The sequence below is a fragment of the Enhydra lutris genome, unplaced genomic scaffold, assembly GCF_002288905.1.
Source record: "Enhydra lutris kenyoni isolate GAN:26980312 unplaced genomic scaffold, ASM228890v2 scaffoldscaffold13, whole genome shotgun sequence".
In the NCBI taxonomy this organism is placed as follows: Eukaryota; Metazoa; Chordata; class Mammalia; order Carnivora; family Mustelidae; genus Enhydra; species Enhydra lutris.
The window spans coordinates 54,014,417-54,132,293 of record NW_019154097.1 but is presented as its reverse complement, the minus strand read 5'-3'; the positions used below and the strand labels follow the sequence as shown (position 1 = coordinate 54,132,293).

The following is a 117,877-nucleotide window of genomic DNA, read 5'->3' as shown; positions in this document are numbered from 1 at the left end:
GATACATGGGTCTCTGGGGCTCCTGCCGTATCCGGTGGCTGCCAGGGCACTGTCCCCTGAACACTGGTCCCATTGGTCAAGTGGCCTTCCTCGTGCCCCCACTGGGATGTATCTGGGCCTCTCAACTACCCCGTCCAAGCCAGCTCTTCTGAGTTTTGGAAACGGAGACCCTGAGGGCCTGCTCACATGACCCCGGCTGCCGGACCCTGGGGCCCAGGCCTTGTGGCTCCTGCTTTGCGTCGTGCAGTGTGGTTGCTGGGACTTCCCCACCTCGGACCACGAGCTTCTTGTGGAATGTGGGCAGCTTGCACCTGACTTAGGGAGGGGCTGGCCACAGGCAGAGGAAGAGAACAGCCCGGATCCTGGGCTGGGGAGACGGGGGCCCGGCCGCCCCCTCACCGCCCCTCGGGCCCTCTCCCCTCGCAGACGGCATCCTGTCTTTCCTGAAGAACAGCAAGCCGGGGGACGCGCTGTGCGTGCTGGGCCTCACGCTGTCCGACCTGTACCCTTGCGAGGCCTGGAGCTTCACTTTCGGCAAGTTCCTTCCAGGCCACGGTGAGCCAGCGCGCCCCGGCAGCCCCTGCCCCAGCCGTGCTGCGGGGGTGGGTGGGCGCACCCTGGGGTGCAAAATGGGGCAGCCAGTGCATGGGAGCCCCAACTCTCCTGGGGAAGATGACACCCTACCCGGAAACTGCTCCAGGATGCACACCCCCAAGTCCTGCCTCCTCTTGGGCAGGGACCTCGCAGTGGCCTTTGTGGAGGCGCGCTGGCAGGGCCGGGCCTCCAGGACCCATGCATCCCGAGGACGGGGTGGCTTTGCTCCCAGGCTCCCCGTGAGATGCCGCCTTGTGTCTCTGTTTCTCCCCAGAGGTAGGCGTCTGCAGCTTTGCCCGGTTCTCGGGGGATCTCTTGCCATCGGGACCCCGCGCCTCTGATCCAGCCTTGGTGGAGGTGGCCACAGACGACCCTGTGACTCCCGGGCAGGACGGAGGCCCAACTGTGTGCTTCAGTGCCCTGGGGATGGTCCAGTGCTGCAAGGTGGGCAGGGAGGCCAGGGCGTGGGGTCAGTGCATGGGGCAGGGGGGAAGGAGATGGGGCAGCAAGAGGATGGAAGGCCTGGGGGCTCTGGTGAGTTCCGGGCCGCTGCTGAGGATGGGCAATCAGCCAGAAGGGCCTGAGCGCTCCAGACAGCCCCATGCCGAAGGCCAGGCTGTCCAGAGCACAGACAACAGGGCTTGGAGCCGCCCATACCTTTGCCTGAGCTCACGCAGCTGGGAGTAGGCGGAGTTGGGGTGTGAACCTGTTTGCTGCCCCAGCTCCCGTGCTGGGCGGGCCCTGGGTGCTCCAGAGCTGTCCATCTGTGCCCTGTGCCGTCGGGAGCAGGGGCGAGGGCACAGGGCCTGCTTCCTGGCCATGGGGGCTCCTGCGGGCGCGGACCCCAGCCCTGGGGGCTTGGCTGGTGGCCGGGATCACGGCGGCAAGGGCAATGACGCTATGTGGTCTCCCTCAGGTCACGTGTCACGAGCTCTGCCATCTCCTGGGGCTGGGGAACTGCCGCTGGCTGCACTGCCTCATGCAGGGGGCGCTCAGCCTGGACGAGGCCCTGCGGCGGCCCCTGGACCTCTGTCCCATCTGTCTGCGGAAGCTGCAGCACGTCCTCGGCTTCAAGCTCGTCGACAGGTACAAGGTGAGCCGCCGGCGCGCTGGCAGGGAGAGGGGGCATCTGAGCGCCCTAGCAGGCCTCGTGCATGGGGTTCGGGGGGCAGCGGGCCGAGAGTTGGGCCCTGTGGGCGAGTGAACAGACCCCTGTGCCAACCTCCTGGCCTCCTGCTGGTGCTGGGCAGTGTTCACGGCCCTCGCCGGGCGCCTGGCCTAAGGTCTGCACCCAGTGATGGGGGCTGTGGCCATCAGGTTGCTGCTCTGTGGGAGGGAAGAGGGGCAGATGGTTCTTCTTTCTCAGGCCACGCTCTCTGAGCGCTGGTCAGGTGCTGGGCCTATCCTAACACTTCCTGCATCTGCTCAGGGCCCCTCCGGCATCGCACAGGGCCCAAGCCGCAGCCCCCCAGCTTCCCCCCAGCCTGCCAGGCCAGCCCCTGGGAGGAGGAAGCCATTGCAGGCGCTGGGGAGGTGGCCGGGCCAAGCTCTCGGGTCAATGCTGCCCTCTGCTGTCGCCTCAAGGCACTGCCCACAGCAGGGTCCCAGGCGAGCCCAGGGAGAGGGGCTCACCGCTGTCCTGGGGGAGGCCATAAGTGGTGGTTTTCTGGTGAAGGTGGGGGATGCCAGACTCCATTTTGGATAGGTTCTCGGGCAGGAGGGAGTCTCTGACCTGGCCCCTCTGGACGGGACGGCCTGCATCTCTCAGGCTCCTAGGAGGGCTGCTGAGCGGGGACCCCACTTTGACGACTGCTGACCTAGCAGGCTGGGTGTTCCCAAGTTCCAGAGCTGCCTCCCGATGCAGATCTTTTCTGGGTGACTGGGAAATGGGCTATCCAGCCCAGGTGGAAGGGCCCCCCAACACAGCCCCACTGAGGACTTAAGGGGCGTGGGCACACGCTGCAGGGCACGTGTAGGGAAGGTGGCTGGCTCTGGCTGATGAAAAGCAGGGGTGTCTTTACTTGTGTCCCTCCTCGGGCCTGTGTTCCCCTGACCCAGCGCTCCCACCTTCTGCACACACCCCTGCCCAGGAAGGGAGCCTGTTCTGGAGCCTCACCCATGTGACTGGAGGGGCTCAGAGGAGGAGGAGGACGGGGGCCCTGGAACCCGGGTCGGGCCCTCGAACCCGGGTCGGTCCCTGGACACTCTGGCAGTGACCGAGTGCTGACGGAGGGCTGGGCGGGGAACAGTCCTTGCTGTCCCCTTGTTCCGGTCAGTGGGGTGCTGGAAACACCGACCAAGCTGCGGAGGGGTGTGGATGACACTGGGAGCAGCGCTGGGAAGGGGTGTCTAGCACGTGGTTACAGGCGTGTCCACCATGCAGACACCAGACAGAAGTGAGAGCAAAGATCAGAAAAGTAAGACCATGTGCAGGAGAAGTTCTGAGTATTTATTGCTCTTAATACAGTGTGGGTTAAATTGAACTTTGGGCATGCGCCGCTTCTGAGTGTTTGTGTGGGGGGCCCTGGGGGGCCCGGGCTGGTGGGGGCAGGGTGGTCCCCCACAAAGGGGCTGGGTCTTAGGGCAACACTCACACAGCCCAGCCTCTGTCTCTCCCTCCCAGAGACTTTACTCCTGGACTCAAGCGGGGACGCGGACTCGGCCCAGCCAGGATGCGGGGGCGGCGTCCGCGGCGGACACCCTGCCGGGCAGCACAGACTCGGGTCTGAGCTGCGGGAGTGCGTCGGAGCCGGGCAGCAGCCTGTCGGAGCCCCTAACCCCTGACGCGGGGAGCCACAGCTTCTCCGTGGGGCCGGAGCTGGAGCACGAGGAGGGGCTGGGCTCGCTGGCCATCCCTGAGAGCCCGCCGCAGCTCGGACCCCCGTGCGAGGCCATCGAGGAGCACGGGCAGTGGCTGGCGCTGTGCATCCAGGCCCTGGAGCGGGAGGTGACAGAGGAGGAGCTGGCACAGGTGGACGGGGCTGTGGATGCCTTGGCCGGGTGGGGGATGTTCACGGGGCAGCTCCCCGCACCCCGGCCCGGCCTGCCCTGCAGCCGCGATGGCCCTGGGCTGCGCAGGGTCCTGGGGGGCACGCTCTCCTCCCTGCGGAGGAAGCTGAGCACGCGCAGACTGGCCAGGGCGGGGTCGTCCCCCTGTCGCTGGAGCGCGGAGGAGAATTAACCCGGAAGCCCATCCGTCTGTCGCCGTGCACCCCCAGGATCAGCGGCAGTCCTGGATCCTGTCCCCAGGGTCCCAGCAGAGAGTCTTCAGGCCCAGCCTAGACGGCACTGGGGGCTCTGGGCCTCCCTCGCCCGCCCCACTGGAGCAGAGGCTGCCCAGGGCAGAAGCCAGGCTGTATGCCCGGGGGAAGTGAGGGGCTTACGGTGTGGCCGACCCCATGCGGGCAGGGCTGGCCCAGCATTCTGAGCCTCAGGCTGCACGCGGTGCCTGCAGAGGCTGCCGGGCAGGGTCGCGGTGACCGAGGCCCTCCATGTCCCCGACCTGGTCACCTGCCGTCCCCTGCAGTGGTGAGAGCAGTGTGGGCTGCGGACAAGGGGCGCCGCTGGGGTCTCAGGTCCGGGCATTTACGGGGTCATCACGGACTCCTTGGACTCCTTTTCACGCAGGCTGGGCCGAGGCGGCCAGCTTATCTGGGGTGTCTGTGTCCTTTTGCTTCTGTCACACGTTTCCTGAGCTGAAGCTTGGGCGTGCACGGGCGTCTGCCAGCTCCGTCCTAGTTCTGTGTGTCTGTGCAGCGGCGGAGGGAAGGTTCCCGGCCCCCAGCAGTGCGCCTACAGCAGCGTCTCCCTCCTGGAAAGAGACCAGACAGGGGTGCTCTTACACTCTGGGGCTAGCTTTACAGTCTGGGGGCTTCCCTAAGAAAAACTGCAAAATACAACCCAGATCGAGGATCTCCTCCCCCAGTAAGCAGGCCTGAAGCTTCCTGTCTGCTGACTCCAGGTAGGAGCACAGGGTCCCAGGCCCGCAAAGCACTGGGTGCAGGTGTGGGCTTGAGGTCAGGGAGGGAAATGGGGAGAAGCCAGCAGAGGAAGGCTTGTGCCTTGGGAGTCGTCGCCACGAACACAGCCCCCAACCTTCGTTCGTGCCTTAAAGCCCCAACCCGTGCTTAGAGCTAAGGCATTTGCATTGGGGGCAGAGTCTGTAGGAAGGAAGGTCAGCTGCACGGAGGGCTGGCTCCTGGGGCTCAGGCCACGGGCCCAGCACCTCCAGGAGCACCCCAAAATGCCGCTGCCCCTGTATCCCAGCACAGCTGTCACCCAGGTTCACAGGGAGGGGCCCTGGGACCCCTCCCTTTAAGGATGGTGGTGGCACTGCCAGGCAGAGCTGGGGTGACTGGGAACCTGACCTATCCGTGAGCATGGCTCGGACTGGCCCTCCTGCTGCCTCGGCCACGTTACCTGTTTTCCAGTTTCCTTCCGTCTTCTGCAAAAGGTGGGTCTCCGGATGGTAGCGGAGAAGCTAGGATGTGGGCAGGGAGCACTCGGGGCGGAGCCTGGGCCATGGGGGTGGCTGCCTGTCTGCTCTGCCTCTGGGCTGCAAAGGGACAGTGGTTTGAAAGCCAGCTGCTGGGGGGAACATTGTGAGAATAAAACTTGGAGGAACAGAGGTTCCTTCTGGCACTGAGGAGGCTGGAGGGGTGGGGAGCAGTTTGGGACAGTCCCCAGGGGCGGTGGCACACGTTATGCGAGCGGAACTGGGTATCGACACACCATGGCTCCCTAGGGGCCTGGTTTTTGTTAATAAACATACAAAGTGGACTGTATTGCCTTCGAGCTCTGTATCCGTCCCCGGTCCCCGTGAGTCCCACGTGGGGCTAAAGATACTCTGGGGTCAAGACATCACGTGTATGGTGACTCCCGAGTGCGGGGCGGGGGCGCTGGGAACTTACTGGCCTTCCGAAGCAGCTTCAGCACCCATCTAAACAGTTCTGATGAAGGTGGGTGTGGCGGCAGCCTCCTCTCCCAGTGGCCACTCCTCCTTGCCCCCGGGTGCACCCTGCGGGCACAGGAGGGCCCTGCTGCCCCTCCCCTGCACAGTGCCAGAGAATAGGTCAGAAGGTGGCTGTGGGCCTGCTAACAGTCTCATGGGACAGCGGATTCAGACCTTTCCCCGAGGAATGAACTCTCGAAAAGGCTTAAAAATAACCCCAAACATGCCATGCCTTGGCCAAGCAGCTAATGTTGAAGCTAAGAGTCCAAATTTAGATCCCATCAAGTTCAAAAGAGCAGCTACACCATTCCAGGGGTGCGCACACGCGCCCACACTCAAGGTCTGAGCCCGGGGCCTTGAGAAGCTGCTTTCAAACCCGACAGGCAGGGGCCGCGGAGGACCCCAATCTACCCGGGAAGGGACAGGCCCATCTTCCTGCAAAGAACCCGCCCCTTCGAGCAGGTCCGTCTAGGCAGCAGGGACGTGTGCCCGTCACTCGTCCCAGGCTGCGAGGCTGGAGGGCACACTGGCCCATCTGCTTCCAGCTCCGCAGAAGCACGCAGGGGAAGGCTGAGCAGGAAGCGGAGTCGGGGCCCCCAGCTCCGAGGTTCCCGGGAGGCTCCGGCTGCCGCAGCACGTGGCTTGGGGGCAGCACCCTAGGGCAAGGGCACCAGGACTCGGGCTCCGTGGACTATCTGTCCAGAGGGGCCAAGGCCCCAGCCGAGTCCGAGTACCCTGGGGAAGGCTGGTGGTGGGGGTAGGACATCAGGGCTTCCTCGGGGGGCTCTTGAACTGGACCCGGGGCTGCGGAGGCCGCTGTAGCCCGGGAGGACTCCCCCTCGTGGTGGGGCAGCTATGCATGGACAGGAACTGGGTTTCAAGGATGCCAGGGGATCGCAAACTTGAGGCCCTCAGAGAGCGAGCGGATGCCACAGGGTGACCGGGAGTCTCGGGCAGAGCCAGCCAAGGCGGCTCCCACTGCCCTTCCCAGAACCGCCCAGCAGCACCTGGACTCATGAGAACCTGGAACACCTGTATGTTATTTTTGAACTCTATTCTTGGGCACAGACACAAATAAGTTAGTCGGGGGTTTAAAAAAGCCATTTGCAAAAAACCTCCAGGGACCACGAGGTGCTCAGTCTACCCCCGCCCTGTGATGACCCATGTGACCCATGGAGTCGCTCACCAGAGGTGGCTCAAGGGCACAGCCCGAGCCCCAGCTGACCTGCAGCCGGCCTCCACCTCCTGGGTCAGAAATGACCCCAGGCACCCAATGAATGAACCAGAAACACCATCAACGAGGCTCCCTGTGAGGCCATGCCAAGTTGCGACTACCCCGAGCCTCTTGACACGCTTGTGAGGTTCTGGCCACAAGGCCAGGCCCAGTGTCCCCTGTCCTCGGGCCGCTCCTGCACATGGGCCACTGCGCTGCTTCTCTTGCACTGTCCCCTCCCTCCCAGCAGCTCTCTGGCTAGACCGCGGCCTCAGTGTCGCCTCCCAGCTGCGGCGAACATGAGACCTTCCAGGTCCCACTGACATGCTGAGCACCGTGTCACATTCCTCACAGTGCTCGACTTCCCATTTGTAAGGCTGTGTCGTGGGTCTCTCACCGGCCTGAGGTCCGTGGGGACCAGGCAGGACACCAACTCCTGCTGGCCACCAGCTCCCCGCCGGCGTGGCACATGGAGACGCACTTACCTGCCCGTGGAACAGGTGTCCGATGGAGCAGAGGGCTTCTGGGCTGGAGGATCCCGTCTGAGATGGATGTCACTGTCTTTTCCCTCATTTGGACTTTTGGCAACAAATGGAGATTCGCTGTCTCTTGCTACACCAGCTAGAGTGAGAGCAGAACTTCAGAGGGAGTGTGCCGGACCCTTCGTGAGGACGGGCCTTCTGCCATGAGCCCTCAGGCCTGCTTGGTGCCTTCTTCCTTCGGCCCACCTGGGGGGATGCTCCCGGGGGCTGCACTGGACAGACGGGTGAGTCACAAGCTGGGGGCCAGGGCCGGGAGCACGGGGGTCCTGGGAAAGAGCACTGTGTGGGGCCTAAGTGTGCAGAAAGGGGCTTTTCTTGGAGAAGCCACCTTGTGTCACGGGCCGGACCCGCAGGAGCTCGGTCGCCTGCCCGAAGCATGAAGCACGGAAGAGGCAGGGAGGGGCCCACACCCCTGCGGCACTATTCCGCACGCCCTCTGCTCTGGGGCCACCCTCCCCAGCCCGTCCTGCCCCCGCAGCCCTCGCTCGTGGCCCCCACCACATCCCGATCCCAGGAGCTCCTGGCATGACCACCGGGCTGGCATCGTCCATGCTTATGAATGTCCCACAGCCAGGGGGACATTTGCCGGGTCGTGGGTGTCTTAGTTCCAGGATTCCCGAGGAGCCTTGGACATGCGGAGTAAACCCTACGCAGTTCAGATTTTCTGGAGCGCTTCTGAATTATGTTTTTATTCTTAAACTTAATAAATGCTGTCAATGCACGTGAAGAAAAAGCCCAGTGTGGGGGACGTACTGGAAGCCCAGCTGCAAATGAGAGAATTCACCCTCTGAACCGAGCAGGCGCTCCTTCCTGCGGGGATGCAGGGTGCCCGCCCACCCGCCGGGCTTGCAGGTGCACAGGGCGTGGGGGCGAGGGGGAGGGGCTGGGAATCCTACTTGTCACACTGGCTCACTCCCTTTCCCGTGTTTCCGGGGGCAACCAAGGTGGGGCTGGTGTTTCTCTTTATGCTAACACTACCGAGGCATTTTCCTGCCTCGGGGTCGGGGCTCCACACTGCCGCTCCGCTGCTTGCTCCTGCCGGGGGAGGGGGGCACCGAGAGGATGAGCGGCAGGCTGGAACGGGGAGGGCCTAGATCCGAGGCCATGAGCACCCACTCGCCATCCCCTCCTGTGGCCACATGCCCACGAGACCCAGCGGGAGGCCTCGGCTTCTGCAATGGCGTCGGCCCCACGAACCATGCACTCCAGGATCCACGGTCACCTGTGTTTTTCCATCCTAGAGTTGTCACCTGCTGGAGCCGCGGGGCAGCGGGAGCTGGTGTTTGGCCAAACGCTGGGAAAGCAGACAATTTAAAGCAAATTGTAGTACATTTATCAAAACCCCATACACAGAATGCGGTACAGCCCCCGCTGTGGCCATACAGTGCATCTCTACCCTTCAGGTAGGTACGCTCACCTGGCACATGGCGTTCACGAGCGCAGGCCTCCAGGTGGCACTGTGGGCAGGCTCGGCTCTGCGTGATCTTCCAGGACGGTGCCCGTGGCGGAGTGGGCAGCCGCTCCTCCCAGTTTCCCTCAGTGAAGCCCGCGGATGGGCTCTGAGCTGGGTTTCCACAGGAACACCGATGCCGCCACACCGGCCCTGCCCTTCGTGGGGTCCTCTGGGCGCTCAGCCCTGGGAGTGCTCAGGGTGGGCACGGAATGCTGCATCGGGTCAGAGGATAACCTGCCAAATTCAGTTGGTTTGAATGGAGTTAAGAAAAAGAATATTTGGAAGAGGTCCAAAGGTGATCCTTTGAGATTCTGGAATAGAAAGATCTGTTTTAAATTGCTTCGTAAGCAGGCGAGTCTAGCAAGAGCTCAACTCCAAACAGGACAAATGGTGGGGGAACGGCCAAAGTTGTGGCCCCGCCCGCCACCCGCAGACCACAGCCCGAGCTCTGCCTACGCGTCGGCAGGGGGTCTGAAAGGTGCCCGGGCTCGCCCAGACCGCCTGGCCGACTCGCAGGGCAGGTCCCCAGTCCCTCAGAGGACGGACAGCTTTGTTGCCGACAGCTGGGAGGGACCGGCGTCTGGGGGGGGCAGCAGGGTGGACAGTGGGGGGCGGGCCCCCAGTGTCACCTCAAGCTGCGGAGGCCGTTCCTGGAGGACTAGGGGCATGTGGGCACCGCTGGGCGCAGGCACTCCCCCAAGTGCTCCCAGCCCGTCAGTGGCAGGACAGATGGTCTCTGGCCCCGGCTTTAGGGCAGAGACCGTGGGTCATGAAGCGGGGCCTCCCAGCCTCCCGGCTCTGTCTTCCTCCTGGGTGGCCACTCTGACGGCCTCTGGCGCAGCTGACCCAGAGCTGGGGGAAGGGGCCGTCCAGCTCTTTTCCGCCCTGTGGCAGACGTCAGGGCAGCCTTACCAGACTAAGTGTGGTCCACGCAGGCCCTCAGGCAAGGGCTGTTCCCACAGGGAAACTGGACCGCGGCTACGGTTGGCTGGGACTCTGTTCACTTGGGGGAAATACATCAGCTTTTAAAAACACAAAATAAACTGAACTCACGGTTAATAAAAAGGCCTTGAAGTGACAGGCCGGGAACAAGGGCCCCTTGCTGTGACAGAACGGGAGCCGCTGGAGAAGGGCCATCCTCCCCGCGGCATGGCGGGTCTGGCTCGTAGGCGCGCTGGCCCAGGCCCTGCTCCATTCCACACCCTGCCCCATGCTCCGGCGCAAAGCGGCCCATCATATGCCTGTAAGCACTGTGATGTGACACGTGCCAGCTGGTGAACCGTCTTCACGAACCAAGCGAGCTCCTTTCCTCGGGGGACCTGACACCTTTCTTATCAGCGCCCAGCAGGGCCTCATGAACGACACTAGAGCCCAATGTCCCCACACGGGGCTCTCAGCCCCCTGAGCTGCAGCACCCCCAACCTCCCAACCAGGACTGGCGGCCCTGATGCCAAGTCAGCGACACACAGAACCACAGGCACCAGCTCCCTCAATTTCCAGGGACTATTCCAGAACAAGGCCCCTAAGGCACATCAGACATACCTTACAGATAAGACAGGACCAAAAGATTAGAGACTGCCCAACATTGGGAAAGGCTCGGCCAGAACTCGCTCTCCAGAGAAAACCCACCACTGCTTTCTTGAGGCGGGCTGCTGGTCCCAGCGAGGGGCAGAGCTGGTGGCCTTGAGTTAGGTCATGAAGCAGAATTCTCACTGAGCTAAGCACAGAATCCTGCCTGGGAGAAACCCTCCAGGACCTCAATCTGCTTGGACCATGTTCCTACCAGATGGGCCCGGTCTGGGTGGCTCAGCCTGGGGCCTCTGTAAAGCTCGTCGGGGGATCTGACTGCGGCGCCCGCGTGAACCACTGTCCTGTCCGGCGTTGACACGTGTTGAAACTGGGACCCGAGAGCTCAGCCCATAACCCACAGCCCTGGGGTAACACAGAGCACGTAGTATGCTCATTGCCGGCACTTTTCTTGGGTGGGGGGGGTCTCTACCCTTCCCACATATACATGTACATCGCGGGGCTCCCCTAAGCCATGGCCGCTGGACAGCACCCGCAGGCCCCTTTCTGGAAAAGACCGCAGTGTGATGGAGAACCTAGGGGGGTCAGGACAGCAGACTCCCTAACTGCCCCTCCCTCTGTCGCCCTCTAGTCGCAGAACTTGGGCTGCGCCAAGTGTCTGTCCGCAGATCCCTCTCCTCAAGCTCTCAGACCTCAGAACTGCATGTACGGCCTCCCTCCCTCACCGCATGCGAGGGCCGCGCATGTGTGCACACACACGCACACAACTGTCTCTGTGTACAAGACACTTTTATTAGCTCTGAAGCGGTGTTTCAGGTGGTGTCCACACAGCATGCTCTCGGAAATAAAAGCCGATTATCGGATAGTAAACCTTCAAGTACGGTTTGGATTGGCATTGCTGGGCTCTGAATTTAGGGGACTGGAAATCTGACATGATGATTCGGTCTGAATGCGGAGGATAGAGCTTAACGGACACCCAGAGCAAAGGTGGTTGTCACCACGCTGGACCCTCCAGCCAAGGCTCGCGGGAGTGAGGTGGGAGCCACGCGTCGGCCGTGTGGGCTGCATGCATCCCGGGGGCGCATTCACCCCACAAGTCTCACTGAGTCCATGTCCGCCTGTCCCCAGGATGCCCAAGTGAGGTGGTCCTAATAATCTTGGAGAGTATTTTTGGATCTTGGAAATAAAAGAATCTGACTTATTTTTCTTTTATCCAAGAAGTAAAAAAGAAGAATACGGATGCTGGAGATCACTGTACATTACCAGGCTGAACGGAAAGTCTCAGACCATTTCTCTATAAATAGAAAAATATTTCCAGGAAAAGCCTACATGTGTCGTTCTATGTAAACAGTAGAACTAAGAAGAAAGATCTTATTTTGAGGAAGTTTATTGTTACATTTTTGCAATAATAGATGAGGCACGACTATCTCCCGCTTCTCCAACAACTCAATAAAAAAGACAATAATCAAGGATAACAGTGAAGTTAAAATAAAAAAAAATACAAAAGCCAAAGGTTTTGGAGACAAAAACAACTACAGTCTATGTGTGGGAAAGCTGTGAATGGTTTTAGCCGAGCCTTGCAAATAGTTTCCTTCCCCAATTCCAACGAACCCCAGAACTTCGAGCTGGGGCCTTCAGAGACTGCCCCCCCAAATGCCCAGGGACCCAGGGCGCAGTGCCCGCCCCGCTCTCCACACAGCTCAGCACACGGCCCCAGCCCTTCCTGCTTGTGAGTGTCCACTGTGGGCTCAAGGGGCCAGAGCATGGCGCACACGGCCGGTGGGGCAGCGTGGCCAGCGGCAGCTGGTGAGGCCCCGACGGAGACTTGCAAGGAGGGCGCACCACGCTGGGGACCAGGCTGGAAGGACCCCAGACCTCCCTGAGGGAGCCTGCCGAGAGTGCTCCTTTTCCTTTAAGCCACAGTCATCGGCACGGTGCCTGGGTCATATCCGTCAGTCTATGAAGCAGAACAGGAACAGCACTGTTCTTTCCCAGCCAAGGGAACCATAATGCCAACATCCACGGACACAAAGCCTTGAGCACCGAAAGAGAAAGGCTCTCACGTTGTTTCCTCATTAAGAACACTGGTAACAAGGATGACTCCAGAGAACGTTGTGCTCCCTCTCCCTGACCCCAGATGGGTCAGCATCTGCCCCAAGATGAGCGTTTCCCTTGCTTGCTGGAAAGAAGCCAGGAGGGAGATGCGACAGGGACACGGGACCGGGAAGAGGGCGCCCAGGGATGGGGGCCTCACAGCTGTTACTCGGCCACAGTAACGGGCCAGTGCCGGTTAGCGGAAGCAGTCCCAGCAGAGAGGACAGACCAGTGCCGGTTAGCGGAAGCTGTCCCGCACAGAGGACAGACCGTCCTGGGAGAGGGACGCATGGCGGGACCAGCACGGGATGCAGTGTCCTGAAGCCAGGGAGAGACCCGCACAGAGCTCAGGGGCCAAGTGCACAGAGGAGGACATGTGTCCGCCTGTGCCCACACTCACGGGCTTGGGCAGCTTCTCCCGGACGAGAGCTATGTCCGGTGGTGTTTGCTGGTGTTTGCTGGTGATGTGTGTACGCGGATAGAACAGAGACCTTGGTAAGGATCAAGACCTCAGCACAGCTGAGAGTGGGGACTGGCGGTCCGAAGGCATCGGGGTGGCGCAGTCTGCAGAAGCTCGAAGAGTCTGGGCTTTCGGAAGGTCAGCTGTAGCACTCACAGAGGTCTGCGAGGAATCCTGCCGGTGTTCAGAAGCCTCAGAGGAAGAGGAAGCGCTCTAGCACCTTCCACAAGGAGGGAAGGCAGATACAGCCCAGTGCTGGTGCCGGAGGGGCGGCGTAAGAACAAACCCCTGCAAGGCCAGGGGGAGGGTGGGCGGGTGCGTGTAACAGGCACGCCCCCCGCCAGCACACTGGCCGTGGGGCATTAAGGCAAGCCCGCGCCCACCCTCTAACGCTGGGGGCCCCTGGCCGCATCTCGGGTGCCTGGACCAGGGTTTCTCAAGGAACCGGCACCAGGTTCTACAAGGCAACGCATGTGCTCTGGGAGGGGCACGGAGACACCTGCTCTCCCGCAAACCACCATCAGGACAAGCACTCGGGCTCATCTGTCTCACGGAAGACTTGCACATTAGAGGGAAAAGCCACCTGCAAGGCTAGCTGTTTGTGTTGCGTTACCGAGTGTGTGCGTGCGGGCACGTGTGCACAGCTGCCGCGCACACACAGTCCTCGATTAAACGGTGTCAAAGAAGGAATACAGTTTCTGTAAAGAGAGAGAAAGCTGTGTTACTAGGTATTATGTGTTAATACCAAAGTGACCCCTTGGATTCTCAGTAGTTTGACTACGCCCCGGGTTCAGTAGCTAACGTCCGAGTGTCCACGTCCCCGGGCCTCGAGTGCGGCGGCGTGGCCCGTGTGGCTGGTGTGGCCAGTGCGGCGGCACTCCTGAGCCCGGCGCCGGCGGCACGAGTCCGAGAAGCGCCCTGCGGGCCCAGGGAGGTGGGACAGCGGCCACCGAGGCTGCTGCGGGTGGCGGAGAGGGGCGTCCTCTCACTGCAGCATGATGTCCTTCAGGTTCTCCTGCAGGATGGTGTCCTTCACAGCGTGGAACACGAAGCGGATGTTCTCCGTGTCTATGGCGGTGGTGAAGTGGTGGAAGAGCGGCCTGCTGCGGTTCCGTCTCTTGCGGTCGAAGCCCTGCACCAGGAAGCGCTGCACGTCCTCCAGCCTGTGCGGGTCGCCCTTGAAGTCTGGGAAGTGCTTCTTGATGCTCACGGTCTTGACCTTCTCCACCAGGAGGTCCATCTTATTGAGGAAGAGGATGATGGAGACGTTGAAGAACAGCTTGTTGTTGACTATGGTCTCGAAGATGTTCATGGACTCCACTAGCCGGTTGGTGCGCCTGTCCTCCATGAGCACCTGGTCGAACTCGCTGGAGGACACCATGAACAGGATCGATGTGATCCCGTCGAAGCACTGGAACCACTTCTGGCGCTGGGACCGCTGGCCGCCCACGTCCACCATCTTAAAAGGGATTTTTTTAATAACGAAGTCATGTTCCACAATGCCCTTGGTGGCTTTCCGTGCCAGCAGAATGTCCTGCTTGCTAGGAAAGTAATTCTGTAAAATATGGGAGAAGGGAGAAGTTGAGCAGAAGAACCTGGGAAAATAAAGATCAAGAGTCCGACAGACTTGGGCAAGAAGCTGAACCAAATGCCAAAAGCCACTCCCATCTGCACCATCAGACGCCGGCCACAGAACAGAAGTGAAGGAGTGAGCGGCTCGTTTTGGGCGCGCAGAGGCCCCCCAGCCCGAGGCAGGTTGCTGGCATCCCCGCTGCCCGGGGTAGCCAGACCCGCACCGCGCTCCTGTCCACAGGAGCCGACCACCGGGTCTGTTTCTGCCCACACCACCTCTTTACTTCCTGACTTCAAGAGCGTGAGCGCTCCCAAGCCTTACTGTGAACCAACCTAATCCAGGTCTGCAAAGCTGGCTGGAGTTAGTTGGCCGTATACGTAATTCGTCATTCTGGGAAGCCTTCTACAACCGTGGCGCTGCCCGGTTAAAACCTTCCGCGAGCACTGTGCAATCATGTGGGCAGCAGACCCGCTAAAATCCAGACAGGGACAAGGCGGCCTCGGGGTCCAGAGATTGTGCGCACGGACACGGGGGACAGAGAGGCCTCCTGGCTAACGCTGTAGGGAGGGGACAGCGATCCGCACGAGAGGCCCCCATGCAGGAATGATCCAGCTACTTCAACACAAACTGGGAGAAAATGACGAGGGGGAAACCTACAGAGTAGAAGACATTTGAGAGATATGACCCAACCGCAAAGGACGGACCTACGAGGGCACGGACTCCAACCGCGCACGGGAACATGCTAACAAGCGCCCCAGGCAGACGCCCGAGCGGACCGGACAGCAGGCGAACCTGGGGCACGCTGCAGTGTCTCAGGAGCAACACCGGCGACAGGGGCAGGGGCCTGGACGGAGCCATTACTGATGGACAATGTGAGGATGCGTGCGCTCCAGGGAGGGGGTACTGGCCCAGGGGCTTGTCCGACGATCTGTGTGTGTGTGTGTGTGTGTGTGTCCGTGTGTGTGTGTGTGTGTGTGTGTGTGTGTGTGTCCCCCATCACAAAATGTTAAAGGAAATCCTCTGTTCACTAACGCATCCCTGTGTCCTCTGTGGTAGAGCGAGAATGGGAGGTGGAAACGCTCACAGAGCGCACGGACATTCCCTCTGCTCTGAACATAGTCGGGAGCTGAGTGAGGGCAAGACGCCACGGCCCCGTCCGCAGTCATCAGACGCGGGGTACCCAGGGATGCTGTGCGCACCTGCATGCCGGGGGCCACTCCAGCTTTCACACATGCGCTTCCTACCCCTGGCTCGTGGCTCTCGGGGCATGGGGGCTGGGGCCTGTACTCACCAGCTGGCCGATCCGGTCCAAGTTATCCAGAAAGTACTTCACCGATTCACCCTGTCATGGAGGAAAAACACGCACGACTCAGTCTTGGTGGAGAACCCTGATGTGGCCACTAGGAGATCACAACGGATCACGTGAGTGTTATTTCGCCTCTATATAATGGGAAGGCAGAGAGACTAAGTGCGTACAGGCATTTTTAAAAAGTAAAAACACAGTCGAAAACATTTTTAAATGCGGTTTCCCTAGGATTCAATTCAGACTGTGTTTTTAAAGCACCTGGGTGAGTCTGGTGACAGGCAGGGTGCCGGCCCCTATGACTGGGCTAATTCTCCCTTTCCAGATGTGCGCACTGGCTGGCACCCCGTGAGCAGTCCTGCATGGACAGAGATGGCCCAGGCCACTGCAGACGTGCTCTCTAGAGAGGGCGAATCTTCCACAACAGAACTGGGACCACACACTTTCCAGGTTCTGGAAACAGGCCTAACATTCCATGACTACTCCCCACGTCTGTACGACCTGATTCATACCCTTGAGCAAGGAGAACCTTCTGGCTGGATTCCTGTGGTGTAACAGTGAACCCACCGCCCCCCTGGATGTCCTCTGCCCTGAACGCAGATACAGACAGACACTGGTCTACAGCCAACATGCACCTTATGATCACCCAGGGCCTGTCTCAGGAAAAGCATTTAGAGGGCGTTCAAACATGGACTGAAGGGAGTGGAACAGGGGAAGGGGTGAGTGCACAGGTGCGGTGATTCTCCCTGCAGAAGTGGAATGTAGATGAGTCCTCACACCTCACACAGAGTCTGCACACGGAGGACACAGCTTCCCACAGGCTCCCTTACGTGGGCCCGGGCACAGGCACACTAGGGATGCCCACGTGCGCTTGCACAGAAGCGGGCAGGGTACAGGCTGACGCTCTAGACTGTCACGGAGGAGACACCATCGGGGAGACATGGGATTATGGCTCAAGTCTGTGACTTTATATAAAATAATAGAGAAAACAGATACAAATGACAGGAGCAGTCAGCCTCCAACAGGCCTAAAGGAAGATAGTAAAGAGGCAGCTTCCTTCGATGGGAGTCAGCCGTCCTGTATTATGACGATAGCCTTTGGAGGATTCGCAAAAGAGCATTTTTAAGAGGGACAGAAACACGCATCACATACACTCTTGGGCACAGAGGAAGATTCACAAATGCAGTTCTCCTCCCAAAGATCGGGGTGTGGTAGGCACAGTCTGCTCTCTGCTCTAGGGACACACAGGCAGGGGAGACGGCCCCCAGAGCTCCAGGATGGAACCCTCAGTTCCCGGCACCCAGCCTCTGCCACTCTGCCAGCCGCACCCTTCGGCGCCTGTCCCCGTCCAGTGCCAGCGTGGGCGTGGGGACAGCCATCTCCGCAGCATGAGGCAGCTGGTCTGCTCATCCCACTGCCTCTCCTGCAGGACAGGACAGCGTGAGGCAGCTGGTCCATGAAGGGGTCGAGACAAACCCATCCGATCCGTGACTTCCCCCAGAACCCGGTCTCTCTCAGCCCCCCGCCTCCTGGCCAGAGACTCTGCAGGTGCAAGGAGAGCGGATGAAGACGCCATTGGTGTCTGTGCACCTGGAGGCCAGCTGGTGGCAGCCCCTCCCAGCCCAGGCCACCCGGGGCCACTCTGAGGTGTGCCATGGTGCCAGGCAAAAACAGGAGGAATGGCCTGGGCCCGACCAGGGCTCGGTGGAGGATGAAGTCACGGCAGTGCCGATGGCCTGGCCAACGTTCTGTCACCATGGCGTGACAACCGTCCTGCGGAAACACCGAGACGTGTGTGCTCACCCTGTGGCACAGGTGTGAAAGGAGAAGTGCTCCTGAGAACGAGCTAAGTATGAAGTACGAGAAAAGCGGGAAAGTTTTAAGTCCCAGTTTGAATGGAAAGATCCCTAGTGAGCTTGAAGTCAGCATCGCCCCGCCTGTGCTCCAATGTTAGCATCCTTTCACTCCTTCAAAGGTACAGGAGTTATCTGGGATTCTCTCCACTGCCTACAGGCGCATGAGGAGGGGACCCCGTCTTGAGCCTGGCTAGGCTCTTCTTGGCGCTACCTCGTGGGTCCACGTGAGAGCTGCTCCAGAGCTGTCTGTCCACGGAGCTCTCTGTCACGGGGGGAGCGGCCAGTGGGGAAGAGGAGGGGAAGCTCGTTCAAACCAGCCCCGCCAGGCTGATTGGGAACTGCGGTTTGGACACTGTGGCTTGCCGTCAGGGACTGGGATGTACGCCATCATGTTCGACACGCAGCCTACGGAATGATCATTCACACGGGTTTCAAGGTTCCCAGAGCATCAGCCCCTTAAAATGTCCAGGTTTAAATTCTGATGGATCTCCAACCCTGGGGGATGGAGTCATGGCTAGTGGCAGGAACGAAACTGCCCCCGTGGGATGAACCACTCAGCGCCCGCTGCAGACGGACTGTGCCCCCCAGCCCCATCAGGTGCTGAAACCTAGCCTCCAGGTCCTGTCATCGAGCAGCGGGGCTCTGCGGGGTAGAGCCCCCATGAACGGGGTCAGTGCCCTTATAAAAGAAACCCAGAGCACTGTCTCATGAGGACACAGCGAGACAACACTGTCCGTGAACCAGGACGGGGCTCTCACCAGACCCTGAGTCTGTGGGCACCTTGACCTTGGGGTTTCCAGCTTCCAGAATATTTCTCACAATCACAGACTAGGTTATATCTGCTAGCAGACCAAACCAATGAAGATGGCACCTTGACAAAAAGAGTATCACATGTGGTGAAAACAGTCTTGGGGTCCCCTCAGTAGTCAATGCAATCGCGTGGTCTGATGAGAAAGAGTACGTGACAAATGGGCTTTTTCTAACCCTACCTGGTCTGAACTTCTTTAACACCATGGGTGCATGGATCAGACAAGACAGAATCTGCTAGCCTATGCACAGAGGCCACCGGGCACATGCTCGATGTCACACTACTTTCCTGACCCAACTCCCAGCAACACGTGCATTTTCATCACCACCAGCTGGATGGGTCTGGGGGTGCTCGTGGTGGAGAAGAGGGCGGATCAAGCAGCAGTGGGACTTTCTGGGGTGCTTGCAATTGTGACACACAGAGGGGCGAACGTGGCCAAAGACAGTGGGCAGGGCATGGACACACCACACCTGTAAAGAGAGTAAGCTTTTTGGCCAGTGGGCTCTCTTCTTCACAATGTCTTCCCTGGAAGCACCCATGACCCACACCTGCCGCGGACTCATCATATGCGGTGGGCTTGCTGCTGCTTTGAAGCTTCTGTCCCCACAACCAGCCCCAGCCCCCTATACACCCATCTGTCGTGTGTTGGTGGTCCCTGCGTTACGAACCAGCCCCGTCAGTGGATGTCAGCAGACCTCGTGCACCTCATCCAGCTAATTCAAGACCTCAAGAGAACAGACTCGACTCTCTCACTGACGCACAAGACCAGGCCATCAAGATCAATATTTTAGGTCGACTGGTCACACCTGTTTTCCAGCTAGAAGTGAGACACGTTCTCCCACACCTTGGTTCAGGTCCTGGTACTTGCTCCCCCAGTGCCGTGGGCTGACAGATGCACAGCGGAGGTGAGGGCGTGAGGAGTACCCGCTGGGTGAGAACCACGCTAAGTGTGAAGGCAGAGACGGGGACATCAAGGGACAGCGGTTACAAAGAGAAACACGAATCTGCACTCAGGGCTGGTGCCCTTTCAGTTTGAAAGCCTATCTCTGCATGCATGAGCTGTCCCTAAAGCTCCTGGACCCGGTGAAGTTGATTCTGTGTTAAAATGGGGTCAGTCACATGGGATGGAGACACGGGCTTGTCAACGGTGAGCCAGAGGACTTGGAAGTTTACTTCCCTTGTTTAAACATAACAAATTACAAACACAAATTTTAAAACCACTGTATATTAGGAACAACAACGATGTATTTGAAAGGTCAGATTTTCCTTCTCGTTACTTAATAAATATCAAATTTAAGACATAACTTTGGCTTTATGCAAAAACCAAATGTTGTTTGGCTAACTAAACAACGTTTGAATATAGAACTTCTACAAATACTTAAAAAGATGATCTAACTCCCAAAAGAAAACCCTTCACTTGAATTTGGGATTTGCCAATACCTATGACATCTCACGGGGTCTTGAGAGAGTAAATGGTATCATAGCTGTGACAGTACGGAAAAACATAGAGCATATTAATACACATCATACAAATGGAGATTCTCAAATTTTAATCCGGATTCCTATAAATTGTCTGCTAACTTGTAATCATAAAATATTAGGTAAAAGATTCACTATAGCAGCTCTACAATATCCAAAGCCCAGGGAGAACCCAAGTGTCCACAGACAGAAGGAAGGCCGGCTGGACAAAGCACGTTTTCTTCACGCGGGGAGTCAGACGCGGCTGCGGAGAGCGGATGCCTGACACACCGCTATGTGAGAGAAGGGGCAAAAGAGAAAGTCTCCTTGTGTATAAGAAATGGTGGCAAAATTGAAACAGTTGCTATTTGCTTATATTTCAGAAAGGAGACACCGAAAGATAAACCAGCAAGTGATAAAAGTGGAGAGGTACAGGGAAGGGCAGAACAGGGGAGGAGGCACAAGGGTAGAACCTAGACGTCGCGGAATGCATTTTGACTTTGGAACCGTACAGGTATCTTGCATAATTAAAAAAAAGAAAATTTTTCAAAACAACCACCACTCAGAATGGAAACCAAACTACAACAAGTGAACCTAACAGTGTGTCAAGTGGGGGCAAAGTCCGGGATGCTCGCGGCCTTGCACTTCTGCCCCAGAACCTGCGGATGTGGAGGAAGCCGGCTCAAGGCTGGCTCATGCTGGTGGCCCTGCCTTGCCATTCGGGATGTCCCTGTGCTTGTGAAGTCTCCCACCCCAGTTCCCAGGGACAGCTGCTCCCTGCCATCCATGATTAAGACACCAGGAAAAGGTCCAGAGTGCCAGGCCCCTCTCATCTGGGATTTTTCTTTCTCTTCAACTTTTAGGTCAAATTCATATAACATAAAACTAAGCATTGAAAGGTGTGTATAGGGCACCTGGCTGGCTCAGTGGAGCATGCAACTCTTGATCTTGGGGCTGTGGGTTCGAACCCCACGCGGGGTGTTCAGATTACTTAAATCGATAAAACATAAAAAACCCCATAAAATCCTGAAAAGCAAGTGTATAAATACAGTGGCATATAAAATATTCACAGCGAGGGGCAACTGCCTGCTCGACCTTGTTGGAAGACACTGTCGTCCCCCCCGAAGGCAATCCCACGCCTTGTTCCCCTCCAAGGCTGCTCCCCTTGTTCCCCTTAGCAACGTGCGCTCGTGGCTGACCCACATCGCAGCAGCTTTGGGTGCCTCCCTCCCTTCTCCCCGCTCCTTCTCTGGATACCCCAGAGCAAGCGTGCACCACATGGTGTCCGTGCACCTGTCAGCAGATGGGCATCTGGACCGCCTCCAGCACCTGGCTGCTGCGAGGAACGGTCATGCGCAAGTTCTCGTTTGAACACCCATTTTCAATCCTCTTGGGCGTATGTTCCACCTAGTAGTGGAATTTCTGGGTCATACAGCAATTCTATGTTTAAGTTTCTAGGACCCATGGCACTGTGTCCCGCAGTGGCCACACCCTCTGGCATCCACATCAGCAAAGGTAAGCAGCCTTCCCGTCCCCACTGGCACTTGGCTAGCCTCCGGGTGTTTAAATTTAAAAAAATAAAAAAATAAAAAAAATTTTTTTTTTTAAGATTTTATTTATTTGACAGAGAGAGAGAGAGAGAGAGATCACAAGTAGGCAGAGAGGCAGGCAGAGAGGGGGGGAAGCAGGCTCCCTGTTGAGCAGAGAGCCCGATGCGGGGCTCGATCCCAGGACCCCGAGATCATGACCTGAGCCGAAGGCAGAGGCTTAACCCACTGAGCCACCCAGGTGCCCCAAGCCTCCGGGTGTTTAACTGGAGCTGCGCTACTGGGTGTGAAGTATGTCTCACTGTGATCTTGTCTGGCTTTTACGGTTGTACTGTCTGTAGATTAAGAACTTTGCTGGTGTATGAGGAGCTGCTAAGCTCATTCCCAAAACAACTCCTCCAGGTTAGTAGTAAGAAGTACAGACTCAGCCTGGACGACCACAGATTTCGAGTCTTCATTTGTATCACAGGGACCACCACAAAAAAAGGAACTAGAAAGAAATTCCAGAGCATGATTTCAGACATTCTTTCCTCCAGATAAGAAAGCGCCTACCTCAGGGGGTGAGGGAGGCTTGGGAATTGGGGTGGGGAGGGAGAGGGCTCACAGAGTTCCTAAAGGTTTCCATTGCACAATCCCATCTTTCTGATCCCACATGTAAAGAACCTCCAAGTCGTCACTCCAGTCCTCATGACAAGACAAAAGCTGAAGAAGGACAAGCCTTCTGAGATCCAGCCCAGATCTGATGTTACAGGGCAAACCACTGTCCCCCACCTTGGAGAGGCAGGTGAATACAGAGACTTACAGCTTCTTGGGGACAGACAACGTGGCTGGAGCCCGCCATTGACACATTATGCCCGACTTTCACCAGAAAATGACAGCGCCCACTAAAAGGCAAAAATCACAGTCCAAAGAGACAAAGCAAGAATCAGAGCCAGACTCTGATATGGCAGAGGGTTTGGAATGAACAGACTGGGAATTTAAAATAATTACGATTTATATGTTAAGGGTTCTAGTGGAAAAAGTGCACAACATGCAAGAACAGATGGGAAATGCAAGCAGAGAGAGGGAAACTCCTTGAATCATGTGGAAATACTACTAGAAACCAAGAAGAAATCACGAACTACATTAGAAGATATTTGAAGGGGCCCTGGTAGCTCAGTAGGTTAAGTGTCTGATTTCAGCTCAGATCATGATCTCAGGGTCCTGGGATGGAGCCCTGCACTGGATTGTGCTCAGCAGGGCATCTACCAGAGGATGCTCTCTCTCCTCCCTCTGCCCACACCCACGTGCTCTCTCAAATAGACAAAATCTAAAAAAAACCAAACCAAAACAACAACAACAAAAAAACCAAAAAACTTTCAGATGTAGTTAATGTATAATTTAGGGGAGAAACCTATACCTCTAAATGTTTATATTAGGGATGTAGGAAGTGCTGAATCACTACACAGTACACCTGAAACTAATATAACACTGTATGTTAACTATAATGCCATTAAAATAAAAAATATTTACATTAGAAAAGAAAAATGATCCAAAATCACTGACTGAAGTTTCTTTCTCAAAGGGCCTAAAAAGGAAGAGCAAAGAAAACGCAAGGTGAGTAGAAGGAAGGAAATAAAAACCACATATCACTGAAATAGGAAATGGATGCACAATGAAAAAAATTAACGGGGCCAAAAATTGACTCTTCAAAAAGGCCAACAAAATGTGTAACATTCTAGCCAGAGTAATACAGTAAGAACAAGGGCAATCACTAGCATTGACAGTGAAAGGGGAATTACACTACGGACCCTAGAGACATTATAGAGATATTAAGAGAACATTATGAACAACTTCATCTAACAAACTGGATTTCTTAGATGAAACGGACCAAACTCTTTAAAGATTTCAATTTACCAACAGTGAAACCTGAATAGACCTATATTTACTTAAAAAACAAAACATGAATTTGTTATCAAAAATGCTCCCCACAAGAAAACCTGAGGCCCAGTGGCTTCATTGGTGAATTCTAGCAAACACTCAAAAGAGGGGATGCTAACCTTGTACAAACTTTTAAAGAAACCAAAGAGGAAGACTACTTGCTAATGCCTTTCATGAGGCCACCACGACCCTGACACAGAACTGACAAGCATTACCAAAAAAGCAAAACTACAGACCAAAGCCACCTTGTACAGACACAGTATTCTTCACAAAACCTCAGCAAGTTGGGATATTGTGATTTATGGTAAGAAATGTATATTTGTCTTCATTCCCTGGCAGGCAGAACTCCTAAAAGCCTTGGGATTTTCCTAGGTGATAAAGAGATAAAGATATCTTTTGTAATTTATAACAAACCCCTTTCAACCTCACCTGTGTTTATGTTAAGGGGACTTTTGGAAAGCTCCCAAGGACAGGGGCTGGTCCCCAGAAGAACCAACCTTGGATTAGAAGATTGTAACTTTCAGCCCCACCCCGACCACTGGGGAAGGGAGAAAGGCTCTTTAGTTGAATCACTCGCCAATGGCCAATAATTAATCAATCATGCCTAGGCAATGAAACCTCCATAAAAATCCCTGATCTATAGGATTTGGAGAGCTTCTAGGCGGCTCAACAAAATATCTCCATTTTTGGGAGGGTGGTGCACCCCATACTCCACAGGAACAAAAGCTCCTGCGCTCAGAACCCTTCTGAAATGGCACTGCCCTGTGTATCTCTTTGTCTGGCTTTTCGTTTGTATCCTTTAATACCCTTTGTAATAAACAGGTTAATCTAGTAAGTAAACTGTTTTGAGTTCTTTGAGCCACTCTGGGAAATTAAATCCAAGCAGGGGGTTGTGGAAACCTCTGATTTATAGTCTATGTTGGGAGGCCTAGGTAGTACAAAAAAAGCAAAAAAGCAGGCAAATAAATAAAAGGCATAAGAATCAGAAAGGAAGAAATAAAACCGTGCAGACTGCATGACTGGTTGCTGCTCTGTGGACAGTTTCCCTTTCTCTGGGGAGGTGCTCAGGAGATGGCTGGGTAACATGGTTAAGTACATACTTAGGCTTCAGAAGAAACTCCCAGGCTATAAGCCAGGATGGCCGCGCCATTTTCCATTCCCACCAGCCACGTGGGAGAGACCTGGTTTCTCCGCATCCTCACCACCTTTGTTTGGTAGGGCTGCTGCTTTGCTTTTCTGGTTTCTAGCATGTATCTCAGCATGGTTTTGCATTTCCCCTAATCTGCAACGACCCCAGTGGCTGGTGATGCTGAGCACCTTTCCATGTGCTTCTCTGCCACGTGCACATCCTCTTGGGGGAGATCTGTTGATATCTTTTGTCCACTTTCCAGTTGGATTGTTTTATTATTGTTGAGTTTCAAGAATTCTTTATGTATTCTAGGGAAGGGTCTTTGGTTAGATGTGTGGTTCACAAATATTTCCCATCTGTAGCCTTACAAGGGGGTCTTTCTGCAGAGCCAAATGTCATGTTGAGAAAATGAAAATTAACTTTTTCTCTCCAAAATGATTTTTTTTCTCTTATGGGTTTCGCATTTGGGATCGTGTCTAAGAATACCTAACCCAGCCCCAGGTCCCAGTTGCTACTATGTTCTTCGAACTTTCTATTTTACGTTGAAGTCTATGCTCCAGTCTACGTAGTACCTAAGGTCCTGAGATTTAGTCCCGGTTCCTTTCCTTTTTCGGTCAATGGATCTCCAACTGCTCCAGCACCACACGTGAGAGGCTAGCCGTCCTTTGTTGGACTGCTTCTGCACCTCTGCCCACATCGGTTGGTCGTACTTGCGTGGTGCTAGCTTTGGGTCTGTTCTGCTGGCCCATGTGGCCCTCTCTCCACCAGTACCACTGTGGGGATTACTACACAGGCCTGCCAGGTCTCGCGAGACTAGCACTCTATTGTTCACTTTCAAAATTGTTTTCGCTATGCTGGTGCCTCTCCATACAAATTTTAGAATCATCATATTTATATTTACAGAAGTTCTGATATTTTAGTAGGAACAGAAATCCGTATATAAACGTGGGGAGGACACTGTCCCTTTGGTGAGTCTCCTAAACCAGGAGCGTGATCTGTCTCATCTGTTCAGATCTTCTGATTTCTTTAATGAGTGTCCTTTTTTTTTTTTTTTAAGATTTTATTTGACAGAGAGAGACACAATGAGAGTGGGAACATAAGCAGGGGAAGTAGGAGAGGGAGAAACAGGCTTCCCACAGAGCAGAGAGCCCAATGTGGGGCTAGATTCCAGGACCCCAAAATCATGACCTGAGCTGAAGGCAGACAAGTAACGACTGAGCCCCACAGGCACCCATGTCCTGTCATTTTTTTTTTTTTAAGATTTTATTTATTTATTTGACAGACAGAGATCACAAGTAGGCAGAGAGGCAGGCGGGGGGAGGGGGGAAGCAGGCTCCCTGCTGAGCAGAGAGCCCGATGTGGGGCTCGATCCCAGGACCCTGGGATCATGACCTGAGCCTAAGGCAGAGGCTTTAACCCACTGAGCCACCCAGGCGCCCCATGCCTGTCATTTTTAATCCTGTAAGTCTCGTACGTATTTCGCTAAATTTACATCAAAGTATTTCCCCTTTTCCTTCCCCTTGTTAATGGTATTGGTGGTTTAAATTTCCGTTTCCATGTGTTCACTGTTAATACACAGAAATAACGTTCATTTTTTACCTGTGTCCTGTAGCCTGTCTGAATTGATTTCACTAGTTCTGTGACTTTTTGGTTGATTCCTTGGCATTTTCTAAGTCACCTGCCAATAAGAATTTTTTGGATTTGTGTGCCCCAGGTTTCCTTTCTTATATTTGCTGTCTTACTGCAGTAGCTAAAACAGATTTTTTTTAAAAAAAGGTTAAAATCCTCTTCATTGGAAACTGTAGAACACTGGCACAAAAAATTCAAGACCCAGTAACTGGAGAGATGTGCCATGTTCATGAATTGCAGAAGCCTCAATATTGTTAAGATTCCAGTTCTCTCCAAATTGATAGAGAGACTCAGTATAATGCCAATCAAAAGCCCAGCAGGCTTTGTGTGTGTGTGTGTGTGTGTGTGTGCGCACGCAGAAAATGACAAGCTCATTTTAAAAACATATTTTTTAAAAAGTGACCTAGAGTAACTTAATTTTATAAAAGAAAAACATCTTTACAATGCCTGATTTCAAGACCTTCTATGAAGTGGGAGCAAGAGTGGGACTGGTAAAAGGAAAGGCATACAGACAACAGAGGAGAAATGAGTCTGGGAACAGGACCTCCCGTAGAGGCCAAGTAGGTTTTGACAGTTGTCAAGGCAACTCAAGTGGGAGAAAGGAACATTGTTTCAAAAAATGGTGCTGGAAAGACTGGTGACCTGTATGCGGGGTAGAAGAAGGAACAGAGACCCTCATCCATATCACACACAAAAATTAACTCAAAATGTATCACAGACCTAAATGTAACAACTAAAACTACAGATTTAAAAAAAAAAAACAAAAAAACAACCTATAGGTGAAAATCTTCGTGCTGTTGGGTTAGGAAAAGATGTCTGTGCTGGGAGAGTGTTAAGATGGGCCTCAACGACTTGTGCCTTTGTACGATCTCTTTCCCTCCAGCATGGGGCAGCACTCCCAGACTGGGCTACTTGGAGCTGATCCAGGGTGGGCCTGATCTAATCAGGTGAGCCTTTACCAAGAGGCACCAAGTTGTGAGAGGAGGGGGCCCACGGCATGGAACCCAGGGCAGCGCCCAGCAGACCAGAGCAGCTGCTGGCCAACAACCAGCAGAATGATGCTGTCACACAACTCCAAGGAAATGAGCTCTGCCAATGACAGGGGACCTGGGAAAGGCCAACAGATGAGACCACAGCCCCATGGACCCCCTGATCTCAGCCTGGCAAGACCGCAAGAGCGGACCCAGTGAACTCCAGGCACAGGGACTTCTGACCTGCATCCACTGTGAGACAGTCCATCAGTATTGTGGTTTGACCTGGCTTTATCGTAACAATTAGGGACCTGGAACAGGGCTAGGAAAAATCCAGGAACCAGGAAAGAAAGGATCACCTTCTCTGGTATGCTCCCAGCTTACCAACAGTGTCTTGGCATGTAGGTACCAAATGCCTGCAGGTGAATGAAGACACGGCTTTTTTCAAAGCAGCATCTCCTAGTGCTATCTTAGACATTACTTCCTTGGGTAACTCGGTGGATTCCTGCCTTGCGTTTGGTGTCTAGGATCGATCTAGAGAGACTTGCCCCCACACTGGAATGGCAATAGGAATGATTTCTCCTTCTCCTTATAATAGAGCTGCCTGATTCCCCTAAGACAGACATTCTAAAACCTACTGAGTGTCTGAAAAATCTCTCGCTAAGTAAGGCATTAGTCATTTGTTAACTCGAAACAAAGGGGATGAGTCAGAACGCTGTTTCTTCAGGTTCTTTATGGAAAGCCCCTGTACTCTGACTTATTCAAATCAAACAAAGGAAACCCCTCCCCCAAACACAGTATCTCCTGAACCATCACTATTGACCGTATTAGAAATGACAACCTGACAAAATTTAAAAAACAGAGGAACAGACAAGCATTAGTCTGGTTAGCTTTCGGAGCGATGACATCGTCACAGGCCAAATGTTTTCTGGAAGAGTCCACTATCTACTCCTGAGTGAACGAGAGTGAAAAAGACACAGGCTATCTCAGTATTATCCTGAAAGTCACGTTGGTCTCAGGACCCCAGACCACACTCTGAGAACCACTGACCCACAGACCTCTGTATGTGTACCAGAATCCCCCCAGCGGCAAGATCGTCAAAGCCGAGGCTAGCAAAGCCCTGAGTTCAAGGGATAACTCACTGGCAGCCCTTCTAGAACAGCACAGGAGAATGAAGAGGAGGGGACTATCACCATACGCATCAACAGGATGAAACTCAAAATATTACAGTGAATGAAAAAACCCAAGTCCCAGTAAAATATTTACATTCTTCTTGATTTACGTGATGCTTAAAAACTGGCAAAACTGAAAATAACAGTGATTCCAGTAGCTTAATACACATATCGTACTTACTATATGCCCGGCGCTGATCTGAGGGCTTTACACACAGTAACTCAACCTCAGAACAATGCTTGCGGAAGGCACTCCTGTTCTCCCTGCAGAGTGGGTAAGAGTGGGTGAGTTCTATGGGTCCTTAGCACTGCTTAGGGTTCCCTCAGTGGTAAATATGGACGAGAGGAAGGATGAGCCCAAGTCTGGGCAGTGGCGTTCTTGATAGAGTACGCGGATGGTGGCTGGCGAACTGTCACCAGTGTTCTCGATCTGAGCGGCGGGTCCAGACTTGTGGCTCCTTATATTTAAACTGTACATGTACTTTCAGACCCTCTTCTGTACTCATACAGGATAGGAGCAATACTCACACATCTTACAATTTTAGAAAGGAACAGAGGGAGAGAGACCGAAACACAGGGAAGGGCGTCTCCCCAGCGGCCGGCTCTCAGCCAAGTACATCCGTCTGTCCAGGGACAGTCTCGAGCATTTCTACCAGACCCCCCAGTGGGGGTCTGCGTGCTTCCTGCCTGCCCCTCCTCCTGCCACCAGGCTGTCACAGGACTGTAAACATGCAAACACAACACAAATACTCCATTTAAGAAGTCTGACACAGACTAGACGAGCACCTGGCCCTTCATGGTTGAGGAAGGAAGAGTGGAGCAAGGAACAGGTGCCGGATGAGGCAGGGGGTGTGCTCTTGACCAGCGGCTGCCCTGTCCTCTGCCTCGGACAGCAGTGGGAAACCCTAACAGAGGACTAACCAGGCAGTCATTAGGAATTATTCAGGATTTCCAAGTCGGGAGAGATCACTTTTAGCGAACCAATTCCAAGCAGTGCTGCCATGTGAGTCCATGCCTGATTTGCTCCCAAAGGTCTGACCAGCCCTGGAACGAGTTGGCCCGTCACTGGTGGCCAGAGTCGCCAACCCTGCAGTGCTCTTCCAGCCATCCGGACGACACCAAGGTTCTCCCCTCTGGGGACGGGGCATTCTTTACCCTGGACCCCAGACACTCAGGGCCCCCAGGACACAGCACCAGCCGAGCTCTCAGGATGCCTCCCAGAGCCGGTGCAGGTCCACCCAGGCACCCACCACACAGCCCGAGAGTCCCCACAGAGCCCCCCAGAAAGCCTGTGGCTGTCCCTTTAAGCCTCCACACCCCGCCCCACGTCCCTCACCCCTCCTCCTGCAGGCAGCTCATGCAGGGAGCTAAGTTTAGCTCCCACCACTTCCAGTCTTCCCTCCAGGGACATCCTCTGCTGGTGGGGCTGGCTTTCCGAAGGCCCCAGATGCTGGCTTCGCTGGAAGCACTGAGGGGCCTGATGAAGAGGAACAGTCCGGACCCCAGGAAGGCGGGGACCGCCCCCACACAAAACCGTTCTGGGGAGTGGCTCTTCTGCAGGGACTCTTCCTCACCCCAGCCTATTCTGTCCTCCTCAGTCAGGACAAGGGTGGCCTTGTCAGTCCTCCCAGTCTGTGACTCATTTGGGCCCAAAACAAGAAAATCTAAATAGAGCCACAATACAACGTGCACCTCACAGACCCCAACCCATTTCCTCTGCCACCTGGACCTCGGCCGCAGGAGTCCTTTCTGACTCGGGCTCAGGAGTCCTTTCTGACTCGGGCTCGTGGAGGAAAACCCGGGCTGCACAGGAGGTCATGGGAGGTTCCCGTCCCAGACTGTGGTGCCCCTGTCACCCCCCAACCCGAGCTGTCTCCAGGCTGGGACAGAGGCACCCGGGGCCACGGTTCCCAAGGGAGCGACCACTGCTCAGACAGCAAGCCTCGGAACTCACACAACTCCAAGGATGGCTGATGTGGAGACAGAACCCGAGAAACTGTAGATGGAAGGAGAAGTAAAGAAAACCCAGGAAAAAATTATTAACCAGATGTGATGTGGGCTCCACAGAAAGAGGAACCTGAGGGTCTCTTCTGCAGCCGGTGGATGTGACTTTCCCATCCTCCAGAACCGCTGCTCGCTGATGTTTCATCTCTACGATAGAGGTAACCCTCACTTTGCGGAATAAGGGCTTCCAAAGCTGCCTCCAGGCCCTGAACTCAGACACATTTTCCCTCCATGCACCATTTGGCAACTCCCAGTCCTTCTTTGTGTATATGTGAGTTTGCTAACAAAGCAAAACAATCCCATCAACAGTTGCAAGCATGGGGTACTGGGAAACAGAAAGGTGATCGGCACTGTTGTGATAAAAAAGTGAACCAACAGCAATCAACAGGTTGCCGTCGTACTTTCGGTTGTGCTCAGTGCCAAATGGTTCCTTAGATCACAACTCTGGCTCCGGCTCCTGGCATCCCAGCAGTCGTACCAAACAGTGCCAGAGCCTAAGAGCCACATGGTCCGTCCGGCTGCCCAGCCGTCTATCCGTGACCAGAGCCTGCCCGTGACCCTCCACAAACCCCACAAACGTCACACCTTCATCCTCATTCCTGCACAACCACCGCCTCTCCCGTCAGTCCCTAACAAAACTCTGCCAGCAGAGAAATCTGTGAAGCAAGACATGCCCCGAATACTGACTCTAAGCCCCAAACTCTCTGACTCCGAGGCTGGGGGTAGTGGACACGGGACTCCTCTCGAGGAGGAGTTGTAATGGCCTGGCAGGTGCCTGGCTAAGGGACGCCACATAGACCCTCAAGGTGTGCGAGATCGCCGATGGGGTACGTGGCTGGGTCACTACACTGCTCGCCCAGCCACCAGGCGCGCACTGTCTCATGGAAGCCAAACAATCCAGTTGTTCCCACTTTCCTACCTGAAGAAACCAAAGCTTAGAAGCTCAGTTGCCCAAGGTCGAAACAGCTGCTCAGCCCCAAAGGCCAAGCTGGTAAGCAGCCCGCGTGTGACGCCGGGGGCGCCGGGCAAACAGCGTAAGTGACCAAGGACCACACGCCACGCTCCGTGTTCATGACTGAAGTCCGAATGTGCTTCTGAAAAATTCAATTAGAAACTGGAGTGAGGACAGTAATCTCATGCGTCACATGACCCGTCAGGGAGACAGAGCTCAGGGCGGCAAGACAATGAGAGGATAAAGCATCTAACCCGGCAGAGCTTTGAAGCCAACCGCTCCCCCCTCGAAGTCGGAGGGAGCCAAAGCCAGGGGGTCAGGGTGCCTTCGGCGGGATGTTTACCCAGCCTCATCCTCCCCCACCTTGCGCTGAACAAAAGGGAAAGAGAAGCGCCCAGTGCAGCTTCCCCTCTGCCAAAAACGGACTCATCTGCAATGCTCCAGCCTGGCTCTCTGGAGCCAAAGGCCAGCTCTGCTCATGGAACCAACTGGAGCTGCGGCTGGCCGGGAGGAGAGGGAGGCAAGGGCAGGAGGCCTCCCGGAGGCAGGGGTGCCCCAGACGCGCCAGCTCCTCGTAAAGAGCCCTTGTGCTCTAGGCCCTCACCGCCAGGGCTGAAGGCAGAGGGTTTGATGCCCTCGGACAGCAGGACCATGGACTCAGCAGCCACCCCCTCCGCAAACACTCTGAAGTCCGCTCTCCTTCCGGAATCACAGAAACACTCCCTGCTGACCAAGTCTGCAGGACTCCTGAGACCCCACCCCCACCACAAAAGCCCATGGAAGCACACAGAGAGGGCAGCGTGCCCAAGGGGACTCGCAGCGGAACCCGATGCCCCGTAGCATGTGGGGGGAGCCATGGGAGCCCCAGGCAAAAGGACCGTTGGCGTGTACTTGGCACAGTTTATGTGTCTCCTCTGGCAGACGACGCTCAGAGCTCCCGCACAGGTAGCCCACCAAAGGGCTTCCTCCTCTGGCCACGCCCGCTGTCTGAGTAAACACTTGGTCTGAAAAAGCTCCCCGAACTCCTTCACCCCAGCTACAGGGCAGTTCTGCCAAGGGGGATGAACCCCCTATACTGTGCAAAAACTTGTTTTTCAACTTTGCATGGTCCTATGATCTAAAGCTAGCTCAAAACAAAAGAGAATTTTCCCAAAGTCTAAAATACCTGGAGAGAGCCATGCAAAGTTTTACATTTTCCAGATATGCATCATCAAGAAGATTCTAGAAGCAGGCAACGACTGGTTACTGTGTTAACTCTCCAAATTGTGCCAGGGAAGTTAACTATCTGGAACCTTCACTAACTGCTCTTAACAAAAAAAAAAAAAGAAAAAAAAAATCACAGTAGTTAACCTCTACCCTAAAAAAGATTACCTTACAAAAACCAATTGAGCAAAATGAACTTTATTTAGGTTCTGGTTTGTCACTGAGGGAGACTGTTCAGTACCAGGTGAGCCGGTCAAAGCCACCTACAAAAGCAACGTTCAGGTCAAGGCAAGAGGAAAGTTTATGTAATTACTTCTGTGAAACCGATCTGTTAAGCATTTGGAGGTTAGACCTCAGTCAGTAACTAAGGGTCCTAATCAACTCCCTGTTTTTTTTTTTTTTTCCTCTGTAGGGGAAAACTGGATGTGAAATAAACATCCAGTTCACTTTCTGCCTTTAAGAACCAGCACCAGCTGGGAGCGCCTGGGGGGGGCTCAGTCGGTGAATCGTCTGCCTTCGGCTCAGGTCATGATTCCAGGGTCCTGGGATGGAGCCCTGTGTCCGGTTCCCTGATCAATGGTGAGTCTGCTGCTTCCTCTGTGTCTCCCTCTCTCCCTCTCACACACACTCTCAAATAAATTAAAAAAAAAAACAAAACTCAGCACCAGCCAGAGGGTTAGAATTTGGACCTCACGAGCCAAGTGCCACCTACTGGAGTGTGCTCTTCATGGAATGCCCACAAATGCGCATAAACCCCAATTCAGGCTACCTTTGGGGTACCTCCTTAGAACAACATCACAGATTTGTCCAGGAACAGAGCCAAGGGAAACGCAAGCCACCCACAGCCTGAGCAGCAGGAACCTCCTGGACAAAGGGGACATTTGAAAGGTGTCAATAAATTGCTTCTCAAAGCAACATGTTTTCCACCTCAAATGGAGAATTTTGCTTGATATTTCCAAAAAATGTTTTTAAACCCAGTAAATAAAGGAGTGAACTGTAGGGTTATTTCACAAAATCTAGCTTCTTAAAGCTCAGGGAAGACACACATATTTTATCACATTCTGCCTGAAACTAGTGAACAAAGTTCCTTTTAAGAACAGAACATTCATGGAGAATACAAAGTATAGATTTACTTAGGAAAAAAAAAAAAATAATCTGCCCCAAACCAGAAAAGCAGTTCTGGTGATCAGCGTCCACTGAGGCTGAAATGAGCACTAATGATGGGTCTGGTCCTGATCCCTGTGCTCCGCTGAGTTGACTTGGGAAGGCTAACTCACTGCTTTCTTTCACTAGAGGGATCAAACTCACTCTCCTTAAGAGATCCTGAAATCTTACCGCAAAAATCACCTCCAAAGAGCCAAACTTCAGCTTTCTTGGTGGCACCTTTAATACAGATTTTCTTTCAAAAAGCTGCCTAAGAATGTTTATGGTGGCATCCTTCTTAACAGCTGGAGAATGGAAACCACCCCCATGTCCATCACACACAGGGGAAGAGAGAGAACGTGGTTCATCCACATCATGGACTACTTACTAGTCACTGAGGAAAATGAAGAACGTGCCGCCCCGGGCTAAAGCAGGAGGGGACCCCAAACATGTCGTGCGGAAGGAAGGAAGGAAGCCGGACACTACAGGCCAGATACTGCATGACCCCATTCCGATGAAATATCTGGAAAATCGACGGAGGCAGAGAGTGGATGAGGGGCTGCCTGGGGCTGTGGGCTGGGGATATGTGTACACGGGCACAAGGAACCTGACTGGGATGAGGGAAAGGTCCTACAACTCACGGTAGTTAAATCTACTAAAAGTCACTGAATAGTACCCTTGGAAAAAGCTGCCTAAAAAGAAAAAAGTTTCCATGAAACCAAGTTATTTACTCAAGAATGCTCCTGTTTTGCTCACACTGAGAATTAAACCTCTCCGTTCAGGTCTAAGAACTAAGTTGGAGGCTCAAAATTTTCATGGCAGGTAAAGCTCCAGTTATAAAGTGATTTATGGGGCTGTTTCCATCTTTATTAAACCACCAGTATTTAACAAAACAGCGGCAGGAAGTTAAACAGACCCTGAAATGTCAATTAAAAGGATCTCGAGTTAGTAGCCCCACATGGAGCGACAGGCGTCTGCGTGTTCCCCTCAAAGGGCCGTGCCCGGCCCAGGAAGCGGGGCGTGGACACAGCAGGTCCCGGGAGCAGAGCTACAGCTGCAGCGTCTCCCTGTACTGATACAGTTCTGGCTTTGTAGAGCCCCCTAAAAAAGGACGGCAGAAGCCAGGTGTGTGGTTCGGTATAGCTGCTAGTCTGGGGATTCCTTCTTCAAGTGCATCCTCTCTGACAGCACTCGCTTCCCTGAGGAAGGTCTGCGCAGGAGGCCACTGCTGGGCTCCCCTCCTGGCAGGACAGGCGCGGACACCCCCAGCCCAGAAGCAAGGCAGGCTGTGTTTTATGTGTTCTTCTCACATTTATTTACTGTCAGACTCGTTCTTCCTGTAAGACTGAAACTCTACCTTCCCTTATTTTATTTATAAAGATTTTTATTTATTTATTTGGCAGACAGAGATCACAAGTAGGCAGAAAGGCAGGCAGAGAGAGAGGGTAGGAAGCAGGCTCCCCTCGGAGCAGAGAGCCCGATATGGGGCTCGATCCCAGGACCCTGGGATCATGACTTGAGCCGAAGGCAAAGGCTTTAACCCACGGAGCCAGCCAGGCGCCCCTCCTTTATTTTATTTAAAGGTTTTATTTATTTGACACACAGAGAGAGACACACACACAGCAAGAGAGGGAACACAAGTAGGGGGAGTGGGAGAAGCAGCAGGCTTTCCACTGAGCAGGGAGCCCGATGCGGGGCTCGATCCCAGGACCCTGGGATCATGACCTGAGCTGAAGGCAGCTGCTTAACGACTGAGCCACCCAGGCAACCTAACCTTCCTTTAAATATGAGGGGAAATACAGTCCTCTTCACAATGTGTCTTTATGAAAAAAGGGGGCAAAATTGTTACCTTTATAATTTACTAAAACCATTTTGGCATCTGATGGGAACTATGTCAGGACCTATGTGTGTCACAACTTTGAGGCAGAGAGATGGCAAAGATTAAAGAAAAAAGCATTCAGACAAAAAACTGTATGAGAAAGAAGGTGGGGGGAGAGGTAGAGGGAGGAGGGGTGAGAAAGGGAGAGAAAGGAGGGAGGGAGGGAGAAAGAGAGGGAGGGAACTGTTCGGCAGTGGGTGAGGCAGAAGGCAGTTCTCAGAACACCTCTTGTGACTTTTCTTTAAATTCAAAATAATCTCAAAGAGTTAAAAGAAATTATAACCGGAGATCTTTTATACTTGTGCTGTTGGAGGAAGGTGACAAACAATACTTCAGAAAGCCCAGTCAATGCCTACTGGGAGTCTATTTCTAGAAACTCATCCATAGGAAGGAGGGGACGATGCCGTGTCTGCAGAACGGCCGCCTTGGGGACTCCCAGATACAACAAATTGTGTCTGCTGGTCGTGTATTTAACTCTCGCATAAAGATGTTGCAGGAAGAGTCCAGAGCTCTCCCCGCAAAGGTCGCGGTGCCTTTTCTAGAAGTCTCCCAAGGCAGCTGCACTGGTCTCCTCGCCGGTTTAGTGCTCACGGTGATATGCCCCTGATATTCCTTGGGATCTGCTGACCAGGCTACAGTGGAGACTCTGGGTGACGTTATTTGGTCAGTTATCTGAATCCTCCAGACCAAGGTGGAGCTTGGCCTTTATTCGGGCTTCAGGCCTCTCTCTGTTGCATCTGGGTATCAGGTTGTACTGTTGCAAACATCTCCATGAGTTACCTTCTCTACCATGGTTCAGGGATCCACAATCACGCTAAAGAATCTCCTCTCATTCAAATATTTTGCTAAAACCATAGCCTTTAAAAAAGTTCACAAAAGAATTCACAAGATTTCAATTCTAATATTCTTAGTTGAGGGAAAGAAACCCAAAGCATTTCTAACGCACAGCCCACCAGCTCGTTTAATCAAAACCAAGGCCCGCCCTCTGAGCTGGGGCTGCGAAGGAACGTGTCCGTCTCTCTTGGCTCCTCTTTGCAAGGCTGAGGGGAGCTGTATTTTTGGCCCCAGCTGGGTACTGGACAGCATCTGAAGTACCTCTCATTTCTCACAGCACGTGCCAGCGAGTCCGGATGGGAATGCAGACTCTAATTACTGCTGCCCTTGCTCTGCCCAATCCTCTTAGTGAATGGAGGCCCTGGAGGTGGAAGGAAGCGTTGGTTACTTCAGATGCTTCTGTTCAGGCTGAGTGCAGGAAGTGCCGAGGCAGGTCCACTGCATTGTGTGCGGTGACAAAGGGACAATCTGCAACCCGAAGAAAATGGGGGTCCTTCCTGAAGGAAAAGGAGGTGCAGCCCCTGGAACCCCAATTAAGTTTCCCCCAAATTTTCGCCCCTGACATTTATAATCGCTTTTGGGGAAAGGAACATTCATTTTGCCAGGCTGACGGCAAAAGTCCAAACAAGAAGATTTTGCTGAATGAATGAATGGGCAGGGATAAGTGGGTACTCGCTCAACTCCAGAACTCACTTCCAGAATTTGTGACTCAGATATTCAATAAAAGGTGAAGAAAATCACCTCTAACAAGCAGCGAGGTCTGCATCCGGTGTTTATCCCCGGCAACATACCTTGTTTGTGTTGCATATTATCACACACACAAATATGCCATCTTAACTGCTTCTAAGTGTGCAGTTAGGAGCGTTCCATCTACTCACACAGTCGTGAAATGGATCTCCAAAGTTTTTTCTTGAAAAATCTGAAATTCTGACCTACTGACAGCTCCCTGCCGTACTGCTCCCCAACCCCCTCCCCCTGAGGGACCCCTAATCTATGTTCTGGTTTTATGAATCTACCTGACATACCCTTGGTGAACCTCGATGCCCTTTTCCCATCATAGCTGGACTATTTTACAATCTCACCCACAGCAAGGGCAGAAGTGTTCCAGACTCTCCAGGTCCTCACCCACACCTGTTAATTCCTGGTGCTCCGAGAGCAGCCATCCTAATGGGTGTGAGCTGGTATCTCACTATGGCTTTGATTTATTATTTCTTTGATGATTACTGATATTGAGCATCTTTTCATACAGTGCTGGCCATTTTTGTATGAAAGATCCATTTGAATCCTTTGTCTATTTTTTTTTTTTTTAAAGGGCGATTTTGTTTTTGTTGAGTTGTACTTTTTTAAAAATATATTCTGGATATGAACTCCTCATCAGATTTGTGACTTGTAAACGTTTTCTCCCATTCCATCGGTTGCCTTTTCATTCTGTTGACTGTGTCCTCCGATGCACAAAAAACTTAAAAATTAAGTTTGATGTAGTTCTCTTGGTCTATTCTTGCTTTGGCTGCCTGTGTCCTCTTCAAGAAGTTACTGCCAAGTCCAGTCTCATGAAGCTTTTCCCCTAATTTTCTTCCAGGAGTTTTATAGTCCTGGTCTTAGGGTTAGGTATGTAATCCATTTGGAGCTAATTTTTGTATGTGATATAAGGGCCTATATTTTTTAAAATAGTATTTTTTATGTAACATTCCACTGAATGTGTAAAATAATAATAATAATAATGATAATAAATGTGTAAAAATCTGTTTGACCCTATCAGTAGCCATCTGGCTTATTTCCAGTGTTTTGCTATTGTGAACAATGACGACACAAGTACATACTTTACTGAAGCTACTCACAGACAAGAGCAAATATCTCCTAGTTTTTTAGGAGTTAAAATTAACTTTTGGCCGGCTTGTTTCAAATTTCATGTTTTACCTCTTCACTACTTCATGGGTACTGCAATCCCTTACCTTGAAACCATCTGGACTAGACAGACGTATTCTGGAATTCAGAAATTTTCAGATACGGGGAAGTAATATGGTTCATACGCTCTACATTACAAAATGTCCCCAGTTGGGACCTCGGGTAGCACCTTATAACCAAATATGCTAATACCTACACTATAACATGCAGATATATGTAACACACACACACACACACACACACACACACACACACACACACACACACGAGTTTTTAAGACTGGTGGGGAGGCAGATGATAAATGCCCGAAGGTAAGTGAGGTCAGGCTTTGCCAACAAGCAAGTGCAGGTCAGGTCAGATCAGACTGCGTTTTGCTGCCAAATGAGCAATGTTTCCATCACCAAATTTATACTCACTAAGTGGAGTGGCTAAGGAATTGCTAATTTGAATCTGTATCTCTCGGCTTCACTTTCATTGAGTTCAATCTAAGGAAGGTGAGAAACCTTCCATTTTAGGTCCTGCCTTAGGAGGTTAAGGTTTTCCTACTATTTCTCTGATGCAGGGAGCTCAGTGAAACACGAGCCACACGGAGGACGGCTCAGAATGGAAATATCCAAGAGTCCTTTGAGATCCGCCCTTCAAAATCATGGACAGAAGACACAGGGAAAAAAGGATCAGAATGAAATCAAATGCTAATAGTGATCATTTCTTATCTCTTCCATAATTGTTGTAATGCACTTATAGACATTTAAAAAAATTCCTTCATTTATGGGGCACCTGAGTGGCTCAGTCGGTTAAGCATCTGCCTTCAGCTCAGGTCATGATCCTGGGGTTCTGGGATCAAGCCCCGCATCAGGCTCCCTGCTCAGCGGGGAGCCTGCTTCTCCTTCTCCCTCTGCTTGCTGGTCCCCCTGCTTGTGCTCTCTCTCTCCCTCTTTCTGTCAAATAAATAAATAAATAAAATCTTGAAAAAAATTCATTCATTTGTAAGACTAGATAACCAATGAATACATACAGGTAAAAATTTTAAAACAGGGATAAAAGAGGATTCGTACTCATCCCGCAAGTTAACCCCCATTGCCAACTAGTATGTACTCTTCCAGACCTTTGTCTCCAAATTCAAGGCGCAGATGTAGGTGTAGAAATTTACAGTTTTAGTCTTTGTTTGGCTTTCCATAGATGGGATCAAATGTTACGTATCATTTTTTCAACTCAGATTCTACTATGTCTCAGTGGTGCGGATCTTCACCCCTTCTAACCAGCCCCCGGGAGCTACTGACTAGGACTACTGGGGACATGTCCTCAGTTAGTCTCTGTCACCACCATCAGTGCCACAGCAACGGTCCTCACAGTGCCCTCCTGGGACACATGTGTCTGTAAGCTCTGTTCCCACACACAGAACTGCCGGCCCAACGGCTACACGCGTCTACATCTGTAACAGCTCTGGCAAGCTGTCTCACCAAAAGGTTCCACCAATTCATGTCCCAGTGAATAAAGGCTGAAGGGATCTGTTTTCCCATGGTCTCACCACACCGGATATTAGCAATCTAATTTCTTCTTTTTTTCCCCTACCCACACAGTTTGATGGGTGAAAGGTGGTCTTTCATTACTTTTTTAAGTCTGGGTTTTCTCCTGATCACCGGGGGAAGAAGGGTTTCATACTTATAAAAGCAAACACTTCATAGTAACAGCTCCTGATAGAAACACACCGTGGTGACATCCAGGGGTAGGGTCCAGCTCCAACTACACACTGACTGAGCATTAGGAGGAAAATGGACTATCTGCTCGAACACAGAGAGGCACACATAACTCTAAAACGCACGGCTTTGCACAAGTTCACTGCCATATTGTAAATAGGATAACCATAAGCCTCACTCTGCCCTGGGGCACCCCATTTCAAGCTCATTGTCCTGGTAAAATTATTAGCAGGGTTTGTTTCCCCCCCCACACACAACACGCCCTGATTTGTGTCATCAAATTTTACATGTGGATACACTGTGGCTCAGTAGTCAGTAGAACCCTGTCAGGTGCGACTTTGTTCAGCAAGGCTGGTTACAGGGCAGTGCGGGTCCCCTGGAAGCGGCCTCCCTTGTTAGTTTGAGACCTTGCCAAGTGCCTGAAAGCTAACAGGGAGTGCGCCTCTAACTCTGTTTCTCCACGCAGGATTATTAGAAATCAGAATTACGGCCCCATTTGCTCCCTAACTGTTCCCTGCTTAAATGCCAGGCTGTTACGCAGCCTTTCGGCAGTGTCCTAAGGTCGTACGAACATGGAGCTTGTGAGCATTAGGCTCTGATGACTTCCTGCCACAGCAGTGTCAGGAGGAAGAAAATTAGGGAACGAAATTATTAAAATCGAAGAAAAGGGCCTGACGTACAGAGCTCAGGAATCTCCAACATGCAAACTGCATTTCGTCCGACTTTCCAGACAAACAAAAAACATCCCATGTGCCTAAAGTTGCAAAACTACAACCAAGTCTGTTGTTGACTGTGGATAGACCGAACTGCACAAGGTAGGCATAGCACTTTGTAATCTACTGTTTCTCTACCCCCCACTTACCCTGTCGTCTCTCCTAATAAAATATCTCTGCTTTCCATGTTTGGGAGACGTGGTTTGCCTTTCCTTTCCATAAAAGGAAAAGAAAAAAAAAAAAGCCCAGATAATTAAATTTTTCGACTGGGTGCCAAGAGTTTCAGTTCCTACACCACACTTCCCATTTGGAGGACACACGTTCTGCGAGCTGTCACAATGTCACCTCGGTCCAGGAGAGGCAGTGTTAAAGCAGCCTGCCTGGTAAACACATCCGGCCAACTAAACTCACCGGCATGTTTTCTACAACAGACATAAACTTGGGAAGCACGAGATAAATCTCGGTCTTCAAACAATTACATTCAGTGTTCTATTTAAATCGCCAAGTACAATGCAGCCGCCTTCGGGGGCCAGTTACCAGGATCAGTTCAGTCTACGGAGGAGACACTCAGAGCCCTCAGATGACCCTGACCCTGTGGTGAAAGGAAGAAACTTCTGGAACGATAGCAGAAACTCAGGGAGACTGCTTTGTCTGGGGAGCTCTTGAAGAACGGCGGTCCCTTCCTTCCCCTCCCAACCACCAAGGCAGAGAGATCCCAGGCCTTGCTGAACTGAATAAGTAAACAAAGACAGTGACATTCCCAGAAGGCTCTGTTCAATGGGGACCTTCATAAGGCACCAGGAAAAGAATCCACTTAAAATCTGACCCAGTCAATGAAGAGCGTTATTATTATTATTATTATTACATATATATATATATTTTTAAAGGCCCGAGGTATAACCGACGAGCTCAGAACTGCACACATGCAGAGGGTGTGATGTGCAAGCTTCTGGTACAATGTGCACATAGCTGGGATTGCTGTGGCAAATCCCAGTGACAAACACGCCTCCCACCTCCCCCGCGAGGCCCCGAGGTTCCCGCGTGTCTCTTCTTTCCCGTACTCCCTTCCTGGCTCCAGGCGACACTGACCTGCTTTTGTCACTACATAGGAGCTTGTATCTTCTAGAATTCTACACCAATAAAATCAGATAGCGTGGACCCGTGTGAGTCTGGCTCCTTTGCTCAAGATAGTTATTCGGAAGTTTGCCCACGCGGTTGTGGGTGTGCACCATCCGTTCCTTCTACCGTGTGGCAGCCGCGGAGGTGACTACGGCCTTCATCCATTTGTCCACAGGCAAGTTCGCAGTTTTCACCTGCTACAAATAAAGCTGCTCTCAACATCTGTGGACGAGTCTTTGTGGGGACATACATTGCATTTCTGTTCAAAATACCTGGAAGTAGAATGGCTTGCTCACAGAAGTCTAGGTCTGACTTTAATGAAGTGCCACATGCTTTTCCAAGGGAGCAGTTCCATCTTCCATCCCTGCCGGCACCCCTGGAGAGCTCTGAGGGTCACCCCTCTGCAGGCTCAGCCCTTTTCACAGGTGCCACGGGACCTCATGGTACTTTCTGCCTGCGTTTGTGCACCGGCAGGATACCGACTCAACCTTTTCATGTGTTTAAATCTGCCATCTTAACCACCGTTCAGATCTTTGGTCCTTTAATAAAATTCTGGGTCATTTATTCTCTTATTATTGAGTTTTAGAGTTCTTTAAATATTCTAGATACAAATCCTTTATTAGATCTATAATGGCAAATAATTCATTTTCATTCCCTTAAAAGGGTCTTTCAAATGCAGATCTTAATTTTTGGGCCTTGATTTGATTTCAATTAAACATGTTATGGTAAAAAAATAAATAAAATATAAATTTTGGATTCTCTATTCCATTCCATGGACTCATTTGTCTATCATTATGCCAATTCTATGCTGTCTTAATTACGCAGATTTATAGTAAGTCTTGGAATCCGTCAGTTTGGTTTTCTTTGTTACTCTTTTTCAAAGTTGTCGTGGCTACTCTAGGTTCTTTGCATTTCCATATAAATTTCAGAATCAAATTGTCAATTTCTACAAAAAGCCCATTGGGATTTTGTTGAACCTATAGATCAATTAGGGAAGAAAAGATACACTGACATATCAAGTCTTCTGACTCCTGTACATGGTATAGCTGTCTATACATTTAGATCTTCTATTTATTATTTATCTATACATGTATTTATTTGGATCTCAGCTATGTTTTTGTGATTTTTTTAGTATATTGCAAGATTTTGCACATCTTTTATTAAATTTAATGCAAAGTATGTCATTTTTTTGTGCTGCTGTAAAGGCTACATTAATCCCAACTTTTGATTATTTATTGCTAATGCATAAAAATACAATTATTTTTCAAAAAGACTGAAATTGAGAAGGTACAGAGACTTTCCAAAAACCTCTGGCCCCCACATATGCACATCCCTCTCCAGAATGAAGCTTTTTTTTTTTTTTTTTTTTAAAACCAAGATTGAGCCTGCACTGACATATCATAATCACCCAAAGGCCATAGTTTACCTTGGGGTTCACTCTTGGTGGTGCACGTCTTATGGCTTTGGACAAAGGTGTAATAATAGTTTCTATCGTTTTAAAAAATCCTCTGGCCAATGTCTTCATTACCCCCTGCGCTGTGCCAGCTACAACCACTGATCTGTCTTTATTTTTGCCTCTTCTAGAATGTCATAGAGATGGAATCCTATAGTAGGGAACCTTTTCAGATTGGCTTCTTTCACTGAATTTAAGGTTCTTCCATGTCTTTTCATGGCTTTGTAGCTCATTTCTTTTTATTTCTTTTATTATTATTTTTAAAATTTTTGTGCCAGCTGTGGGCACCGTGAGTGCCAAGCTTGCCTTGGACACTGGGTGCTCTTCTCCCCCTTTTTCCTCCCTCCCTCTCTCCTGGAAGGCTTGGAGAAAGTTCATTACTTTTCAGAGCTAAATAATATTCCACGGTCTGGATGGACTAGCGTTGATTAACGCATTCGCCTACAGAAGTACATCTTCGTTGTTCCCAAGCTTGGGCACTTAGGAAGGAAGGTGCTGTAAATATTCATGTGTAGGCTTTTGTGTGGACAGACAGTTTCAGTTCCTGTGGGTAAATACCTCAGAGCATGACTGCTGGATCATATGCTAAGAGCATGTCTGATTTTGTAAGATGGCACCCCGGTATCCAGAGTGACGTACCATTCCGCAGCCTCACCAGCAATGTCTAAGAATCCTTGGTCCTCCACGTCCTTAACAACACTCGGGGCTGTCTGCATTCTGGATCTGGGCTGTTCTCACAGGTGCGTGGCAGTAGCTCATTGTTTTACCTTGCACTTCCCTGCTGGCATACAGTGTGGACCATATTTCCGTGTGTGTACTTGCCATCTGTGTATCTTATCTGTTACAGTTTCTGGCCCATTTTTTAATCAGGTAGTTTTCTTACTGTTGAGTTTTCAGAGTTCTTTGTGTTTAGGATAACGTGCCCTCATCAGGTACGTTTTCTGCAAATATTTTCTAACAGTCTTTGTGGCTCATCTTCTCATTCACTTGACATTGTCCTCCGCGGAGAGTAAGTTTTTAATTTTAATTTAAAGCAAAGCCATTCTTTCTTTCATGGTCAGGTGTTTGGTGTTGTCACTAGAAAGCATCCAAGACCTAGACCCTCAAGGTCATCTACGTTTTCTCCTACAATCTTCTGGGAAGTTTTATAGTTTTGCATTTACATTCAGGTTTGTGATCCTTTTTGGGTTTGTGATGGGAGTAAGGTCTCTGTCTAAAGTCTTTCTTCTTCTTCTTTTTCTTCTGCTTCTTCTTCGGCATATGACTGTCCAGTTGTTCAAGCACCATTTGTTGAAAAGACTATCTTTGCTCCACTCTACTGCCTTCGCTCTTCGGTCAAAGAGCAGTTGACTCTATTTATGTGGGTCTATTTCTGGGCTCTCTATTCTGTTTCACTGATCTACTTCTCTGTTCTTCTGCCAGTACTACACTGTCTTGATTACCATAGCTTTACAGTAAGTCTCAGAGTGGGTAGCATCACTCTTCCAAATTTGTTCTTCTCCTTCAATATTGGGTTGGCTATTCTGGATCTTCTCTTGCCTCTCCATATAAACATCAGAATCAGTTTATCAATATCCATAAAATAATGTGCTGGGATTTTTAACTGGGATTACAATGGATGTGTACATCAAACTGGGAAGAACTCACATCTTGAAAATAATAAGTCTTCCTATCCATAGACATGGAATATCTACTTAGCTCTTTGATCTTGTTCATCTACATTTTGTAGTTTTCCTCATACAGATCTTGTACATATTCTGTTATTAGGATTATGCCTAAGTATTTCATTTTTAGGGTGCTACTGCAAATGATGTTGCGTTTTAAATTTAAAATTCCATGTGTTCATTGTTGGCATCTGGGAAAGCAACTGACTTTTGTATGACCTTGCACCTTACAACCACACTAAATTGCTTTGTACTTCTGGGATTTTGTCAATTCTTTTGGCTTTTCTACATAGATGATCATGTCATTTGCAAACAAAGAACAGTTTTAGGTCTTCTTTCCTAATATGAGTTCTTATTTCCCCTTCCTTGCCTATTGCAATAGCATGGACTTCCAGTATGATGTTGGTAAGGAGTGATGAAGGAGCATTCACGCTTCATACTTGAACTTTATGGGAAAACTTAGTTTCTCACTATTAAATGTAATGTTAGCTATAGCTTTTTTAAAGATAGTCCTTAGCAAGTTGAGAAAGTTCCCTTATTTAAACAGAAGTAGTGAAAGTAGGCAGTGCAGTCTTGTTCCTGATCTTAGAGGAGACGTTTTCAAGCCTCTCATCACATAGTATGATGTTAGTGGTGGGTTTTTCATATGGCTTTTATCATATGGAAATAAATTCCATTCATTTATACTTATTGACTGTGTTTATCAAAGGGTATTGAATGTTGTCAAATGTTTTTTCTGCAATGACAATACCATGTGTTCTTTCATCCTTCATTCTGTTAACATGGGGTATTACAATGATCAATTTTCGTATGTTGAACCATCCTTGCATTCCCAGAATAAATTGCACTTGGTCATGGTATACAGTCCTTTTAATATGCCACCAAATTCGGTTTGCTAGTGTTTTGTTGAAGATTTCTGAATTTATGTTTGTAAGGGACACTGGTTTTCTTATAGTCTTTCGCTTTAGTATCAGGGTAATGATGGCTTCACAGAATGAGTTAGGAAGTGTTCCCCTCCCCCTCCTCATTTTTGGGGGAAAAGTTTGAGAAGGATTGGTATTAGTTCTTTTTAAAATGTTTGGTAGAGGGGCGCCTGGGTGGCTCAGTGGGTTAAAGCCTCTGCCTTCGGCTCAGGTCATGAACCCACAAGACCCGCATCAGGCTCGCTGCTCAGCAGAGAGCCTTCTTCCACCTCTCTCTCTCTCTCTGCCTGTCAAATAAATAAATAAAAATCTTAAAAAAAAAAAAAATGTTTGGTAGAATTCACCGGTGAAGGCATCATGTCCAGAGCTGTTCTCTGCCAGGAGATTTCTGATTGCTGATTCAATATCCTTATTGGTCATAGGTCCATTCAGATTTTCTATTTCTTCATAATTTAGTCTGGATAAGTTTTGTGTTTCTAAGAATTTGTCTCACTTCATCTAGATTATCAAATTTGTTAGCATACAATTGTTCACAGTTCTCTCTTATAGCCCTATTTTTGTAGAATCAGTGGTTAAGTCCTCATTTTCATTTCTGATTTTAGAACTTGAATCTTTTTGTCTTAGTCCAACTCACTAAAAGTTTGTTGATTGTGTTGATCTTTTTGAAAAACCACCTTTTGCTTTCATTGATTTTCTTTATTGTTTTTCTGTTCTCTATTTCATCTATCTCTGCTCTAATCTTTTATTTCTCCCCTTCTGCTAGCTTTGGGTTTAGTTTGTTCTTCTTTTTCTAATTCCCTCAGTTGTAAAGTTAGGCTGCTTTGAGATCTTTCTTATTTTTACAATGTAAGGATTTACGACTATAAATTTCCCCTTTAACAAGGCTTTTACTACACCATGTAAATGTTGGTGTGTTGTGTTTTGTTTTGATTCTTTTCTAAGTATTTTCTAACTTCTCTTGGACCCAATGGTTAAGAGCATGTTGTTCAATTTCCACAGATCAGTGCAGTTTTCAGTTTTACTTCTATTATTGATTACTAACTTCATCCTGTTGTGATTAAAGAAGATGATTTTTATGATACCTTTTTAACACTACTGGGATCTATCTGTAGTCTAAGTTAGTGGTATCCTGGAAAATGTCCCATGTGCACTTGAGAAGAGTATGTAGGCTGTTGGGTGGCTGGTATAAGCCTGTTAGGTCTGATTATTCATTGTGTTGTTTACTTCCTTTATTTCCATCTTTATCTTCTGTCCAGTTGTTCTGTTCATTATTGAGAGTGGGGTGTTGAAGTCTATGGCTGTTATTGTATAACCGTCTACTTCCCCCCTTGTCACTTTTTGCTTCATGGATTTTGACGGTCTGTCATTAGGTATCCATGTTAATAACTTGTATATTCTTGTTGTAGTGAACCTTTTATTAATATATAAGCCTTTGCTTCTTGCAACTTTATTTGATTCAAAGTCTATTCTGCAGGATATTAGTATAAGCCACCCTACTCTCTTCTGCTAACTAGTTATAAAGGATATTTTTTTCCACCTTTTCACTTCCAATCTATCTGTGTCTTTGGGGTTAAAGTGAATCTTTTGCAGGCAGGAAATAGTTGGGCCATGTGTTTTCATCCATTCTTCCAGTCTCTGTCATTTAATTGCACAGTTTAATCAATGTGCACTTAAAATAATTACTGATAGGGAGGGCCTTACCTTTGTCATTTTGCTATTTGTTTTGTAGCTTTTATATTCATTTCCTGCATTACTGTTTTCTTTTGTGTTTAGTTGAAAGTAGTGAGTTTCTAAAAAATTTGAGAGACAGCACGCACACATGTGTGAGCAGGGGACCGAGAGAGAATCTCAAGCAGACTTCCTACTGAGTATGGAGCCCAACGTGGGGCCTGATCTCACAGCCCTGAGATCATGACCTGGCTGAAACCAAGAGTTGGATGCTTAACCAACTGAGCCACCCATGTGCTGTGAAAGTAGCGAAAGATTTAAATTCCTTTCTCATTTCCCTTTGTGTGTAAAAAAGAATGAACTACCAATAATGTAACAACACGGATAAATCTTGGTCATTACACTAAACAATTAAGCCAGATTTAGGGGCATAAATTATTCCAGTTAAATGGGCTTCAAAAACAGGTAAAACACTAATCTATATTGATAAAAACCCCAGTGGTATCACTGGGATGAGTGGTATCAACTGGGAAGAAGCAGGAGGATCTTTGTGGGACGCCGAAAAAAAATTTCTTTTTTTAGGGGTGCTTGGGTGGCTCAGTCGGTTAAGCCTCTGCCTTCGGCTCAGGTCATGATCTCAGGGTCCTGGGATCGAGACCTGCATCAGGATCTCTGCTCAGCAGGGAGCCTGCTTCCCACTCCCCTCTCTGCCTGCCTCTCTGCCTACTTGTGATCGCTCTCTGTCAAATAAATAAATAAACTCTTAAAAAATTTCTTTTTAAATTTTAGACTAGGTGGTGGTTACATGAGTACACGCACAGGTAGAATTCAGTGAGCTGTACGCACTAGGGTTTGTTCATTCATGTATGTCAGTGATTTCTCAGTTAGTGAGCCAGTGAGACACTGCTACATGGTCCCTAGAATAACTACATGAAAAGGACAAAGAATAGCAAGGGCCGGTAAGGAGGGTAAGGGGCTGGACTTGAACTCTGCTGCTGGAGTAGAAATAGATACAAATGCTGCAAAAAGGCTACTAGAACTGAGCATACACATGTCCTTTGTCCCAGCGACTCTACTTCCAGACAGACGACAGCAATGCCCACCTCTCTTCATCAAAAGACTACAATATTCACTGTAACATGTTCTGTCAAAATCCCGAGTGCCCATCAATAGGGGGGTGCATCTTGAATTGCATTATATCCACTCAAGAGAATCCTGCACACGAGTAAGAATGGAGGAGTTACACGCCGTGCCCTGATGCGATGAGTCTCATGCAACACGATGTGGAAGGAAAGAAGCCAGTTACAGAAGAGTAAATAACGGGCGGAGCCACATATACCAAGTACAAAACCAGACAAAACCTTCTATGCTGCTGACGGTCAGGACTGGTTACTTCTGCAGCGTGGGAGGGAGGGACTCAAGAAAACGGATCTTGGGGTGCTGGTCATTTTGTATCCTGATTTGGGTAAGGTTACATGGATGTGTTCAGTTTGTGAAAACTGAGTTAATATATACACACTTCTTTTTATATATAATTATAACGCCTAGATGTGTATATATACACACACGTGTCATATATATATATACATGTGTAAGAAATTCTCTAACAACAGTATTTTAAAAATGAAGCAGGGAAAAGTGAGGTAATGGTGGGTGGGGTCGTGATGTTAATCAAGGGAAAACTCCACAAGGAAGGTAACATTTGAATCAACTTAAGATGCAGGAGGATGCCAGGGAATGAGAACAGCAAGTAGGCCTGTATGCTTGGAGCAGAATGAAGGAGAGAAGGAGCAGGAGGTAGGAGTGTGGGGAAACAGGATTCCACATCATTAATTCATCAAACATCTTAATTACTTAAAGTACAGCTAAAGCACAAAGTTTAAGAACACAAATTAACACCTATTACTGAATACTCTTTCAGACTTAAGATTTGTCTTCCTTTTTAGACAAACCACTTTCAAAGATGAATAAAACCAATTATAAGAACAAAAATATGCATAAAGCCTTGTCTATTAGTTGTTTCCTTTAAAAAAAAAAAAGACAATGTTGCACATACTTATCAAACAAAACATGTATTTGAAGAGCCAACTTCTTACTCGGGGTTTGGTTTATGGCTCATGCGTAGTGGACAGCACGGTTAAGCACCTACTATAGAGGAATCACTATTAATATCACAATCAATAATAATCTAAAAACTGTGAATTATATAATTAAGTTTATTGACATTCCTCTTTCAAGTTTGCTGGTAACATACTTTCCTTATAGAATTTGAACTTCTCACTATATTATGAATTACTTAACATTTTAAAAGTTTTTGAATAGATAATACATGTACATAGTACAAAATTCACAAAGTTTAAAAAAGAGGGTCGGGGGAGCCCTGGAGAAATAGGTCTCCCAGCTATTAAGGTCTTTGGTTTGATCATGTTATCCCTTTCCTGGAGTTGGTACACTGCTTTTTCCTGATTTTACAATCTTGTTTCGGGTTAAACACCATGATATAAGTTGGCTGGAATGAGCTATCAGCCAGCCAGAATGGTCTCAGGAGACTAGGATTTCAGGGAGAAGTTCTGGATGGAAATGAGCACCAGGTCAAGAATAAGAGAGAAGAGGAAAAATAACCTGGAAATGGAGCCTGAGTCCCCCTCCCCCGTGTTAGCAGAGATCAGGAGGACCTCCATGCCCCCAGTCTCTGCCAGTGTCGTTAATAAATGCAGCAGAAACTTGTGGGGCAGGGCTGGCCACCCACCAGTCTTTTTCTGGATCCAGCATCCTTCTGCAATTCTGAAGTGCCCGTGACAGCAGCAAAGGGAAGGGAAAGGACCCTCAAGGGACAGGACTAAAATGGGGTGCATGAGGCTATCCTGCGAGGGGAGCGACCGGAGGAGACACCTGAGATCCGAGAATCAGCATGAAAAGGAGGAGAGAAAGGCAGCCAATGTTGAGGAAGGTGCCAACACAGCAGGGGTTGGACCCCCGTACCCAACACTCACACTGGGAGCACAACCAGGTGGGAGAAGACGGGGGCTGTGGGTTGTCGGCACTTTGGGAACATGGGCTACTGTGGAGTCACCGATTTCCTGTGCTCAGGCAGAAACCAGGACTGATGCCAGAACTCCACGGACAGTCCCACTGGGCGTCCCATCATACCTCCTGGGAAGTACAAACGCAGAAAGAGGCTCTGGAGAATTTGCTAAAATGCCTGGAATGATGCAAAACACCCATGCAGTGGGCCCTGGCCATACAGAGTTCCTTTTATATCAAATATCCCATAAGGAATGAAACCAAGGAAGGTGCCTTGTGAGACAGGTTCTGGCCAGGACTGTCCCTCCCAGGGTACCATGTCACAGCACCAGAGCACCCATGCCTACCATCAGCTTGGCCTTTGGGAACTTCACAATCACACCAGCCTAGGGAAAGTGCATACACCAAAGTGGCAATGAAAAGTCACCTGGCTTCTGGGACTGAAACCCCATTTACTGAGCAGAGGTTTTGGTGACCAGTTTTGTAACTGCCACACAAGATTCAGGGCAGAGGAGGAAGGCAAAAAGCAGAGACTGTCCTGGGCTCATAGGACTGAGTGCTCTCAGAGCTACCCTTACTATAAACACAACAGCATTCTAAATGTCCTACATTTAATGCCCTGAGCAAATGTGAACTTTGGTCCCTCCTTTCTCTCCCTGAATTCTGCTTTCCTCACAATTCAGGGGGCTGGGATCTCCTTTAATGCCATCTAACACTCTGGGTTCCAAACTCTTGGAAAGGGAGGAGGACAATCCTATTTTAGCTAGAAAGGCATCCTTTATCCAATGTGTAACATTAACGCAGATCTAGCCACGCAGCCAAACACATAAGACATGTCTTCTTAGAGAAATGCAGAAACACAAAGGACTAAAGTAAGCTGAGGAAGAGAGGTTGGTTAACTGCCTTTGGGAAAGGAAGCAGGAAAGAGCGAGCAAGGGCAGGGTCACTGCTGTGGGCTGAATGTTTGTGTCTTTCCCGGCCCCCCAATGTGATAGGACTGGGACATGGAGCCTTTGGGAGGTAAATGGGCTCACTGGAGGTCTCGAGGGACGAGCTCCCCAATGGGATCAGTATTCTCCCTCCTAAGAGGAATGAGTCCAGAGCTTGGTCTGAGCAGGCACTAAGATGAGGGCCCTAGCCAAGAACCAGATCTGTAGGCACCCCAGTTTTGGACCCGCTGCCTGCAGAACCATGAGAAAGAGATGCCACTATTTGTGTCCCCCGCCCAGTCCGCGCCGGCTGCCGTGGTGTTCTGTTACAGCAGCTCTAGCCAGGGTGGGCAGCCGTGGAATCTGCTGGCCCCGATCTGAAAGGCTCACAGATGACACCTTTGATCTGTTTCTAAACCTTGAACTTATGAGCAGCAAGTGTGCTATTACAAGCTTGTGGGGCGCTCCTGGTGACCCCAGCAAAGGTGCTTTCCAATATCAGAAGATGAGGGCCTCATCCACTCTCTTGACCTATTTGTTAAATGGCCAGCTGTCCACACCCTCAAGGAATCCCCAAGGAAATGCTCACACACAAGCTAGACTTTCCCGAGACTCGCTGGGATACATTTGCTCAGTTAATACTGACCTGCTAGAAACCCTTGGTGACTTATAACAAAGAAAAGGTGTTTCACCGCAATTAAGAAAAAAGGAAGAAAGAAAAAAAGGCATAACGATAAATCCACCATTTCATCTGGCTTTAATGCAAAATTCTCAGGAAAGTTCCCCTAAGGACAGCAGGAACAGGGCTTGCTTTTCTAGATGCCTCTTTCCCTAGACCCAACCAACTGTTTCAGTCTCCTGACTACTTACCTATCGATCTTATCAACCTGGCAGTGACCTCCTTCCTGTGTTCATGTGAGAGCTTTCGTTAGAAACCCACCTTGTTCAAGGTCCAGCTGTCTCTGTGACACGGACTGACCATCAGGCTTATGAGGACTTCTCCACACATGGGGAGATGCAGGTGCAGGTGCTGGGGTGCCCTGATGCCTGGTGGTGGGGGGGCCTTGTTGGGGGGAAGGAAGGAAGAGAAGCCTCCGCCTATAGTCCACAGCCCAGGACTGAGTACAGAAGAAATTCTAAACTAGCATACTAGTTTCCTAGACAGACCTGTGATGCCTGCATGATGCTACTAGGTGATTTCACCGCTCAGAGCCGATCTAAAAGGAGATGTGCGGAACTGGAGCTCCCACAATAGGCAGCAAAAGGGGATTGAGAGTCCAGGCCTCTCCCCAGGTCTTGGGCTCACTCAGCACACGCTCAAGCGGACCGCATTTCTTGAAATCTGCTCAAAGGAGGTGGGGGTGAAGAGGGGAGGTGATACTGTCATCCTTTGAAACTTGCAGAATAACAGCGCATTTCAGTTAACCAGAATTACTCAGACCTTAAGCCTTCTTTCAGGAACAATGCAAAAGTTTTATGAAATCATTGTCTGCAGACGTTAATTTTTACAATTCATTTTAAAATGTTTTCATGGCTTTTTCTGATTATAAAAACAATATATTTCTGCCACGATTAAAACTTTTTTAAATAGACTTTTTTTTGCAATTATAGACGTGCATAAAATGAAAAGTAACAACTGGAGTAGTCCAGTGGATATATTTACTTGAGGTTTTAATTTTCTATGCATATATACATATACACTAATGAGTGTGTATGTGTGTGTGTGTGTGTGTGTATACTTTTTTCTTTCTTATGTATGTACTGCTTCTCGGTCTGTTTTCACTTGATGTGCCAGGGAACTGTTTCCGTGTCAATGCACTAGCCTCTCTTCCAGCTTCTCTCCTAACTGTGCAGCATCGGCTCCACGGTCGGCGGCCGCACAGGTGGTCAGGCAGTCCCTCCTGCAGGGTGTCTGGGCTAGTTCTTCTTTGCTTCAGCATTTATGAGCGATACACTGAACATTTTCTACACATACTGTTTGCATAGGCATCTAAGTACATTTTCCCTCTCAAATTCTCATCATTATTACTATGAACGACACATGACACAAGACAAGCGCCTGAGAGAGAAACGTCCAACCGGACTGTAAACACAGCGGCCACCACAGGCAGCGCGAGCCAGGAACAGCGCTCCAGAAGGGCCCTCAGATGGCGCCCGCCCTGGCCTGCAAAGCGAGCCACCGTCCCAGTGCTGGTGAGGACGTTTCCTAACTGCTCCCTGGAGCTTTGTCACAGCATGGGCACTCAGCTACGGTCCGCATCGCACTGGAACCCTGCGGTAATACGCCGGCAGGTCGGATTTCTTCGGTTCGACATCACGGTAGCTGTTGACAGGAGCGGTCCTTTGTCCGTTTTTGCTGCAGAACTCACGGATAAAAACCAACTTCTTTACCCACTTGACTGCTGAGGAGCATCTGGACTGTCACCAGTTACGAATGATGCTGCCATATGCACATGGGCACACACACCTGTCTGCACAGCCAGGAGGGGGACTGCTGAGCCACAGGGAATGCAGATCTGCAACTTGAGCAAATAACACCAATCTGTTTTCTAAACGAGGTATAGAATTTATATACTCACTAGCACCAGGGCTTACCAGAGTTCTTATCACTCTACATGCTTGCCAATTCTCGGGATTGTCAAATGTTTTAATTCTGCAAATCGGGTGAGCAAACCACAATATTATTATTAATATCATTTCATTGTTTTGAAAATGTCCATTAAGCCTTTAACCCATTTTTCTACAGAACTGTCTATTTCTTGTGGATTTGTGGAAGTTCTTTAAACATTCTGGACACTTTTCCTTTGTCAGTTACAGATGATGAACTCGTTCTCCGCTCCCGCAGCTGGTGGGGTCTCTGGATGAACTGTAGTTCTTAACTTGATCTTAGTCAATTAACCTTTTCTTTTGCATTTATTTGCACTTTTTTTTTAAAAAAAAAAAAAGGAGAGAGAGCACGCCTGTGAGTGGGGGCAGGCAGGGCAGAAAGAGGAGGAGTTAATCTCGAGCAGGCTCCCTGGCTCAGCATGGAGCCTGACCCCGGCTGGATCTCACGACATTGAGGATCACGACCTGAGCAGAAATCAAGAGTCGGACACTTGAAAAACTGGGCAACCCAAAGCACCCTCTGCATTTGCACTTTTAATCACTTAAATTCTTCCCTGTACCAAGATCATACAGACGGTTCTATACTACCTCCTAAAAAATACATCGTTTTGTTTTTCAGATTTAGGACTTTAATCCATGTGAAATGGGGTGTGTATACACAGGGTCCAATTTCACTGTTCTCCACAAAGTTCCGCCAATTTACTTCTCTAATTCTGCTGCACCAATTCCCCACTGTACTGGTTATTAACTTTTTTTTTTTTTTTTTTAAGATTTTATTTATCCATTAGAGAGAGAGAGAGAGCACATGGGAGCAGAGGCAGACAAAGTGTCAGGCAGAGGCAGAGGGAGAAGCAGGCTCCCCGCCAAGCAAGGAGCCCGATGTGGGACTCGATCCCAGGACCCTGGGATCATGACCTGAGCTGAAGGCAGCTGCCCAACCAACTGAGCCACCCAGGAGTCCCCCCCTTTTTTTTTTTTTTAAATACAAATCGCAGTGTCAGATTTATTAGAGAAAGGATTAGCAAACTTTTTTTTTTTTTCTGTAAAGGTCCAGATGGTAAATATTTTAGGCTCTGTGAACCACATATAGTCATCTTACTGCATATTCTTCTTTTTCTCTAAGCTTCAAAAAATGTAAAAAACATTCTTAGCTGGGGGGGGGGGGTCCTGAACAAAAGCATGCCATGCAAGTCAGCCTGCGGGCCGTAGTTTGCTGACCTTTATGAAGAGCAAGTCCCTCCTACTTTATTTTTCTTTAAAAGTAGCTTGACATATTAGTACTCAGGGGAGAGCAAGTCAAGACCACAATGAGAAAAAGAAAAGAAAGCTGGAAGACTTACACTTCCTGATTTCAAACTTACTACAAAGCTACAGTAATCAAAATAGTATGTTACTGGCCTAGGATAAACATACAGACCAAAAGACTAGAAAATAAACCCAACTGATTTTTGTCCAGGGGGCTAAGACCACTCGACGGGGAAAGGGCAGATGTTCGACAGGGACCACTGGACATCAATGTGCAAGAGAACGAACGTGGATCCCTACCTCACTCCATATACAAAAATTAACTAAAAAATGGATCAACAGTCAAAATGTGAGAGTACATAGGGATAAATCTTCCTAATTCTGCGTTTGGTCACGATTTCTTATTTGACACCAAAAGCATGACCAACAAAGGAAGAAACAACAGATAAATTAATCTTCATTCTTTCTTATGTTTCAAACCCTCCATCTGGAATCCCTTGCCTTTGGCCTGAAGTGAAGTCTTAGGTATAGCAGATAATAATCTCCTTCTCTGTTTGAAAAGGTCTCTGTTCTACCTGCATTTTGCAGAATTCTAGGTTCGTGGTTACACTCTCTCAAACACACCACTGCCTATAACATCATTCACTCTTTATGGTTTCTGTTGTAGCTCTTGGGAAGCAAACTGCCAAACTGTCCCTCCTTGAAAATTCATCTCTACCATTTTCTGTAGCTGCTTTTAAGATTTTCCTGTCTTTGGCTTCTACAGTTCTGTTGTGATAGGTGTAGTTCTAGGGGTTTTATTTATTTTTTTTAAATTAATCTTGCTTGAGACTTATTAGGATTCTTCACCGTGCTCTGATGTTTTACCAGCCATTAGCTCTTCAGGTAGCGCCTTTGCTCCAGCCTTCTTTCTGTAACTCTTGCTGAAAAGTAGGTTAGACCTTTTTGCGCCAGGCTCTGTGCCTCTCAACTGAGCTTTCTTATTTTCCTTCTTCGTCTTTCTGTTCTACGTTCTTGAAATTTGCTTCCTGTATTTCTTCTACTTTATTAATATTCCTTTTTATTGGACTCAAACTACTGCCTAACACATCCACTGAGTTTTAATTTTGGTGTTTGTATTTGCCAATTCTAGAAGTTCTTTTAAAATATGTTAAGTCGGGCGCCTGGGTGGCTCAGTGGGTTAAAGCCTCTGCTTTCAGCTCAGGTCATGGTCTCAGGGTCCTGGGATCGAGCCCCACATCGGGCTCGCTGCTCAGCAGGGAGCCTGCTTCCCTCTCTCTCTCTCTCTCTGCCTGCCTCTCTGCCTGCTTGTGATCTGTCAAAATAAATAAATAAATAAATAAATCTTTTAAAAAAAAAAAATGTTAAGTCATTTTTGATAGTTCCCAGGTTTTTTCCTGGAGAAATTTTCTAACTTTTATTTTCCTGAACACATTAAGTATCATTGTTTTACTTTATTTATTTTTTTTTTAAGTAGGCCCGTGCCCAGCACGGAGTACAACACAGGACTAGCACTCAAATCCTGAGATCAAGACCTGAGCTTAGACCAAGAGCCAGATGCTTCACCGATGGAGTCCCAGGCGGCCCAAGTATAGTTGTTTTAAAGTCTGTGTCTGGTAAGCCCAATGTCTAAACACTTCTGCTGTCCTTTCTTCTGGTTCTAGGCACTGTGCCTTGTTTCCTTGTGATTATGGCTATCTCTAAGGATGCTCCCCTCAACCCCTATCCTTAAAAACATTTCTGGGGAATATCCACGGTTTAGGACGAAAGTGTCTTTCCCAGAGAGGTTTCTGTCTGCTTCTACCAGGTACTCAGCCACACTACCCTATATGGTATCACTTTAAACTAAACTCAGAGCGCTGGGGGGTTCCTTGGACTGCCTTACAGAGCCGAGGACCACGTCCTCAAGGGAGCCTGCCGGGACGGTTTCATCTCTTCCCCCTCCCTGCCCCGGTTCAGCAGTCAGGCAGTGCTCTCCACTCTCCCCATTCTGGGGGTTTACTTTGGTTCATCCCCCTCCTACGCCCCGAGGTCCCTGCTCACTGCAGGGGGATTTCCTATCAGATTCCTCAACTCCGGCAATCTTAAGCCTCTACCTCCTTTTGAACTCTGAAAAGTCTATGGAACAGCGCAGTTTCAGGTTCATGGCTTAGATCACTGGATATCTCAGGGAAGCGGCCGCCAAGGCTCAGCTCCCCTCTGCAGGTCTCACACTCTCGGGTTGGCCTGGTGACTCTTTACCATCTTCTCGGCACTTAGAGGCTTTCATAAAGTTGTTTTCAACATTCCATGGAGCATTTTCAGTTATCTTCGGCAGAAGTCTCTGGATAACAAGTCTGCGGTAATTAGGAGCCAGAAATCTCACAGTTACTGCTTCAGAGTAAATTCCTGGGAAGATGAATTACTGCCAGAGGAAGTAACACTCTCTGCTTTGACACGCACCGACAAACTGAACCACTTCACTCTCCTGCCACCTACGGATGACAGTACCTATTTCCCAGGACCTCAGTCAGCGAATTCTGCACCACCACGACCAGTCTGACTGACAAAAAGTTACTTCATGGGGTGCCCGGGAGGTTGGTGAAGCGGCTGACTCTTGGTTTCGACTCAGGTCATCACCTCAGGGTTGTGAGATCGAGCCCCGCATCAGGCTCCTCTCTCAGCGAGGAGTCTGCTGGAGATTTTCTCACTCCCTCTGCCCTTCCCCTGCACGCGTGCTCGCTCGCTCTCTAAAATACTCTTAAAAAGAAAGGTTACTTTGTATTTGCACTTGCAAGGTGAGCAGTGAGGATGGCGGGTTTGACTTCTGCAGTCTTCACATACTGGCTCGTAAGAGCTCGTGTTGGAATTATTTCGTATGCTCTCAACATATTAAAAAACACCTTTGTTACATGTTGCGATTTTTTCCCAATTTGTCATTTCCCCCTTAACTTTCTTTGTGCTGATGTTTGCCATACAGAAGCGAAAAATGTTAACTCAGTCAAATCCATTATTCTCTTCTCTTGGGGTTTCTGGCCTTGTTATCACACAAAATACTCCATTATTAACTCCAACCACTGTCACACGTCAGAGATGACGCAGGTTCGGTTCCAGACCACTGCAGTAAAGCGCACAGCAGAATAAAGCCGGTCAAATGAATTTTTTGGTTTCCCACTACACACAGAAACTAAGTTTAAGCTACGCCGTAGTCTGTTAAGTGTGTGGGGGCATTATGTCTAGAACTGCCTTAAGAAAGAAATGCTTGGGGGCGCCTGGGTGGCTCAGTGGGTTAAAGCCTCTGCCCTTGGCTCAGGTCATGATCCCAGGGTTCTGGGATCGAGCCCCGCATCGGGCTCTCTGCTCAGCAGGGAGCCTACATCCTCCTCTCTCTGCCTGCTTCTCTGCCTACTTGTGATCTCTGTCTGTCAAATAAATAAATAAAATCTTTAAAAAAAAAAAAAAAAGAAATGCTTGATGGCTACGAGACGCTAACCATCCCGAGCTTTCAGGGAGTCCTAATCTTTAGGGAGTCCTAGTCTTGCCTTGTCGTCAACGGCTGCAGACTGATCAGGTGGCGGCTGCTGAAGGTTGGGATGGCCGTGCCAAGTTCTCAAAATAAGACAGCAATGATGTTTCCTGCACTGATGGGCTCTTCCTTTCACGAGGGGTTTTCCTGATGCGCGTGATGCTGTTGGATAGCATTTTACCCAAGGGACTTTCAAAACTGGAGTCGATCTACTCCAACTCTTCCGCTGCCTTACTAACTCTGTTTATGCAATATTCTAAATCCTCTGGTGTCATTTCAACAACCCTCAGAGCATCTTCATCGGGAGCCAACGCCATCTCGAGAAACCACACTCTCGGTTCCTCCGTAAGCAGCAGGTCCTCATTCTCTCAAGGGCCGCAGTTCAGCCCTGCCTGCAGGCTCCACTTCTGGGGCTCCCGCTATTTCCATAACCCTTTAATTTGTAAAGAACACTCGACCTGCAAAGCGCAAAGGAACGAGGTCGGCCTGCACGTATCACATTTCCACCCGGACCATGAAGGCACCAGCTTACAAATCCTCCAGAGGCAGGGCTTGACAGCAACATTATCCACAGGGATCTGCGTTAAAATGCTTAACACTTCATGTTTTTTCCCCCTAAAGGAGCAGATTTTAGAGGTCTGTAAGTATATAATACTATTCATGATTAATGAAATGAAAGGGAAAAGCCAACATCATGAGCAAGAACATGTAAGTTTCTCACCAGCCCCTGATCCAAGAATAGCACAAGTCTGTTTCCTGCTTCTGTGTCCTCAGGCAAGAGCCACCAGGAGGAAAGCTCGGTGTGGCGCCGCACCCCCCGCCCGGCACCGGGATTAGGACCCGGACCAGCCGTCAAAGGCTGGAGCTACTCGGGGTTCTGTGCACTGTAGTTCTGCCAGGCCCTTCACTAGCTGTGTCCCTGCAGCCAAAATGCTTCAACTCCCAGGCCTCGACCCATCTCAGGAACAAACAGGAGGATTTGGTTAGAGGATTTCAAGCCCTTCTGACATGAACAGTTAGTTTTAAGAAGGTTGCATTTCCCACTACGAATCACACTATGAAAGTTACCTCAGTTTGAAAGGTTAAATGCGCACACACATATGCACACACACGGTACCAAAGTGAAACTAACCTCTAGTCTCCTAGTACCTGAAACAGAACTCCACTTTCTCCTGAAGTTATCCATGAATTTCTAACACTTCTGAGCTGCTCTTCTGAGATAAAGATGATGGCTTCTCTGTCCCTCCATCCGTAGGAGTCCGCACCTGCACCCTTGCCGCGTCTGTAGTCACGGTGACGCCCCCACACAGGAGGGGCTCCCCAGGAATAAAGAGGCACACAACGGACATGCTGCATCTCAAGGGCATTACGCCGAGACAGAGGTCAGCCTCAAAAGGTCCCACGTTGTAGGACGGCATTCATACAACCTGATCAGCTGTAGGGATGAGAACAAATCAGCGGTTGCCAGGGGCCGCAGTGGGGGAGGAAAGGAGCTGTGTGACTACAAAAGGAGCAGCACGAGGGAGATCTCTGCGGTGAGGGAGCACTTCGTTCTGTGTCCTGACTCCAGGGGCGGTCACCTGCGACACAGAACCGCGCACGCGCACACATGCACACACACTGCACCTCTGTCGATTTCATGGTTTCCTTATTATATTGGAGACCGTGAGATCTACCCATGGGGAAAACAGGCCAAGGACGCAGGGACCTCTCTGTACTATCTTTGCAACCTTCCACGAATTTATGATTACCTCAAAATCAAGAAGTTAAATTAAGAAGTTAATTTATCACTAATTAATCAAAATTAAGAAGTTAAAGAAAAAGGTCTGGCAAAAACAGGCACCTAGAAACAGACAAGTATAAATCAATGGAAACGTGTTCCCCAAAGAAGAAAGGAAGTAAAGGGTACCACCGGCAACTCACAAAAGAATAATTATAAATGGCTAATACACATAAGAAAAAAACCTAATAATCATGAAGTTGTTCCACTTTTCAGTTGGTAAAAATTTAAGAGGAATGAAACTAGCATGGCTGGAGATAAAACGCAGAACGGCGGAGGGACAGGGAAGTCCTGTGCTGCACGGCATGAGAGGGGCTCTTTGCTGACTTCAGTGTTCACTAATTAAAGACCAATTCCATGCTAATGGGACACCTGTGACCTCCGCTGCTCCCCCAGCAGCACAGGAGGGGCTGACGCTTTCCCTGGGGGTGTGTAGGTCTCTAAGCTGCCCTCTGCTGCCCTAGATCCTCACTCTTGGCACCTGGAGGAAATGAAGGGTGACTGACCTCCACAGAAAGATGGGGACGTGCAGCCTGATGCACGTCCCTGGCAGCCACGGCAGGATGCGTTTGGACACAGATACCATGAACGCCGGGTTTACTTCCGTGGGCTCCAGAGGCCGTTCCAGACACACAGGTGGCCCAGAAGTAACTTGCAAAGAGAAACGGACTTTCCAACAGTGTCCTCAATTTAACATCTAAAATAAAATACTGGGCTCAGTATGAGCCACAGGGCTGATGCTGAGGGAATCCTTAAGCTGGATGGGCAATGAGACCAGAGGACCTCCAAATTCCCCTCTAGTTCTATGACACAGACCTGACCACTTCTCATTGCCTCTACCATGATCATGCTGGTCCGAACCCCGACTCTGTCACCTAGATTACTGTAAAAGCCTCCAAACAGGCCTCCCTGTTTCTATTCTCGAAATAGGGGCCAAAACAATCGTGTTAAAATGTAAATCAAACCAAAGATATCGCTCTGCTCCTGGGAACCTGTCCCCTCTTACTCTACCTGCTCACTGGGCTCTGGAACACAGGCTTGACCCCACCTCAGGGCCTTTGCACTGGTCACTCTCCCAGCTAGGACACTTTCCCCCTTCCCCTGACACCTACAAGTCCTGCTCTCCCACCTCCTTCAGGGTTCTCAAGTGCCACTTGGGGGAAGCTACAGGAGTCTGGGCTCCCAGTACAGACACAGAGTCTTCAACAAAGTGGCCCGGGTGTCTCTGCCGTGCTCTGCACATCACTTCCACTGTGGGCTTGTGCTGAGCACCCAGGTTCTCAGCACTGGTCAATAGCCTGTGGGGAGGTGGAGGGGTTGGGGCAGACGTGTCCAGTCATTTTAAGAGCAAGACTCAGAACAGAGTCCCAAGGCTGCACCAGACCATGCATAGTAGAATATGCAGCCTGGCTCGGGGGCCATACACTCAACACAATTACCGTGACGGCAGGGAGCACAGAACCCCCATCCTGTGATCACCCTGTTTATCCAAGCATGCTCCCCCTCCCCACACTCTCCCAGCTCCCTGATGCTTTCCTCTAACACACGCAACACATGCCTGCTGGTTTAGCGACTGGCTCCTCTTATCAGAAAGTCAGCTCCTTGCGTTGTTTGTTTGCTGCTTTTTCCCCAGGACACAGGGCGGCTGCTCCACAAATATTTGCAGCAGGAATGAATTCCACAGAATTCAGAAGGACACACAGGATGGCAAGCACAGTTGTGAGGTGTCTGCATTAGTCCGTACAGGATACTTCAGTGTTGTTATGTGCTCTTATGACTGGCTCCTTACTCAACAAAGGAGAGTTCCAGTAATTTAGAGACCCAACTCCCCCCTCCCTGGGGCTCCATACGGAGCACTAACCCCTACCCCCAATCAACTCAGAGGCAGAAAGGTCCCAAAGGGACTGGGCAGAGGCTGCTGGCTGCCAGCCCGGCCTGGGGTTCTGTGCTTCTGGCTCAGGAATACCAGGCTGGGAGGGCCCACAGGCAGCAGCCGCCCCTGCAGGTGTGGCCAGAGGACTCAGCTCCAAGATGAGATTGACGACGATGCGCCTGGCGAGACTCCTAGGAAGTTGCCCTATAAGGAAGAGGCCGGCCGCTCCTCCACACCCACTCCTGTCCTCTGGCTGGGGCGTAAGCCAGGGAAAGGAGCCCCACGACAGGACGGGAAGGGCCTGGACAGAGGCCCGCCCTCCCATCCCTGGACTGGCTGTCCCGGAACTTCTTCACCAGAGAAGGGGAAAAAAACCAGTCCCTCCCATGTGGGGTTTTCTGCCACATGCCACCAAATGTCGCAGGAGCAGCAGACACCCAGGAGCACCAGCATCGTCTGAAAGCAGAAAGATAGTCTAAAATGCCCCAAATTGCACTACAGGAAACATCGCAAGCTACAGGCAAATGCTCACTGCACTGCTGGGGGTTTTCTTGTCTCCCTCTCGTCTAAAACCTCCGATGACAGCATTAAAAAAAAATCACGACCACAGGGTATCCTGAGAGCAGAGAGAAGATGGGGATGAAGGAGTCCAGGGCGCGGCAGGTGCCCGGGCGGCACTTGGGCGGGCAGAGACCCAGCCAGACACAGTGGAAAACGCCTGCGTTCTCCCCAGACAGCCTGCAGACATAACCTGTCACCTGCCAGGCACGCTGCGACCTCAAGTCTTACTCCTAACCCACCAGCTTCCAGGGAGTGCTGCCTGCGTGGCCGAGAGCACCAGCCAGGCCACCACGGAGGACATCTGTCCCTAGAAGGACAGGCCTGGCTGCAGGTAACTGGGCTGCTGGGGAGCAGACCCTCTGACTCCTGTGCACTCAGGGAAAGCCACGGAAAGTGACTGTAGCTACAAATCGCTTTATCTTCACTCTCGCCCTCTCGAGTCCCAGAAGCTCACTAACAGAGCTGAGGAACGTGAACCTGCGGCATCCAGCCTTTTGAAAAGGGACCGGTTCATTCTTTCCTCAAATGATGTAACTGATGTTTGTTTCAGGAATGTGAAGGAGAATCTGGGGCACTACTTTACCCCGGAGCTTTAGGGAAGAGGCATTCCAAGCCTAAGAACTTGTAAACCCTGTTCCTAAGCCCTCAAGAAGCCCACATCCCAGGGGTGAGGGACAGGAGGAGCAGGTGGCCAGGCGAAGCCCCCGCAGACCGTGCCTGGCAGAGCTGTGCGATCAACTCAGAGTAATTCTGAAGCCCCAGGCACCACCAAACCGAGTCTGGCGCACGGGGACCTCATGCCAGGCACCGGGCCGGCAGTCCCAGGGCATCTTTCAGAGCCAGCGTGCTATTCCCTAAGCCACAGGGTCACTTTCACTCTGAAAACATCACACTCAGTGTCTTCTAAGGAGGCAGCATCCACACACAGAACCATGATGAACACCGTCTGCCACATCTAAAGCAGCCTGAACCCCAACCTTTCCGAGCAACCTCCAGGAAGGTTACGGGGACTCAGCTCCTTGCAATGTGACAGGAAACAAAAATCATTCTGTGTCATAAGCACAATCGCCTGATTCCCAGAAATCAAGAAACCCCGTGCCGTCCACATAAACTTGCTCCTCTGAACTGAGCCTTGAGTCCCATCTTCCAAAGCCAGAGAAGGAAGGCAGTCTCAGGAAGGCACAAGGCCCCACCACTTGGAAATACGCGCTGAACGACTGTGAGAAGTGAGTTACAATCCACGTGGCCTGTCCTGTGTGTGAGGCACACCTCCTGAGCGGTGGCCCCAGCTCTGCACAAATGCCACGGGAAGGCACGTGAGGACTCCAATAGGAGGCACCAGCAGAAGACACACCGGACCTGGAGCCCCACCAAGCCCTAAACGCAGCAGGTCGGCCACACTCTGGAGAGCATGCTGTGAGAAGCCACGACCGGATCCATCCGTTCAGGGAGATCAGCACCCCGTGATTTCCCTCACTGCTCACCCGGTATGTCTGGGGCACTGGGGGAGTCCAACGGTGAAGGTGAAGAGGAAAATTAACTATAGAACAAAGAGGTGTGCAAAAGACCAGCCCCCACCCCGCCTGGTAGCGGTAAAGCTAGCAGGGAAGCCAGACCCAGATGGCCCGAGCCCAGAGAAGGGGGCAGAGCTATGGAAGGCCCAGAGCAGCTTCCTGCTGCCCTCGTGGCCCCGCCCATCGTCCGCAGCGCCCCCTCTCCTATCTCACTGCCAACGTCCCCAGTGGTTCACTCTATCTCATCTTTATAAATCTCCTTGAGAAAACCTCCCCCCTGACCACTACCTGCCACATTAGAATTGCCCTTCTCCCTTTGTAGACTCCCTAATGTAGACTCTATATTCCTCAAGTATATTGCTTGTAGCATTTTACTGCTATCACTTGTTTGCACACCTGCTTTCAGATTGAATGGGACTCGCCTTCGGCACAGGACCCGGCACGCAGAAAGGGGGAAAGCACGCCAGCCGCAGACCAGCGAGGAGGATGATGACGTGCGAGCCCATGGGCCCTGTCGCTGCAGGAGTTACGCCCCGAAGACAGCAGGCACACAAATGCCGTACCGTTCTGATGAACGAGACCCTAAATTCAAAGGTATAATAGAAAGCAGACAAACTGTGGAAATAATATCCCTATCTGGTATTACAAGCAGATTAATTAGTTCGTAATTTGCAAGACACATTTAAAAACCCAAAATTTTCTTTTATTAGAAAAAGGTCATAGAAGTAGACAATATTTATATTCATTGCGCCTATGAGAAAAACTTCTTGGTTTAGCGTCTCGCTATGTCTTATTTATTCGAAAGCTAAGGTCCAACGTGGTACGGGTTCTCTTCCTTTCTTTTTCCTGAGCTGTGGGGCTGTACTGAATTCTGTGTCTGAATGGCAGTCGACATCCACGAACACACAGAAGGGCACAGCCGTGTCCTCTCCGGAGCGGGAGAAGTCCCCGCCCTGCACACCCACCCTACCCACCACCAAGGAGAAAGGGCCCTCACAAGGCTGTCATCAGACTTGGCCTTTCTTCTTCCCCTTTTAGTTTCTGCCTCTGCCTGGAACAGCCAGTAAAACCAAGAGGGCAGAGGGAACAGGAAAAAAAAACCTAACACCTGGCTGACAGCAATTCTCAAAGCTACTGGATTTCTCCACTGAGAGACCGTCAAAGGCTTGTCACCCGGGGAGGAGACAAAAAGCAAAAACAAGCTGATGAAGCGTCACACTAGAAAGGTTCTGACACAAAGTGGAAGATCCACAGAGAGGAAAGGCCAGGGGTGCACTGCAGATGGGGGAGAGAGGGCTGATTGTGCTGTATGACAACGTTCACACCCCTCACGGCTGGCAGTAACCCCACGCCTCGGCTGTGAGGACTAGGAAGGGTTATTTTAAGAAAAGGCTCTAATTTTTTAAAATAAAGCATACAGAAAAGCACAAAGTATGAGAGTAACACACACACATGTACCTGCTACCCAGTGAACCAAACCCATGGTCACTGTGGCCCCCGCTTTAGGACAGTCCTGAAGGACACACAGCTCCCTGGAACCATGCGCTTCCCAGGTACCGAGTCTTCTGAAAGACCGGCTGGTGGGGGGGGGGGGCACAAGATGGAAACAGAAAGATCGATACCCACCTTCCGGCAGCTTTACTTGAACCCCAGGCCAAGGTTAAGTCTAGATTAAAAGATCTCGGGGACAGGCTCATGGTTGGTCTTATCACGGCTGTAACCCAGCACACTGCAGTGTCCAGCACACAGAAGGTGCTCCATAAATGTTGGATGAATGAATGAACGGAGGAACAAGCAGGCTGGCTTCTGAGGCCCGAGTTCCTTATGGCGGTAACTAAGAAGACACGGCCTGCAGCAAACCATAGCCTCTCCGGCTTACTTCCCTGTCTGTACCCACACGAGACCTTGACCTACGCAGCTGGGAGGTCCCTTCCAGCTCGAGGACACTGCATGCAATGGCCGGGAGGTCCCTTCCAGCTTGAGGACACTGCATGCAATGGAACAAGCAGACAGAAGTCTGGCAAAACTGCCCCAGCGTACCACCCTCCCAGGCCGAACGCTTCTTCAACACGAATTGTAAATAACTGGCTCTGGATGTTTGCACTTGCTTCTTTGGTAAATTCTCGATTGGTGGTAGCGATTTCCGCCTTCTCTCCCAGAACATGCCAGTTGACAGGGAGAAAGACTTCGACCCCAAGTTCACAGCAAGGTATTGTATTCCCTGGTTGTTTCTGTTGCTCCTGCCCTTTAGAAGATTAAGGTTTCCTTTCCGTGACAATCACCCTCTTGTTCTTTTGACTCTTCCCCCTTAATTTTTAAAGTAAACTCAAAAAAGACTGCGAAGAGGAGAAAGCGTTCTAAGAATGTCACCTGTAAGATCTGCCAGTAAAATGAGTGGGCGTAAGCTTGAGAGAAACAGGGTATCTGCATTGTCGCCCAATATTTAATGGTAATAAGAGTGACAGGAACTTTCCAGCAGACACCCTGGCAAGCACGGCCTTCCCAGAGCGCTGCAGGCTCACGTCACTGGGAGCCGAACCCCTGAAAGGACGCTCTGAGGGCACACATCATCCCTTCTGCGGTTTTCTTGCCCAAAAATGCATCATCTCATCCTAATGATGAGGAAATACTAGACAAACCCAAACAGACACTCCACAAAGTAAGTGACCAGTGCTCTCTAGGTGTCGAGGTCACAGAAACCAAGAAAAGATGGAGGATGGTCACGGGCTGGAGACTAAGGAGTGTGGTGACTAAGGTCGGGAAAATGTATGCCGGGACCTCGACGGTCTTCAAGGAACTTCTGCTGAAGGTCCAAGCAGCCGCGTACAACGCGACCATGCGACCATGCCGCCTGGAGGCCTGTGCACTCACCAGCTGGAACTCGCTCCTCCGGCTGAAAGCCTCCCTGATGCCGGAGTCCCTCCAGAGAGCGCTGAGCGCCGGGACGTACAGCTGGAAGGTGGCGGGCTCCACGGGCAGCCCCGCTTTGTTCTCAAAGGCCAGGAGGAACATGCCGTGCTTCTCATTCTCCGAATACTGCCATGGAATGCCAAGCTTGTCTCGTGCATCGACAAGAACGCGTGAGCCCTGCAAGAGGAAAGACACAGAAAGGGTTTAACTGTGACGAGAGCACTACAGAGAGCCTACGCCCGGGCATTGACTGTCCTCAAGTAGGAAACTCCCAGGCCCCCACAAGGACCTGTCCCTTGGTTCGCTCCTCAATACCAGGGGGACACAATGCCTCTTTCAGCTTCAAGAGTGGCCAGCAGTCGGGAGACAGGACAAAACCGAAATGGACCACGAGCCAAGCGGCCTGCCCCTGGCACTAATATAGGAGCTAGGGTGGGGGGGGCAGATCCTCGTTTTAATGCCACCACGGCTAGTGATGAGGAGAAACTGTTTTCATTATTAAGACTTTTATTTGTTTTGAGAGAGAACATGAATGAGAGAGCAGGAGTTGAGGGGAGCTGCAGAGCAAGAGAGAGAAGACGACTCCCTGCTGAGCAGACTCAACCCCAGGACCTTGGGATCATGACCCAAGCAGAAGGCAGATGCTCCACCAACTGAGCCACCCAGGCGCCCACTGTTTTCATCATTTCCTTAGTTCCTCACTGTTAAAAGATAGGTATTTTCCAGCCCCTTTCTGACCCTTGGCAGTTGGGGCCGAGGGGATGGAGAACCGCCTTAAGTACAGAAGCAGAGGCGTCCGGGCCGCAGGGGACAGGCCCCCCGGGAATAAGGTCCAGTTCATTCTTAGGCTAGGGCTTCTGAATGAGCAGTACTGTAGTAATAAGCCAGTTTCTGAGTTCGAGGGAACCCAGTGGATACTGTGTTGGGCCAAGAGCAGCAGGGAGCCTGTCTGGAAAAGCCTTCCCGGGCTCAGAGTGGTCTGGTGGGACCCCGAACAACTGGGAACAGTAACTCACCCCCTGGCACAGAGAACCCCAGGATGCTCACTGCCCACTTGGCACTTGCTTTAAAAAAAAAAAAAAAAAAAAAAAAAAAGAGCTTTATTGGATATAAGTCATACAACATACAATTCCCCCATTTAAAGTGTACAACTCAGTGGTTTTTAGTTGGCAGCTACCCTAAAAAGTTTCACTTCCAACACTTGGGTCAGAGTGGACTCCTCAGTTCTGCCTTCTTACTATCTCTCCTGCTGCATCAGTTTGGTGCCTAAGACCTCTGTTTCTGCCTGGAACCACCAAGTTGAATGTAACGGGGACCAAAAAGAATAGGTAGGATCTCTCCTCCAGGCCTGGCAGATCAGGACTGCTGGTGAGAGGCGTTCCTGTGAGTTTCTTCCTTAGGGCTCACCCACATCTGCCGCTGGTAACCAGGTCCATCTGTACTGATCCACAAACATGCATTCAATGCTTACTCTGGGAAAAGCACAAGCTAGCACTGCGGGCAAGCAAAATGCTTACGAAGCAGAGTCTGATCTCCAGAAACTCAGAATCTAGCTAGACAGAAAGACCTAGGAATTCAACAATATTAACACTCATTCATGATAAAAATGCCCAGAAAACTAGAAATAGAGGAGAACTTCCCAAAACTTCATGAACACTGACAAAAACCTACATCTAAATCCTTTCCTCGGAAACCGGGAGCAAGACAAGGCTGGCCATTCTAAGCAGCACCAATTGACATGGTAATGGTAGTTCTTGTCAGTACGGCAAGGTAAAGACAAGATATATAAGGTGGAAAGACCAGAGAGAGAGTGAAAATAAAACCAAGCCTCCTTTCAGATGAAATGAAATGGTAGTCTTTGTAGAAAATTCCAAGGAACCTACCAAAAAAGCCTCCTAGAATTCAAGTGAACTCATTCAGCAAGGTCCCTGGATGTAAAAATCAATCCCCAGAAGTCAACTGTTTACTAGAAGTGAGCATGTGGAAACGGAAATCTAAAAGGCAGTATTATTAGCAATTACTAGGAAAATATAAATCTTATAAAACATGAATAGGACTTGTATGCTGAAAACAAAATGTTGATGAAAGAAATCCAACTAAACCTACTAAATGGAGGAACATACCATGTTCTTGGATTGGAAGCTTTAGAACAGTAATGAATCAATGCTCTCTAAACTGGTACACAAGTCTAACATGAGGTCTATAAAATCACAGCAAAACCTTTTACAGGTACGGATGTGGATATGGTGTGTGTTGTGTGTGTGCGTGTTTTAGTTTTGAAATTTATGGAAAGGTGCTAGATTAGCCAAAACAATTTAGAAAACTAAGTGAAAGGAATCACTCAACACTTCCTATACAGCTACAATAATCAACACTGTGTGGATTCAGTGACATAGGTCAACTGAACACCGGTGAGAACCCAAAGATGCTCCCACACAAGTATGGCCTGCTGATTTTTGTAAGAATCCAAAAGCAATTACACCGAGGAAGAACAATCGTTTGAACAAATGATACTGTAGCCACTGGACAACCACAGGCAACTGAAAAAGGAGCCTTACCCCAAAAGTTAGATCTTATATAGAATTAACTCAAAACATAAAACTAGAGTGGAGGAGAAAATGTTCAGTATCTACAGCATTGTCCTAAATGCATGATTCATAAAAGAAAGATACCCATAAACTGGATTTCATCAAAATCAAAACTCTGTTCTGCAAAAGACTCTCGTAAGAGGCTGAAGAAGAAGAACAACAACAACAACAAGAAAAAAAGAGGCTGAACAGAGGCTCTCTGGGCTGGGAGGTGATATTTACCCACCACTTCTCTAACAAAGGACTCCTATCTAGAATATATAAAGAGCACTCAAAACTCAACAGCTAGAAAAAACAAAAACAAAAACACAGACAAAAACTCAACAGCTAGAAAAACAATCCAGTCAGAAAATGGGCAGAAGGTATGAAGAGATGTTTCACCAGAGAGCACACACACACACACACAGCAAGTGAGCAAGTGAGGGCGAAGCAGGTGGGACCTCGGCAAGGTACTGCCATCCACCATTAAAACAGCTAAAACAAACCCAGCAAGGACAGCAAATGGGGTGAGGACACAGAGGTGCTTGCTGTCTCATGTGCTGGTTGGGGGTGGGGGCAAGATGGCACAGCCGCTCTGGAAGCCAGTTTTCCAGTTTCTTCAACAATTAAACACATACCTCTCATTCAATCCAGCAATCTCACTCCTAGGCGTTGAACCCAGAGAAGCGGGAATTTAGGTCCTCACAAAAATATGTGCAAGAATGTCCAGAGCAGCTTTATTTCTAACAACCCCGAAGTCCCTCAACGGAGAAACGGTTGCACACCGTGCGGGCCTCCACACTACGGAATAGGACTCGGCAGTAGAAGGGAACAAACACTTGCATCATGAGACAACCCAGGTGGATCTCAACATGATGCAGAGTAGAAAAAGGCAGTCCTGAGAGGTCACATACTATGTGGCTGTTTCTATAATATTCCTGAAGTGACAAAGTTATAAAGACAGGACACAAATTAGCAGCTGCCGGGGACTAGGGATGACCAGGGAAGCAGGAGGGCAGGTGAGGATCTTGGAGGTGATGGAGCTGAGCTGTGTTGGTTACACAGACCCTCACGTGGGAGAGCACGTCACAGAATCTTACACACACACACACACACACACACACACACACACACACACACACAGCACCAGCGTCCATTTCCTGGTGGTAAGTTTGCACTGCAGTTCTAGAAAATGTAACCACTGGGGGAAACTGTGTGATACCTCTCCCTGTTATCTTTGTGAGTTCCTGAGAACTAATTATTTCAAAATAAAAGCTTTTTATGAAGTTAACCAGCAGCCGTGACAATAAATGCTCCAATTTCGTGGTGTGGAAAGGGAAGGTTTACTAGGGGCCAGCAGGAAAAGGGAGACAGATGGGTCTTGAAGGGAGCTTTCAAAGTGCAGGTTAGTGTCAGCAAGTGGTAAGAGTGGATTAGAGCCCACCCTGTGGGGGGAACAGGACTTGACTAAATCCTCAGCTCTCCTGCCTCTGGGTCCTTCCCATCTCCCCACTTCCTCTGACAACTTCACACCAAACTCCCGTCTGCCCAAAAGGACAATATCGGAAAGCTTCAGGAACCTAAAAAAACAAAGGTGTTTCATATTCTCCACGTGCTGCACGACAAAAAGATATCTGTGTACAGAGAAGGTAGATGAGATCTCTCCAGTGAGATTTCTAGTACAGGGTCTAGTACAGGGTTACATCCAGGGTCACTGCAGCTTTGTGCAAATCAGACAAAGCTCTCCAGTGTCCTGGCACATGAGGCACCTTGTTCAGCGAAGGAGCTGGGTCAGAATTTCCACACCCCATGACCCCCGGCCCCAGCCCCCAGTCAGGTAACCAGCCCACCTACCATTCCTGACCGCCCAGCCCACACAAGTCACACCCAGCAAATTCAGTCTGACACACCAGGTATCTTTTCAGTGCTCTTTTCACACATGAAAAAAGTTCAGCCTCACAAGGAGCTCACAAGAGAAATTGAACCTCTGCTCCCTAGGGAGTTTCGTTTTTATATGTCAGAGCTGAAGGCAGGGAATCAAAACGGAGTTAGAAGACTGAGTGATCATTTCCAAGCCTGTTTTCAACACTGCACAGACCAGGCCTTCCCTAATTATTGGGGTGAATACAGGTTTGGCTTAGAAAACCCTGGTCTATCCAAAAGCAGCCTGTGTTCCCACTGCACACACTGCCACCCAGGCAAGCTTGGAATTGGTCCAAATTAACTGCTCCCAAACACGAAGAAAAGGCTCCTTATTTCTCTTTTTAAAAATCCAGGGAAATTGACAAAACTGATGAACTTTGGATTATACCAGTTAACTATGGACTGTTTTCTATATTTTAGTCTCTTCATTTGGAGGGGAAAAAAGCATCAAGAAAAAAGAGGTCCCTCTTGCCCTTTTAAATTTATCCTAGTAAAAAAATACTCTCTGCCAACTTTGTTCTGAACATCCAAAATCAAGATAAAGGAGAGGTTTCTACTTTGGGACATCTGCCTAAAATTGGAGTCTTTTTCTTGCTTTTTAGAGAGCATAAAATAGTTGGAAATGCTCTATTTACTATACTTTGGCAGAACTGATAGCTACCCGGGTTCACCATCATTGTAGAGCTGCTGATGTCTTAAAAGAAAGATACTGCTATACAGCAGGCATATGACAAAAATAAAACACCTCGCCTCATTCTTTTGTAATGAAAGACCTATTTCCTGAAACACAGAGTCCAGAAAATCCATATGCACTCAGAAGAAAAGGAGAGAAAATGAAGGCAGAAGACAATTTGCTTGTCTCAATAATGGCTTTAAGGAGAGCTCTTCTTTCAGTAACGATGTTACGGAAGTATTAATTTTTTGAGAACTACCCGCCTTATTCAGTTACACAAATATGAACAGTTAAGGGCTTTGGCAGTTTGTGACTTCATCTCGATACTATGTAACACTTTAGACTGTTCAAAGAGCACATTTTTAAGACAACTTATAAATCCAGCAATTTAAACTTCTAGTCAAAGAATAGGTTCCCTGTCTGCTGGGGATGTAGATTTGGGGGCTTTTCAGTTTTACTGGATGGACACCAAAACTTGCAAATCCTGTTATCTCATTTCAAAATAAATGTTGTTTGTTTAGCCCCTAATCAAACCAAATCTTTTCAGTCATTCCTTACTAAAATCTTCCCACAGTAAATACTAAAGCTGAGATAGATCGAAAATGCTAGATCAAATTAGCTTTTTCTACAGAATGAAACAGTGACATTAAGGACATGTTAAGGTTTAGAACGTTCCCCAATCAGATAACAGCGTATCTACTTGGAAAGCTCTTTTTCTTACATTATTTTTTTTAAGCCCACGAGGGCCAAGTTGTTTGCCTTTGGCCACCATCCAAATAAAAGAAATGCGGCCAGAAATGTAAACAGGATACATTTCTTTAAGTTAATGAGTCCAGCAAGCAAAGGCAGATGGCTCCTCTTAGTTTCTCTCTGAAACTGAAGCGGAGGAGAGCTTCTAATTGAGAGGTCAGAGAACAAGTGAGTAGAGGAAGCAGCAAGCGGACAGCCAGGTCCGCAGAGCGCCACTACTGTCGGGACAGAGACTGCGGCCTCCTGGGCCAGTCCCCTCCCCCACCGTGCCTCCCCAAGGAGCTGCTGGGAACAAACCCAGTAACAGAACAGGCTGGTCCTCACCTGTCGCTGCTCCGGGAATGCCACCTCGGGAGTTCTAAACTGAGATGTCCCTCAGACAAAGACAAGTGCCAGGGAAGGAGGCGGGACCACGAAGGTGGTAAACGCGGGGCCCCCAAGAAGCAGCACAAAGCACCGCGTGCGGAGGCCATATTCAGAGGCAGGAGGAGGTGGCCCGGCACTACCCCCTCAGGGGAGAGGAGTAGAGAGCTGGAGGGTGGGGGTGGGGGTGGGGGGTGTACTCGGAGGGAAACATCGGGTCTGGAAGGAGCAGTTGCCTGCTGACTCAGTGATGGGACGGAGCCAGTGCAGGTGTGGGGGGGCACTCAGAAGCCCCCCACCGCCCAAAAGGAAGACGAGAATGAACAGCCAGAGTGGAGAGTGAGGCAAACGAAGAGAATGTACAACTAGACCACCAACCAGCTCTCCCGAGCTGAATCCAGACAACGGTTTGGCTCGGGATGGGGGAGATCTGGGTAAGTTTAAGACAAATTAAATTTAACGGGACAGAAGGAAATCCCAAGGCAACACGTTAAGGAAATGGAACTGTAAGAAAAACTCTGGATTTAGGAAGCGTAGGGGAGAAGCAAACTGTCAATCACGAGCTTTTTCCGGGTACCCAGGAAAGGCTGGCGCTCCTAAAAGCTAAAAAATAAATAAGCAAACAAGGAATTCAACATCAGTTCAGAATTCCTCAGATCTCCTCAAATGGAATGTGAAAACCCATGCTAAATGTCAGAACTCGCAGGCTCAGGCTTCTGAAGTCGCCTCCTGGAGCCTCGCAGGGAGCAACCTCTCCTCTTCTCTTTCAAGTGGCAGGCTCGGAACCTGGGAATCGGCTTGGTCTAAACAGCCCCTAAGTGTTGTAAAGACAAGCCCTGGCGCAAGAGGGAATAGGGAACAAAGCCTTCTTGTCGAAGTAAATAATAAAGACATCTGAGAACAAATAAATACAAAATATCCCTCCAATGGGGGCGGGGGGTAAAGCCCATAAACACTACACACAGGGAACACAGCTCAGTGTGCTAATTCAGTGTTTTCAAAATTCAAGTCAGGATCCGCACAGTGAAATAGCCCAGTGAGCTTTTAAAAAATGGAAGAGAACATTACAGTAAATATCCGAATAACCTGTAATAGTAGCAGCAAGAGTTTCACAGAAATTCTGTGTTAGGGTGCCCGGGGGGGCTCAGTCGGTTGAGCATCTGACTCTTGATCATGGCTGTGAGTTCAGGCCCCGAGGGGGGCTCCATGCTGGGTGTGGAACCTACTTAAAACAAATTGTTTTAGGGGCACCTGTGTGGCTCAGCTCGTTAAGTAACTGCCTTCAGCTCGGGTCATGACCCCGGAGTCCTGGGATCGAGTTCCGTATCGGGCTCCCAGCTCCATGGGGAGTCTGCTTCTCCCTCTGACCTTCTACCCGCTCATGCTCTCTCTCACTGTCTCTCTCTCAAATAAATAAAACAAATCCTAAAAAAAACCCACAAAAAACAAATTGTTTTAAAGAAAAGACTTGCATATACAGGGAGAGGTATATACACAGATGGACGTGTCTGTGTATGTCCAGGCACCTGCACATGCACCCACGCTGGGTAAGATGTATTTTCTGCTGTGCACTGTGCTCAGAGAGCCATGGGGCCAAATTTGAGTGGTCTCTGCTCTAGGGTGGGCCCTCTCTTGTGCCTCTACCACTTCAAAGCTAATGGGACTGAGCTGAGGCTCAGAACTCCACAAACAGTAAGGAGCTGGGTTTGGGGAAGAACAGATAACAGTGTGGAAAGAGGTTAAGGGAGGGAGTGTGAGAAAATCGGGCCACTAGATTGCATTTGAGGAAACACGACCTTGGCCCATCTGTCAGGGTCATCTTGGACAGCAAGGAGAGGTCCGGGCACACATCTCATGATATTTTCTACCCTGCAGATTCTGGTCAGGACAAGCAGTGAACATGGGCTGCAGAAAGACTGCTTCTCCACTCGTCCGGAGGTCGGGGGTGTGACACGCACATCACAAGCCAGTCCCAGAATAAAGCCGCTGCGTCCAGCCTGCTCAAGCTCGGGGCCTTGGCGTATGGTGGGAACCAACAGCATGGAGGTCATGAAAATGCTTTCTTTCCACAAATCCTTCAAATTCTGATTAGGGCGTCCAATGAGCAGATGCAGACATGCACAAAAGTCATGCTCTCTCAGCAAGCCAGAGGCTGGGTCAAGGACACTATAGTAACATCGCTCATACCAAAGTACTTGCCATGTGAACAATACTGTGTCAAGTGCTTAATGTCCATGAGCTCATCTGTAACACTATAAGGTGAGCAGGAGTGTGCCCATTTTACAGATGGGAAACACTGAAGCTCAGTCACACAGCCAGTTAAATGTGATTCTGGGTTTCTACAGGTGGTGTTTCTTACCTATAGTCTATTCCTCTATGGGTTTATCAGGGAAGTGAAGGCACAAAGGCAGGAGGCAGAAGCTGTCTGTCTGCTTCCTGTCTTTAGCATACCTGACAGCAGGCCCAAGACTACAACCAGATCTGAGTTGACCTCTGAGGACCTGACATTTCTGGTATTCTCTATAAGATTTAAAACAAACAAACAAAGAGTAATTAAAATCTAGTAGCATGGGATATGTCTACACCTGGCTAAGTTAGAGAAAATTTACTGAGTTCAGATCATACTTTAATCTCTGAACAGTAAGAACCTTTCACTCACGTAAATGATCTTGGGAGCACAAAATCAGAACATCTGACGGCTGCTCTGTCCAACACAGAGGTCCTTAACCGTCCATGACGACTGAGCGGTGGAAGAGTGGCCAGTCTGAGTGGAGAAGTGTTATCCATACATACTGCCTCTCAAAGACTTATGAAAAATTAACACAAATATCTTTAAGTTTTTCATAATGATCACACATTGAAATGATAATGTTTTGATATTTCGGGTTATCAAAATATATTAATTTTGTTTTGCCTTTCTTAGCATGGCTAATTTAAAGTACATTTGTGGCTCACGTTACATTTCTGTTGGACCGAATCGCTCACGTGAACATTTCTTCAGAGAGTTTGTTTCTTTCCAATTACAGAAATATTTTGAGCATAGAGAACAGAGGAAATACAGAAATACATTAAGAGGAAATTAAGTCCTCAAAAATACTACTATTTAGAAATGACTGTTGTTAACGCAGAATGTTATCGGTCTTGCTCTTCATAGAACTGTCTTTGTGTATGGATGTATAAACATCTTCTAAGTCTTCAAAAACATTTCTAGCAGTATATCATAAACATTTCCCAGGTCATTAACTATTTCAAAACCTCAGGATCTGTAAATGCTGTGTAGTAATCCCACCTATGGGGAGGGCTATAATTAGGCGGATCCTCTGTTGCCGAACCTCTGAGTTGTTTCCAAAGCATGGAAAGTATGAACAACAAGGCCAGGAGCTCCGCAGATGGACGGGGATATCTGCACGTATCAGACTCCTGTCCTGTGACAGATTCCTCAAAGTCGCGTGATGAAATTGCTGGGTCAAAAGTATGCATACATTTTTGAGGCTCCTGATAAGTATTACTAAATTGCTCTCCAGAAAGGCTGTACCAATGTACACATATTTATAGCTGGTAAATTTCATTTTCCTGAAACTGATTTTTTTAATTGGTCTGTCTGGCTTTGCTAAAATTGCTCTACAATAATATTTAACCAGTGACATCCTCAATCCATAGCTCCAAGGGAAATTCCAAACACTACCAACCGAAGATGAAACCAATTTATGGGATGCCTGAGGGGCTCGGTTGGTTGGGCATCTGGCTCTTGATTTCAGCTCAGGTCATGATCTCAGGGTCGTCAGATCCAAGCCACATGTCGGGCTGTGTGCTGAGCGCAGTCTGCTTGAGATTCTCTCTCTCCCTCTGCCCCTCCACTAACTCACGCTCGCTCTCTAAAATAAATAAATCTTTAAAAAAAATGAAAAAGAAAAAAAATGAAGCAAATTTAGTGTGTATGTGTGTGTCACAACACATACACATATATACCGACAACCCAAAGTGTGGAAAAAATAGTAAATTAATAGACATTTGGCTTCTATACTTCAAACAAGCTTTTATAGAAGCATTTCTCCTCTAAGTTCTATTAATAATAAAACATGAATAATAAGCCAAATACATCAAATGATGAGTAAAAGTGAGTTATTTAAAAAGCGATTAAAGTCATGAAGTAACCATTAATAAAAATGCTTGAATTTCTAAAGTGTCTGCTTACAATCAGACAATGAAGATCAGCCAGTACTTCAGTAAAGCATCTTGGATGAAGGCAGAGAGAAGAGGTAAAACCTTTTAGCCTGAGATTAGAAACATCCTCATCAGGAGAGCCATGAATCTGACGGGAGGGCTAACACCGAGTCTTATCTGTACAGAGACCGCTGGAAATGGTGAGGCACTAAGATAAAGGGCAAGAGGCAGAAAGATCGCCTGGACAGCACACCAGCCTGTGGACCATTCCCATCCCCCTCTCCGAAGACACCCGACGGGAAGTCTGAAGCTGGCTATAAGACTAACTAGACTAACTAGAAAGGGGAAAAGAAGATAAAATTACCACCGCAGAACACAAGCAGCACAAAAATGCATGTGGACGTGTCATACATCTGAGAGCAGCATGAGGCAGACTCCCGCCCAGCTGCTGAGACCCTTCCGGGTCAAGTCTCCGGTGTGCACACACCTGGGCAGGGGGGCAACAGGGGAGGCAGCTGTGGCGCCATCAGGAGCTGCTGGAACATCACAGACCTGGCTTCCTGGCCCCACAGAGGAGGAACTATGGTTAAAAAAGGTCAAAGCACCTACGAGCCCTGTTATTAGTCGCGCCTTTTCCTGCATCCCTGCGCTCCAGCTGCTACACGGAGGCCCTGCCTGTGGGGCCGCCAGGATTTTCACTACGTATTTCGTGACTCCATGCATGTGTTTCCTACTGACTCACACTTCACCACCTCCTTGTTCAGATACCAATGCAGAGCTAATGTGCAGTGGCGTCCAGCACCACACACAAACCAGCACGGCCCCGCTGCACATCTGGCTCTGCACGCTTTCGTGACCTTTCCGCCCATAGGAAAGTTCCCTCGGGGTACTATGCAGGTCACATCTGCAGGCGTCCTCTCCAGTCTATCTTCAAAATAAGTCAGTTCACGGCTCTCTTTGCTCAAATGCTACAGGAGTCCCTGTCTCAGAGTTAGAGCCCAGGTCCTTAAAAAGGCCCAGAGGGTCCCACATGACCTGACCCTGTTGTTTCTCTGACCAGGTCCTTAGAAAGGCCCAGAAGGTCCCACATGATCAGACCCTGTTATTTCTCAGACTTTACTTCCTCCTCATCTCTCCCTTTGGCTCCATTATAATCACATGGCTTTCCTGCTTCTGCCTCCGGGCCTTTACACCTTCCGTTCCCAAGGCTTAAAACCCTTTGACCCCACATATCCCTTGATTGCTCTAGATAATACACTCCCTCAGCTCCTTTGATTCTTTATTCAATGATCAGCCTCTTAGCAAGGCCTTCCACTGGCCATCTTATCTATGACTGTGACCTTCTGCCACCCCAAGCCCACCTCTCCTGTCCCTTCCCCACTTTATATCTCTCTTTAGCACTGACCACTAGTTGACTAATGGACCCTATGGTCCACTCATTCATCTTGTGTATTAGCTTTCTCCTCCCAGGGGACTGGAATGCCCTCGAGGGTGGGATCCTTGGTCTGTTCTGTTCACTCCCATATTCCCATTCCGGGGGCCTGGCACACACAGGCAGTAGGTAGACTACTTGTTGAGAGGACAAACGCCTGAATTTCAGGTTCCTCATCTGCTTAACAAAGATTACCCTTCTGTTTACCTCTGAGGGTGCAATGAGGAATACATGAGAAAGTATGTGCATACTAACAACTAGACAGTCTTGTACCCAAACTGATCAAATAGCGCACACCAAACGTCATCAGTCACTTCACGTCACTTCTCACTGGAAACCTTACCTCCTTACACGAGGAGTCGTTACTGAGATTAATAACTCAACACTGGCTCATGTATTACCTGAGAGTAATATAGTTGTATAATGGGTCTGGAAATTCCTTTAAAAACGATCTTTCTATACATCCAAGATAAAAAGCCAGTTTACAGGAAAAGTTCAACGAAAGAGACAGCTTAATTTACTGTAGCAAGTAAATTAAAACTTCAGTATGAAGGTTTAAATCAAAGAAATGCCCCACATCTGTGTATCACTTCTTTCCAAAATATACAAATGCTTCTATGATTAGTAAGATACAAACAATTATCTAAAATCATAATGCACTTGGAGCAGTCTTCCGGTGTTAGACCTACTCCTGACCAGCAGACCAGCCCAGCTGTCCCCGGAAAGATGATAAGAACAAACAGGGAAGGATGGTCCAGGGAAGATGCCCTTCAACAGGGGATACTGAGGCCCGCAGCTCGGCCCTTTTAGACAGTACGCACAGGACCAGAAGCAATGAGGACATTCGCACAGTCAAGTGAGGAGACTTCCTCTTCTAATAGCAAAAGGAGCTGAGAATCTGGGAACACAGAGCTGGCAGAAGCCCCAGCCTGAGGTCCCCAGGCCAGGCATTGATGTCAGCCCCAGAAAGGAGGTCCCAGCTGGTACTCGATGCTGCAGCTGCCGACCTGGGTCTCCCTAACACCAGCCCCGCAGCACTGCGACGGAGCCTGGAGGCGCCACTGTAGGTGTCGGGCCAGCAGGCGTGGAAGACTAAGAGCGACAAAGCTATCAGAACCACAGTGTATCCATGCCCACCCTGGGATCCCCAACACAGATGAAAGTGGGAGCACGTTTAAGGGTAGTTAGAGAATACACTTGCTGCTTCTTACGCAGATCGATCTTATTCCTGACCAGTAAAGGAACTCAGAGAAGCAGAGTGAAACCAGTGTACCTGCAAGACCACTGCCCGTACTCACAGGCTGCAGAGCTCTAAAGAAGGGCTGTAAACTGAACCATGAGCCCCCTTGAGCAACACTCGACCCCTTCCACTGGGCGGACTTAAGGGAGGCTCTGCTGGGCCAGCACTGGGGTAGGGCTGGTAGTTCCGGGCACTCAGCGAAGTGCTCCTGCAGCACACATGGGAAGCGGGAGCTCGCTCCTCCCAAATGGTTTCTGCTGACCATTTAAACTCAGCCCCAAGCACCATCCAGAGGGCACCTGGGATGCTCAGCTGGTTAAGTGTCTGACTCCTGGTTTCAGCTCAGGTTAGATCTTACGGTCCTGGGATTGAGCCCTTGCCCAGCGTCAGGTTCTGCAGTCAGAGGCAGGTCTGCTTCCTCTCCCTCTCTGCTCCCTCCTCCCTGTTCACACTCAATCTCTCTCTCTCTCTAATAAATAAATCTAAAAAAAAAACAAAAACAAAACAAAACAAAAAACAAAAAACACACCCTCCATAAAGAACCAGGTAAAAAGTCACATATTGCTTCCATATAAAACCAAAGGAAACCTGACATTTAGCACAGAAAGCATTAGTTATTTAGAGGTTGGAAGGAACCTCCCAGAAAGTTTCCTTAGTAATGCCACACTACAACTATGGGAGAGGTAGTCCAAGAGGTTTTCAAGTGCTAAATACAACCAGCGTTCCAGACTGTTCTTCACCAGAAACCTGCAGACTAAGTAATCCTTGTGTTACTAATTCCATTAAAAAAAACAAACTATTTTTAGTTTTCAAGTAAGTAGAAATATCTCCTTAAAGACACACATCTGCTTTTCCTCAAAATTATGATAAATCATTGAGGCAGTGTTTTCCTTAGCTTGCTTTCTTTTTCTTTTAAAGCTGCTAAGACACCAAGATCGTCTTTAGACCTCTGCGATTTCCTAAAACCGTTCAGACACACCAGACTTCCTGACTGAATTGCCAAAGCCAGGTGAACACACAAACATTCACGGTGAACTTCCAAGGCCATCTAGATAACATGCAGGGCGGGGAGCACAGAAAAAGACAAGCAACGCACCGCAAAACCCGCACCTTTCACTAGGGATAAAGCTGGTAAACCGTCACAGTTACCCAGCATCGGTAGATGGATCTGAGGATAAACACACCTGACTCAAACACAAAGTGCAGGTTAGGGGTGCTGACCCCGTCCCCATCCCCCTACAGCATTGAAAATCCATGCGTAACTGTGACTCTCCTGAAACTTGACTACTGCTGTTTGACCGGAAGCCTTAGGGAGAACACAAATACTCAGTTAACACATTCTGCACATTCTATGTATTCTATACTGTATGCCTTCAGCACAGTGAGCTGTAGAGAAAATATTAAGATAATCAAGAAGGAAAAATGCACACACAGTGTTGTATTTCTTAAAAAGAAAACCCACAAAACCGTGCATAAGTGGACCCACTGTAGTCTAAACCTGTGACATTCAAGGGTCAATGGCACATACACAAAGTCAGAAGAAGTGAGTGACTTTTAAAACGTCATTACTTCATCTCCAATAAGAAGAGGTTACAGCCTCAAAATTGTAAATATGTATCAGCTTTGATGAAACAGAAAGCTCTTTCTCAGCAGGATGATGTTTTTGACGGTTAATTATTTAACAAGCAGATGAGAACATAGGCTCACAGCACCAATTACTTTAGGTAGCCCCCTCCCCCATCCTGCTGCCTTGGCCCCCCTCCCTGGGGCAGAGGACACAGAGTACCTACTGGGTGCCCCATGCTACAGGGGCTACACACACCAAGGACACTTGCTGTCCCTGCAAGTAAAGCCCAGCTCGTGGGCTGTACCTGCGGCCCCTCCAGAGGAAGACGCTGGGGACGAAATGACAGTCATTCAGGGAGAGCACTGAGATGGGAAAAAGTGACCAGGCCTGAAAGCAGAGGCCAAGCAGTGCGGGAGGGAAAAACAAGATGAAAACACAGGCAACTGACCAGTGTGAGGTTTAAGAGCAGAACTGGAAAATCAGGAGGCACTGGGATTAGTCACAAGACTGGGATTTGAGGCCACAGCTGGGTCCGCCCGTCTGCAAAGACTCGTGGACGAGCCGGGAGCCGTTCCGGAAGTGGTGCCTAGCTCCAGCCGACTGTGGCTGGGCGCACAGAGGCGGTGGCAGCCCGGGCCATGGTGGCAGCCGTGGTGGCGCTCGGCGTGTGTGTGCTCAGCCCAGCGGCAGACGTCCAGTTTCTGTCCTCCGTCCTGCTGCATGCAAGTCAACTTCTGTCCCCACGAACCCCATAACCTCAACTGAGGACAACAAAAGACACCAGAAGAAAAGACCCTCTCAACACTGGCTCACAAGTCGAGTCTGGGGCAAATCCAACACTCTCCAGGGAGGTCTTCCCCAAACATCAAGTCTTTATTCCAGAGCTACCTTCTCAGTAAGGCCTCAGCCAACTGTCCTACTGAAAACCACAACTCCCACCACAAAACTCCTTACTTCCTTTTCCCGCTTTCTCATGGCACAGAATTTCAAAGTTAGAAGGACCTCTAAAAGGTGCAGCCACAAATCACCCTCCAGACAGGAATTCCTTATAAATATCCGCTTTCTACCCGTAAAAGTTTACCAGCCTATGTTTGACAGGAAGAGGAGTTCCCTGTGCTATCCCACAACTCCTAAGCACCTTCCTGAGCCTTGTGCCCCCACCCCGCACCTTCCCCTCTTCCACACAGCCCTCGGCTCACCCTTCCCTCGCCACGGCACCCACCAGGCCCCGTGTTTTCTACACAGCGCCTGGGACGCACGTGCCATTTTACTTCTACGCTGGACACACCATAGGGATGCTATACCACAGGCGGCGACAAGGAATACATTTCTCTCCTGTGGTGGGGAGCCCCTTCGGTCAAGTTCAGGTCATTGTCAAAGCCACCCGGTGCCAGCACGTGGCAGGTACCCAAGTTACGGCAGAGACAAGACAGGCCGCAGCCCTCTGCAGCTCACAAGGAGGGCAAGGGGAGAGACGAATCACCAGGCAAGAGAATAGAAGCAACCACCGCAACCCAGCCTTGGGAGGGGACGAGTGCTCTCCAGGCACTAACAGGTCGGCAAAGAGAATGGGGAAGAAGGTCACTGTCAGCAGGGCTGTCGGGGAAGGCCGGTGGGGTGACCAGCTAACCTGGAGGGCAGGAAGGAGCCAGCCACGAGGTAAGTGGCAGGCTGGGCTTTCCTAGCAGAAGGGAAGCAAGGCCCTGGGCTTAGTAGTTTCTAAACACTGAAACCAAACACCGGAGGGGCTGGAGCCTGGCCAGCAGGGAGGGGGCGAGGAGGGGGTGGGAGAACTCAGTCGAGCCTGGTGGGTGCAGGACTCCACAGGCCCCCGAGGTGCAGGGTGTTGGCAGTTTTCCTGGACTATGGTTTGAAGATATTACAAACCCTAACTTAGGACTAGAAGAAATGTAATGTTAGTGTCATTTCACCAAACAATCTTAAAAATGTGCCAAAGTGGATTCAGAAATAGCCCACTCGGGAGCGGGGCTCTTTGGGTTTTCAGTTTACCCGCACGCACAGAGGTGCTTCCAGATTTTTCCACCATCCGTCAAGAAGACAAGAGAACAGAGGGTTCTACTTGTACGTGCCCTCATCACACAGTGGTGGTTCAGGGCAGAGTGGACACTTTAGGGAACGGGCTTCTTGTACTTGTGGGCAAAGTGAAAGTTCTAGCACCATCTTTATTCTGTGGCACCAGAGGTTCCCTGTTCTCGGGAGCTGACCCTTGGCAAGCAGCGTGCAGTCATCTGAACCTCAGGGGAAAACACAAACCTCGAGGCACCACAAATGGGTCTACATGGCACTCTCACGATACCAAAAAATATACAGAATGTTCTTCCCTGGGCCACCCCAGGCTCAGCATCATCCAGAGCAGAGGGAACGCTGTCCCACCTGCGAGCAGAAACAGGGAGTGGCAGGCACTCCTGGTCCCAGTTCAGAACTCCACGCTCTCAGCTGGCTCGCCTGGGGTGGGGCAGGTCTGCAGATGGAGGCTTGCGGGCCAAATCCATCCTGTCTTCTGACTTTGGCCTGTGAGCTAAGCATGATTCTTTGACATGAATATCTGCATTTGATTCAATGGTAGGAACACTAACTTTGAACCCCAATTAAAAGCAATGTTATGCACCCCCATTCCCCCACAGAGAATCATCTTCTTGAGAGTCCACCTGTATTACATAAAACTACAGAACAATTCTCACTGTTACACTTTGGATTTTATCAGCAAAAAATTCATTGAAATTGATTTTCTTTCTTATTACATGGATAATCTATGTAATAGATTTGATATGGACTCCTGGCCTGAAAGCCTAAAATACTGTCTTCACAGAGAACATGTGCTGACTCCTGTGACTTCTGTTTCTTCCCTGCAAGGCTAGTGTATCTGATGTTACAAAGCCCCGTGAATGAGTTTTCAGGGTCCTCTCTCTGCAGACCACTACTTCTCAGCCTTGGCTGCTGGGAGAGTCACCTAGGGAATTTTAAACATCCTGATGCCCAGGCTGAACCCCAGACCCACAGAATCGGGAGTCTCTAGGGGTGGAGCCTGAGCTGGGCCCTTCCAGAAGGACCTCCTACCACTGTGATCACTGTGGACCTGAACTAGGAGGGCAAATAGGCTTGCAGGAGGAGAAAAAAAGAGCGATTTCATGTTTCTGGGCATTCCTAGTCTAGGTCACAGCTATCTTTGAGTTGTTTCTTCTTGTGTTAATTGTGTTCTCTATTTTCTGTATTCATGATGCCCATGGGGCTTGCAATCCTGGAGGGACAGCCTCCCCCAGGGCTAGCTAACTCCCTCTCATACACAAACCAGCCAATGCGGAGCCCAGGAGGCAGGATCCCTCTGTTCCAACCACACAGGGCCGGGTACTGGACAAGCAGGGACCATCCCTGTCAACTCTCTCCCCATCAGCTGCTCACCCCGCTCTGCTCACTCTTTCCCACAAAAGTACCACCGAGGCTCTGGGCCATGCTTTTCCTTCTCCCTCTGCCTCCTGACGGACCCTGGTGCTTCCCGGGGGGCCCTGACTGGTGGGCCATGCCCCTGTGCTGAAGATCAGTCAGTATGAACTTCTTCCTTCATGACTGCCATCTCTGTGTCGATGTGTCTTACTACTCGCACTTAGAACAAATCTGGGTGAATTTCCTATGGCTCCTCTAGCTCGTGTACTTGACAAGTCCCAATACTTTGTCCACTCAAACACATACACAGGGAATTTTTCACTTAGCTGAAATAAGGAATAGTTTTCCAGTTCATTTCATAGCTTTGCTAAGACTTTCCACGAGGAGCGGTATTTGACAACACTCCGCAAAGCTGCGGATGCACAGACCTGACCCGGCAAGTCCACGTCTAAGCAATGCTCTGGAGAAACTGTGGCCACAGTTTCCACAGACATGGACGAGGACACATAGGACGGCTCTGCCGGTCACAGGGAAATCAGGAAGCAACGCTGCTCCGCGTTAATAGGAAGAGATTACAAATCACATAATTAGCACGATGGTTCAAGTAACAAACTAGATCTGTAGGTACCAACATGGACGGGATGCAAACATACTGCTGAGCAAACCCATTTCTAAAAAAAATACTCAAAAGGCCGTTTATATAAATTCTTCACTATTTATTTTAGAATGCTCACACACGTGTGTGCGCATACACATGGACATGTACTCTGCGGGGTAGGGGCAGAGGGAGAGAATCCCAAGCAGACTTGGAGATGAGTGTGGAGCCCAGTGTGGGGCTCAATCCCATGATCCTGAGACGGTGACCTGGGCCAAAATCAAGAATCGCTTAATCAAGTGAGCCACCCAGGTGCCCTTATATAAACTCTTACAAACACATGAAATAAATATTGATTACTGATACATACACAGGTACTAAAAGTATCAAAACAGAGACTGAATACAATCAAATTCATGCTTGGGGCTGCTCTGGGGAGAAAGGTAGCAGCCGGTAGTAATAATGCTAAGAATGAAGCCGGTGTTCACTGAACCCTAACTATGTTCAGGGACCAGTCTGACAGGCATTAACTCACTTGATTCTTAGGGCAACCAGAAGACAGCTACAGTTATTACCCCCATTTCACAGATGGGAAGACTGAAGTGAGCAAGATGACGAAAAACCCGCATCCCCTGCTCCCAACCTGACTGAACTATCAGTATTAATATGAAGGGACTCCTGAGGTCCTCCAAGTGATCCCCCCCGTCCTCTGGCCCATAGTCCCGTTTCCCCACTCGGTACCCAGAGCAATCCCTTTATAAACATAAGTCAGATCATTTTGATTCTCTACTGAAAACTTGGCAGGAGCTCCCCATCAAACTTGGTTTTAAGCGTGAAATCCTTAGTGTGGCCTTCAAGGCCGTGTATTATCTTCCCCATCCCTGCCCTTGCAGACTACACTCCACCCACACTGACCTTGCCCTGTCGCTCCAATGCCAGGGCACACCCCAGCCTCTGGGCTTTGGCAGTCACTGTTCCCCCTGTCTGCAGCGCTCTCCCCGCAGTTATCAGCAGGGCTGGCTTCTTCTGGGAGTCTTTGCCAGCTGTGTGACGTCCAGACCTGCTCCCACAAATCAGTTATGCTCGCCCGGTTAACTGACCACCGTGGCTTTGACCTTATACCTTAAAAAAGATGCAACTGCAGCCACAGTCTAATGAACACAGACAAAACTCCACGGGAATCCTGCACGTTCTACAAAATGTGATTTAAGTGAAAGATATGAACCAATGATTTTCTGATTAATGTTCTGCTTATTGTACATAGGCTTAAAAGTTTTTATGAAGATTCTTAAATTACTGACATCCCACTGAGACAGGCTGAGAAAGAAAAGCAGTAGGATCACTTGGGCTTTATTTCCGGAGACCCCTTCTTTCAACAGTGGGAAACCTGCTGCTTCCCGCGCTCAGGTGCCCAAAGGCGCTCCCTCCCATCCTGCCCCCGGCAAAAAGGATCTCTCATGGACGAACTAATCCACTAGCATTCCTTTCGGTAGGTCTAGGTCGTAAACACAACTGTGAGAACATGGATGTCGGCCCCCAACTGACCGCAGAGAGGAATTAAACCCACGTGTTTTCAGTTACATGGAATAATGAAGACAGAACCCCCTTTATCAGCTACTCACGCACCTCCCAATCCGTACGTAGGGCTGTATATAAGAAAACAAGGCTGCAGCTCCCCGCTAACTCAGCAGGTGGCCCAAGGCAAAGTGACTTGCCCTGAACACTCCGGGGGTGGGGGAGGGGGGTAATGGTGGCTCCTGCAGGCGTCCTATCCTCTGCGTCCTCTGTTCCACTTCCACTCCACCTTAGCAAGAGAGCTCTACACAAGACCAGGCAGGCGATTCTTCTTCCTTTCCTTTCCTACTAGCACAGGGCTAATGGCCAGGAAATACATGACAGTCCTGACCTTCATGTTATTAAAACACAAAAAATATTTTATGAGATCATCAAAATTAAAATCGGATTTTCGAGTTTTTTTCTGACTTCTTTCCTCTAAAATCACTTACTTGTACGTCCAACAAATATATGAATGACTCCCATATGCCCGCACCATGCCAGGCACAGGAGGTCAGGACCCCGCACATCCCCCCAGGACTGGCATTCCAGGACACACCAACTAGAACCAGGTAAAAATGTAATAAAGGCACACAGACTGAAAAGATTCAGAATGATGTGACAATTTCTTAATAAATCTAGCTTAAAAAATGTTAGAATGTTACCTCCTTGGCTTTCCTATGTTCTGGTTTTATAACTTTTCAGCTATATTTGCAAATTCTGAAGCTGCTGCTAGACACCCCTTTTCCTTTGAGATGTTCCACTTCGCAGGGTTTTTGTTTCCCCTTCCACATGTCTCTGAACTCAAAGACCATCCTCTCGTCTGAACCAGCATCTGCAGGTGTCCGATAACCAGGAGTGGTAATTCAGCCTAACAGGGACCTTAGATCTGCACACTCTTACCGCCCAAACCCAAGACCTACCTTGAGGGAGGCCCTTTCTCAAGTCCCACTAAAGGTAAAGACAGTGACTTGCAGAGGAGCTGGACAAAATTAACATCCTCAGCCCTCTAACCCCCCGCCCGAAAAGCACTGGATTTATCATCAGAATTCCTCATACCCGTTCCCTGACCTCATGCTTACCAGAATTCAATATGAGATTAGCTACAATAAGCCTTTCAGGAACTCTACAGCGACCAACCACCACCACCATGCCTTGAAACAAGTAATTTTAATTCTTAGTGACTCTTCCTATGTTATGTGTAATGATAAAAAGTCCGGTCTGAGGCCTCTGTGGCAGGCTTTGCTGGAAGGGCCCTTCCGCACGTGCTGGTCCGAACAGCCCAGAGCCAGCCCCCAGCATGGCTGGGTCCTCCTCCTCCACGCACCGACACCCCGCCCACCACTAGACCCGAGGGCCCTGTTTTTCTGCGACTGCAGGGACAAGACTATTTATAGAACGGGCTACAGATCTAACTGAAGTATTGATAGCAGGAAGGGCAAACTGGGTCCCCGGTCTACGATTTCTGCAAGCTGAGAACTTTCCAGTGGGACAGGATAGGCACCCCAGTAAGGTGACGGGAACGGAGCATGTGAGGAGCTGAGAGCCGGGAAGAGTGAGACATTCTCGGTCTTTCAATCACACGGATAACGAATCTCCGCAGATTTAGAAAAAGAAAACCATTTGGAAGGGGCCCAGTCCTTCCTCAAAGGAGCTGCAACACTTCATCCAATAAGCACTTAGAAGAATCTGTCCAAGGCGGAGCACAGCGAAAATCAAAGGACATCCTGGACCTCAAAGGGTCTTGAATTCTAGTGGAACAGACACACAAAATCAACTAAGAAGATAAAAAAATTTAAAAAGCACGTTGCAGACACGATAAAGTATGAAATACAGGTTAATATCTGTAAAGTGCACTGCCAATGAGCGGCTGTGACGGAGTAAAGGGCTTGCAGTGAAACTGCACAGTAAAAGTTGTTCAGAGTCTTTGTTTTTGCTGTAAGTAACCCATGTGCTTACTAAGTAAGCAAAAATAAGAATAAGTCCCCTTTATTTATTTTTTTAAAAGATTATATGACAGAGAGAGATCACAAGGAGGCAGAGAGGCAGGCAGAGAGAGGGGGGAAGCAGGCCCCCAGCTGAGCACAGAGCCCGATGTGGGGCTCGATCCCAGGACCCTGGGATCATGACCTGAGCCGAAGGCAGAGGCTTAACCGACCGAGCCCCCCAGCCGCCCCTAGAATAAATCCCCTTTAATGAGAGATACGTACATACCACGTTTTGGTGACTATAATCATGAACACCCCAGCATGCACGCATGTATGTATGTATTCACTTATTCATTTCACTCAAACTTTGGACCCTGAAGAATAGCTCACTTCTTTTTCAGTTAAACATCACAAGCATGTTTCCATGCCTCAAACACATTATTTTCACTATCAGCACCTTCGAACATTCCCAGAACCTGGTCATTTCTCACCATCTCTACCCCTCACACCCCGGCCACCCCGTCCCAAGTGACAGTAAGCACTAACCCTTGAATGTCCAACTCCAATCAATCAGTCACTCCTCTGGGGAAACCTGTCACATGGAGCCCATGTCCCTCAGACATAAAGCCAGAGTCCCTCTAAGGACCTGCAAGGCCCCACTGGATCTGCACCCCTTCTCAGGCCCTTCCCCTTTCTGGGGCAGAGTGGGGGGTTCTCCTGGTTCCAAGCTGCCACCCAGTTTCCAGGCTCCAGCTTCTTGGCATTTTCTCTGTGGGAAGCACTGTCTCCATGTCCCCCCGCTAGCTCCTGGCCTCCTCGCACTGCTCAAGTGTCACCTCTGACAGCAGGCTCTCTCCAGGCCACTCTCTTCCCCGCCCCTCCTCCTCCCTCCGCTCTTCTTCCTTTTCCCACGGCACCTCACACCTTCTAATGTTCCGGAGAAGTTAAGGTTGATTGTGTTGGCCGCCTATTTCCCACACTAGAGTACAAGCTCTAGAGGAAAGGGATCTTCTTTCCACTGATGCATCCTAAGTACGTAACACATAGGGACGTCCAATAAATGAGTGAAATGACTTCTCACTGGGTGTATGGTACCCAGTGCACGCTATCATGGAACCAAGTACCCCCCACTGCTGGCAGTCAGGTGTTTGCGGGTCAGCATTATCAAACACCACTGCAGCATGGACCCTCGGCATTCAAAGTGTGGTGAGGACCAGCAGCAGCCTGGACCCCACCTGGGATCTTACTGGAAATGCCACTCCGCAGGCCCTCTCTCTCCCAGGCCTACTGAATGGGACACTCTGTATCTTCACAAGACTGTGGGAAGTTGCACGCACAGGAAAGGGCCCAGACAAGGAGAGGTGAGCAGGTGCCCGGAGTGCGACCCTGAGGGAGGCTCCTGTATCGGGTCACGCAGAGTGACGCCCTGGCCCTGGGTGGTACACAAACCCCTGTGACCAGCAGCACACTCAGACTAGGGATCAATTACAAAGGGGTAAGGGGCACAGGGAAAACATGTTGGCGGGAGGAGCAAATGCCCTGATCTCATGCTCTTCCCTCTCCACCCCTCATCTGTGGCCAGACCACTATAGACCGGAATCTTGGCATGAGATTCTACGCACCCCCAGGTGGTTTATGTGAACTTGAAATACAAACCTAAGGCTGTGGGAGGATGGCTCTTGGCCAAGCAGAAGCCAGAGAGCACCAAACCCGTGCAGGTCAGCCCTGCGGGGCAGAGAGCTGAGCCGAAAGGGTGGAGGGGCCCAGAAAAGCTGCCAGATGTGAACTCTCACAGAAGCCTTTCGCTTTTCCCAGAATTGGTGTGTCCTCCTTTTATAGCGAAATATAGAGAAGCCAAGCAGTGAGGAAAGTGTCAGGTAAAAAATAAGGAACTGGAAGGTAGGGAGCCATCCTAGCAAGGGCAGGGAGCATATCCGTGCCAACAGAGAGCGACTGTGGTCAGCTCTGGCTTAGAAGTTGCCGGGTCTAAACGGAGATCAAGGACACTCTAATTTCTGAAGCAGAAACACAGCGTTCTGAAAACCGTCTGAGAAGGCTCACGCTGACAGTCATGGGAAGGGCATGAAAGGAATAGGTACGCAGAGCAGACAAACCAGCAGAACGGCTGCTGGGGAAATGTAAGCACACAGCAATCGAGACAGCGCAGAAGAACACGCCTTGGAAGCATTTTTGCCCCAATTTTAGCTTCTCAGCATTCTCTTTAAAATAGTTAAAAACCTCTTTAATATCTCTTCATATTTCCAACTCTTTGGCATCAGAATGGTGAAAACAGTAGCTCTCATACACACACACACACACACAAATATATATATGATTATAAAAATACAGTGATTCCTCACATAGATTTAAGTAGGAAGTGGAAGTGAAGAAGTTAAAACGAAGAGTCCTGAAAGCAACACCAACAAGCCCATGAAAAGCTCCTCGGTGCTACGGAAAAATGCAAGTCAAAACCCCGAGTGCGGCCATCCACATGGCAGGCAAGAGCACGTGCTGGCGAGGAGGAGGAGAAGCCGGAGCGCTCGTGCGCTGCTGGAGGGAACTGAGGGAACGTACCATGGTGCGGACAAGGTTCCACCAAGTGCTGATCATCTGTGTTCTGGCGATCCCACTCCTGGGTATATACCCAAGAGAAAACTCGTTCACGCAAAACACGCGCCCACACGCGAATGTCCACAGCAGCATTAGGCAGAGGAGCCCAAAGTGGGAGTGACCCCCATGTCCAGGCGCTAAGGGCTGGAGGAGCAGAACGCGCTCTCCTCGCACAGAGGAACGTGATCCGGCCCTAAGAAGCCAGGCAGTGCCCGTGTGTGCCGTGGCGTGGATGGGCCCTCCAACAGCAGGTGAAGGGAATGAGCAGACGAGTCTCAGACTGGGAGAAAATCATCTCAGTGCACACGGTATTCAAAACGACCAAGAACTCTTAAAATTCCTTCTCTCGCTCTCTCTTTCTCACTTTCTCTCTCACGAAACTGAACTCTGACCAGCAGTCACATTCCTTGGTACTTACACAAATGAATTGAAAATTTTTATCTCCATCAAAACCTGCCCAGAAGTGAGTGTTTATAGCATAAACCCTTTCTTCGTAATTGTCAAAACTTTGAAGCAGCTAAGATATCCTTCAACAGGTAAATGGATAAACAAACTGTGGTCCACCCAGACAGTGGAATATTATTCAGCACTAAAAAGAAAGGAGTGATCAAGCCAAGAAAAGACATGGAGGAACGTTAAATGCATATTGCTAAATGGTAGAAGCCGCCCTGAAAAGCCTGCATACTATACGATGTTCTGGAAAGGGCAAAACTATGGTGAAAGATCAGTGGTCACACGGGGAGCCTGGGTGGCTCAGTAGGTTAAGTGTCTGCCTTCGGCTCAGATCATGATCTCAGGGTCCTGGGATTGAGCCCCGCATCAGGGGAGCTCCCTCTACCCCCTTCCCTACCCTCCCCACCCTTGTGATCTAATAAAGTAGTTTAAAAAACAAAAACAAGGCTTATTAATTTAAAAAAAAGTGTTAAGTGAAAAACACTAGATATAAAAGGCTACACATTTATATGAAATACTCAGAACAGGTAAATGAGAAGAGGGAGAGAGAGCACAGATTAGTGGGTTCTGGAGGGGGTAACAGGGGGCAATGGCTTACTGAATCCACGTTTCCCTTTGGGGTGGTGATAATACCCTGGAACCAGACAGAGAGGATTGCTGTACAACACCGTGAATGTACTAAATGCCATTGAACGGTTCACTTTAAAATGGTTAATTTTATGATATGTGATTCTGACCTCAATCATGGAAAAAGCAGAGAGAAAAATAAAAAGATTGTGTCAAAGCACTTTGCCAGTTAAGTTTTCGATGTCCGACTGAAATGTCAGACACTGCTGTCCTGATTTAAAGCACCCAAATGGGAGAGCAGAGCTAGCAGATAGACTCCCAACAGAGGCCACCCAGGGCATGACTGCAGGACCGGGCAGAGGACAGTGGAACGATGGGTCTGGACTCAAACAAGTCACATTTGAGATGCCCATCGCACACCCAGGTGGAGACGTCGAGGTGGTGTGAAGGGGTCCAGAAATCAGGGCCAAATGTGTGAACCTGGAAATTACCAGTAGATGTAGAATATCAGAGGACTAAAGACATCCGTTTTTATCATATCCCGTGAATACTACACTTCTTGGTTTGTTCAACTTTATGATCCTTTCTGCCAAGCAGAATTTAAGAAATTGTTATGGAGTCAAAGAGATCCATACCCCATCCCCTTTATCCTGTCTTTGGTGTCATAAGGCCTTCCTTAGCCTGACATCACAGAAGTACCCATCTACATTTTATTATAGTTTTTTGATTTTAATGTTTTTGCCCTTAATTATACAGAATTAGAGTATTAGAAAGGGATTTAATTTTCTTGTTTTCCTACATGATTAGCCATTTCCACAGCACCATTCCTTCAACCATCCCTCGTTCCCCACTGTTCTGAAAGCCTCCCTTCATGATATTCTAAAGGCCCTGGTACAGATGGGTTGGTCTGGGATTTGAGTCTCTACCTCACCAATCCTACTCCTGGGCCAGTATGACCCTGCTTTAATCACGGCAGCTTCTCGTGGTAACTGCCCAAACACAAAGCATTTTTTCCCAGAATTTATTCATTAGGCAAATCTCAGAATCATTCTGTCAAGTTCTAAGAAAAATAAATTGGGATTTGACTAGTATTGTGTTCAATTCATAATCTGGCATTATTACAGTATCAAGAATTCCTACTCACAAAAAATTTTTCCCAGTCTTTATGTTCTTCAGCACACTTTCATGGCTTTCATCATATAGGTTTTACTTTCTTGTTTATTCCTAGTATTTTATCCTAGGTTGCTGTTATGAATGGGACACGTATTTTAAAATTTTTACTTAAATTCAATTAATTAACATATAGTGTATTATTGGTTTTTTATATAACACCCAGAGCTCATTACATCACAAGCCCTTCGTAATGTCCTTCACTCAGTTACCCGACCCCCACCCACCTCCCCCTCCAGCAATCCTCAGTTTATTTCCTATAGTTGAGTCTCATATGGTTTGTCTCTCCTCTCTTATTTTACTTTTCCCTCCCTTCCCCAGGATATTTTTCTATTATAGGAAAGTACATGGGCACACACGTTCAAACACCAACATTTTGTATCCAGTCACTTTTGGAACTGTGTTTAATTCCAACAACATTCTGGGTGATATTTACCACTTAAAATGCTAATTTTGTCCCTTCCTTTCTAGCAGATATACGTAATTTCTTTTTTTCTTTTATTTAATCGACTTGAAACTCCACAACATCACTGAATTAGCTTAGCACCTGGCATCCTTGACTTGTTCCAGTCTGAAGTAAGAATGTTTCTGTGCAGGGAAGAACCTTTCCTCCAGACAATACCGTGACTTATCTGTGATTCCATCTACTGAGTACTCAAAGATCTCCTCTTGGATCACACTGTTTATATAGAGTAGTTTAGATGACAGGATCAATGTCAAAACTATTTGGGGAAAAAGACATCATCAAGGAAACAATTACCTGAGTAATTAACTATAAAAACAGTACAAAAGAAAGTAACTATTCATGGGTATCACCAATTACTTATAAAAACAGTGGACAAAGCTTAAGACTTGTCTTTTACTCTACTTCAAAAACACCTACATTTAAGACTTATACCCAATACTTTATTTTTAAGAATGTTATTGATTTTTAAAGTTAAGGGAAGACTAGAAAAAGGCATTTATGTTGTCAGAGAGTTTTACTTTGTACAAGATACAGGAAAGAGAGCTCAGACAACGTTGTGGCTCTTTTCTTGAAGCTTCTGAGCATTCAGAAACAAGACAAGTTTCCAATTAAAAAAAAATGTTGAAAAAAAATGCTAAAGATGCTGCGGTCTCCTTGGTAAATATTTACACATTCTGAAAATATTCAAGATTACAAAAATTCTAAAGGAAGATTCAAACCACAAATTAAGTTAAAACACCTACAATTAAAAATGAAAATGTCCCTGTAGCTGTAGAGAGTTGACATGGGGGAAAGGACTTTAAGTCATCACTACTGGATTTTTTAAATATAAACTGTATTTGTCATAGCTGTATCAATTACATTAATCACACAGGATAGTTTCCTAAGGACGCATACTATAAAATTACTATGACAAGGCACTCTAATGTTTACCGTAGAAAACACATTTTTAAAAAATAGATTCATAATTGCCTCACAGAAATAAACAGGTGGCATTTTGCTACTCTTCTGGTATTTTCTCCTGGTACAGTCACACCTACTTGTATAACAGATCACAGTCCATGAACTGCTGCGGAGGGCGTGTGTCTGAGTTCTGCGCAGCAATCCCACGTGAGATTCAGTGGTGACAGCTGTCACACTGCAGTTTCCAAACCTATCACTACTGTCATAGCACAGCGAAACCATACACTACTGCTGCTAAGGGTATCACTGCTTAAGCAACACGCCCATTTTTTAAAAAGCAGAGCCAAAGTCAACGCAGTCCTCTCTCCCCAACTCCCATTCGGCAAAGTCGTGTGGTACAAACGGCCAGCCATTGGTGTTCTCACCTGAAGCGTGGCCCCGACCCTGCCCTTCGCCTGTGATTAGGAAGCTGCCACAGTTAAGGAGGTACCCACGGGAAAGGAGGTCTAAAAACCTTAAGGCCACACACATGCAGAAGGAGTCAGTGCTGTTATATGGTACCAAGGAGGCAGGCGGGAGAAAGGCTAGGCTGTTACCCAGCTTTGTAGGTGCCTCCCCTGAGTCCTCCCATTGCTGTTACCTGTGCACACTAGGTTAAACACCACAGAAGCAGAACCAGTGCAGCTATTCCTGCTCTCAAGGACCTCAGCGTAGCAGGTGCCCAGGGTAGGAAGTTCCACTCTGCTCAGACAGATTCTTGTTAAGTGCACAGGCCTACACCCGAACGGCTCGTTCTCTGCTGTGGAGTCTGAAGGGCTCATAGCGGGACACAGATGGGTTGACGCCCAGAGCGCACTTGCAGTCCTTGCCGGAACAGGTCATAGTTGGAGCGACGAGATAACGGTGCACCCCTTGTCTGCCTCTGCGGGCACAGGGATGAGAAGAAGAGCAAGGCTTACTTGGACATGGGGTTTAGGTGCGTGTCTCCCTGCAGATGCCAGCAGCACTCTGGCTGGCGCTCCAAGGTCCCTTCCCCAATGGGGGGGGGGGACATCAGTGATGGCAGGACTAGACCCACCCCCGCGTCCTGAAGCGGTTTCCATGAGGGCCCTTCCTGCGTCTGACTTACTTAGGAGACCCCAAATGGTGTGTGTGACTTTTCAGTGTCTCGCTGGCCCTGCACTTGTCCCTTCTTTCTCATGTTACTGTTTATCAGACCCCTAGGCTCTGGTCTTAAAATAAATGCTTTCACAGCACACCTTCCTTTCCAGACTTGGGTCCTCACCTGGCTTCTGCCTGCCACTCCCAACCTCCTTTGGGTACAGAACTCACAGTGGCCAGGCCGAGTCTCTTCACCAACCTGTTCTTCACACAAGGACTCTGGGGCAGTTTCCCAGACAGCATTTCTACCTCGTCTGACTTCCCAGACCAGAGCTGAGTGTGACAGACGGATGCTGCTTTCCATCTGTGTCTGCGGGAAGGGAAGGGAAGGAAGCTGGAACCCTGTCTGGGGCACAGGGGGCTTTCTCTTGAAATCCTACGAAATGTCCTGTATTTCAAGTTCACTTCCTGTCTCATGAGCTTTGGCTCAGGACACATTCTGCCTCTGCCAAGGTCCCTCTGCTTCTCAGTGCTTTCCCTAATGTTTCCCAGGGCTCCATTCCAGACCAATGCTCTGCTTCTCTCCAAACTGGAGGGGATCAGTGAGATGTCTGGGGTTGCACCGACCCACCAACCTCCCTCAACACCACTGCTGGGGGCTGGGGCTGAGGCCAAGAGGTGAACTACCTGGCCCAAGAATCATGTTCCTGCCTTTGGCGCATTGTTTTTGATGGGACCATATGAAACTGCTGTTTTTGTAGGTCAAGAGTCTCAAAAATCAGAATTTCAGACACTTCAACCTACATATGTAATAAGGCCTCTTTCCCTTCTGGTGAATTTTTTCATATTCACATGTAGGATTATTTTTACACAGATGCACACCCACCTGTAAACGTATATACGCATCCCATCAGGTGATGGGAGAAGGTCCCGTGAACCGGCGCCATCCTCACAGCCCGCCCCAGACGGGTCACCGAACAGGGAATCACGGCAATCCCCTGCTCACAACTCTGCCCTCACGGCCCACTGCCAGGGGCATGACCTTGGCCAAGGTGGCCCAGCCAGATCCAAGCCGGTTCTCTCTTCCACCGTGCGCCCAGCATCGCCCAGCATCGGTTCCCTAACCGCCAGCTGCTTCCCTGCCTTACTGCTCCGGTGCACCTGGGGCCCTGCCGCTCAGTCCCTCTGCCCGACGGCTTCCCTTCCAGCTCACCGCAGAGCCGCTGCCTTCCTGCCTTCGGGACTCATGTGCTTCCGCCTCCAGTCACAGAATCCCCCAAAGGACACGGATTCCGAGGGCACAGCACGGGGCTAACAGCAGCTCTACCCATGGGGGTGGGCAGGAAAACCCAGTTTTGTTCTTAGTTATTTCTGCAGTAGGAAGGGAATCCCTTGAGTAAATCAGAGAAGTCTAAAGTGATCACGCAGAAGGAGGGTCTGTAGCTTGTGCTGCTCCCCAGAACACTGTGTCTGGTGGGGCCAGGCGTCTGAGGGCCACCTGTAACAACGTGGCATCAAGAAGCGTGTCCGGGGATAGAGGTGGCCCGGGGGTAGCTCCTGGCCTAAGAGCTGCTGAAGGGAGGGAGGGCTGAAGTGCCCCCATGAGGGACACTGTGGGGACGGCAGAAGCTCAGGGAATCTAAGGTACTGTCAAGCCCCAGGCTTCCACAGCCCGGTGAGAAGTCAGCATCCCCCATCACAGCCGGGCAGACACAGGGCAGGGGAGGGGCGCCCGACGGCAAAGGCCCCAAAACAGGAAAGCTAGCTCCCTGTGAACTGGGCTGGTTCTGAAGGAGGGAGCCTCGAGGGCCAGAGACCGGCACGTCCCTCCGTCTCCAAACTCACTGGTCCGGGGCTCCCTCCTCCTCCAGTCAGCACAGAGGGCTCGGGAGGGCAGGCAAGAGCATCCTGAACCTGAAGCCCCCCCCCCCCCAGTCAGGATAAAACCCCCACCCTGACTTCACAGGGTTACTGAGGAGTAGACGGGGGCCTCCAAGAGCCGGTCCTCTTGGCTTCTGTGGCGCCTCTCTCTCTCTCTCTCTCTCTCACACACACACACACACACACACACACTCTCTCTCTCTCTCTCTCAGCCTCCGGGAGGATTGCTGTGATGAGACATCTGCTGGAAGGAGGGCGCTCCGGCAGCCCTGGCGTGTCTGTTTAACGCCCCGCTGCACTCCTTTATCCTCGTACGGCTGCGTACTGCTAGGGAGCAGAGTGCCAGGATTCCAGCTCTCAGCCCCGAACCTCTCAGGGAGGGTCTCCTCCCCCACACGGTCCACACGCACATGTTTCAGCCTACAGGTCTCTAATCAAGTCCTCTGAGTTCTGGGTGAAGGCCCTTCCCTTCCCCAACCTAGAACAAGAATTATGGAGCTTCATTTCCTGGAGAAAACACGTAAGTGGCCGCAAATATATAGTTGGGGGTCATCCCATCTGCGCTAACTGCGGAAACAGAACTGGTAATCGATGGAAAACACAGATCAAACATCCCGTGCTAGAAAAATTCCAAAATCAGAGGCGCCTTGTTGGCTCAGTCAGTGAAGTGTCTGCCTTTGGCTCGGGTCATGATCCCAGGGTCCCCCTGAGCAGGGAGCCTGCTTCTCCGTCTCCCTCTGCCCCTGTTCATGCATGCACTCCCTCTCTCTCCCTCGCTCTCAAATAAAAAAAAAAATCTTCAAAATAAAATAAAATTCCAGGAACAAACTTCTAAAGCAGCTAGCTACTCCCTTTCACCTGTAACAGAAACCAGCAGAAAGGTGAGAGTTTAAATAATCACTCCCTCTCCTCCCTCGGCAAATGGCAGATGTTTTGCCGGGAACGCTATGTAACTTGTCCACAGAGATGAGCACCATCTTATCCCATAAAGGCCGGCACTGGGCTTCACGCGGGCCTTGGTTGGTGGCTGTGAAGCCCACACCCCTGGCCCAGCGCCCAGCACTGAGCTGCCCTATTACAAGTTTCTCTGCAGTCCGGTCACTGATTCGTCCCAGACACAGGTCCAAAGGAATCTCAACACACATCCTGCAGGGGATGATGATGGCCTCCTTTAGCTGGCTCGGGCTCCCACCCTCCCAGTGACTTACCCAGTGATGTCCCCTCTCCTGCCCACTCTCCCCTGTGTTTCCTGTCCCCACACAAGCCAACCAGGCAGGTACGTGGTGCAAAAGGACTCACCCCTGGGCACACAGCACAGCAAGGCGCCTGGCTCTGAATGTCAGGAGTGGGTCTTGCTGTGCGCCCCTGACCTCTATCCTGGCCTTCCCTGGGTACAGCAGGGAACCTCCCTGCCCCAGACCGGATGGAACCCACACCACGCACAATCATCAGAACCTTCCGCCAAGGCAATGACAATATTAACACGGCACAGGACACGGATTCTGAATCACTGTTCCGGTGGCTTCGTTTCTGCTCCACTCAGTTTCAGGAGCTGACTCCCTAAGGCCTAGGTTCACTGGCCAGCACCAGTCAGTGTTCATTAAGATCAGTCTTCACTGCTGAGTCTTGATGTCACAGAGCCGTTCAGCAAAGCGGGGGCCATGCTTTTAGGCTAGACAGTAAATCAGATGCCCAAGTTCAGAGAGAGGCGCTGTCTACTCAGGCTCTGCTGAAGACAGCAGGGGTGGGAACATTTTCTTCGCATCCCTGACAAGTGCATGGCGGCTCTCCAGGTCCTTCCTATCCACCTGCAAATACTCCCAAGAGTTAGCAACTGGTCCTCTTCTGTCCTACGGACATGGCACTTCTGGAGCATGAGTTCCCAATGGACCCAGCCCGCTGAACCAACGCAGAAGTAGCGGCTTCCCAACACACACTGCAGAACGCAACCTGGGTTCTCCTTTCCGCACCCCAGTGTGCCCAGGCCCACCTGAATGGGCACCCCAACGGACACACATCTTCACGTACCAAAGAATCACGCCAAAAAGCTAACCCTGTGGTCAGCAACCATTACCATTATGTTCTGCCCATTTGACAGGCCTTCGGGAGGAATTAAGCAGCTGCTCTGTCCATCCCACTGGGCAGAAGAGGCGAGGAGGACCACCGCTTTTGCTGAAATACAGACTACAAGAGTTAGCACCGGAAACAAAGCCTCTTGTCCTGAAGGGAGGGTCTGCCCTCCCGGCCACACCCGGCAGGTGGGGCACACATTGGCTTCCTCAGTTTGAAGATTGCCCTGTAATTACATCTCTAGATAAGCCTGAAGTAGGAATCTGCCATTCACAATCGACAGGATCTGTCCTCACTCTCAACTTCATAATAACAGAAAATAATCATGAGCTAGCCACACAACGCCATCTAACATCAAGCACAGCTGTATTTCAAGTCTCACATGACCGATGACAGAGGGTCAAAACTGCTCCCCTAAAGTCGGTTCGGTTAAACAACCAACATGTCAGCCTGAAAGCGGGAGGGGAAGACCAACCATCCATGCGCCACGAATCCCCAACAAGGGCTGGAGGGGCCTCTGGATTTTGTGAACCCCTGGAAAGAGAGATTTTTTGTTTCTCAGCATTACCAAAGGACCAACCATGTGTGTCCATGTGTAAAAGTAAGTTTGCTTACCTAAATGCAATTAGCCAACAAGGCAGTAAAACCCCAACTGTTCTCCCAGACCCTGGAAGTTGCACTGCTGCGTCTGTTCTCACGCAAGCCCGCGGTGGCTTCAAGCACAAAGGGATGATGAACCCAAGAAACAAAGACTCTGCGGGCCAGGAGCTTCAAAGTGCTTAAAAATACAGACCAGAGCGGAGGCTTCTTCAGGGTCCTATTCACCTTTGCAAAAAGTAATGACACAGAACAATCCTAAAAAAGATGTTAATTTACAGAAATTTAATAATCTTAGCTATTCTACCACTAAATTTCTTAACCTGCAATCCACAGAGCACAAGTAGGCCCACTTTGAGGCTTAGGATGGCGAGGGACTCCTTTAAACTACGTGCATGTGTACGAACTTTATAGGGAGGAGGTCCACAGCTTTCAGATAAGGGGCATCCTGACCAAGGTCTCTAGCCAGCCACTGCATTATGACCAGTCCTCTGCACTAGAAAGTTCTGTCTAGCTCCTATGCTCCTCAATACTCCATACTATTAGAATTCTTTGTCCTAACTGGCAGAAACGCGTGGCACTGAGATGGTCTCGTGTGTGTTCCCCCCCACCTGCTAAAACTCCATGGAGCCTTCAGAGGCCGGCTCAAATCACACTTCCTACATGAGTGTTTCCTGGTAGCTCAGCCAGAATTAATCTTCCCTGTTCTCACCGAGCCACCTGCCTCCTTTTACAATAGCATCTAACATGACATCCATTCAGATTTTATATTAAAGAATATAACCATCTCCCCAGCTAGTCAGAGTACCTAGAGGGTAGACAGTGGCACCTGCCGTCACCAGAGGCATTACCACACAAGTTCCGAAACACCACATACACAAGCTTTAGGAATAGCCCAGAGAGGGACAGACTAGCATCTTTGAGATTATAAAAATGAAAAGAATGAATAAGAAGTCCTACTGGGAATATTGACAGGAGGTCAAAGCAATGAATAGATTCAAATCATCCCTGCAGAGGATCGTGTGAGGGGATGAAGTTAAAGAAATGATAGTTTCAAATTCAGGCACAACTGTGATCCTGAAGGAGGAGTCCTGGACCAGTCATCAAAAGACCAGGATGATGGAAACTTCTGGTTCTGCCAAGATGGGAGTAGCCCCATTCCTCCTGAGTCCTCTCCCTTACCACTAAAGACGCTCTGGACAGAACACAACAAGCAAGAATAGGAAAGACGGTGGAGACAGGAAGGCAGGCTGCCTGGGACTTCAGGACCTGAGGAACCACGCGGCAGGGAGTCCCCAGGTCCTTACTGCCTGTCCCAGACACACGCTGCACAGCCTCCAAGCTGGAAAGCCAACAGGTGAGGATGGAAAAGAGCTCCGAGAAAAGCTTGTCCCTCCTAGCAGAAGGACTGGGGAAAGGGTGGTCTTACAACAGAAAACTCTTTTTGGCAACACCTATCCTATTCTAACCAAATGCCAACAGAAAAACTACACACATCACCCACTGAGGTTTCAGCAGGATTGAAAGGGAAGCTGATCTCCCATTTCCCCTTCCTGCCCTGCAGAACCAGGAAGCATCTTCCAAGTGGCCTAGGTAATATTGGCAGGGCCAAACAAGGATCTCCTCTCCTAGCCCCTGCCGGGAAATGCAGAAGGTGCTCCAGTTCCCCGACCCGGGTGGCCTCAGTAGGGAGACAATCCTCCATCCTGACCCAGTCCCAGAGGGCAGGAAAAGGAGGTGGGAGGCTGGGCACGGTGCCACCGTGCTGCCCCCAGTATCCCCCGGGATCAGCCAGGCCAGGGTGAGCTGATGTCACATCCCACTCAATAAGGCAACAGAGACTTAGGGACCTAGAGGTCAGGAATAAGAGCCACTGACCCTCCTATCACCAGAGTCTCAGAGGGAGGGGACAAAAAGTGCAGCTGGGAAAGTGTTTGAAGAAATAATGGCGGGAAACTTCCCAAGCTTGGCAAAAGACACATCTGTACAGATTCAAGAAGCTGAGCACACCCTAAGCATAATAAACTGAAAGAAACCTATGTCCAGACAAATCAGAGTTAAACTCTGGAAACTAAAGGACAAATGAGCAATCTTCAAAGCAACTAGAGAGACAGGACACATTTACTTACAGAGAATGAGCAATTCAAATGACAGTGGATTTCTTGCCAGGGAGGCAAGAATAAGGCACATTTTTCAAGTACTAAAAGAATGCGTCAGCTGTGAATTCTGTAACTGGCAAAGAGATCTCACTGACGAAGGAGATACAAAGACATTCTTGGATGTAGGGAAGTGGAGTTTGTTGTAAGCAAAGCCACCCTTAAGAATGGCTAAAGGAAGTTCTCCTAAGGAATATTCTGAGAAAGGAAAGGGTAACCTCAGGAAGAAAAGATAATCAGAGCAGGCAAAAATAGGGGTAAATATAACAAAACCATCCTACTTCTCCCAAGTTTCTTAAATCCTATTTGATGACTGACATAAAACCATCTGATGTGGGACTCAGGATATAACAATAAATACTTAAAACATGTATATTTAAGGGGCGCCTGGGTGGCTCAGTGGGTTAAGGCTCAGGTTGTGATCTCAGGGTCCTGGGATTGAGCCCCGCATCGGGCTCTCTGCTCAGCGGAGAGAGCTGAGAGTTTCTCTCCCTCCCCCTTTCTGCCTCTCTGCCTACTTGTGATCTCTGTCAAATAAATAAATAAAATCTAAAAAAAAAACAACAACAACATGTATATTTAAGATGTTGGGAGGGTAAAGGGATCTAAACGGAAATAAAGTTCCCACACTTCACTCACAGCTGTAAAACACTGATGCCGGTGCACTGGGATAAGCTGTGTGTGTATATTATAAACCTAGAGGAACCAAGAAAAGTAAACAAAGCTTTAATCAATACACTCAAAAAGCAATCACTAATTGATCAAGATGGAATCCTAAAACATGTTTGAATAGCCCACAGGAAAGTAAAACAAAAGAAACAGAAAAACAACAAAATGGGAGGCTTATGCCCTAACACATTAATTACCTTACCTTAAATGTAAATGGTCTAAATACGCACATTAATAAAAATGGCCAGAATAAAAAAAAAATATGGTGTAACCATATGTTGTCTGCACAAAATTTGCTTCAAAGTAACAATGTGGGTAGGTTTAAGGGATGGGAAAATACACAACATGAAAACATTCACTTAAAAAAAAAAAAAGTGGCGGGGCTCCTGGGGTGGCTCAGTTGGTTGAGCGACTGCCTTCTGCTCAGGTCATGATCCTGGAGTCTGGGATCGAGTCCCACATGGGGCTCTCTGATAGCCAGAGAGTCTGTTTCTCCCACTGTCCTCTCTCCTCTCATGCGCGCTCTCTCTCTCTCTCTCTCTCAAATAAATAAATAAAATCTTTAAAAAAAAAAAAAGAGTGGCTATATTAAAATATCTGATAAAATAGAATTCAGAGCAAAGGAAATAACTGAAGACAAAGAAGGACATTACATAATGACAAAAGGATCAATCCACCAGGAAGTCATAATAATCCTAAATGTTTATACACCACACAATGGAATCTCAAAATGTATGAAGCAAAAAGTGACAGAAGTAGACAAATCCACCATTATAGTTGGGGGGCCGCCACACTTCACTTTCAGCAACTGGCAGAAATACTAAACAGAAAATCTGTGAGAATACAGAGCACCACCATCCACAACAGTACCTGACCTGTGTAGAAAACTCTACCAAACAACAGATACACATTTTGTGCAAGTGTCCATGAACATTCACCAATAAAGGCCCACAGAATATATACCAAGATGGACCATATTCTGGGCCATAAAACAAACCTTAAGTATTTATTTGTTTATTTGACAGAGATTACAAGTAGGCAGAGAGGCAAGGGGGGGTTGGGGGGGTGGGAAGCAAACTCCCTGCTGAGCAGAGAGCCCGATGTGGGGCTTGATCCCAGGACCCTGGGACCATAACCTGAGCCGAAGGCAGAGGCTTTAACTCACTGAGCCACCGAAGCGCCCCCAAACCTTAAGTATTTAAAAGAACTGAAATAATATAAAAATATGTTCTCTGACCTTAATAAAGTCATAGAAATCAATAACAGAAAGATAACAGGAATATCTCTAAATTCTTGGAAACCTCAACACACTTCTAAATTAATACATGGGACAAAGAAAATATGTGAAGAGAAATAAAAATACACATGACACTGAATAAAAGTTAAAATAAAACAATAATATGTGGACACAGCTAAAACAGTGCCATGTGGGAAATTCATAGCACTTAAAATGTTTACATTAGAAAATAGGAAAGGTCTCAAATAAATAATCCAAATCTCTACCTCAAGAAACTAGAGAAAAAAGAGCAAAATAAACCCAAAGGAAAAAGGAAATAAGAACTGAAATACATGATATTGAAAAGAAGAAAGCCATAAGGATAATGAAATAAAAAGCTGGTTCTTTTTTTTTTCTCCTAAAGATTTTATTTATTTATTTGACAGAGAGAGCTCACAAGTAGACAGAGAGGCAGGCGGTTGAGGGGGGGGGGAGCAGGCTCCGTGCTGAGCAGAGAGCCTGATGTAGGGCTCGATCCCAGGACCCTGGGATCATGACCTGAGCCGAAAGCAGAGGCTTTAACCCACTGAGCCACCCAGGCGCCCCTAAAAAGCTGGTTCTTGATGGGGGGAAAAAATAAAAGCGATAAACCTCTAAGAAGACGGACAAATATAAAAGATACAAATCACTGACACCAGGAAGGAAAGAGAAGATATGCCTCTCACCATTCTCATCCAACATAATATCGGAAGTTCTAGCCACTGCAGTAAGGCAAGAAAAAGAAATAAAAAGCATGCTTTAAGAAGAAATAAAACTCTCCCTATCTGCAAGGAACGATGATCTGTGTACAAAATCCCAAGGAATCTGTAAGAAAGCCCTTAGAACCATTAAGTGTATTTGGCAAGGTACAGGACATAAAATCAAGACAGAAATATCAATTCTATTGCTGTGTATGAACAAGGAGTATGTGGAAACTGAAAAAAAAAAAAAAGAAGAAAAACACACAATATCATTTAGAATTGCTCTAAGGAAAAGAAGATACTTAGTTTAAACTCAAAATACAAACCAGATCTGTCTGCTGAGAAATGCAAAATGTTGATAAAGAAATCAAAGAAGATGGAAATAAAGACATACCATGTTCATGGATTGGAAGACTTGCTATATACAGATGTTAATTCTCCCGAAAATGATCTATAGGTTTAATGCAATTGCTATCAAAATCCCAGCAAGATTTTCTTTTTCTAATAGACACAGACAAGCTTGTTCTAAGATACGAATGGAAAGGCAGAGGTCCTAGAATAGCTAAGCCAATACTGAAAATGGAAAATGAAGTGGGAGAAAGCACTCTATCTGATATTAAGGCCTACTGTATGCTGTAGTAATCAACAGAATGTGATAATGGCAGGAGAGATATACAGATCAGTATGTATATGTACAGGATGGAGAACCCAGAAACAGGTCCATACAAATATGCCAACTGATTTCTGACAAAGGAGCAAAGCAATTCAATGGGAGAAGCACAGTTTTTCCAACATGTGGTACTGGAAAAACTGAGCATTCCAGGCAAAACAAAACAAAACAAATCCCCCCAAACCCCTAAACTTCCACCTAAACCTCGTACATTTTCATGGGATAATTAACTCAAAATGGATCAAGGATTTAAACGTAAAATGTAAAACTACCAAATTCTAGGAAAAAAAAAAATGGGATCTAGGGCTAGGCAAAGAGTTCCTAGCTTTGATACCAAAAGCATTACCTATAAAGGGGAAAAACCGGATAAACTGGCTTCATCAAACAAAGTTTTGTTCTGTGAAAGACCTTGTTAAGCGCGTGAAAGGGAAAGCTACAGACCGGGAGAAAATATCTGCAAAACATAATATGTGACAAATGAGCGGTATCTAGGATGTACAAAAACACCTCTCAAAACATTTAACAACAATAAAGCACAATAAACAACAAACAAAAAAAAACAAGCAACCTAAGTAGAAAACAGGTAAAAAACATGAAGAGACACTGCACCAAAGAGGATCTATGGATGGTAAATAAACACATGAAAAGATGCTCTACATCATCTGCTGTTAGGGAAACGAAAACCAGCTCTTACACGCCTATCAGAATGGCTGAAATAAAAGAGGGCTCTCCGATGCTGGCAAGGATGCGGGGAAAGTGTCACTCACACGTGGCTGGTGGGGATGCAGGATGATGCAGGCACTCTAAAAACAGCTGTAACATTAACCACGCAACTGCCATTCAACCGAGCAACTGTACTCCTGGGTACTTAATTCCACATGTGTGAGGATGTGCGCACGTGCAAATACACGTACATGAATGTTCACAGATTTATTCCTAATAGTCAGAAAACTGGAACAACCCAGAGGCCCTGAACGGTCACATGGCGTGCTGTGCTAAATCTGTACCACGGATACCACTCGGCAAACAGAAGACGCAAATGATTGATTTTCGATACCCACAACTACTTGGGCGATTCTCCAGGGAACTGTGCAGAATGATAAGAGGTCATGTTCTGCATGGCTTCATTTACGTAATAATCTGGAATGAATTAAAGTTTTAGAATTGGAGAACTGATTAGTTACTGCCAGGGTCAGGGAAGGGCGGAAAGGAGGGGCTATGAAAGGCAACATAAGGGATCCTTAATGGTGTTGGGAATGTTCTGTATCTTAATGATGTTCCCTTGTCAGTATCTTGGTTGTGATACTGTATCACAGCTCTACAAGCTATTACCATGGAAGGTAAGTGGGTAAAGGGTACACGGGCTCTCCTGCACCTGGATGGGACTCCACAATTATCCCAAAATTAAAGTTTAAAAAAAAAAAAAAAAAAAAAAAAAGGACTAGGTCTGGTCGCCAGCCCTGCCACGTGTTACTGGGAGGCTGACTTTGAGCAGATTTTTAAACTCTCTATTCTCAATTTTCTCATTGGCTACATGGGACAATACCAACTGAAAAATGGTAAAAAGTGGCAAATGTCATTTGTGAAGGACAGGGTAACGTGCACAGCACATAGTGAGTACTTCGAAAACAGCTTGCTAATGCCACATCTCTATGGAGACCCAAATATTATTCTAAATAGTGTCATTCATATGTCCACTGTTAAAGCCATGACAAAGCTATTAATTTAAAAGGTCTCTTCCCAAACTGATCGGCCTAAAAATGATGTGGCGAGGGGAAGATTTTTTGATTTTAAAAATTGGAAGATAAATTTCTAACTAGTTACTGAATAGTCACAACAGATAAAGTGAGTTTAAAATGGAACTACAGTTAGTAAAAAGTTGGGAAGAAAGATAGGATATTGGCTAACAAATCTTATTTCAGTTGACTAGGAAGTCAGTAAAAGTTAATGTAAAAGTTAAGACAGAGTTTTCTAAAATGTACTTAACACGATGACTTAGATTTAAGATTCTATGTTTCTAAACATTTTCTCCACCTCCGGTGTTAAAAGAAAGTGGAAGGGAGTCAGCTAAATCCTTATACTTTTATACCTGCTTGCTTTGGAGGTTCAGAAAAGCAGCAAAAATACAATCTGGCTCTGTAGTAGAGAAAGACAATGACATGCACTCTACCCCAGAAGATGAGGGGAATTTTAAGCACACAGTGGATCCCCTTGAATCACACTGGGCTCCTAGCCTTAAAGTTGATGAAGTACTGGCCCGAGCTGACTCACAGAGAGGCTTTTGAAAGAGGTGAAAAGGAAAGGAGTGTTTTATCATTCAAATTATTCCCTTCCTTTCATTCCCCAGCAAGATTCTAAAAGAGCTATTTCTACTAAAATAAATTATTTTAATAACAAATACAGAGAGTGGGAATACCAGTACAAGCCTGGAAGGAGGAAGGCCTAGGAGGCCAGACCCAGGGTTCCATCATTCAGGTCCCCACGAGGAGCCACTTTCCCCCAAGACCTGGAGAGTTTTCTCATGGGTGAAGTGAAAGAAATGTACCAGATAGGTTTCTACAGCCCTCTGCTAAATTTAAAGTCCCTTGGGGCACCATAAAATCTAGTCTCCAGACAGCTGTCTGGTATGACAAACTCTCCTCTACCTCTGCTTTGAGACATACCTGTAATTTGCTTTCCCCAAAATGGGCCCGGGGAAAGAGTAGGTGAGAGGACAAGGAAAGGAGTAGGGAAAACTAAAAACTAAAAAACAAGACAAAAACTCTGCAATGATCATAGGTGCAGGAGGGAATCTACTTCCTGCCGCTCATGGTCAATTTTATCCAGATTTCCTTTCTTTGGGGCCCTCTGGCACAGACTCACAGGAGAGAGAGACTAGAACCCAGACTTTGCCAGCTCTACAGGTTTCCCCCCAAAACACTGCCAAGAAGAGGAGGGGCAAGGAATAGGAGAACCAGAAGAGTACACACCACTTAAGAGATACTCTGAAAGTTGCAAAGCAAGGAAGGACTATGTATCCTGATGCAGACAAACAAAACAATTACAGGCCGCGGAGGAAATGTGAACACGGGCTGGGTATCTGAGAATATTAAGTAAGGAGTTACCAACTCTTAGGTCTGATAAGGGTACCAGGGCTGTTTTTAAAATGAGGTCTTATCTTCCGGCGACAGACGCTACGAGAGTTTCTAACGGCGTAGCACGGTGTCTGGGATCTGCCGCAAGCCACAGGGCAGGGGTCTGGGCGAACCCAGCTGTAAGGAGAAGATCAGGGCCGAAGGTGGGGGAGGGGGCGTGGGTGCGGACGGCTCCTTCTATTCTCCGGACTGTGGGTACGTCTGAAATTTTCCCAAGAAGCAGTTCCACCGAGGGCCTTGCGGCCGGTTTCCCCTCCGGTGTACGCGGCTCGTCCGCACTTACTGGGAAGGCAGGAGAAGGAGGGCTCCCTGACCCCCGGAGGCTGGCTGTGGGAAGCGCCCAGAAGCCATCCCGCAAGGGCGCGTCCCCGACCCGGCGTCCAGGACCGGGCCCTCCCAACCCCCCGAAGCCGGCAGCCCCCGAGAAGGGAGTGGCGGAGGCACCCCTCCCCGGCCAGCTCCCTCCCGTGCCACCCCGCACTCCCGCTCCCTAGCCCGGGCAGCCGGGAGCTGCGGCCGCACCTGCGCGCACCTGGGCGCACCTGGGCGCAGGTGCGCGGGCGGGGACGCGGAGGCGCGCGCACCTTGAGGATGTTGTCGAAGATGGTGTCGCGGAACTCGAGCAGCGCCTTCTGGTCGAACTCGCGGCCGTGGATGATGCGCATCTGCTTGAGGAAGGTGGACTTGCCGCTCTCGCCCGCGCCCAGCAGCAGGATCTTGACGAGGCGCCGCACGGCGCGCCGCTCGCGGGCCAGCCCCGCGTCGATGTCCCGGCTGCGCCGCCGCGCCTCGCGCTCCGCGTCGCGGGCCCCGCCGCCGCCGCCCGCCCTGCGCTCGCGGGCCCCGCCGGCCTCGGCCGGCAGCAGGCAGCGGCTGAGGGTCCGCACCACGCCGGACATGGCCGCTCAGGCCATGGACCCCGCCGCGGGCGAGGCGAGCCCCGCGCGGCAGCCGGCCGCTCCCTCAGGCCGCGTCGGTCCGCCGCCGCTGCCGCCGCCGCCGCCCCGAGGCCCGCTCTCGCCCGCCGCTCGGCCCCGGCGGAGGGGCGGTGCGCGCGCCTCTAGAGCCCGGCGATTGGGCCGGCTGTCGTCCATCCGGGCGAACGCGCCCTCCGATTGGGCCGTGCCGCGCCGGGAGGCGGGCGTCCCTCCGCCCTCGGGGCGGGGCCGGCGCCGAAAGAGGCGGGATCTTCGGGGTGGGGGCGCTTCTCATTGGGCGCCCGGGATGAGGTTCTTTCTTTCAGAATGAAAGGGAGGCGGGGTGGCCGGGGAGGCGGAGCGGCCGTCCGCCATGACCAATTATAATTGCTCTGGCGTCACGTCCATCACGGCGAACGGGCTTGGGATTGGGGGACTGGCGAAACCGGGCGGGACCAGAAGTGCCAGGTGTACAGAAACATTCACCGTGGGTTCCCAGATTGGGTCAACCTGTGAGACCAGAAGGTTCGCTGAGTGGACTATGCGTTGCCGGAAAATGCCAATAGGAAGTGCAGCTGCTCTTTTTAGGTTTACAGAGACAGCTGTTCCTAAACCATTTCCTCCGAGAAACACGGGGTAAGGGGACACACATTTTCAAACAAATGCACCCTTTGAGAGTGGCATGGCCTCTGGGCGTCTGTCTTCTATGAAAGCTGGCTAAGCAATCAAATCACCAGAAGCACCCCCTCCCACCCCGAAAAAGTCTTAGGTAGCACAGTGATTGGGGTCTGCAGTTGCTGGGTCTGAGTTGGAATCTCCCCTCAATCCCTTACTGGTTGCGGAAGCTTATAGGCAGCTCCCCCCCAACCCCCAACCCCGTATTTAGCGTCAATCTTCTCTGCAAAATGGGGGCGACTAGAACAACCACCTCCTACGGTTATGAAGACACAGACTGAGAACGTGAATTTGTAAAACACTCCGCAGGCTGCTGAGACCCAAATAAGATCTTGCTAGGAGTTTGCGGACCTTATTACAGATTTGAACCTGTCCCAGGTGAAGCGAGTCAGAACCTCTTAGGAGTAGCTCAGGTATCTCTTAAGCTCCAGGTGACTGGCCAGATTTGGGAACTGTGGTCGGTTAAAAGCCAAACTGAAGTGTATTAAAATGTTTAAGAGTTTGAAGTATTGGAGCAAAAATTCAGTCAAACCAGAAGTGGTTAAGAATACTCCTCATAATGGGCCAGGGAAAAGAATTCTATAGAGAAAGTGCCAGGAGCAAAAAGGAAATTGATTCTCTATAGCTTAAAGGTTAGCTGGCTGTTTGTGATTGGTTGTCTTCAGCGTTTCGATTTTGTAACTGTGAAGCATTTACAGGCTTGGATTTTGGCTTGCTTTCCTAAGCCATCACTGCATTAAAGCCACGTTAGTCTAATGGCCTCCTTGTTGAATTGTTTTAGCAAGTCTTAAAGATGATCCTGTCCCCAAACCCTTCTCACCAGGTGGATAAAATAAAAACCAGCTTGCAAACGACTGACCCAAGTACCCAGGTTCCACACAGGATGGACTGGAGCCCTGCTCTTTCTTTCGCTGTATCAGTGTCTCTGAGTAGAGAGGAGTGAGTGTTAGAAAAAGTGATTTTGAATATTATGTCATCCCATTCTACAAATAACGTTTACGTACTCATGAAAACACCAGGCACTGGAGACTTTAGGAGAGGAAGCTGAAGGTGGAAAAGATGCATTCTTTGTGTCAAGAAACTTCCACGTTAAGGAACCAGGATGCTCAAGTCACTGAGCACACTGGAGACTACAGGAGTCCCTAGTCTCCGCCTCAGATCCAGGATATTCCAGGATCTCAACTCCCCAAGGAGCCTAAGTCCCAATGATGGGTGTCATGTCATTTACAGGGGCACGAATTTGTATCACTTATGAGTCAACATATGATCTAGTATTCTGTCATCCTTCAAACATGATGAAAAAGGAAGTCTTGTTTCTCTGTTAAAATGGCCTTCTGCAGAAAGACACAACACCAGTGTTACGACAGAAGTGGAAAGGACTTGCAGAAGCCTCAGAAAGCAGTGTTTCTTAAAGAGAAAACAGGACTTTTGAGCAAATAAAGAGGGAAATGTAGACTTCAATGGTGGACCAGAGTTAGCTCTTCATTCAATTAAAAGAAATCATGAAAAGGTAAGGCACAAAACACTGTTGAGCAAGTTACAAATAACTTTACATCTTTATAAATAACTTTGTGCCTGTGTTTATGCAGTTATTACATAGTATCCAGTCTGGGGAGTTGATAAGGTCTCTGGGCATAGCCCTTATATTTGTCAAAGAGCTCAGGTGCTTGAAGTAAACAAGCTTATCTGTGTACTTAATAATGATCTCTTAATGATCCCTTACATTCGTGTGATGAGTTGTAGTTTTTTAAGTGCTTCCACATACACCATCTCATTTGTCCTCTGCTGGGAGGGAGGCAAGGCAGAGATTATTGTAACAGGACAATCTGGGTCCCAGGAAGTTCACGTCACATGTCACGGGAAGTATAGTTAGTAAGTTGCGGAAGCATGATTGGAGACCTGACCCAGTGTCTTCCCCACGTGCAGTATGAAATGGATGAAAACATGAGAACGTGGAAGCTCAGTTCTACCACCTACTAGTTATGTGATCTTAAACAACTCACTTAACCTCTCATGCATAGAACGAAGGCCCTAACACATAATGGGCGTTCAGTAATTTCTAACATTGTTATCATCCTCTTGGAGCTGTGGGGATCCAGTGCTAGAAATTTAGAACAATGATACTGGCATGATGAGGAAGAATCCAGAAGGACCAGACACTGTATGATATTAAAATCTAAAACCTGAGGAAAGGTCAGGTTAAATAAATTCAGGTACAGCCGTATAGATGAAATAACATACAGTTCCTAAAAATAAGCAAGACCGAAATTGGTAAACAGATGGCCACCATGTGTTTAGAGATTGGTCGAGGGGTGGGAGGGGTGGCCTGAATGCCCCTCCCACCATGTGTTCAATTCCACCTCCTGAGCTAAGGGGCAGCCGGGAGGGAGGGTCCAATGGCAGGGCCTGGAATGCGTATGTGGAAGAGCGAGCTTCCCTGGGATCTCTGGAAAAGAGAACAGCCACAGGACTCCCAGTTTCCAACGCTCACTCTCACTCATCAGCAGCTCCAAGGTCAGGGATAAGGCCCAAGACTCTGGGGTTCCCAAAAGGAATAATCTCCCCTTGGATCCTATGAATGTAGTCCTGTGTGATGTCTTCTCTGGCCTGGAGAGAATGTGGGAGAGCTGCATGGGCAAAAGGGATGAAAGCTTTCCCGTCTCTGAAGATGGGAGCTTGCCAGCAGCCACAACTGCTGAAACACAGGAGCTTCCTCTCTGGGCTCAGGGGAGCAACATCTAGCCTGTTACCTCATATTTCCTCACTACAAAGGGACCCTAAGAGCTTTCCCTGGAAGCCAAAGAGCTGTGTGTAGAAAAGAGAAAGTCTGAATAGGCTTAAGGGGACTGAGGTGCCAAAGAAATGGAACATCTCAAATATTGATAAATGGATGAAAGCTTGACATCATCACCATCACCAGCACCACTACCATGATTATCACCACCATCATCACCATCAGCACCACCATCACCATCATCACCATCCCATTACCACCATCATCATCCCACCTCAGGAGAGTTGTTCATGGTATAAAATGGCATTGTAGGGGTGCCTGGGTGGCTCAGTGGGTTAAAGCCTCTGCCTTTGACTCAGGTCATGATCTCAGGGTCCTGGGATGGAGCCCCGCATCAGGCTTTCTGCTCAGCGGGGAGCCTGCTTCCTCCTCTCTCCTCTCTGCCTCCCTCTCTGCCTACTTGTGATCTCTGTCAAATAAATAAATAAATCTTTTAAAAAAATAAAATAAAATGGCATTGTAGGGACAACTGGGTGGTGTGGTTGGTTGAGCATCTGACTTTTGGTTTTAGCTCAGGTCGTGATCTCAGGGTCATGAGATCAAGCCCTGCATCAAGCCCTGCAGAATCTGTTTGAAACTCTCTCTTCCTCTACCTTTCTGCCTCCCCTCTGCTCACACACTCTATCTCTCAAATAAATAAATCTTTTTTAAAAAATAAAAATGATAAAGAGGCATTGTACAACAACAACGAATGATAATGGTAACCACTGAGAAATATTGAAAAGAAGATGAGAGAACTGGAAGATAAAGTGAAAGAAATATCTCGAAACCCGAGGACAAGTATAAAGAGATGGGAATCATGAGTGGAAGGAAGGGAGAGTTACATGGGAATGCTAAGAGTTCTAGAAGGACGAGGGAAAGGAATGGAAGAAAGAAGTAATAAAGAGACTTCCTTTTCTGACAGTGTTGTAGATCAAATACTCAGACCAACCCTTCTGCAATAAAAATTAAAAATGCCTTATAAACTATTTAAAACTTTTTTTAAGAGTCACTGAGCTGATTAAGGAAGCCTCAGGGGCCAAAATCAAAGTGGAAACAAAAAATTCAGAGTTAAGCAGATTAGTGCTGAAGCCACCAGCTTTCTTGACAACATCTGTTGAACGCTTGAAGATTAGGGTTCTATTTTCCTGGCTGCAGGAGATAAAAACCTAAAGATCGTTGAAGGTAGGGAGTCTGATAGGAGAGACCTGTGTAAACCTAGGACCAGAAAGGACTACATATTCAGTGATAGAGCTGGTAAAATCAACAGTATGGATGTCAATCATTTATCAACAGATTAAGTTCCAAAGGAAGTGTACATTTTTTTTTAACAACCAGTGAACACTGAAGAAAATAAAGCATCATGAGTGAAAGACAGCCCCAAGATACAGACAACAGAATCACACTAAAAAATGTGGGATATTGAACTTGTTAAATACAAATGATAGAATGAAGATGCTTAATATCGCAAGAGAAATAAAAGAGACTGGATGGCTCAGTCAGCTGAACGTCTGACTCTTGGTTTTGGCTCAGGTCGTGATCTCAGGGTCTTTGGATCAAGCCCTATGTTGGGTTCCGTGCTTAACGGGGAGTCTGCTTGGGATTCTCTCTTTCTCTCTCTTCTCTTCCAGCCCCTTCCCCTGCTCCCGTGTGCATGGGTATGTTCTCTCTCTCTAAAATCAATCAATCAATCAATCAATCAATAAAAAAAGAAATAAGAGAGGATATTGAAAGTACAAATAAGGAATAAGAGACTATAAAAAACGTTTGGGAAAATGTGAACAAGAGCCAAATAATACATCTAAAAATGAAAACTACAATTGAAATAGAAATGTAATGGGTATGTTAAGTAGCAGACTAAGACACAGATGAATGGAGGAAGCTGGAACACAGATCTGAAAACAGCGCCTTGAGTCCAGCATGAAAATATGGAGAATAAGGGACAGGAAAGACCTACTGAACATCTATCTAATCAGAGTTCCGGGTGGACTAGAGAGAAGAAGAGGCAGTATCTGAAGAAATTACAGCTTAGAATTTTAAGTCAGCACACAACACAAACTGCTCAGCTTAATAAATGAAATCTGGGTGGAGATACACCATCATGACCTTGAAGGACATCAAAGACAAAGAGAAGACCTTGAAAGCAGCCAGAGAGAAAGCAGTCATGGCTACTATTTATAGGAGAGTTACTAGGGGCCAGGCACTATTCTAAGCATTTTGCATGTGCCAGCTCAGGAAACCTGGGAAGCAACCACAGCGGTTGACGGACAGCTGATCTCTCAATGGCCAAAGTAGAAGCCAGATTGGAATTAATATCTTTTTTTTTAAGATTTTATTCATTTATTTGACAGAGAGAGAGAGAGAGAGAGATCACAAGTAGGCAGAGAGGCAGGCAGAGAGAGGGGAAAGCAGGCTCCCCGCTGAGCAGAGAGCCCAACGCAGGGCTTGATCCCAGGACCCTGGGATCATGACCTGAGCCAAAGGCAGAGGCTTAACCCACTGAGTCCCCCAGGTGCCCCTGGAATTAATATCTTAAAAGCATTGAGGGGACATAACCATTAGTTTAGAATGGTAAACCCAGTAAAAATATATTTCAAGAAATATGGGAGTACACGAGGGCATTTCAAACAAAAACAGACAATTACTTTATCCTAATAACGTGTGTTGGGGCACATAACTGTGCCTTCATCCCAAAATTCATATGTTGCACTCCTAATCCCTTGGACCTCAGAATGTGACTCTGTTGGGGCAGAGGGTCTTTAAAAAGGTAATTAAGTTACAAGGTCATTGGGTGGGTGTTGTGACCCCGTGACCAGTGTCCTCATAAGAAAAGGAAATCTGGGCACAGATGCATACAGAGGGAAGACCATGTGAAGACACAGGAAGAAGACGGCCACTTATAAGCCAAGGAGACAAGCCACAGAAGAAACCAAACCTGCCAACACCTTGATTTTGGACTTCTATCCTCCACATATGTGAGGAATTTAATTTCTATTGTGAAGCCATCGAGTCTGCAGTATTTTTGCTATGGCAATCTACTATAGTTTGCTTTAAGAAGGAAAAATTGTCTCAGAAAGAAGGTCTGCCATACAAAAAGAAAGAGGGACAGTTTGTGAACACAGAGGTAATTCTTATCACTACAATATTAAATAACAATAATAATTTTAATTTGTGGAGCTAAGGAGAATATAGCCCTAAAACACTGGACACCAAAAGCATATATATATATATATATATATATATATGGGGAGGATGAAAATAAAGTGTCCTAAGACCTTTTTTTTAAAAAAAGATTTTATTTATTTATCTGACACAGAGAGAGATCACAAGTAGACAGAGAGGCAGACAGAGGGGGGGGGGAAGCAGGCTCCCTGCTGAGCAGAGAGCCCAACGTGGGGCTCAATCCCAGGACTCTGAGATCATGACCTGAGCCGAAGGCAAAGGCTTAACCCACTGAGCCACCGCCCAGGCGCCCCATCCTAAGACCTTTTAATTGTTTGAGAGGAGAATAAACATTTCGATTAATGTTAAACTCTGTCAAGTTAAATATTCAGGCTGAAAATTTGAGGGTAAGCACAAAAAGAAGAGAAATAGAGTGCATAAATTCCACACAGGCAGAAGGGAAAAACGGAATGAGGAAGCAGAA

General features: G+C 48.9%; 2 protein-coding genes across 4 annotated transcripts in view; one reads left to right on the top strand and one right to left on the bottom strand.

Moving 5' to 3' along the window:
• LOC111145512 (archaelysin family metallopeptidase 1) overlaps positions 1–4,455 on the top strand; it is a 16,893-nt gene extending 12,438 nt beyond the window's left edge. The window contains exons 2-5 of the mRNA XM_022500403.1: positions 427–555; positions 869–1,038; positions 1,511–1,687; positions 3,218–4,455. Of these exons, the coding sequence (XP_022356111.1) occupies positions 427–555; positions 869–1,038; positions 1,511–1,687; positions 3,218–3,775 (1,034 nt within the window). The 3' untranslated portion in view covers positions 3,776–4,455. The remainder of the gene's footprint in view (positions 1–426; positions 556–868; positions 1,039–1,510; positions 1,688–3,217) is intronic.
• Positions 4,456–11,101: 6,646 nt separating this feature from the next.
• Positions 11,102–110,848, bottom strand: LOC111146098 (G protein subunit alpha 12). Of its 3 annotated transcripts, none has more exons than XM_022501480.1 (4): positions 110,451–110,848; positions 67,267–67,482; positions 15,699–15,749; positions 11,103–14,389 (listed from the first exon to the last, which is right to left on the bottom strand). In XM_022501480.1, the coding sequence occupies exons 1-4, from the start codon at positions 110,763–110,765 to the stop codon at positions 13,820–13,822; spliced, it is 1,152 nt and encodes a 383-aa protein (XP_022357188.1). In that variant the 5' UTR covers positions 110,766–110,848; the 3' UTR covers positions 11,103–13,819. The 3 variants fall into 3 exon arrangements, with proteins under 3 accessions (XP_022357189.1, XP_022357188.1, XP_022357191.1); XM_022501483.1 differs by lacking the exon at positions 110,451–110,848 and adding an exon at positions 68,942–68,956; XM_022501481.1 differs by lacking the exon at positions 15,699–15,749 and having other exon boundaries at positions 11,102–14,389.
• Positions 110,849–117,877: the final 7,029 nt, after the last annotated feature.

Excerpts from the sequence above, each read along its gene's own strand:
- LOC111146098 (XM_022501480.1), bottom strand. The coding sequence starts at position 110,765 with ATGTCCGGCGTGGTGCGGACCCTCAGCCGCTGCCTGCTGCCGGCCGAG. Across the intron at positions 15,750-67,266 it reads GGAGGAGCGAGTTCCAGCTG|GGTGAATCGGTGAAGTACTT; the intron begins GTGAGTGCACAG and ends CCTCCATGACAG. Across the intron at positions 14,390-15,698 it reads TGGACCGGATCGGCCAGCTG|AATTACTTTCCTAGCAAGCA; the intron begins GTGAGTACAGGC and ends CATATTTTACAG.